The sequence below is a fragment of the Trachinotus anak genome, unplaced genomic scaffold (genome assembly GCF_046630095.1).
Source record: "Trachinotus anak isolate AG129_WGS33_773 ecotype Australia unplaced genomic scaffold, CSIRO_AGI_Tana_v1 ptg000016l, whole genome shotgun sequence".
NCBI classification, from domain to species: domain Eukaryota; kingdom Metazoa; phylum Chordata; class Actinopteri; order Carangiformes; family Carangidae; genus Trachinotus; species Trachinotus anak.
The window spans coordinates 20,868,652-20,990,547 of record NW_027273867.1 but is presented as its reverse complement, the minus strand read 5'-3'; the positions used below and the strand labels follow the sequence as shown (position 1 = coordinate 20,990,547).

Genomic DNA, 121,896 nt, shown 5'->3' with positions numbered 1-121,896 from the left:
ATCAGCCATCTGTCATTGGTTGTGTTGCTGTTTCAGTTTGTCAGTAAGAATTTTTAGCCTTGAATACTCAGCACATCCCACGCAGAAACTCCTGAACTCCTGTCTCCTTGATCTCCTTTCACTCACTTTGTTATGCACACAAACCACTGACAGCAAGGGCAGTGGTTTGTGTGCAATGGCAACAACGACAAAGATCATCTTACAATAATACTTGAAGGTCATGATGGGGACAGTTGAGGGTGGTTTTCATGTTTTCATCACTTCGTTCAAAAAGAAAGTGTCCAGTGTTTGCAGTGTCGAACTGTGGAGCTTGTTCAGCAGACACACAGTAGGCGTCATTCACACAAGCACAAGTGTTGACTTGCTGTATGTTGTATTTGGTCTGTGCTGACTGACGTGAGTTCTTATCTTGGTCCTCCTAAATCTTTCTTTTTTTTTTGAACACCAGCACCCTTAAAATACTGTGTGAACAAATCTTGCGCGCAGATGTGAACCCTTTGTTACTTAATTTTATATTAAAAGGTACAAATCTGCATCAAACAATACTGTATTGTACCCTTCGTATCTACTCTGACTCCTTGCCCTGAATCTTTATTTTCTCAGTGAAGACATAGGCCTGTATTCAGCAAATTACAAAAAAGGAGAGATAAAAGGTGAGAATCCTACACTTTTACTACTTGAGAATTAAAGTTATGTATTAAATTTCTTAAGTCCTAAAGATAATCTTTAGATTAAGTTCTAAAATCTAAAATTGGTTTAGAGTAGATCCTCAGAAGGAGACAGAGGAGAGCACACAGATACTGAGACATGTTTTGAATGATTATACAAAATATCATCAGTCATAAGGAATAACACAAAACAAATATGTGTAACTCAGTGTCACAGGTCTGGCCATCTATTCGTTTTTTTTCCCTTTACCTTGTGTTCGTCTGTGTCTCCTCTCCTGTTTGTCTGTGTATGTTTGTGTCTGTGTGGGCGTGGCTCACCTGGCCTGGCTCCTGGCCTCTCTCCACACCTGTCTGCAATCGACTCATCCCCTGCAGCTCAGGTGCTCTGCTCTCCTTCCGCTCATCACCTGATTGTTCATCCTGGCGAGTGGTAAACAGAGTTCCGAGTTATTTCTTTTGTTTAAAACTAACCAAACCTCTCCTGTGCCTCAGGTCTCCAGTGACAGGTTAACCTGCCGCCACCGCCGCCACACCACGCCACCAGTCCTCAGCCTTCAGACAGTCGCCATCAAGCCTGCCTGCCTCTGCCCTTGACCCTTGACCCCGGCCAACCCTTCAAGCCTGATCTGCACCTTTATCTTATTAAATCATTTATCAAAACCCTCTTTGAGTCCCGTGTCCTGTGAATTGGCCTAAACCGTACAAAAGGTGCTATTTGATTGATTGACTGTTGCAGTTCACTGAAAGTAGTATTAAGTTGCTTGGTGAATGTTTCTTTCTCTGCACTAATTGATATTACGATCACAGTCTTGCAACTTGAAAGAACAAATTTTAGTAAACTTTCAAGGTGTTTTAGTTGCATCATCTGTAACATCTGTCAGGTTTTAGCTTGACGTGTTTGTGTTGTTCCTTATTTTCAGCCATACAAGCAGCATGGCTCTGTGAATGGAAATGTCAGTATGATTCCCAGAGGATGAATCCTGACCTAGCCTCTACCTCCACTATGAAGTTGACATTTGTGGTTTTCAGTGCCATGTCTTCACAACTATTAGATGAATTACCATGAAATTTGATTCAGACATTAATATGTGCCTCATGATTCCCTGACTTTATGTTTACCACCATCAAGAAAGAACAATGGAGGCAAAGTCAGAGAAAAGAGAGCCGAGTGATTCATCTGGCTGAAGTGATTCTTGGGAATTCAGAAAACCCACGGTGCAAGGCAGCACACACAGTCCTCACCTTTTGGCAGCTGCAGTTAGTGAACTCCTTGAAGCTGCTGATGCCAACATGAATCGCTCTTATGAAAATCCCACCAGCATGACGAGGGCAGAGGGGTGCACTGTCACGCTGTACACCCCTTCCTGGAATTCTTCATAAAGCTACAACACTCTGGTGATAAATATCAGTAGCCAGCAATAAACCAGCACAGGGTCAGTGCGATACACTGTGGTTTACTCTTTTACCTGTTCCACATTTACATTTAGGTTTATTCAGGCTTGACAAGACACTTATATTTTGATGCTGGACCACACCAGTGATAATGTGCATGTATCTGACACTGTACAAAGTGCCACAGCTATTTTAAGAGAGTGCTTCAGTTTAGGAGCCTGGATTTATTATTCCTTTCACTTCCACCAACACCACCTTGATCCAGCTCAATAAACAGTGACTAACTGGAGGAACTATGCAGAGTGCTTATCTTATTAAAGTTTTTTTAAAAGTTTTTTAAAGTTTTTACTGGCTTCTTCAGTATCATTTGTTCCATCGTGGTCCCGACAGTCCAAGGCTGAATTTCTTTCCCAGTCCAACCATGGAGCCTAAAGGAGGCGAGAGGTTTAGCTGACGAAGCTTTTGTTTTGGTCTGAGATGCTGGTGGTCATCTACAAAACCTTTAATGCATAAATAATTATAATTCAGTCATATAATATACATTACTCTGAAATGGGCCATTCAAAAAAAAAAAAAAAGAATTCTTTCTTCATTCATTTTGGTACCTTGAGTATATTTTAATATTGTATATGCTAATATTGTTGTATTTTTATTCAAGTAAAAACTGCACTGCAAATACTCCAAAACCAAAAAATATTTAATTAGATTTCATTCAATTAAATAAGCAGTTAATCCTCATATTTAATAAATTGGAATGTTTTGGCATTTTTGTTTTGATTATCATAGGAGGTGATTAATTTTTAGTTGACTGATTAATCAATTCTTCAACTAAATATTCTCTAAATAAATAAAAATCCCACCAGTGCAGTTTTCATAAAAAAAAAACTCTTTACATTAAAAAAAGTTCAAAGCAAAAATTTCTGAGTTTATTACCAATTTTGAAAATGGAAATACAAAATAATTTAACCTGTGTTGCTTTTATCAGATGGCTTACTATATCAACAATGTAAGCCTCACGTCTTTATCAGCACATTAACAACAAACACTGTGCAGAACATTCATGCAAACAATCAGCAAAATACGCAGGGTTGCAAACAAACAGCATCCTCGTTGACAGCAGGAATCCCGTCCATCCTCCACCTCCTCTGTAATCCAGCGGCCCTGTATTACCTGCGCATTAATCCAGCACCTCTATGTCTGGCTCACTGTGTTTGGGCAGAGGGGGCTGTGGGTACTGCCTTGACATCAGCTCCTCCTGGAAGGCGTCTGGGAGTGGGGGAGGCTGAAGGGTGTAGAAGACAGGTCTACAGTCCTGACGCATTAGACAAAAGAGAAGAAGACGATGAGATTTATTATATGACAAACCTAATAGGCCACAGTAGCAATTAATTTCAATATAAGTGCTCTGCAGTGTATTGTAGGAAGAGAAATGGCCACTCACAGCCGGGGGTCCAGGCTCTGGTGGAGGTGGGTAATGCACTGCACCCTGCTGGAGGTGGGGGAATATCTGGGCTCCACAGAAGCCGCCGTTGTAAAACCCAGCAGGAGGCAGCTGTGGCATGTTGAACAAGAAGTTTGGGCAAAGAGCGAAGCCACTGGGGTATCGACCTGGCATCCTAAACGGAAACTGTATAACAGGCAGAGGTGGAGTCTGCCCTACGTCACTGCAGTATGGGGCATCTGAAAGGAAAGTGGAAACATCATAAGCTACATTTGAACATTAAAATCTAATTTAAAATTCCTATATTTATTAAATCTTAAATGGGAAAGCATTTATGAATGTCATCAAAATTTAATCAAAATTTCTCAGAGCTCATGGTGATGTCTTCAAGTACATTTACTTGAGGTACTTGTACTTTACTTGAGTATTTCCAAATTCTGCTTCTTTATATTTCTACTCCTCTATGATTCACAGGCAAATATTGTACTTTTTAGTTCACTGCAACCATCTGATAACATAGGTTACTTTGCAGATCCAGATTAGAAATACAAACTATTACAGGATGATGTTTTATTATAGGTTAAGACAAAACTTTATTGATGTTCAAAAGCTTCCCAGCAGGAGATAAAGTGGTTAAAATGAGCCCAAATGTACCTGCTGCAATGATAGAGATCTATTTACAGAAATGCATAAATAATTATACTAAAACACTCAAAACCTCCTCGGTGACAGTTCCCGCCACAGTAGCTGACTCCAGGGCCACATTTTGCCAAGATAACACACACACACACACACACACACATACATGTTGCCTTAGCTCTCTTTTGGGGACATTATATAGACTTGCATTTAATTCTGGAAACTTAGCCTAACCCTAACCTCAACCCCTCACCCACAATTTCATTTTTCTAATTTGGGGTCACTTCTTCTGTCCCCAGTTGCACAACCAGTCCCCACTTAACCGGTATTCAGTCTGAAATATGTCCCCAAATTCAGCCGATGACAGAAACACACACACACACACACATAGTAAAAACTACATAATCTGTTTAAAAGGGAAACAACAGCATTAATGTCTGCGTGTTTTAAATAAATGTATTATTGTTATCAGGTCATTTAGAAAGAGAAATCCCAAACAGTGCGGCTCTAACTTTCTGTTGACATCTCCTTCCTCCAGGACCCGTCAGCCATCTTTGGCTAATTTATTGTTTTAGCTAAGATCTGCTAACTGTATTATTAGCATATATACATATATATACATATATATATATATTTTTTTTATCTCACTCAGTTATAAACATTATCATCAACTCATCAATAACTTACTAGAAACCGGACACGGTCCTTCTTCAGCGCGGGGCCGCGGCTCTTCGCTCCCGGCACCGGCGGCCACTTGACCTCCTCCCGCGGCCGGTCTGCTGCGGGGCTCCGGGGGGCTCCTGGTCGAAACGGCAGCTCCCTCCGGGACCCCTGCGGACCGGGGATTCATCGGTCCAGATGTGGCCGGCTGACGAGCGCCTCCATCCGGACCCACGGCGCCGGCAGTGCCCTCGGCCGCCGGCCTCCTGTCGCAGGGCCGCCGCCGCCGCCGCCGCTCGTCCTGCGGTTTGCTCTCGGCTTTCTTCAGGTTTCTCTGGAGGGTCGTGATCTGAGTCCGCTGGGTGATCAGAAAACACTTCCAGCAATCACACTTCAGAAAGGGACAGTGCCTCATGTGGCCCTTCTGCGGGACGATGATCCCATGGTGGCGGCACCGGGTGCACTTCGGCCTCCTCGGTCCCGGTTCGGCGGCGGCGGCCACCGTCAGTTCCTCCTTGGACAAGGACATGAGGACATTTACTTGATAACAAATCCCTCCTGAGCTCCAGTGTCCGCCCGCAGAGAAGAAGAGGCCCTCACATCTGCAGGTGTGACCCATCTGAACTTTCTATGTATCATTTTCAGTCGTGGGAAAACGTGACAAACATTATTGGCCCATGACCAAAACAATCCACATGAAATCCTGCTTCTACACAATGATATTTATAATAAATACATAATAATATAGCCTACCTATCATACCATATATACCAATAAATCACTGACAGGTGCACTTCTACCTTTCAAATGTATATTTTTAAGCAAACTTTATTTGTAATTAAGTATTTTTACAGTGTTTACAGCCTTTAGATGTAGATCTACTACTGCCTCTGTCTCAACCTCCTGTTAGTCCATTATAGCATTTACAGACACTAATATCAACTTTATTTGCTGTATAGAAAATACAATACAGATCCAGCAAATGAAAGAGTCAGACTTTCCCAGAAAACCCTCTTTGCTGTATAAACACAAGGGCAACAGCATGTTTAAAATGTGTCAACATGTGTCTATAATACAATCAGTCCAACATATTCAAAGCTGTAGGTTAGCTCTGAGAATGATCAGTGATTACTGAAAAAATGCAGCTTTAATGAGGAAATAAAATACTCAAAGTAAATTAAACTGTTATAATGTGAAAGAACTATTTTTTATGTAGTTTTAAGACAATGTGACTCAAAATTACAATAAATACACTTGAGAGAAACAATTCCATTTCCATGTTTATTTACATAGCATAAGGTGCTACAATAAAATTCCTTGTCACCATTTTATTATAAATACACCATTTTAAACAAGGCTTGACAACCCTCATTAAAATACATCCTTCAAACCTTTTGAAACGTAATAAAACAAATGCTTTAATGGATACAACTATTTCATTTTTGCACCTTTTAAATGTGAGTAAAATCATGCAAAGCAGAAATATATAGTAAGAAAATAAAATGATATAGATCAAATGTGTTGCTTTACAAAGGAGAATTAAAATCAAAACAAGTATACGTGGTGGAAAATACAAATACTGGGTCTGGTGGCAAAGCTTAAAGATCTTTCTCAAAGAAATGTTAATTAATGGCTTTCAGCAATAGTGCTCTATATAATCATCAATATACAGTACATACATTATCTGTCTGTGAAGGGAAAAAAAAATCAAATAATGCAAATCTTAGCTATTAAACATTCAAACCATACATTTTTTAGCCCTGTATGACTACACACGGAAATTAACTGTTATTACTTTAACATTAGATTGTGACACTGTAGTTGGACAGTAAAAAGGCTTACCTGATAACACATTAATCATACCATTATGGATAGCATTGCTCCTTCAGTCATGCATCAGTCAGTTTACAGTGAAACCACTGCACAATCTTATAATGCTCAACATCCCAGTAAAGTGTTACACAGTATTTTGCAGGCACTTTCAAAGCATGGTTTAGGCCTTTAAATGAGTTCAAGATTAGATGCAAGTTTCAAAATGGTCCACTGTTAAAGGATTCTAATGGAACATGATATGAGTAAGTGTGTTTCTGCACTGTTGCATAAAATTATTGATTACAATAAAGGTCACAGCCCAAATTAATGCCACAGGTCTCTGGAAGACATCTGAGAAAAGAGCTGGAGATGAGATGAATTGTGTAGGAAATACCTGGAACAGAAAAAGTCAACATTGAAGAAAAACATTAGACTTAGACACTAGTACTTCACAGGCTCTAAATGACAAAATCTAAAAAAAAAAAACAAACAAGGAAATTACAACTGTCAATGGATTTAAAAGATGAAATGTCTCTTTACGTACCTTTTTTAAGTGTCCAAAAAGGCAGGGACTTGTATGTGTTGGGTTTCGAGGTTGGGTGTGTAAAGTCCAGAACTGTCAGATGGTGTTAATGGTCATAACAGGCTACATATTCCTTCCATTTGTGGGAGCTTTGTCTTTGCAGTTCATTTCACGAGGCTAGCATGTTGCTGTAACTCCAGGTTTTACGACAGACAATTGGGAATGGAGTGGAGTTCAGATATTGGCAGAGTATATGTGGCAGTGTAGCCCACGAGAGAAAAGATCTTGAAGCTTGGCATTCTTAAAGCAGACACTATTAGTGTTATTCATATTCAGGAGACTCCTTATTCTGCTCTGCAGAGTGGCTTTTATCTTTCTTTAAACAGCTTTTGTTAATATTCAGAAATATACATGTACAGAAAATGTGTTTTTACACTCAATTTGGTTCTCTTTAACAATTAGACTAATGTTCATGAACACTTTCTGTTAGTGTAACACAATATTGGAAGTAAATAAATTCATGTTCAGTAAATTCTTATGATATTAAACTTAAAAAAAATCAAGTACACTGTTGTGTACTCTAATTTCTTACAGTACGGTAATCAGAAAGTCTGATAAGATAGAATAAACATAACTAAAATGTAAAGTATACAAAAATCAAAATTATGCAACTTGTATAAAATTAAATATTAAAAGTCCGGTAGCAACCACATGCAGAGCAGAATAATGGTAATTTTTATTCCACTGATAATTAGGCATCTGGTGAGCACTGTGGTTTTATAGTGTATCCTTCCCTTAGAAAATCACTCTAACTCATCAGTATCGACGGCCATAGCTTGGTGAACTGTAGGAAGAAGAGGAGAAAGTTGTGGTGAAACTTGATCCTGTAGCATCAAAGCTGCCTCTTCTGGAGCCAGACCTGGATCCAGTTCTTGAGCCAGACCGTGACCCTGTAGCAGAACCTGACCCACTGATGCTATAGGGACTGTAGAGGCCTTTGCTAGACTGAGATGAAGCTTCCAGCAGTCGTAGACCAGTCCCCTCCTCTATCATGCTTCTTTCCATAGCATCCTTGTAAGAGATCTTCAGCTTGGTTTTGGGGCATGTGAGGTATTTTGAATATGCACTCACATCTCGCAACTTCTGTGCAGTGCGTGCATCTAAGGTGCCTTTCTTCACGGCCTCATCTATAGTCACTCTGCTGGTACCATCTGGTTCAATTAAACCACCAGTGAGATACTGGACCTCCAGGAATCGTTGTCCAGCCTCATAGTACAGCCAGCCTTTCTTGAGGGCTTGGGCTGCTGACATTTTGGTTTTGGTTCTAGGATCTTCAAATCCATTGTAGGCCTTTTGGGCTAGACTGATGCGGTCTACCATAATCTTATCCACAAGCCCTTTGTTCATTGCATCTGCAACAGAGAATTTCTCTCCAGTGGCTGGGTCAATGATGCCTCCAGTGCAGGCCTGGGCTTCCAGCAACCTTTGACCTGTTATATTGTCGACAAGGTTTCTGTGAATGGCCTCTGTGACAGACACCTTCTCCAGTGTTTCTGTGTCTAAGATCCCAGCCACAGGGCCAGTTTCCTCTGTTGGATCATTCCATGTGGTTGCTGGTGTTTTTATGGAAGGTACTGGGCTCATAGGATAGGAGGAAGAGGAGCCAAAGGAAGATGATCGTGATCTGACACCACTCATGTTTCCAGACAACATGTCTGCAAACTCTGTGATGGACAGAGTTCCTGCTCGGTATTGATCCAGAGCTGACTTGTCAATCAGGGCCCGTGAGATAGCATCATCAATGTCATACTGCCGACCAGACCGTCTGTCAATGATCATGGATTTCACTACTCCATCAGATGAGGTGATGGTGATTTCCTCCCATTCACACTCTTGTTCTGCAAGTTCTATATATGTCTGGTGGTCAATGAGCCCTTTCTGATATGCCTCATACACAGACATTTCTTTGCCAGTCTCTGGATCGACAATGACGACCCTACGTTTGCGAACAGAAGACTTGGAGGATGTCTTCCTCTCACGCTTCTTTTCTTTCAACAGCAGAAGAGCAAGGCCTGTTTCTGGATCTGTCATACATCTCTCCATCAGCTGTAGATAGGTGAGATTTTCCTCAGTGTTGGGGTCAAAGAAGCCCTTTGTGTCATCAGATGGGTCAGTGAGGATTTCATTCATTTCCTCATCAAAGAGGCCACGTTCATATGCTGCTTCAACTGGCAATCGGTGGCTCTCCTGTGGATCAATGATTCCACCAGTAGCAATCTGAGCCTCTAGCAGACGAATGCCATGATCTTTCAGAATGAGGCCCTTTTTCATGGCCTGGAATAGTGAGATAGTCTTTCCAGAATAAGGGTCCTTGTAGCCTGTGACAGCTCGTTCAGCTGAGATGAGTTTATCTTTAAACTCCGGGCCAACCACACCCATTTTCACAGCTTCTGCGACATTTAGTTTCAGGTTCTTAATAGGATCAATTACATATCCTGTGGCGGCTTGAGCCTCAAGGAGTTCAAAGGCAGTCCCTGGTCTGATCATGTTCTTCTTCATGGCTTGGTAAATAGACAGGCGCTCTTTGCTAGATTCTACATACACACCAGCAATACAACTGGTACCCTCAAGGTATTTCTTCAGGTCTCTGCTGACCTCCTCAACTGTAAGGATACCCTCAGTGAGTTCGCTGTATGTCTTTTGGTCAATAATCTGTGAGCGAAGCAGCTCATCCACAGTGATTTGTTTTCTGAGACCCTTGAAGAGAAGTCTTCTGTCTGCCAGTGAAAGCAGCCGCAAACCACTTTCTTTATCAACTCTGCATCTTCTCAGAAGCTGGGCATAGGACTGTTTCTCATCTGTTGTCGGATCAGTGTATCCTCGCACATCCCCAGTAGGTTCAGATATTCTGTCAAGTGTCTCTTTGTTGATGTATCCACGCTGCATAGCTACATCTGTGGGGAGGTGGAAGTAGTATTCAGGGTCCATTAATCCTCCAGTGGCATTCTGGGCTTCCAAAAGCCTCAAGGCATAATCCTCTGGAATAAGGTCTTTTTTCATAGCCTGGAAGAGAGAAATCACTTTTCCACTGTATGGATCCTTGTAACCTGTGACTGCTCTCTCGGCAGAGAGAAGTTTGTCATGGAGTTCAGGGCCCACAAGCCCTTTGCGCACAGCTTCATCAACCGTTAGGAGCTCATCTTTCACTGGATCAATCATAAATCCTGTTGCTGCTTGGGCCTCCAGTAGATTCAAAGCAACTTCAGGCTTAATTTGTCCACTCTTCATAGCCTGGTAAATGCTGATCTTTGATGGACTGTCTGACATAATTCCAGCAATACAACCAGTACCAAAGAGATACTGCTTTACTGATGGCATTTCCATTGCCTCACGAATAGTCATTTTCTCTTGTTTCAGGAGGTTGTATGTGTGCAAGTCAATAATTCGAGCACTGTAAAGCTCCTCAATGGTAATTCTTCTTCTGATGACATCACAGGACATGCTCTGCTCTAACTTTAGAGTCTCCCTTTGTTCAATGATTTCAATGATGATGAATACTATTCTCTCCTTTGTGATTTGGCCCAAGCGATACTGCTCCATGAGGCGGCGCCTATCTGCTTCTGGAAGCATGTTTGAGTTCATGACTTCCCAAATGGTCATACTCTTTCCAGCAAAACTTTTATGAGGGACCTCAATTTGAGTGTTGGCTAGATCTGTTTGGGCTTGCTCCTCTGTATACTGGTAAGATTTCTCAACAGGAGCAGGAGCCTCAACCTTAGACAGAGGCAGGTAGCACAGTCCAGAGTTGGGATCTCTTGCACATTTCTCCAGCAGCTGCTTGTAAGTTACACTTTCATTGGTGTTGGGATTGGTAAAGCCTTTGACGTCACCTGAGGGTTCGTTGAAGGACTTGGCCATTTGTTTACTGAAATAGCCACGCTGAATGGCCACATCATTAGGAACACGATGGCTACTGACTGGATCGATGATCCCTCCTGTACTCAACTGAGCCTCCAGGAGAGGAACTGCATGCTCCCTTAGTACAAGCTCTTTCTTCATGGCTTGGAATAGAGAAATCTTGTTGCCTGTATATGGATCTTTGTATCCTGTCACTGCTTTTTCAGCTGAGAGAAGTTTCTCATGAAGCTCTGGGCCAACAACACCAACCTTCACAGCATCATCCACAGAGTATTTCAGATTTTTGACTGGATCAGTTATGAAGCCAGTTCCAGCTTGAGCCTCTAGCAATGCAAGCCCAGTGTTCTGTTGTAAAACATTCTTTTTCATTGCTTCATATATGCTTAACTTCTCATTTGAATCTTCCATGGTGATACCATCAATGCGGTCTGTCCCCTGCAAGTACTTCCTGACCTTATCAGTTTCACTGATTCCTTTGGGTGTCTTTTTACCCTGTTGGAGTTGATCGAATGTAGCCTTGTCAATGATGTTTGAATCGAGTAATGAGCTTGCAGTGACTGGTGCCCTGAGGCCTTCAAAACAGGCGTCTTCTTTTGTTTTGTCCTCCTTTTCATCAACCATTGTTATCACAATCTTAATCAACTTTTCAATTGTCACCTGTCCTATTCTGTACTGTCGAATCAGCTCTATTCTTTGCTCCTCAGTGATGTATTCAGAGTGTATGATCTCCCAAATTGTGACTTTTCTTCCTTTGAAAGGTCCATACTCCAGCTCCATAGTTGTCTGGTTCAAAGCCTCTTTTGTCTTAGCCTCTGTAATCTGTTTGTCTTTCTTTGGCTTTGCAGCCTTCTTTGAAAGAGGAAGCAATAGAAGTCCAGTTTCCTTATCTGTGACACATTTATTCATGAGCTGTGAATAGGATGTATCCTCTTGTGAGTTAGGATCATAAAAGACCTTTGTTTCATCAGTGTTCTTGTTCAGAGTCTTGGCAGTTTCCTCATCAAAATATCCACGCTTGCAGGCAACCTCATGTGGGATGCGGTAGCTTTTAACAGGGTCGATAATTCCACCTGTTGAGAGTTGCGCCTCAAGCAGACGAATGCCTTGGTCTTTCTTAATAAGGCCTTTGCTCATGGCCTCAAACAGAGACACCTTCTTTCCTGTATATGGATCTCTGTAGCCGCTGACAGCTCTCTCTGCAGACAGAAGACGTTCATGCAGTTCTGGGCCTACAAGACCTGATTTAACAGCTTCATCAACAGGGACCCTCTCATTTTTGATAGGATCGATTACAAACCCAGTCGCTGCCTGAGCTTCAAGAAGGTTCACTGCAGTTTCTGGTGACAGCAATTCTTTCTTCATTGCTTGATAGAAAGGCATTTTCTCCTTGGTTTGTTCATTCAATAGCCCAGCAATGCTGGGTATTCCTTCAAGTGCTTTCTTGACAGACTCCATCTCAGAGATCTCTTTAACTGTTATCTTGCCATTACTCAACTTGTTGAACAAGTCTTTATTTATAACTTTAGACTCTAACAATTCGTTGGCAGAGACTGGCGCCCTCAAACCATTAAACACATTTTCATTGTTTTTCTCCTTTTCTTCAGCAACAGTGATGACAATTTTGATAATCTTCTCCACTGTGATCTTGCCTGTCTTGTACTGGCGAATCAGTTCTCGCCTTTGTTCTTCAGTGAAATACTCTGAATTGATGACTTCCCAAATGGTGACAGTTTTTCCTTTGAATCTTCCAAAAGGCACATCAACGGTTGATTTACTGAGCACTTCTTTAGCCTCCAAATCTGTGTATGTTCTTTCACTTTGAGCAGCTTTCTCTGTTACTGGTAATATTAGCAGGCCTGTCTCTGCATCTTTGTTGCATCTCTCCAGTAACTGTTTGTAAGTTAGTTGCTCCTGAGTGCTGGGGTCAGTAAATAACTTGCAATCATCACTGGGATCAGTAAGTTTCTTGTTCTGGTCTGCGTCAAACTGACCCTGTTTGTAGGCGGTCTGCAGGGGTACTCTATGACTATTGATAGGGTCAATGATGCCACCAGTTGCTAGCTGTACATCTAGGAATTTGGTGGCCTGCTCCTTGTCAATAAGTCCCTTTTTCATGGCCTCAAAGAGAGAGATTTTGTCACCAGTATAGGGATCTTTGAAGCCAGTGGCTGCTCTCTCTGCAGAGAGCATCCTGTCATGGAGCTCAGGGCCAATTAATTCCTCCTTAACAGCCTCATCTACAGAGAGCATCTTATTTTTCACTGGATCTACGATGTAACCAGCAGCTGCTTGAGCCTCCAGGAGCATTGTGGCAGTGTTAGGAGTAATCTTGTTCTCTGTCATGGCCTGATAGACACTAATTTTCTCTTTAGATGGAGTCAAGACACCTCCGACACAGTTCTGACCCTTAAGACATGATTTAACTTTATCAGTCTTTCCGAGGTCTTGCACAGAGATTTTGCCCTTTTTCAATTTGTCAAACTCCTTTTTGGTTAGGATACCAATGTCATGGAGCCTTTCAGCAGGAACTTTCTCTCTTATTCCCTCAAATACAAATGGTGATTCTCCATCTTTCTTCACTCCATCCACTTCTACCGAGCCATTGAAAACTTTCTTTGTTGTTCCCACCATTGTCATGGCAACCAACTGCTCCTCAGGAACCTCATCAGTCTGGACTTCAATTTCCTTTGTTTTGGATGCACCCTGTTTGGAGGCAACCTCAAGATTCTGAAGTTTCTCTCTGAGCTTTTTGTTTTCTTCTCCCAATAGCTTTTCCTGTTCAAGCCTTTTCTTTTCAAGCACTTCCATTTCTTTTTGCTTGTTTTTCATCTCTGCTTCAGCCTCTTTTTGTTTCTTTACAGCTTCGTCCATTATTGCCTGAAGTTTCTTCTTCTCCTCTTCCATCAGCTTCCGCTGACGTTCTTGCTCATCTTTGAGAGCTTTGGCTTTATTCACCTCATCCTCAAGGTGTTTCTCAAGCTTCTTTTTCTCATCTTCAACTGCCTTTTCTCTTTTCAACAACAGTTCCTTCTCTGTAAGGAAAGACTGTTGAAGCATTGCCTTCTCTTGCTCAATTTGTTCTTGTTGGGCATTTACCATCTGTTTGAAAAAAAGAAGAAAAAAATTAGTAAAAAGTAAACCAACTATCAATAAATCATTGCATTGACTTAATAAAAAATGAAATAGGTCAACAATTTTGGAAAAAGCTTTCTTGTAGGAATTAAATAAGAAGACTGATATTACTCTCATGACTGCAAAGTAAATATGAAGCTGGAGCCAGCAGATGGTTATCTTAGCTTAACATTAACACTGGACTCTAGAAATAGCTAGCCTGGCTCTGGCCAAAGGTAACACTTACCAGCACCTTCAACTCTCTAATTAACACCTTATATCTTGTTTGTTTAATCCACACAAGCATAAAATGAACTGGACAGAGCTATACTAGTTGTTTCCTCCTGTTTTCAGTCTTTATGCTAAGCTAAGCTAACCATCTCCTGGTTCCAGCTTCATATTTGGCATACAGATATTAGAGGTATTGATCTTTTCATCTTAGCGAGAAAGTAAATAAATATATTTCGCAAACTATCAAACTATTTCTGTAATGTGTTACTGTGACTATTTAGTTCTAATAATGATAATTCTAATAATTTTGATAGTAATGTGTACTGAATGACATTCATATAAATTGCTGGATGTTAATCTAAGACACTGCAATTTATATGAAATGTTACACGTGGTTCTTCAAATACTGGTCTATAGTTAGTGTGTTTAGCAGGATCATGTTAACTGCAATGGTTGTAGAAATTGAGTAACAATGTTACTTCGTGTCACCATACCTCTTTAGACTTTTTCTGAAGCTCCTCTGCCTCTTTTTTCAGTTTCTCTCTCTCTTTTTCGAGGTCAGCGATTGCTTTCTTCAAGTCATCAGCCTCTCTGGTGCTCTGTAGCCTCTGTGTCTCCAACTTTTGCACAACAGTTTCTGTGGTTTGCTTTTCTGTCTCTTGAAGACGAGCTTTAGCTTCATCAGCTTGTTTCCTGAATTTCTTAGCCTCCTCCTCAGCTTTTGCCTGAGCATCACTGAGCTCTTTCACCCTCAATTTCAGTTTCTCTGCTTCAGCGATAACTTCAAGCTGCCTCTTTCGCTCAGCCTCCAAGGATTTTTGGAAGCCCTCTGTCTCCTTATCTAGGCGCTGCTGGATCTGTTGTTTGTCCTCTAGTAGTTTTTTAGCCTTTTCTTGTGCCTGGTTCTTTTGTTTCTGGAGCTCCTCTGCCTCAGCTTTCAGTTTGGTAGCCTCTTGGATAGCTTGCATTTTCTCCTTTAGCATTTTCTCTGCGAGCGCCCTCTGTTCAGCCAAGTCAGACTCTGCAATCTGCCTCTGTCTGGCTGTTTCTTCAGCCTCCACACTAAGTCTGGCAGCGTCCTCTGCCAAGCTCTTCATTTTCTCTGCTTCCTCTGCAAGCAATTTCTGCGTATTATCCTTGTCTTTTTTCATGAGGCGGCGATTTTCTTCTTCAATTTTGATCTTGAGTTTCAGGAGCTCATCCATCTGAATCTTAACTTTGGACAGCTCATCCTCCACCTGTGCCTTTTGTTTGACAGCATCATTAACTTCACCTTTAACTCGCTGAAGCTCCTCATCCAACACTGCTTTCTGCTTATCGGTCTCATCCAGTTGCAGTTTAACCATTGTAAGTTCCTTTTCAACCTGAGACTTCTGTTTAAGCGCTTGTTCTGCTTCCTTTTTGTGCTTGGCCATCTCTGCATCAGCCTGCTGCTTCTGCTTCAGAGCTGCTGCCTCAGCTGCTGCTCTCTTAGAAGCCTCCTCCTCTGCTTCCTTCCTCAGCCTCTCTGTATCTTTTTGAGCTTTGGCCTGTTTAGCAGCTTCATCCTCTGCTGCTTTTTTCAGTTTTTCAGCCTCCTCTGCTTTTTGACGGAGCAAGGCAGCCTCTTTCTCTGCTTTCTCTTTGGCTTTCTCAGCTGCTTGTGCAAGTTTCTTTGCATTTTCAAACTCATCTTTCAGCTTTTCCTGAGCAAGAATGTCTTCTTTATTCTTACTAAGAACATCTTGAGCTTTCTGTTCTGCAGCAGAGCATTTCTGTGCTGCCTCTTTGGCCAGAATGACCTGCTTCTCTGCCTCTTTCTCAGCGTTCTCTTTGTGTTTATTTGCCTCCAAAGCTTTCTTTTTGAGGCGCTCAACTTCCTCCTGAGCTGCTTTGCATTGTCTGGCTGCCTCTTCTTCTGCTGCAGTAATCCTCTTCACCTTCTCTTCAGCTTCTTTCCTTTTCTTCTCCTCCTCTGCAGCAAGCTTTTTCAGCTTCTCTGCCTCCTCTTCAGCTTTGACTTTGCTTTTCTGCGTCTCATCTGCAATACCCTTCAGTTTCTTTAATTCCAATTCCAAATCTGACTTCTCTTTTGATGCTTTCTGAAAGTTGATCTTGATGATGTGAATTTCTTCTTCAACCACTTTCTTTTGCCTCAGAGTTTCTTCCACAATAGTTTTTTGTCGTTCTAACTCAGAAACAGATGAGCTCTTCAGATGTGTGATTTTCTCCTCGATGTCTTGTTTATGCTGAGCAGCCTGGTCCTCCAGCAGCTTCCTCTGATAAGCTTCATCCTCAGCTTTTCTTTTGAGTCTTTCATTCTCTGCCTCTTTAGCTTTCAGAGCAATCTCTGCTTCAGTCTTCAGACGGGTTGCCTCATTGATAGCTGCCAGTTTTTCCTTGAGTATTTTTTCAGCCTCTGCTCTTTGCCGTGCTGCCTCTTCCTCTGCAATCTGCCTCTGCTTCTTTGCCTCTTCAGCAACTGATCTCAGTCTTGTTGCTTCCTCTGCAAGTTGTTTCATTTTCATTACTTCAGACTCAAGAAGCTGCTTGCTCTTTTCTGTGTTCGACAGTGTCTCCTTCTCCGCTTGAATCTTCATCTGCATAAGAGCATCCATCTCACTTCTGACTTTAGCCAGCTCATCTTCCAGTTGTTTCCTCTGGTTTTCAGTAGCGTTCACCTCATTTTTCAGACGCTGGAGCTCATTATCCAACAGGCCCCTCTGCTGTTCAGCATGTTCGAAGTCAGCCTTCAAACGAATGCATTCTTGCTCTGCAGACAGCTTTTGCTGAGCGATTTGTTCTGCAAATTTCCTCTGTTTTTCCAGCTCTTTTTCTGCATTCTCCTTTTGCTTAAGTGCAGCATCTTCAGCTTTTGCCCTCTTCTTGGCATCTCGCTCAGCCTCAAGCTTTTGCTTTTCTGCCTCCTCTTGAGCCTGGCTCTTCTTTTGGGCTTCCTCCTCAGCTTGTAGCCTCAAGCGGAGAGCCTCGTTGGCTTTCTGTCTCCATGTTTCAAGCTCTTTCTCTGCTTGCTCCCTGGCTTTGTTTGCTTCCTCCTGTTGTTTCCTGAGCTTTTCAGCTTCCTCCTGCAACTGAAGGACGGTGCCCTGCTCTTTCTTAAGGGATTCCTCAAGTTTTGTTGCCTTTTCATTAAATGACATGGATTTGGTTTGCAGCTGTGTGGCAGCAGTCTTCTGTGCTACCTCCTCTACGACCTTAATCTGCCTCAATTTCTCCTCCTCAGCCTGTTTCATGCGCCTCTCTGCCTCCTCTGCTTGCAGTTTGAATTTCTGCAGGTCATCTAGTGCTTTTTGCTTCTGCTTGGCAGCTTCTTTTTCTGCTTCTGATTTACGCTTCAGCTCATCTTCAGCATTTTTCTTTTTCTGAGTCTCTTCAGTTACCTGCTTGCGAAGCCTTTCTGCCTCATCCTGAGCAGCTTTCCTGAGCTTCTCAGCCTCAGAAGCCTTATCTCTGAGCTTTTGTAACTCTGCCTCAGCTGTGGTCTTCTGGGATATGGTCGTATCTAGCTGAATTCTGATGATGTGGATTTCCTCCTCGATTTTCCTACGACTGACTAGCGCCTCTTCCAGCTGCTGATTCTTGGACTTGATCTCCTGATCTGACAGAGTCTTGAGATGATGCAGCTCTTGCTGTATGTTCTGCTTCTGTTTCTCAGCATCCACTGCAACATCTTGCCTCTTGCTGGCCTCTTCCTTCATCTTCAGCTTAAGCTCCTGCGCTTCTTGTTCGGCCTTGGCCACAGACTTAGCGTGAGCCTCAGCCAACTGTTTCTGTTTATCTAACTCAGCCTGTATCTCTGCCATCCTTTTCCTCTCCTCTTCTTTTAGTTTTTCAGAAGCTTTCTGTATTAGTAGAAGCAAAGAGGGAGTGAAGGGAATTGAGAGAATGTTAGAGGTGTTAGACTATAAAACAAATCTTCAGTATTAAAGTTGTTATAAAACATGTAGCTACATAAAAATGTAAATACATGAGAGTACGTTACAGCTACAGTTTATTACATACTACAAAGAGACAGTTCTTTTAACTAGGGCTAAATACTGTATTGGGAAATGCTTGTCATGTTTATTCAATGTATGGCACATAGAACAACACTTTACTTCACAACACAGCACGGCACTGTACTTTGATTTCATGCACTTTACTATTTTAATCAACCAACACTCTGTAGATAAGGGGCAATTATATAATAAAGCCTCGTCATATTTAACAAAGTGAGTACTGTACAATGTGGACTTGATACACATAACAGCAAATTGTGCGCATGTAATATTAGCAAACTTAGTATTCATATTTTCAAGGTTGCTGCTCATATTTCAACAAAAAATATTCATATTTCAATTTCATGTCTGATAGTGATATGATTAATAAAATTTCTTCAGTCACCATCACCAAGAGTTGTGCCTCTCCTCAGTCTTGACACACTGCTTTATTTTCAGTTAGTAATTAAGAACTGGGCAGGGAATAAATAATAATCAGCATACAAAAGTAGTAAGCGTTCAGGGAAATACCAAAACTGTACAAAGAAGTTAAGAAACAGCACAGTAATTAAAAATAATAAAGGTTTTATGGAATTGCATCACAGCAAGTCAGAATTCAAAGTGTAAGAACCAGAATATCGACACTATGAACATTATAGCATAGTGATGCAGCAAACACAGCATGAGTTCATGTAACACACAAGACAAAGAAAGCCTGATTCAGCGGAAGTGACAAGACATGACGCAACATCAAAAGATGAGCTCTACCATTTAGTAAGAATGGTAAGTGCACAGTGTTCTGTGCAGGTGATTGACACCTATAAGGAAGGTTCAGCATTTTTGAAACCTTTAAGATTAATTTCTAATTTAACTCTGGTTTAGGCCACCATTGTTTTTGGTATACCAGCACCAGCCTTGATCAGTCAATCAATTAGAGAGAGAGAAAAATCATCAGCAAATATTTTGATAGTTGATTGATTGTTTCAGTTATTTTTCATGCACAAACTGTGACAAAAGAAGCTCCTCAAATCAAAGGATTTGCTGCTTTGCTTTGTCATATCTTTGATTACCTTTTTGGAGATTAAGGGAGCGATTTGAGGATTTGTGTACTAAAGAATTAATCAATATATAATAATATAAATATAAATAATTTTTAGTTTAGTGTTGAGTCTGTATGTGACATTATTAAGAGAACAGAAATACATAAAATAGCTTCCAAATTTAATTAAAAAATGGGACAATGATGCCAGTTGCTCAGAGTTAAAATGCACAAAAACAGAAAGTTGTGAAATGTTTCTGAAAAATCCCGAACCTTCCCTTCACTACAGACAAGAGTCTGATGTACAGAGGAATGATATGAACTGAGAGGGTGTTTTCTTTTTAAATACCTGGTGCTTGGGGGGTTAATTCATCTCTTAAGCTTGTGAATAATATTCACCATGACAAAGCACTGGCGAGCAGGTTCAAAAGGATCAAACACAATAGAAAGTTAGAAAAGAAGAAAAGGGGAAAGTAACGGTAGAGGTAGATTGAGAAATAATATTTGAGCGGGCAGGGAGCCAAACTAGAACCTTCAAATCACTAGTGTGAGTGATTTCAAGAGGAAGCAAAGAAGCAAACACCAAATTAAAATTGTTGGACAAGCAGCTAAGCAGTTGACTTGCAGTTTCAGATAAAATCAGAGTCGTGTGCAGACTATGTGATATGATTTGACTAAATACACAGTGTAGGGGAATGAGAGACATATATTGTAGTGGGGATGTGATGTGCTGCAACACTAGGATGAAACAGTTTGCTTCACCACTGGATGCTCTCCTATCCTTCTGAACAGATTTAGACTCTGAGTAACAGGGTCATTAAGTTTTTCAGTGCCAACATTTTGTTAGTGCTTAATGACAAATTATTTCCCATACATTAATCAGTTCACTGGCATTGTTTGTGTTAGTGAGGCTTCAGATTCTCAACAGACTCCTGCTGCTGCTGCGGGTCTTAGTGTGTAATTACCTCATCATCCTCCAGGCGGCGCTGTGTATCCAAGATAAATTTAATGTACTGGCTGGTGAGAGTCATCAGCTCACTGTAGCGGGTTCTCAGAGTGACATACTGAAAGAAAAGCAGTGGCACAGAGTGGTTACCAGAATGTTTATTTGACATCTGACTTTAAAATATACTTTTACTCTCATTCTTTATAATACATTTAGGTCCCAGGATAATGTATTTATGATAATGTTTTTATCATAGTAATGACAAAAAGGTCACAGTCAGTCATCGTTTCAACCTATTTCCAGTCTTTGTGCTAAGCTAAGCTAAACACCTGCTGCTTTAAATTAAAGATACAGACATGAGAATCTTTTCATCCAACTCATTAAGAAAGCATATAAGCCTATTTCCCTAAAGTCTATTAAACTATTCTTTTAAGTTTTAACAAGGGCGGATGATAACCAGCATCACTACTGACGCAGCTGCTTGTAAAACCTACCTCTTGGATGATGTTATCAGATGCACACTCCATTTTGGGTTTCTTCAGAGGGGATGCTATTGGATCCTGGAGGGCTTTATAGGTCAAAATCTGGAATTCATAATCCTAAAAAGAAAGAAAGTAAAGTCAAGCCAGAAGATAAACTTCATTTTGTTGTAAAGCTGAAAATATCAGTACAGACCTTGACTGAATCGATGTAATCTTTTGCATTTTTCTGGCAATTTTCAATCTTGTCCTTGTTTTTCTCAATCTCTTCCAGGAGTTTCTGTAAACATAAATGAAAATGTTAAAACAGACAATATTTTATCGTTAATTTTTTTTCCTACAAAAATAGAAGCTGCGAGTCTTGTTTTCATTATTATAAACGCATAAACTCAGATTGAAAACAGCCAGTGAGTAATTAAAGTAAAGAAAGAGGACTGAATGCATTCTTTCTAAGGGTTTAATGACTTTTCTTCCCTCTACCCCGCACAGCCTCTCTTTTTCTCTCACAATACCTTCTCCTCTGCCAGCTGCTCCTTGAGAGCCTTGCTGTCACTGATCGGCACAGCTTGAATCTTTTCCTGCCTCTGTCTCGCCTCTGCGAGCCATCGGATGAGCCACTCGTAGCTTTCGTGGTAGAAATTCATGTGGCGTCCAAGGAGGTCGAGCTCCCGCTGTCTCAGCTCAATCTGAGCGAACACAGCCTGCCAGCGCTCCAGGAGGCTGCTGACCAGCTGACGGTAATGCTCCAGGTCAGCGTCGCGTTCGCTGTGGATCCTCGTCATCTTGTCGCTGATGACTGTTGCTCTCTTGAGCTCGTCCTGCAGGCGGTCAAATACGGCCTGGTCGGCCTCTGCTTCAGCACGCATCGACTGTCAGGCAGAGGAATAAAGTCTTTAATGTCAAAACAGCGCAGTCCAGTGTGAGGAAAACCATAAGTACAAATATATACAATGATTATAGATATGATAGTAGATATGAACGAGAGGAAATACCTTCAGCTGACTGCGATGGGCCTCCACCTCCTTCTTCTCAGCTGGCACGTTGCTGACGTCCCGCAGGCGAGTCTCATAACCCTTCAGTGTGTCCTCTGCATCTTTAGTGTTTCTGATCACAACATCAATGGTCTTCAGCCTGAAATCAAGAGGTGCACATTGTATTTAAAAAAAATACAATTACAGCTGTAAATTCATCAGGAAGCGCTCAGAGAGTCACAGAGCCTCACTTGTCCAGGTAGACGGAGGAGAGGCCGTAGACGTGGTCCATCTTCTTCAGTGTGACGTCCAGCTCAGAGCGCAGCATCGGGGCGGAGCTGGACTGCTGAGGAGACGCCAGGACCTCCTCCGTCTTCTCAGCAATAGAGTTCAAGTCTTTCTTCAAGCCCTCCAACTCGGACTGGACTTTCTGCCATCAAATATTGCGTGAACACATTATTTGTTATCACTAACATTTTAGTCAGTAACAGGCATAAATTACCATTCAGTCAGTCAGATAGTGTTAATGGGATGTGCAACAGACCTTTTCATAAAAAACATTAGTGTTGAACCTTCTCAAATATCGTGTTGCATGTTAGTATGACAGTTTGATTCATTTAGATTATTCCCTTTCCCTCTGCACCTGATTTAATGTTTTATTCTCCATGATGTTACCATTTGCTCTGCAGTCTTCAGGGCGCACGCCTTTAGTGGCTCCTTGTCCACAGGCTGGCGAAGGCGAGTCACTGTTCGGTTCTCACATCCCTCCAGCCTCAGACGAAGGTCCTTGATCTTTGTCAGGTAAGTCTTACACACTGACTCATCTTGCTCTCCTGGTTGAATCAAAATAATAGTTGTATATATGTTATCAGTTTGCAAAGAGCACAAGTTCTGAATACATACAGTAAAGCTGGTTATTAGTTCAAGTCAGATTTTGCATTGCATGTAGGAAATACATTGTAACATCAAACAATCAAGCGACTGCACAAACACATTGCGTAATCCTAAAAGTTACAGTATTAGTTACAGATTTTTATTTAATAGAGACATTTTAAAGCACCCTTTTTATTTTGGTGCATTTAAGCACTTTGGAGGAAATAATCTTAATGGACTACAGGGGCTTTAGTACAATTACTATCCCTGATAAGTGAACATATCTGTGTCACATTGTACACAGAAAATGTACTTTTTCATGCTTGATTAGTCCTTTGTTGATTATCTGTTTTAGTGATTCATTTATCAATTAACTGATTCAATCATTCACTGATAGAGACTGGAAATCAGCTGCCATGAAACCCATGCACAGAGACAGGACTGCAACAACGAGTGAAGTTAGGAGGAATATCAAAATCAGGATGATGAAGCTGATTGAGTTAATGAATGAAATGAAACATGACGATGCAACAGCCCTCGGTGCATACAAAGTCAGCCAATCAAAAGCTCCTGTTACACGTCTGCCACTGTGACTGAAGCACCTTACCTGCCCTGGGTGGCACATAGCCTGCAATGTGAACCCAACAGTCAACTTACACACAAATGACCATGACTGAATGTCAACACAAAAGTCTGAAAAAATGATTCAGTGAGAAAATGTTTGGTCCAACTTAAACTTTAAATACAACAAATGTGTCTTATAATCAATAATGTAACGTCATGTAATATAAACAATATTTTGGTGATGATGAATGAATCCATAGTGACGTTTGAGATACAATAACCAAACCGTGCACACACACCTTGCTCTGCAGAGCTGACCATTGTGTTGTAGTGCTGGTTGGCTTTGTTGTAGTTGGACTCCACTTGCATACGGTCCTCGGCCGCAAACATCTGGGAGTCCTGGCTGTCCCTCAGGAAGTCCTGGTAGTGCTGCTCCAGATTTCTCAAAGCCAGCCGGTACTCCTCCACCCTCAGGGTCTTAAACTGCAGGGGTGCAGATGAAGGGAGGCGAGGGAGATGGATATTGAGCGTTATGAAAACACTAACACTGTCTTAAGAAAAGCATTTCCTCCCTCTGGAGCGAATTATCAGCCAAAATCAAATATTATTTTTCCCTTTTTAAAAAAAAGTCTCAGAATAAACCAAATAAGATGAACACAATCACTTGTCAGAATATGAAAGATAAACTTTATCCACTTTCATTGTTAATTTTAAGTCTGTTTTCACACTAAGCACATAAATCTAATTAGATGTAACAAATACTGACAACAGCAGTGAGCCCATGTGGTGAAACGATTAAATTAACCTTCATCTGAACCCAAGTTAATTGGAACAACAGGCTGCTGCTTTCATTTAGCTTTTGAGAAATATTTCCCTCCTATCTTTAGTAACATCCATATACTTTACAGATTTTATATAAACTTTAAGGTACTGTTAGTGTATCAGCTTTTCTCTGATACAGTTTGTCCCGTGTTGTTACCATGGTGATGTTCCAGGATTTGATGATGTGGATGTCTCTCATCAGGTACTGCCAGGACAACATACTCTTCATGTCCACAAACATTGTCTGCCATATTGTCTGCAGCCTCTGGAGGTTTCCGTCCAGTCTGAGGAAGAGTACAGCAGAGGTGAGCACTGGAGCTCTGTGTGCATGTGAATCTGGTTCCTGACTAATGTAAAACTCACCCGGCAACACTGTTCACAGCGTCCTTATTGGTGGGTGGGACCAGGAAGCAGATAGATGGTACAGACGCCTCGCTGCCTTTGTCATTCAGCACTCGCCACTTGTCAGGCTGCGAGTTGTTCAGCAGAGCACATTCATCTCCTCTGTGGACTGTGATCTGGAGGGAGATAATCACAGATGCTCATGTCCAACTTGTCAATGGACTGAACCTAATACTACATAGTCCTGTAATACAATACAACGGAAACTGTATATTTCATTTCATTATTAGAAGTTAACCAAAGGCTCAACAGAGCTATTACAGTCTTTGTAAATCTGGTAGGAATGTGGAAACCATAGTTTTACAAATATTAAAAATATGGACAAAATGAAGAAAACCGTATTTAATATTTGACTGGTTACCCTGATTTGTATCCAAGTATTACACAGAATTTGCATGCGTACCTCCATCTGTTTGAAGTCACAAACAGCCTGGATGGGCTGTTTGCCCTTTATCGGTGTAGCAGGGTTACGTGGTTTCAGCTGGATGATGGTCTTGGCTCTGCGCTTCAGGCCTTCCAGGTGAGTTTTGAACTCATTCAGTTGCTCTTTCTCATCCTGTTCAGATCAGAATAAGACATAATGTGGGGTACATTAAAATGAATGCCCAAATCACCATCTCCACCTTTACTTAAAAGAAAAGTTCTTAAAAGTTCCCAGAAACTCTGTTATCTCTCCTCACCACATGTACGATAGCATCTCATAAAGCTTTAAATCAAATTTAAGTAAACAACACAGTGATGAATAAACCTACAGCTGCGTCCTGCAGCAGGTCTTCCAGCCGTGTGACTGTGACGGAGCGGTCGCACGTGTATTTCCTCTTCATTGTGTCTTGCATCTTTTTGATCCTCTCCTCTGCCTCCTTCACGTCAGAGAAAAACTAGACAAGGAAAAGAGTGGAAACATGAAGCTGCAGTGTTGTCTGAGAGTTAAGAAGTTGCCTCATATAGACATAGATCACCCGATGGGCTGGCAAAGGTTAGATAATTGTTACAAGATAACTGTTCTTTAATAAAATAACTCTTTATTGACAGATTGACCACATTAAGCAGACAGTTATCAGCTTATGTTGTCTTGCAGGGTGAGTCAGCAAACATACCTGGAAGTAGGCAGTGTTTTCTTTCAGGTGGGTTTCGATGCAGCAACACAGCTGCAGGATCCAACTCCACTGAGTCTGCAGAGCTGCAGTGAAGGCCTGAGGAGACAGAGTGTTGATGAGGAGGATAAATAATGAATTATAAAATGAATACAGTCAAAAGATGTCTCATGTGTAATGTAATGTATGTTGACTGGAGCAGTGCAATGAGTTGTACCTCTATAGTCTTCCTGGCAGGGTGTCCGTCTCTCAGGAGTTTGTCTCCTGTGGTCTGGACACTGTTCACCTTCTTCTCCCTGAGCTCCAGCTCTCTCATCAAACCCTGCTCACAACAGCAACATACAGATGTTAATCATTATCCCTACAGAGCACAGTGGGTAAAACTTCTCAGAACATCACACTGTCACTCTACCGAGTAGTTTTCTTTCTTGGCTGCCATGTTGGTGTTTCGTTCGCTCCAGTCGTAGTTGACCTCCTCCTCCTCTTTCTCGTTCAGCCACATCAGCTCTTTGGTTGCTGCGATGACGAAGGCGTGAAGTTGGTCCAGGTAGCGCAGACGGGCCTTAGAAGCGTTCTGTGGTGACACAGGTTATAATGCATTAGAATCAGAAGGAAAATGGGATGGAACAGAAGACTTTAAAGTGGCACCATCCACTACTTGGCAGCTTGAGATATTCTCCACCTTCTCTACGAGGCTGTGAGTGAAATGTCACATTAGACATATAACTTTCAACAGCTGCTTTGTGTGATAACTGAAATGTGCTCACATTTCTCAAGTAGAGGATTTCTCAAGAGAGTGAGTAATTTCATTAGTAGTATGAGTAATTTTATTTTGTATGCATATGTTTCTCTTCATTTTAGAGTCTGTTGTAACTTACCAGGAGCTTGCCGTACTGTAGCTCCAGTTTTCCGAGATAGTCGCGGTACGCAGCTTTACTGGCCGGTGAGATCTGACTCTGGAACAGAGGAGAGGCAAGGTCATGGGTCAGTTAATTAATATTTTATTTTAAAAAATATCAGTTTCCTTCTCTCAATCAATATACATCTTCTTATCTTTATTTAACCAAGACTGCTTCTATTGATCTGTGTTTCTTCTGAGACTCTTGGCCAAACTATCGTCTTACAAAGTCAAAGACAAGCATTGAATACTTTTGCTTGCCCATATTAGTCCTTAAAATATTCATGATCTTGTTTCACTTCATATTCATTCATATACACACATACCTCTTAATAAGGCTGAGATGTGGTTGGCGATAAATAAAATCTTTCTGCTTCTACCTAAAACATTTCTTCCTGTCTTCTGTCAACTGTTCGTACCTCATCAGCCTTCGCCCTCTCGATCTTGGAGCGGAACTCCTCCACAGACTGGTGCAGGCCGCGGTGGCTGCCCAGCTGCGACTCCACAGTGGGCAGGTCGGATCCCCACTCTCCGTCATCCACGCGGCGCTGGTTCTCCTCCACCCAGCCCACCAGATCTCGGATGTAGCGCATGGTGACTTCGTCCAGCTCGGGCCGCACCCTCATGGGTGCCTGCTGCAGGACCTGGGCGGTGTGGATCTGAGTCATGGGGATCTGCGTGGCAGTCACGCCTGACTTGAGACGCAGGTTGTACTCACTGCGGAGGTTCACCAGCCGCTCGTGGAGACGATACACCCTACAGCCAGAATAGTAATAGAAAAATGTAATGTCAGTTAGGGCTGAGAAGTTTGCACATTTATTAACAACATTTTATTTTTTTCATGTATTTCTTTTCACTTGATTCAAGTCTCTATCAAGTGAATGCCAAACAATCAGTGGCTCCAACTTCTCAGACTTTCAGACCTCAGGATATGTTTATTTACTGCTTAATGTCTGTTGATTGGACAAAACAAGCAAGTTGTAAATTTTACCTTGGTCTCTTCAAATTTCAAATTTTTTATTGAATTAATATTTAATCAAATAAATAAAAAGATAGATGAGTAGATCAACTGATGAAAAATTATTATTAACTGTGACCGTTATATCAAATGTTAGACATTTCAAATGCTGCAGTTTGTCACCTGCGATACATCTGTTCAGCCTGTAGGTGGCGGCCATCTTTGAGCAGCTGAACATCATTGAAGAGGAAGCGAATCATTCCTTCTGCTTTCTCCAGATCTGCCTCCATCTCTGCTGTGTGCTGAGCAGGCTTCCCCGAGCTGAGCATCCTCACATCCTGCAGCACAGAGACAAAGGCGTTACAGTATCTGCTTCTGGCTGTGATCATCTCTGGTGAAATAACAGTGACTGTTTCTCCCTCACCGTCTGCAGCAGAGTTTCCACCTGGTTGAGCTGCTCCTCACACACCCCTGACTCCATCTGGACCTTACTGACGATCCTCTGAAGTCGCTCCAGCCTGCAGTGGGAGAGGGGAGGTCAAAGGTCAAAACTCACTTTAAACAAAGTGCAGTACCTGACCTCAAATGATCCTCCAGGGTACTTTTTTTTTTTTGCTTTGTTGCTCTGTTGTGATTAAGTAAAACCCATCTCATTACAAATAAAGAAAAACTGAACAAGGAGATTAAAAAGTGAAAAAATGACAGCACTCACTCCGTCCTCCGGCGGAATAAATACTTTAACTCGTATCCCTGATGCATGAAAGCCATGATGGAGCTCAGTCAGTCCACTAACGTACAGATGATATTTTTCAAAACTCTCCACAACACTTGACTTAAACACTTTCCCAAATGTTGCAGGAACTAAAACCAAAAGCTACGCCCTCCCTACCATGTGATTACAAAAAAAACAAGTTTATAAATCAAATGACCATATTATTGTGAGTTTGTTTCCGTGGCGATGGCACCACCGTCATGTGTTTGCCCTAATATGACTTTTACTTCCCGCCCCACAAAGCCAACTCTTAACATTTCTTTACCAAAGTGGACTTTGTCATTAGGAAATGAGTCATCCTCATGCTCACACAGATCAGTTTCTTAATTTCTTGTGGTTTTTCAAAAAAGTAGAGTTTGCTTTGCAGCAGACAGCATGTGACGAGGTTTAGTCTGTGCCCCACTTACCTCTCAAACTCTGTCCTGAGGAGACGCTCTCTCTCCAGTATGGCGACATGCAGTCGACCCCATTCCTTCTCCACATCAAAGGGATGGTAACCTGGCGGCACTTTGACGTGACCTGCCTGCACTGCACCCTGAAAAATAACAGCCACATACAGTTAACTGTAGTTAAACAATCATGTTTCAATTCTTTAACCATTTAACACCCATCCAAACATGGTGGACTATTTTTGATTGTTAGACCCTCGTGATGAATTTGGATGTTTAAGGGTTTATTCACTCAGACTGACTTGAAGGTGTAAAGACATCATGTTTTAGAGGTTTCAGCTGTAAATTCTGCCTTGCATTGTACCTGGATAATTCTTATGACAAGAATTAGGCAAGAATCTAATCGACTGATAGAAATATACTGAATGTTCAAATCCAAATAGGAACTTTTCGTAGTGTTGACAGTCGTGAAAGTTATTGTACTTCTGTCCTGCAGGCAGAACTGTGGGTGTTAAAGGTTAACTATCAGTGTAAAACTTGAATTTGTCTTGTATTTAATAACTTCTTTCTTGGTGCAAATTGCAAACATGTAGAGCAAGAAAAACACTTCAACACATCCTGTGAAAAGCCGACTTTCATGACTGACAGAATGCAGATGAGAGAACTCACCTCAAAAGACTTGAAGATGTGTTTGGAGCGGTTCTTGTCGGCCTCCTTTGCAGGAAGTTCTGTTTCCTTGAACTTCAGAAACTGACGCCAAAGAACCTGCAGATCAGACAAGGGATGAATTTGTTTATCACTGTTTTATCATTGTGATGTTTATTGTTATGTTAGTCAAAACACAAAATCCACTCGCCTCGATCTCCTCATAGCTGGTGGGGAACTTCCTCTCCTCGAAGACGAGGATGTGGTGTCTGATCCACTGCAGCAGCACGGTGACAAGCTCATAATACTCCTGCCAACGCAGCTCCAGCTCCTGAAGCACAGACACAGACAAATGTTTAAAACCTGGAGGATGATGTTTTACTGTTTGAGCTGAAAGACATTTTCACTGAACTGAATTCACAAAGCTGCTGCTACTCATCATTTCCAAACATGTTCCATGAAAAGATTATGAACTGAATACAATTTTTATATAAAGTTTCTTCTCTCTCTTATGATGATAATGATGCAATATTACTCCTCATTGCTCTGATGATCTTGGAGCTTTGTTTTACAGTGGCAATCATCGTTAACTGTTCTGAATATGAGCACCTACTCACGCTTACAATATCTACACTGTAAAATACTAAGTTGATCAATTGCACCATGCTTAAAATTCTAATTCCGATAAGAATATGGCAGATTCACTTCTTGTGTCTTCTGCAAAAGATCTTTATAGTGATTCAGGGGGAGAGAGGGTTTGATGATGTGGAAGAGGAGGACTCACATTGGCTTTAACACCATCCTGAACGTCTGGTACCCTGGGCATGACATCATACAGAGAGGAGACGTATGTGATGATGGATTTCTCATCTGGATGGGGCACATCAACATCTGCAGAGACAGAAAACAGGGAATTTAGGAAAAAGTTTTTAGTGAAATGTTGCTTGGGTCAGGGTTATCTGGAAACTGGGACACTGATGTATTGGCTCATGTTTTGCAACTAAAATAATCCCTAGGAATTTCTCATCATTTGGTTTTCTAATATGTGTATTTGTGCACTCACTGTAGTTCAGGTAGGAAAATTGACAAAAAAAGACCCAACAAAAAACACTTTTCAGTGTTTATCAGTGGCCAAAACTGTAAGAAAGTTTTTTCTGAATAACTCCTCTGTGGGAATGTTTCTAAAAAAGAGAATAAACAATCGCTCTATTGTTCCCTGAAGTAAATTATTAAAAGACCCCTCCTCTCACCCTCGGGGTCCAGCAGTCTGGTGACGCCCAGGTCTCTCTCTGCCACGCTGAAGGCCTGCTCCAGATTCTCCTGGTTGCTCTGTCGGTACACTTGACTCATGTCAATCAGAGTGGGCCTGTGGACAGAAACCACCCAGACAGAACAGAAATGGGTCGTTACAGTACTTACTACTGTCAATCACTCTCAGATTAAATCTGACCGGTGAAAAATGTGAGAAAAAAATACTCATTAATTATCTTTTGACATCAGCCCCAACATCTAGATCAATGTTTTTGTAGTTTTTTCTTTCTCTTTTCTTTTTTTTACCTCTCAGCAATAATTCTATACTGACAGCTGGCAGGTAAAAAATGCTGTGCTGCATATTTTATGATTTTTGTTGCTGGAGGCAGGTTTATCAGAGGAACTATGTCTTTCCTGATACCAGAAAGGGCAGGCAAAAACAGGAGTGCTCACTCCCAGAGCAGCTTAACACTCCCTTATCTTTTTAGAAACAAAATACACAGACATTTTGCCTCTGAGTGCACTTTGCCAGAGAGATAACTGCAGTCTAATAACATGTAGGCACAAGCACAGAGCATCTCACAACACTTAAGGGATGAAATTGCATCTCATGCCCAGAAATACCAAGATTACTCTGAGGACATAGAGTGCATAGTTAATTCTGCAAAGTGAAAGCTTTTCCAAAACATCACATTTCAAGCATTCATACACTTGCACCACTCTCTGGATGTAGTATTCTCTGTGTGGCGGGGTTGGTTCTCTCTCCACATAGCAGGCCTGTCTGTAGGACAGTCTGTCCCTGCTCAGGTGGATGACGTGAGGCTCTGATCCTGATTCGTGCTCCTCGCTGTGGGACCCTCGACTGGAGTGGGCCTCAGGGCTCTGGGAACTTCGGCCCGAGTCGAAGGAGTATTCGGCAGGGATGTCCTCGCACAGCATGACCACCCTGTCCTCCAGGTCACTGACGGAGCCCGCTGTGCTGCTGGAGGCACTGTTCAGACGCCTCTTGAACTTCCTCTTCAGGTTTAACATTGTGATAATGGCTGAGTTAAAGAAACTAAAGGTCCAAGGTTTTGCTTTGCAAAAACTGAAGATATAAAAAAAAAAAAAAAATTTTTTGAAGCTATAGCATTAAGAACAATTTCATCCTTGCTCGTATCCACTAGTAATTCCTGCTTGCTCCTCTTCTTCTCGTCTGTCTTCAGCCTAATGTCTGTTTGACTCAACCACAAAGAGTCCTCTCTGCAGCTCTGCAGCTCTTCGCGTCTTGCTCTTCCACCTCAATGAAAGAATCTATGGCAGAGTAGTTAGCGTACCTGTGCTCTGCTACGACCTGCTGAGCCTCCAGTGAGCGTACCTCCAGGGCAACCGTTTCTCAAATTAAAGTGATACACCCACAACGTCAAAGAAGACGCGCTCTCTCTTCACATTGAATGATGCCAGCTCCAGTTCTACATGTTATTTTTGTGTCGTGTGGTGGGCAGTCCTTCAGGGCTTGTTTTACTGTGCAGACACAAAGACTTAAAGTGGCACTCCACCCAAAATATATGGTTTGTGCATGAAACAGTCGCCTCCTGTAGGCTTGAAAGGTGGCAGTTAAAGTTTCCTCACTGAGGAGAACAGTGGCCGTGGTTAGCTTAGCTTTATGTCAGCTCTTATGGTCACAAGCAGAAAACTGCTGTCAGTGTGTATGCATCAACATGTTCCTAACAGTTGTATTTTTACCTAAATATGACTGAATTAACTATTACCATCACTATGATGCATGAGTAAAGTGAAGTAAGCTTCTATAGACACTTTGATTCTGTTTTCCTGCTGCGGAAACTGGTCACCATTATAAACCTTTGCAACCAACACTGTAATTACATTTAATGTACTGATCATTAAAATGTGTTATAAATCATATTTAAGTATTAACTGTTTGTACATGTACAGATGATTCACTGATGGGTTTAGAACTAGTTGTCCATTTTTTTCTGTGCTTACATCTACAGTTTAGTGTTTTATAAACCATTCGTTAATTGTTAATTTAATAAAAATTTGACCAGAAAGAGTTTTCAAGCTTGACATTTATCAGTGTGTTTGATTTACAAACACTGATGCACATTTTGTCCTGACAGGTTAAGTGTGCTGCCCTAAAAGACAAACATGAATTTTGCATTCCTGCATCCTAACCTCCTGCAATAAATAAAACTGACACAGCAACATGAAATATGCAAAAGGTCACAGAAAAGACCTTTTTAACTGCCCGTAAAGTTCATTTCCTCCGGTGTTACAAGATCCCAGGTCCAGACAAGCTTCCCTAACCAGAAAATGCTTCAGTGCAACAGCTCTCCATAACAACTTGTCTTAGACAATCCTTTTGTGCCACTGTTGTCAAATAGGTGGGTTTAATTTTATCTCTTCAGTTTCTTGCTTTATCAGATCTTTTTTCAATTTGTAGTCTCTAACCTTGACCTACTGATGCTCTCTGTCTCACCTGTGTTTGTGTATGATGGCGTTGAAGAGCTTTCCATCCCTCCAGCTGGTGGTGAAGTTGTCACAGCGCAGGCCCTGGTATCCCTCCACCATCCTCTGAGACCACAGCAGCAGCTTCTCTTTGGCTGTCATGTCGTCCGACTGACCATTCACCTGAATGTCTGAGATCTGGAGGGGAAGATGGTGCACGTAGTCAGTGATAAGACTTAAACTAGAGTGGTAAAGGGATGATATTAGGATAGGTGACAAAATTAAACAACAAACAAACAAGTCACATACAGAGCTGTCATAAACAGTGGTATATGTATTAAAAGGTTATGGTGAAGTTACTTTTTTCCCAGTGGCACATGGCTTTTCCTTTGATATACTGAATATGATTGAAGTGTTGGATGAAGGGCAGAAAGAAAAAAAAAAGTTCCCCAGTTTGACCGCTGATTTCTTCCAGACTTGAAATGAGTCACATTTGAAACCTCAAATAGCAACCACCACTTTTACTTGAAGAGCAAATGAAATCCACGAAACTCACTGTTTTAGAGAGAAACACAAACCCTTTGTGATTATACGCGACCAAAACAGAAATCACAAGAGTGAAATAGTCTATGAGTCACTGATCTTACAAAGTTATACTGTACGGTCCAAACAAAAAAAATACTCTGGCTGCTGTAAATGAATGTTGGACCATGAAACAAAACCTCCACAGGCAGATTCCTCTTTTTCAAGAGCTGCGAGACAAAGCTATGAATCACAAGACCACAGCACTAAAACTCCCTCAGCAATATTTTTTATGCATTAAAAACAGACAACAAAATAAACTGCAGATTTAATCAATACGGATATCTTTGAGGGAAATTCTAGTTGACCCTGAGGCAGTGGACGTGAAGTTCATTGGTTTGATTTTGCAGTGGATTGACTCGCTGAGTCTCTTTTGCATTAACCCACCACCCAGTAGTTGGTGTCTGCATCATATCTATAGTCGGATGTGCAAAGGGCACTTAAGTCTTTGGTGTTTGTTTTGGTACCAGAAGGGTGGGGCTCTCCACAAAACTAGGCACAGGTTGCAAGAAGTTACAACAATCACAGGAAACTTTCAGCACATTAACTCAATGTTTTTTTAATCTTAACTATTTGTCTTGATGCTGAAAACTCCACCTACTCCAGACTCCAATCACTCCAAAAATAAATATACCTGCAACTTCTAATTTGAGTATTTGGTGTTTAAATAGTGCAGCCGTGTGATTTCTACCCACAGATAAGAAGGAAAAAAAATCCAACAGTAGGTAAAACTACAGTTTATTAGCTGTTGCTGATGATGCATTATGTGAAGGCTGCACTTCCAGTCCTGCTAGATTCCTCTTACTGAACCAACTGCAGCTTTATTCTAACTATACACTATTCTCAGTGTTTTGGGGTATGAAGATGAGTCATAACAGAACTAATAATTTCACTCTCTTTTTGTTCAGGAAAGGGTGGAGGAGGGAAAAAAGGCGGCATTTCTTCCTTCTGCTTTTTTCCCTCTACAAGGGAAACCCCAATGCTCCACTAGGGACGTGGGCACACAGTGACTCAGAAGCGTGGAAACAGGACCTCCGCCCTCCACCTCTGAGAGAAGTGCTGAGAGAATCCCGGCTCCATCTCTGTCACGAAGCAGTCCATTATTTCAACTAGTCACCTGTGTATTAGTGAAGTTATTAGTGAGCTCAGAGGAAATTCACATTGTTTGTGATGACGAGCATGTGCTCAAACAAAGACATTATGGGTTTGTTTTGAGGAAATAATGGCTGCCTGATGACTAAGTGGATCAACATGGAAGCTTTTAGTTTTATTACTAGAAAAGTAAAGATAAAATGTCCATCTTACAACATATTAACACTTAAGCTCAGTTAGATATCAGATGATAGTTATGTTTTAAAGAACTGATGAACACTTTCTACTGAGTTTGATTTGTTTGTAGTTTTCGAGTCCTGAGCTGTCACGCCCGCCTCTCGTGCCATCTTTCTCATGGGAATGACTGAGTCACACTGAGGGATGAGGACAAGGATCCCACATCCACATCCTAACATAGACATTATAGCATCAAAGAATCCTCATGTACTCCCACTCTTTTTCCCAAATCTACCAAACCATCTGCTTAACGGATTTCCAAACATTCCCCATCAGAGACACATCTGCCGACTGACTAACACATCCCTCCAATGTGGCTTGTGCTGCCACAGGTGGTACAAGCAATACTGTTTATGTTTGAGAGTGAGGACTCCAACATTTAGTTTTAACGCCAACCTATAGCGCTTCACAGAACCACAGACAGGAACAGAAAAGGCTTTTGAAACTTCTTTAAAAAAAATGAATGAATGGCTTTTTTCAGTGTTTAGTCTTTGTGCACTCAGGGGCTCTAGAAGCGGTGGTAGTTGTGTATAAGAGGCTAAGTGCTGCCAAATGTCCAATAAAGCCCATTTGGAAATGATCGGCTCCACTGTGCTGTAACTGCTGTGTCAACATCAGGATAAATTGAAGCTGATGACTGAACCGCACACAGGGAGCAGCACTTTGATTTTCCTTACCATGCTGTGGAAGCAAACTAATCACAAGGTAATGACAGTAAACTGTACAAAATGCATGTTAGTCATACTATGGAAGAATGTCATCTTATGCAACGCCAGCGTGCAGTTTGAAAGATAAACACCACATGTCGTTCAGGAAATGTGATTCAGCTGTTTCCAACGGTTTTTGCATCCATTGGTTTCTTTCAAATCTCATAGTTTACAGCAAAGTGCAAAGTACATTACCTGGAAGTGAAGGATGATGGTCCATATCAGGCCCAGGGTCAGCTTGGGGTTCCCATCTGCAATGTCATCATTCCTGATGTTGACCAGTTTAACCTGAAAGTGTGTGGACACCAATAAAATAAATAAGATCACAGTTTGTTACTTTATTTGCACTAATAACAAAAAATTTTCATGAAATGTAACAAAGAAAAAAAAAATAGTGACTCAACGAGGATGGAAACAGAGAAAACAATGTCAAAATACATCCTTAATATAAATATGCAATAAAAATCTTTACCGACCTGTCTGTGTTTGAGGAAGTCCAGAGCAATCTGTACATTCTGCAGCTTGTGGAAGCGCATCCGGCCTTTCTCCCGCGGCTGCAAAAGACGAGATGATACCAAACATCAGGAGGAAAGAACACATGTGGTTCAAATGATCAGCAAACATCAAGGCCCCATGACCGAGGAACAGGTGTTTCAGTGTCCAGCAACACCTTCTGTGTTTAAAACAAAGATCTCTTCTACTGTATAAAGCTTCACAGTCATGGTCTTTGAAACTCAAATTAAAAAGAAAGCAAATTTGAAGTGTGATTCAAATTCTGCGTGGTTGTGATCAAAGCATTTGGCCAGACCTTCACCAGATCTGACCCTACATGACCCTGAAATGCATTAGAGATCCAGCCAGGATGTCTGCAGGTGGAAGCATGATGATGAATGATAAACGATCTCAGTGATTCTCCCAAGCATCAGTCTCAATCATCCTCTCTGAAACCTGCCCACAACTTTTTCCTACACCTCATGGAACATCTTTTACATCATAACACTGTCTTAGATTTTATCTGAAACTCAGTCCAATCGAGCAGATTCTATGAGCATCTACAGGTTCTAAGCCTGTACGGGACAGAGTTAACCCAGGGGTGATGGCCGTGACATGCATTAGTGCTCCACATATTAAGCTTTCAGCCAATCTCAAGCTTTGCTGCAGAGTCAACATATCAGCTTGCAGTGATGAAACGTTGGTTTTTCGCTTTCAATACAGTGAGGAAACCCAATACTTGCAACTCTTGTTTGACCCTAGACATCGTATCTGACAGTTTTCAAGGACCAGAGCAGTGGTTTTGGAAGTTTATTTAAAAAGTATGTAGAATCTAAATTATTGCCTGGTATTGTTCAAAACAAAACATGACTTTAAATAGCAGGGTTTTTCCCCTTAAACTTTATTCAAAAACTGAAAAAGACTGTAAATTGCTGTTGTCAGTGTCATGTGTCTGTGTCATACTCTGATTAATTGATAGATGAGGTTCAGAGAAGCAGCCACACTATGAGAATTGATCCTTATCCTGTCTGAATCTTTCCGCAGGCTTTCTTTCTTTAGCTGCCAGAGCTAAATCGGCTGTTGGTGGATGTGTCCTACAGTGCGATCCAGACCGCCATTTTGGAATCACCACAGATTTTCCATGTTTCTCTCAGGATTGTCAACATCCCTCTCAAAATCACACAATGTAAAGGGGGCTTTAGTGTAATCAGAATATCAACAAGTGTACAATTACTTTATTTAATTTCTATGTTAAAATCATCAAACTGCACTGAAAAGTTTGCTGTTCTGCAGGTGATTGTATGGTCCTTTAACTACACTGCAATTTAGAGAGTTATATATATTTTATATATTTTTCCACTAGTGCAAATTTCAATCATAAAATTGATTTGATACATTTATCACCTACACTTCACATATGACAAAGCACAACCACAAAGTGTCTTTACAGTAAACGATAACAGTAAAATCTACAATAACAGTAAAATCTACATGCATCTGGAAGCAACACCACTACTTAAACCCACTGATACCAAAACATAACGCCTGCGAGATTTAGCGTCTCTGCTTGCTCACTGATAAAATGGAGGAGGACGATGTTTGACACAAAAAGGGACAATATACAGGGAGTGTGACTGTCATCATGCACAACCCAGCAGCCACCTGGGGTGGTGACACATGCCACGCCCGAGGAGGCGGCCAGCCACAGTCCAGGCGCCACTCACCAACCGCACGTTCCTCACAACGTCACGTTCCCTCGGCTACCAAGGCAAGAGCATCGCAAGAGAGGAAGGCAGAGGCAAAGGGGGAAAGGTCAGGGCAAAGGTCAGCAAACAGGAATTAGATAAAGGAAAAACCAGGGGTCAAACAAGTCAGTGCAGAAAGGTTACGAGATGGAAGCAAAGAATGAAAATTAGTGTTTTAAGGCTACATCACCAGAAGGTGTGTTCCCAAAAGACCAGTGCTAAGGTAAGTAAAGTAAAAGAGTGCGCATAACCTCAGCATGTACTGAAATGTCCAAAAATCTCTGGCGAATCAAATTCAACACATGCAAGAGTGGAGACAAGGAGCCCACCAGAATAATATTTGACTGAGGTAAACATTTAGGACAGTTTGAGTTACAATGGATAGACTGGGACAAATATGACAGCAAATAAAGCCAGTAGGACAGGACAGCGGGCACAAGAAGAAAGGTCTGGACAGGACGGGGGGTTATGGCAGAAGCAGATATCCCAATATCTGAAGGTCAAAGGTCAGTAAACTCACCAGTGTCTCTCCAGAGAGCACCTCCAGCAGGGAGATGAGGTTGTGTCCATCTCTGAGGTCCTCGTAAAGGTCAGTGATGTGTCTCTGGGCCTGAACCGAGAAGAGAGGAGACAATTTTACATTATTCAGAGACATTTTATTGAACCATGCAGGGAAATCCTTTCTTATTATTCAGTCTCCCATCGTGTCAGTCTGGGTGCTGAATCACTGCCTCTGTATTCACACTCACACAAGACAAACAGTTACTGATCTCCACAATGGCAGCAAGGAATTTCACAATAGGTACAATCACGTTTGACTTATTAACTTAATCTCACCTTAAAATAAGAAAATAACTTAAAGGGAAGAAGCTGATTCTTATTTTCAGAGTTTTGGCCATCATTCCTATTGGGTTTGGTACCATTTGACACACACACAGGTTAACAACAGCAAGGAACATGAGCAGTTAGATCATCAGTTGTAAGGAATAACTAGATTATCTAAGCCACTTGCTCATAGGTGAAAATGTGAGTGAGCACACAAACACATTGGCCATAATCCCTCAATATATAGAAAACTGTATATATACAACTATTTTAAGTATGGCCTTCAATGGACAATGGAGAGTTTGCCATGATGTTTAAGCTTGTGTTGGTGGTAAAAAAAAAAAATAAAGATTTGGTCAAATCTGGGATCTCTCTTTATCTAATCAGTTTCTGTGTCTGCCAATCTCTGAGGAAAATATATAAAAACTGAAGGAATAAGAATCAAAACTACAGAAAGAAAAGTAATCTTCCTTTGAGACTTGTAATCTCACTCCTGAAACTACCTCTAAACTTTATGCATGCCTCTGACTACATCCTAAACTTCATTGTATTTGTAATTTGTGGCTTTCAGCTGAACATGTAAAAACTATAGTTGCACTGCAGACGAGGTTCTTACAGCAATTAGAAAACAGGGCCGAGTGTTAAAATGAAGGGGGGAAAAAAAGGTCAGAAATTAGCAGCAAAGAGCTCAGGTAAAAAAAAATGAAGGTGAGAGAGGGTAAAAATGTTGACAGAGACATGCAGGCAGAAATGAATGTGTGTCCACTCAGCACTCTGCTCACAGACAGCACCTACCTCTCCCTTCCAGTGCTGATGGGAAAGGATGGGAGGACAGGATGAAGGATGGAAAGAAGAAACAGTTTGATGTGAGAAAATGTAAAACTGCAGGGACAGAAGACAGAGGGCAAACATGCAGACGCTGGTTGGATTTTACAGACATTAGACAGAGACAGTTGGTCATTTTCTATTCAATTTTTTTTTTCAGCATTTGATTTGGTCTGATCTTGTTTGCAGTGGGATACATACAGTTTAAATGAAACACAGAATAATGTCTGGTTTTCGTTCTCTGTAATCTAAAGTGAGGTTTAAGACACAGTACAGCAGACTGCACTTTTGAGACAGCTGACCATTGAGAATCAAGCATTCTTGGCCTCATAGTTTAATCCTATGACTCTGTTGTGACCACGAGTCCAATATGCCTCAGGGGCAGCCAGACCGCCGCCCTGCTTAAGTTCAAATCTGAGGGATTTCTCCCAACAAAGAAACAGGGGCTGACGACAAAGCCTGCGAGTCATCTCGGACAGAGCACCACGTCGCAGGACGCAGGTGGAGGACAGCAGACATTCTTCACGGTTTAACACACATCAGTTCTCGTGTGAAAACAAGGATTCATCATCCCGAACGTGCCTTTGAGCAGCAGCCAACACGCTCCAGGTAAATCAGTCTCGACCTTTGGTTTGTTTAATGGTTGCTGAAAATGAGACCGGCAACACAGATACGGAAAAAAATGCAGTGCACACAAAATTGCAAACACACAACTGTAATTTTGGTGTTTATATCTGTTGTGCGTGAGTGACACAGATTATTACTTACTAATGTATCCATGTGATAAACAAAATATTTGGGTGTCAGATTCAAAATGAGCACTATTTTGTGACATTACATTACCTGAGCTATTTGCAGGACACTGTCCTCTGACAAGCTCTACTCCTTGTGTGGGTGCCACAAGTGCATTCATTTTTTTAACACTGAAATCTTTTCATTGTTTAATTGACAACAGACTGATAATCGATTCAATCATTTTCTACTTCCAAACATTCTCCGGTTCCAGCTTCTAAAATCTGCTGTTTTATTGTCATATGATAGTAAACTGAATATATTTATGAGTGTAAATTTCTAAGATATTCAATTTATTAAGATTAAAAAACAAAAAAGCAGGAAATCCTCATCTTTGAAAAGCTGGAGACAATTCATGTTTTGTTTTTGTGTTTTTCTAGATAAATCGCTTAATTGATTAATAAATCACCACAATTCTATAACATTTATCTCAATCAATTTCAGGATGAACTAATTGATACTGAAAATAATTGTTAATGTAGCTGCAGGTTTAGTTGCTGCACCTGACTGCTTTTTAAGGGTCATGGGCCAGAACGCTTGACGAGTATTGCTTTACAGTATCATGGCTGCAAACATATTTAAGACTGTTGGCTTCACATTCAGTCCTGGAGCTTCCTGTTCCCCTGCAGAGCCCTGAGAGTCTGGGGCCCAGATGTGAACCCTGACCAAGCCCGGCCCAGAATACCGCTGTTTAAGTGAGACCAGGTGTTCGTGACTCACTCACTCCCTCACACAGAAATAGGATGTGTGGATTTTAGTGTGCAGAGAAGTGATTTGTATGATGTTTTTCACCTTTACCAAGGAGTTTCACCTTTGTGGGGAGTAGAAAATCTAAATCTGATTTTACTTTGTTTTCAGTTTCCAGTTTATCTCCTGTTGATCTCGGGTAACGTTTCCCAGCAGTGAGTCAGATCAGACAGGTCAGTATCTCCAAAGAAAACATTTTTGTGTAATCTAACCTATTGTAACCAGGTTAATGGAATTGGACTTAAACAGAACAACCTTTAGGGTCATTTAAGGACATCTGGAGTGTTCTGTTTATCACAAACGCTTCTTGTTTAGAAATATTCCCCAAATTAACTGAAGTGAACATTTTATTAACCGAGTTTTAAATCTAGCCAAGTGTACACAATAAATATTTCTATTAGTGAGTGTAGGTGAAGTGGGTTCTTACCTTCATCAGGTGCTTGTTGACCCATTTTGTGAAGGTCTTTTTCTGAACTCTGTCCCGTTCATCTGTGGAAAGACAAAATAAAACAGACGCTCAGTTTAGTCAAAGCAATAAAGCAAAACTTGCCAAGCATTCTGAACAGCGACCCTTTAAAAGGAAACACGTGATCCACTTTGGATAAAAGCATCTGCCAAATGAGTAACTGTTAATGTAATTGCAATTAACTGTGTGGTAAATGTGCAGAAGTTTTTCCTGTTTTAGGGTTTTTACTTTTAAGTGATATAATTGCGATGAGGGTGAGGATTTAATAGGTGTTGCATTCAGTGATGCTTGTAGAGAAGGCTTTCAGGAAAAAAACAATGCATTCAAAAGAGATGATCAATAACTAATCACAGATGTTGTGAAAAGCATTGTGTCAATTTGGTCATTGCTTTGCACAGAAAGTTGCTCTTCTACCGACAGTGTTGAAACATTGATCGCAAGTAAGCTCCAAGTCACTCCAACTTGATTTTGTTCACATTGTGAAATGACTGAAAATCAATGGCTCCACTGAAGAATTCAAACTATAAACCTTTTAGTCTGTGATCCCTTTAATGGAAGCAAAGTCTGCCTGTTTCCCATTGTGACAGGCTGCATAGTTGTTGTGAACAGTTGTGAACCAGTTGTGAACAGATAGCCATTACTTTTACTTCTTATTGATTTATTTTAATAGTTTTTAGAGGCCAGAGGGAGTAAAATTATCTGCCAGTCCACAAGAAAAAAGGAAAAAATGGAGTAAACTCATAATAAATAAACATTATTTTGCTTTTCACAAATAATTATTTTTCCGTTTCTTTATCCTTAGCTATCCCACAACCCCTAAGATTTTTTTGTGACCCCTAACCACTGCTTTTGAAGATGAGTATAGTAAACAGGGTTTGTATTTAGTGAGTTTAAGCATCCAAACCCACAGTAAAGGTCCCAAATGTGATGGGATCCTACAGGGAAAAATAACTTGAAATCAAAAAAAGAAAAGATACAGTTTTCCCAGGGTCACAGACAGTCTGAGAAATACTTGTGCTCTCCCAAAAAACAGAAGCCAGAGCGCTGAACATGTGATGTCACAGAGACTATAAACTGCAAAAGATGCGGTGGATGACTCAGACAGTAACCTGTACTCCCTCTTAAATATGTCATCAAAACAAAAAGAGAAAGGTGTCGTACTTGTCAGGGGAAACCAGTAAATTACCTCTGACATCCCCCAGATTAGCACCTCCACAGGAACGTGTCCTGTCTTGCAAGACTTGTGCTGTTTTGGGTTTTGATTTCACAGTCAGATTATTCCAAACAGGACTTGCACATACCAGCAGGTACTGTGTATGTTGTGTATGTTTTTCCTGAATTTTATCAACCATACAGCAACTCTGGAGAGAGAGTGTGCACGTTCACGTCTTCACCGTAGAGCCTCAGTAAGTTGATGAGGCTGGTTGTCAAACACAGAAGTGTGATGTGAAAAAACAAATCAATCTGTGAACAGAAGTGATTAGGAATTGACACAATGTGACTCACTGTTTTACATCTAACAAGACAGTTAAAGCCACTATGTGTAATTTTCTCAAAGTGTAAGGAGCTTGTTTGCATTTTCTGGATAAGAAGTGAGATCAATGCTGGTGTAAGAGAAGTGATCAGATGGGAAGGGAACAGAGAAACCAAAGAAGAAGATGACATCCTGTGGTGCCAACGCCCATTTCAGGGTGGCATTATGTTGATGAGTCACAAACACATTTGTGACCGTTTCAGAGTCGAAACAGGGAAGTGGGAAAAAACCCCTCAAAAGCCAAGGACTTCTACTACTTCATTTTATCACGAACACATGACTTTGCATCCAGGTTAGATGAGTGTGATTAAATCAGAAAAAGGATTTTGGTTTGTTTTAAAAACAATCTGTTGACACGTTGACTGTTATTCCAGCTGCTCAGGACACAGCTGGTTCTTCATGCTGCCGAATACAATGTCAGGAATCAAAGTCAGACAGAGACTGAAAGGTGCTCTTAACATTCCAAAACAGAAAAGCAAACTTTACTGATCCCTCTCACAAATAATGTGTTTGCTCGGCTGAGTTTTGTAGCCTGGAGCTATGGACTGAGCCATGGATGCTTCTCTTCATCCTCTAAGTCACAAGAAGAAACTGTTGTTTAGTTAAAATTTTGGTTTCAGCACTTGTCTGGTTAATGCAACTGATTGCTGCATTAGAAAACATTGTTAGGTAAACTGTCACAGTCATTTTACTTTTTTCTTCTTTCAGTTTAATAGACAATCTTTCTTCTGCTGCAAATATTCAGATCAGATTCTAGCATGAGGAGTAAAAAAGATTTCTTCTCTTTATTCTGTTTTTCTTCTCAAAATGGGTGTCAGCTCAGCTGACCAATAAAAGGAGGAAAAGCCATGACACATAAAGGGGTGTGGCCCGTTTGATAAAAGGGAGGCAGAAGACCACCACCACAGAGAAAATTGGATTCTGTGCAAATTCGGACATGAAATTACCCACCTTACATGGAATTACCAAAGACGTCTTAGCAAAAATACTGAAATACTAGCAAAATACTAAAGACTTCAAAACTAGAGTGAGAGATTCAACAGTTGAGAAAAAAAATTACAAACTAAACTTGAAATTGGTCCAACTTATATTTCCAAATCAAAGAATTCAGCAGAAGAAAAAAATACACAGTCTAAAGCAGTACCACCAACACAAGCTTAAACATCATGACAAACTCTACCTTTCCTGCAATCCATGGCCTTGAGCATCCCCTGGTAGTAAGAGTCCTCTATGAAGACCCCGTCACTACCCACACTGTCAGAGGAGTAGTTTCTGAATCTCTGCTGCATTGCCATACTTGCGTTAACTCACTGATCAAAAACAAAAACATAAGCCTCTGCAGGTTGAGAGGCGATGTTATCTCCTGTATGAGACTTCCACTTCTCCTTTTTGCCTGAAACACTGCTTCACAGTGAAAGATCCTGTAGTTATATGGGAGTGTTCAAGCCACTGATTCAGTTCCTTTAGTCTTACTGCCTTTTTTCCTCCCTTTCTCCGTTTGCTTTCTCTCACATTCTATGCTCCTATTTTTTTTTTTTTTTTCACCAGCCCTTGCAAAATGCCTGCCTGCGGGCTGCAATGTCAGAGGCTGTCATTCACCACAGAGTGATCTGTGGAGTGAGAGGGAAGATTCCCCAACCTGGCCCGGCCCCGAGCCCACCCACCAAACCACACCTCACCAAAGACCCTCACAGACCACCCAAACATAACAGGCCCCTGCATTGATAACATCCAAATGCACTGACGCCCTAGGACACACTTAAACAGAGCTGTTTATCAGAAACAGCAGCTTTAACTCTGATCTTACTGTAGGAAACACAGCACAAAACTCTTCTGTGTGTCCAACTAACTATTGCATGACACTTAATTTTGAAAAAAACTGTGCAGATCTCTAATGCAGAAAAAGGGGTCATTCCCTCATTTATACCAAGCTTTATAGCATTGGTTCACTGGAGCTTGTTAACCCCAACTGAACTCCACGTGCTCGAGCTAGCAGTCGCAAGTGTGTGGTTGGAGGCCGGATGACTGGACATGGCACACAAGAGCCTCAATGAAAAGCCTGTTCCCTGTTCCCTGAACATGCAGACTCTGCCAGGAGGCAGCAAAGCAAGACAGTGGAAACGACGTCCTCAGCCATTTCTCGACATGGTACAATCACAAGAAAACATTGAGCAGGAACTCTTCCTGCATCAGAACACAATTACGGGGAAACTGGCACCAAAGGTTTTGTTTCCATACATGGAAGACAGCAGGCATTTTCTAAAGGGGTTGGGGGGGGGGGGGGGGGGGGGGCGTTGTCTACAGGAGGGAATCCAGCAGCAGGAAGAATAGAAGCATTTTAAGATTTCTAATGAGAACAACCTGGGAGACTTTACTTTTATTTGAAGCATTTGGTTTGGACGATTTTTCTTAGATGAATTTCCAATCTTGTGTAAGAGCTTCTGTCTGCTGGGCCAATGCAATACCACACATGAATAAAAAAAACAGACAGACAGCAGAGGCAGTAAGAGGCTTTCAAAAACCTCTTAACGGAGAAACCACACTGCTGCAGAAATGATCCCAGACACAAAGCAGTTATTGTGGCTCTGGGCCGATTGACAGAACAGTGTGTCTGTGTGCATGAGAGCAGAAAGAAAAGCAGAATTGTTTCTTTTGCTCATTTTTCCATGCAGAAAAATCATCTCTGATTCAAATAAAACACAGCATTGCTTTTTTGCTGCAAGGTTTGGTTCAGGTGCTCTAAACTAGCACCTTCACACTATCACATACATGTCCCATAGCGCATAAATACCTGTAACACCCTTCACCCTTGGGAGCATCAATTTTCTGTGGAGATACTCACATAAGACTGTAAAGGAGAGATTTTTCGGATGCCAACAGAGGGAGGCAGCTTGTCAGGGCTTGAGAAATGGAAGCTGCTGAAATTAAAACCTGCAAGGGACCTCAACCCGACCCTATAGGCTGTGTATGAACTATAAATGAAACCCTATTGAAAAAAAAATGCAGAAAATTGCAAATATTCACTTGTGATTGCTTTTCCTTGCCTAACTGCTGCACTGTTGTGCGGCCCTTTGTTCTCATGATGCAATCTCAAGGAACACTGCCATAAGAATAATTTTGATTTATTGATTTAATGTTTAAAATGTAACAGAGAGGTACGAGCACTTTTTCTGACATAATGGTTACTTAAAAAAAAGTCGTCCTATCAGCCATTATCAACAACATGCTGGTTGGTACACACAGTGCATCACTGTGTGGATATTTCTCCTTTCCCTGTTACTGATAACATGCACTGATAAACCCGGGTAGTGAGAGCTGATAGGAGTTTTACAGTGACAGTTCTGTCGTGAGAAGCGTGCAAGTCTATGCATTCCTGCTTAGGGCGCGCCCACCCTCCTCACAGACAGGGGGAGTCGCCTCTCTGCGATAGCACCACCCCAACCCTAAAAATCTCCTTCTGCCTGTTCATCTGTGCAAGTGACAGCATGTGAGGTCGGTCCCACTGAGGACAGGAATGTTAACCAACACGGGGTATCATCTGGCTCACAGGTCCTGATGGGGTTTATGATGGAGGGATGATGGTATGAATGTTGGATGGTTCAGGGTGGAACTGCGCCAAGGTGAGGAATGGGAGCCCCAGGGCATTATGGGGCCGAGCCAACCTGAAGCTGGCAACGGAGAGAGGATGAAAGTATGCTCTACCATAGAAGAAGACAGAGCGCTGTCTGTTATTATAACTGTGTGGAATTTATTCCTTTTCAAAACAAACCCAAGTGGTGATAGGTGGTCGGAAGAAAGAAAATATGGGCGATGCAGATGGACAATGAACTCAATGAACCCAAAAGGCAACGACACTTACTGAGCAATGATGCCATTTAAAGTTGACCCTGAAGTTGCTCACATTGTGTTCTCCCTCCATAATTATAAGGGACTGATGACTCCACCTTACAGTATCATTTCAGTCAGTATGTGTACAAAAACACACAATCAGCCACACGTGGTGTTTACAGTCTTGCAGTTAGGAAAATATGGGGACTGGATAATTGCTGGATTTATGATCTTCACATGCTACAGCTGTGGCCAATTAATTATAAGCTTATTGCTCAAGGCTGTTTGTCTCCCTCTACTGCTAGGAAGGCTACACTACAAAACATGAGTCCAGTCTGAATGTGCTTGACTTTAATCCTCTTTACTGTCTAACTAGTAGCTGACAACCTTCTTCTCTTTGAATCAGAGCTCAGACTACTGTAAGGGAAGTCCAAGGTCACTCTGGGCCCTGCAGTGTTGACTCATGTTTATAGACTGTTACTACTGATTGTGGGAAGAATGATTTGGGAGAGTGGTTGCCGTGACAACACAGCAAAAAACACACAGACGGTTTCCAAAAGAGCAGTTTTGGCCCCAAACCTCAGGAGAACTTTAACTATGAGAGGAAAAAGGATTTCTCACAGCACTTAAAAGTCCAAGCAAATAAAAGACATTTATAAGATCTGAGAAACGACAGATAATCTCTGTCACGTGTTTGGTGGGGGGGGGGCATCATCAGTGAGTAAACAAACATTAAGTAATGTTTACGTTCACTTTGCTGAGCCTCTCACTGCACAACCTGACTGTTTACTCGGTCACTGACAGTTTGTGTATTCAAATGTGATCACGTCATGAGGTGTGTTGAGCAACAGCAAAATACTGAGACACACAATTCATCAAAGATCAAACACAGCCTTTAGACCACAGACCTCCATCTGAATAATCTGTGACCAAGTCGTTAATGCTACAGTAGACCTGGAACTAATGACTGATCTCATTATCTACTAATCTGCCAGTTATTTTCTTGCTGGATGCGTTCATTCTTTGTTGCATTAAAATGTCAAAAATGATGAAAAGTTCCCAGATTGTTTCATCCAACAAACCCACTAAAAAGAAATTCAGTTTGTTATCAGTAAAAATTATTGACATTGAATATTGAAGCTGGAGTGTGCGGATTTTGGTATAAAAATCACTTAAACCATTTACTGATGACTTTCTGACAATTAGCTCTACAGCACATTTTGCTCTGTGGTAGTGGAGATCGTCCTCACTGATCATTTCTTACATACAATATGTGTCCACTTCTACAAAATTGCAATAAAAGTAAAAAAAAAAACAAAAAACTACTAATAAAATAATAAAAGTTCAAACAAAGCTCTGCTAAGAAACCTCCTGGACGCCCACTCTTCTGACCCTCAGAGCTTGCTGTACTGTGGGTGGAGGCATGGAAAAGATGAATATCATCAACACCAGCCGCCCAGCAGCCCCTCCCAACCAGAGCCTCCTCCTATTACAGCGGCTGAGAGATGGGGACGGCGGCGGCGCGCTCGGACCTACCTGCGCAGCACATGCGGCTGTACAGATGAGACCCCACTTCTTCGCAGCTCATTTCATGGATGTAATTAGTTCGTCGGTACAGAATTTCCCACTCCAAGCCTCCGTGCCAGGACGGCACGGCAGCGCGCATCGCCTCCTCCACCTCGGCCATCCTGCTGTGAGTTCGCGCCGCGACTTTCCTAAAAACGCCCCCCGACCCGCGTATTTCTCGTGTGTGGAACCAGCCCTCAAAACTTTTCTCTCTCCTCTATCCAAGCCACATGGAGGAGAAGACACACACACACACGCACAGACAGACACACACACTGGGTGAGATCAGATTGCAGACACTTTTTCACAAGCCCAGCCCCCTTTTGTTTTGTTTAGTGAGATGAAGTGGAGAGCTGCTCCATCCTCCTCCATGTCGCCTCCATGCGCAGCGCGTAATAACGATATGTGCCATTAAAGCGTGCGTGGGAGGGACAACCCCGAAATACACACACACACACACACACACACAGATATACACACTGCAGGGGTATATACACTACTGAGGACTACACGCTCCGTCCCTATTTTAGCATGTGTGATGGCTGTGCCTCTCCCAGGATTACATAACCCCGGACCCCTCAATACAGAGCAGAATACCTTCTGGGAGGACGCACTAACTACACTGATGTGTGATTAACAGAACCAAAGACAGGAGCTCGTTTCTGTTGTCTCACCGTGAGCAGTGGCTGTTCACAGAGGGGCACAGTGAAGCTTTGACAGCGCGCATATGCAGCGTCTGCCCGCGGTGATAATTCATCACTTTCCCTCCACATCAACAGCTGTTGCTAATAAATAACTCCAACAGGGGAGTCTTGTTTTCCCTCTTTCTTTGCTCAAATACTTCACATTCAGGAGCGAACTGGCAAACTACAAATCCTTGTGACTAGAAATACATTTTATATCATGGCAATACAGGTGCTTTACAGAGGGGGAGTGGTTTCTGAGTACAGCCTGGATTTAAGACTGGACCTCAGATAATAAAATAATAGGAGGTAAGATTTTTTTTCAGCAACAAAACAATCATCTGTATATTTCTGGTCAGAACAAGCTGAACAATGATCCAAGACTTAAAAACAAACAAACAATATATTTACATTAACATGAAATTACTTAGTTGTATATCACAAAAGAAAAAATATTTAGCTTTTTATTTTGTGAGTAAATTCCCAAGTTATTATTTTAGTAAGAGTAAAGATCATTTAAGTGCATTACAGTGTGCATCTGTGCACACATACAACATGAACACGTTTCTCATTTAAAAGCCTCCTATTTGGTAAATATCTAAAGGTTCGTTAAAAGGGAATCAACAAAATTTAACTAAAGTAGTTTAAGCCACAGCCTATGTATTTGATGTAGTTTGAGATTCTTTATGGATTTTGTCAGTTAAAAAAAAACATGTTTGCGTCAACCGTGCGTCAACCGTATTCAAATCAGAAATGAGATCTGATCTGCATAATTCTCTGAGTCACAGCAGTGCTATTCAACAACATTCAAATGTTAAAGCAAAACCAACGTCTGTGTTTAGGACCAAGAGAACTTCAACTAACTGACTAACTTCAGCACTGATTAATACTAATAAATGAAAGACAAAATCGCTCACTACATGTGTCTTAAATCTTGGACTGACCAGGGCTACAAGTGTTCCGATTTTTGGAGGAGTTGGTGCCAAACTTCCTCAGAGGAGTGATTCAAATTTTTTCACACAGTGTGTCGAGGAGACACGGTTGCTAGTTCTTCACCCTTTGAAACGTAAACATAGATCAGAGCTGCTGCCCCAGTGTGACTTTGGGCACACAGTGCACTGTATTGTATGTATTGTATGACAGAGGACAAGCCTGAGAGGTTCACCACTAATGTGTTTTATGTTGCGTTGGTTATTGTGAAGGGCATGTAGGGACATGGTGGGCTGCATTGTTTTCAGCACTCGTTGTCCTTCAATGACAGCATGTTTTTTCACTTTTCAATTACAGCGGAGCGCGCTGTCCTCCCTCCTCAAGTCTGTTATTACCGCCACAGTGAAAGGAGACAGGAAAGTGAGTCACAGCTGCACACCACGAGCCAAAATCTAAACCCAATCCTGCAGCGTGTTGTATGTGGCATGTGGTTTAGCAGACACAGCCGCCGGTCTGCTGGGTTGTCCATGAACACTGGTGCAGATTTGGGTGTGGCTTCCTAAATGGATTAGACATATTCAGTGTTCAGGCCGGTGTTGTGAAGCTTCTAATCTTTTGAGTCTTCAAAGAGAGTCAAAAAGTCATTAACGGAAATCTCAAAGGAAAAGAGGAGGGAAACACAACAGGGGACGGCATTGCAGAGTGAACAGGAGCCTCTAACAGAATTCCTAATGGTTTATGATTTATTGAAACGCATAATGACTCTTTGATTATCTGTGCACCCACACAGAGCTCAGTTCCCTTTCAGGTCCCGAGGATCAGCGTGAGGCCTCGTGAAGGAAAACCAAAGACCTCCTCCTCCAGTTTGTTATGGCTGTAACCAGGATACACAGTCCACCGTCCCCAGTGTCAAGTTTACTACCATGAGCCAGCCGACATGTGTGGCACTCTGAGCTTTTTTTAAACCTGGCACTGGGTAGAACCCCTTTTACCTACTTCCACCTTCCCACTGTGTCAAAGGCACCTTGCAGACCAACTTACACAAGTGGAAAAGTTATATTCTTACATCCTGCAAGCAACACTGTACCTGCAATGTAAATAATGATAAAAATCAAATGTAAATGAATGGCGACACCTCCCTCCTCTGTTTAAAATACCTCATTAAAGTACAGACAGATGCTGGGAAGAGGGAATATGACCGCTGCTGATGTACAGGGTGTAGACTTATTGTCTGCACTGCGGCAAACACAGAACTGAAAGCAGATCTCCTCAGATGCAAAACGGCCGGGATATTGACAGAAGGTAGAGATAGCATGCGGCCTACTTTTGTAGTGCAATGTTTGCCCTCAATTTGCCAGTCAAACGACTCTCCCAGGCAGCCACTATTTGACCAGGACTTCAGCCGAGCACAGTTTACAGAATACATGTGGCCATGCTGGAGCGGAGAGTTGGACGATCTGTTTTTAATTTGTTCTCAGTTTTTGCTTTTGGTCTTTGATTTGCATATTAAGGCTCTGCATGTGCATTTTCCTGTTGGGAGAAGGTTTTTGTGTCTGTTGACCTGTCACTGCTATGAAAGTAACTCAGCCGGTCATAACAAACTCAGGCAGGTCACTGTTGTGAAAACTACTCTTATCTACTCAAGGTGTGTCCTCCTTGTCTTCCTTTGAAAGGGAATGTAGAGTTTATTACGAGACCACTGGGAGTGATCAGGTAAAAGTACAGTGCCTGGCTTCACTTTAGCAAAACAATCAACCATTTCAAGATGGCATGCATCCTTTTACAAAAAGTTCATGCAGGTTATAATGTGACTCAAGGCTTTTTTTTTTTTGTTTAAGGCAGTTTCATTGTCCATAGAGAATATGCTGCATTGTTTTAGTGCCTGGTGGCCAAACTAGTTTCTCATGATACTTTCAGAGACAGAAAGAGGAATCTGCACCTGCAGACTGTCAGTAAGACATCCTTTAATTTGCCTGAGGGTGTGTCGCCTGCAGGGGTGTGTTTGACAGCCACCATTACAACAAGCTGTGTCAACATTCAAATGGGCCTCTCTGAGGTGTGTCTGGGGACATTGAAAGCCGCAGATCCCAGAGGGTAACCTTTAGGCTCATCAGAGCTTAATTCTTTTTCTCCTGGCACCACATGATTGGCGCGTGAAGAGGATGTGTTTAACTTTTAAAACGGAAAATTCCAGGGAAAAACCGGCCAAACAAGCTCATTGACAATACAGGAGTAACCACAGCTGAAGCTAAGATACTCTGAATAACTCGCATCAAGTCACCTTAAAGAGCAACACAACTCAAGCCAGATCTCTTCAAAGACAGAACTCGGATTTTTAAAAAAAAGGCACTATTCAAGGAAAAACCCGAGCAGAGGAGCAAAGCTGATGCTGAGGTGTGCACGTCAAAAGCCTTGACGAAGCCAAAACCCCTCAGTTGGGCAGAACACTCCAGCTCCTACGTCATCAGATTTTAGTCAGCATTTACAGGGTTAACTGCAACATCTCCATACCACAGGAAACCGAGACGTGTGAGGGAAAAAAAGAGGGGGGAGTGAGGAAGAGAGAGAGGGAGTGTGCGCCACAAAAAACTCACAGGACAAGAGAGAGCAGAGACGACGGATGAGGACAGCCGGCGAGAAACTGTTAGCACAGAAAAACCATTGAGCTACCTTCTTCTTTAGACAGTACCGTCCCCTCTCCTGAAGTATGCCTCGAAGCGAGGACTTTTTCCAGCTGTTCTTACCTTGCTTCTTGCGTACTCTCCACTGCCAGGCTACGATCAAGGTAATAATGTGGCCCACAACCACCAGGGTTGGGAACACATTTCCAGGGGGGCTTGTCGGCATCGGGCCTGGTACAAAGTGGAGAGTCCCGGGCTCTGGAAACAGGTGGGAGGGCTGGGGAGGGGGGAGGTGAAAGGTGAGGGGGAATGGAGGGAGGGGGGTGGGGGCGTCTAGGGGTGTGGTGCCATCCCGGATTTTAAAAGCAGCGCTGCAGCCAAGTTGTCCGTGACTTTTACAAGAGAGAGAAGAACGAAAGAGCACACCCCTCCCTCTCCTCTGTGACTCAGTCCTCTGGCACAAGTGGCCAATCTCTCTCTCTCCCTCCCTCCCTCCCTCCCCCTTTTCCCCTGTACTTTACTCTAACAATTCCTCTCTTTCTTCCTTATCCACTCTTTTCTGTTGTTTAAAGTTGCACTTATTTCAAAATTAGACCTAATTCTCCCAGCACAAGCAACCTGGCTCCCCTGACCTCCTCCTCTATGGCTCAAGTGACTGCTGGTTTTGCCCTACAGGAACCGGCTGACTGCTTTCCTTGCTTGCTGCAGCCTATCTGCAGGAGTTAATAATATATAAGGCTGTTTTGTGTGACACACACACACACACACACACACACACACACACACACACACACACACACACACACACACACACAAAACACGCTCACTCGGGTCAGCATTGATAAGAGGCAAAACTAAGTGCGAGTGCGATCCACCTTGAGCTGGAGTCAAAGTTTCCAACTCATTCACTCCATAGGATTTTCTTTTACCCACCGAAGCCTGTTGCAGTTATTTTCCATCGTGGTTTACGAGTCATAGATCATCCAAGGCCAACCCCTTCCTCCTTTTCCAAATGTTTATACTGAAGCCATGCCTCCACATTTTATTTTTCCCCTTACAAAATCACCCACTCGCTATCAATTCATTCTCATTATGTAACTTCACTATGCTAATTGCTTCCTTATGCTTGGACAGCGTTACCAGCGCCTATAAGCTTCCCAGAAACCTATTTAACTGGATACTGTTTTACCACCAACCATTTCAGCATCTCCAAAATACCAACTGGGTTTTTTGTTAACCCTTAACTAAAAAAGTGCTTTTCATTTTTCCTTTGGACAAGCCCTGTCATTAAAACAGTGAGAAGCCTCCAGGGAAATTTTCTCCTCAAACTAGCCTGAGCCCCCACTGACAATGCCACTTAAAAGTCAGTGATTTAAACATGTTCAAAACTGTCAGTCAGCCAATATTACAACTGCTTGCTGTCACGGTATGATCACCAGTAAATACCTCTCTGAGCATTAAACCTTAAAGCAACGTGCCTTGTTTTCAGTGTTTCCTCACAGTACAGAACTGTGCACGGACTCGAGGCCATGCATCACTGCATCACTGTTGAGACATCAAAAGAATATCGCTGCAGGCAAAACGGCATCACTGCTAGTTCTTCTGTTGTCAGAGCATTAGTTGGTGTGCAGTAGAAACAGTGTCACGCAGAAATCCAACACCAAGACCCATGTCAAGATCACGCATTGACGGCAATGTGATGCTGCATGCCAACCGTGCTACATAAAACAAACAGAAATAGACCTTAACAGAGACAGACCTCAAGATGCCTTTGACTTAAGTGTCAATTTATAAACAGAGGAGAATTCAGATTGTTCTTGTGTACAGGCCTTTGACAGAGTGAAAAAAAAAACTGTTGAGTTTAATGGAAACATCTAAAGTTGCCTCTGAAGACCAGTTGCTAAAATCAGAAGCAAAAGTACAAAGGTTCAAATAAGAACAACAGTTCAAGGAAGAAAGGGTCATTGTGACTGAGGGATGATGGTCTAAAATGTGCAGTTCATTCTGGGTGAAACCTTACATGATCCCAGTTTGGAAATGTCAACCAAATCCCTAAAGTCTTACAAACTGGCAGTTCAAATTGGCAATTAGTTACAGAGAAGACTGAGCACAGGGAATAAAACCAGGAGAGCAGTACAGATGTCTGGACTAAAGTCAATCCACCACTCCTTCTTGGGAGGAGTCAGCCCACTCCCCCTCTCTTCACATGGTATGTGTTTGCTCAATGACTCCCACATTGTGATACATGCCCTACATACTCACACGTAGCCAATACAGTCAGATTTCCCAAAACTAATCAGTCTGATGAGTAAAAAGTCCATTTGATTTCCATTAAATGCCTCAATCATTAATGACAAAGATTTCCCCAAGAGCACAGGTAGGAGAGCGATGGAAGGAATGTCACAGATGTTTTTGATCGACAGTCGAAACGATACTGATGCTGGGAGCGATGGTATGAAAAACACATGAATTTAAACCCTTCTTCATTCATTCCTGTTGTAGCATCCCCAAGTGCACTGATAAAGTGTCTAAAATTAGACATTCCTGTAAAAATAAATAAATAAATCAAACCTACCGTCTCGTGGTCCTGAACAGAAACAACAGCATAAGTCCATCTTCACGCAGCGTCTTCACAACTTTTAGAGAAAATACTCAACTGCCAAGGAGTCAAATCTGACCTCACGACATTGTGTTCTGATCAAAACCAGGGGGGCGTGCTGAAAAAGCACGGAGAAAAAAAGGGAACCGGAGGCTCGGCTGGGAAGTAAAAAACTAGACAGCCCTGTGAGTTTGATTTAATTTGTGAGGCTTTCCTCAGTGGAAACAGCATCTCATGCGTGGTGGTTTCTGACGAGCGCCACTGGATGGAATCCATGTGCAGGGCTGCAGAAACTCCCAGGGACACATTCACATTTTCTTACAGGATTTAGACGAAGAGCGGAAAATGTGATTTTTGCCAGCAAGCTACCATAACAAAGGCTTCTCTGTGGAAGCCATTAAAAAAGTTGGAGACAGTGCAGTTATGCCCCCATATCCACAGGATGTGGATCATATTGTATGACTACTGCAACAATGGCTTTGATTTACAGCTAAAACAATAATGGCTGGAACATTTTGCTCGGATTATAAAATAATCATATGATATTTGTATCTAACACATGAGTCATATTTATTAATAAACTTCTATAAAATACTGGCTTTGAATAAACATAAATGCTTCTTTCTGGTGAGTTTTCTTATTGTTTTGATAATTTAGTTGTGATGAACTATGATCTAAGAACATTAATGCTTAGTAAATCCCACTGCAGTAACTTATATGTCACACTTAATTATTGGATTAATCCATTTGCTAAATGACAAAACCTTGTGTACAATTTTTGTTAAATAATTTAAGTCATTTATAAAGAAAATAGAAAAGAAAAACATTCACTGGTATCAACTTCTTAAATATGAGGATTTACATTTTTGGTTTTATGTAACTGTAAATTGAATGTAGTTGGGAGTTTGCATATTCATAATACAGACAGTGGGAAAATATCACAATTGAGAACTTGTTTTAGATGTGTTTTGACATTTTAATTTTAATTTTATAAATTTATAGACTATTATTTCATCAATGATTAGCAAATTAATCAATAATGAAATAATCATAGATAAGTAATAATGGGTCTAAAATGACAATCATATCTATTCAAGGCAACATACAGTCTGTGTGTCTTAAAGGCGTGTTATCGATGCAGCTGTATATTACTCTTGAGCCCACCCAGGTCTGCTACTTCACTGTGATGCCAGGCATTCACTCATAGCTGTCTTGTGCAGAGGGAGATGTGGAGCAGCCATTCAGGGGCCTTCAAACAGCCCACACCCCCCTGGATTTAACACCAGGCAACATGATCCCAGACACTGCCAGGCAGTGTGGGTGGTGTCTAACTCAAGGTCTTCAGTATAAACTGTGAACTATAATTTGCTTCGGTCTTATTCTCTAAATAAACACTTGCTGTACATTTGGGATCAGAGTAAACCAGACACCGAGTATGCATTTCTGTTTAAAAAATAATTTAAACAACATCAAAGACATTGTGTCGCCACTTTATCACAAACAGAAACCCTATCCTGGACTGTTATCTGATACAGAGACAATGAGGGACACACCCATACCTGCTTCATCCTCTCTGGTCCCCTACACCAGCCGAGACTCTCTATAAAGTACTTCTGTGCTGACACCTTTTGGTAAGAGGACAGAACTGTTCCAGTAATGAAAACGTCCTACCTTGGCCGTGTTGAATTAAAGCCTCCATGAAGTCTCTAGTATAATTCATGTCCATCGTAGCTCAAGTGGTTTCTAGTTGAATTCTCTTTGACACTACATCACGTAATAAAAGGAGAACATAGTACTGAACTATGAGACAGCAGGTTAGAAGGGCTGTGTGCTGCTGTGCTGCTATTCCATTCAAATACAGTAAGGTCTTTTTAAATGTTGGGTTTTATGTTCATTGCAGGCTGGGCTAAAACACTGAAGGGCAGATGAAAGGTGGCAACTGCCACATGTTCTCATCTGGACTGCTCTGCCTCTTCGCCCTTCTTGTGGAGGCACAGGCAGGAAAAGCTGAGTGTGGCTTAATTGGACTCACATTTCCCAGTCTCTGCTTAGTCATATATCAGGCATCACAATGGAAAGTTTTCAAGCTGACTGCGTATTAAGGTAAAATCTGAAGGTTTAATATGTGGCTTAAGCAGAAGCACTGATCTTCATCAAGCTAACATCTTGAGCAAGTCTTCATTAATATTTATGTGGAAACTCTGGAAAATGGTGCATGTTCTTTAACATGAAGAGAAAATAATTTGACTGTGTGTTCTGCACCCAAACATATAGGATGTACATGTAAATAATGTGCAACAGGACAGTAGTTAAAGCAGATCACTTCTCCCCAGCAGAGGGCAGAATTAACCCCATCAGTCATTCATGTGCAAACATGTATTTATGGTCTACTATACGGAAATTTCAATAGATTAAAATATCTGCATGTTATTAAAGTGGCCTCTAAAGACAATTCACACACAAGAATGAAAGCACAAACATCAAGGGAAACATGCTCTAAATCCAGGAAATCTACAAATAGGGAAAACACATGCAACTAGAATTGCTAGACTGAAAGTGCTAGAGGGAACAACAGGGCTTAATTTGGATAAGGCGCAACACCTCAGATACCCACCCAACCAAAAAACTTATCTTTCAAAAGGAATTGAAACATATTTCAAAACAGCACAGACAACAGAGCCAGCGGTAAATTAAACAAAGGGCTGACTGAGATAAGACTGTTTTCCTGGGGGTAATGGTGCCAGACTACAAGCTGCTGAGATAAACGCTGGTCCTCACATTCCCAGAAATGCTGCAGCAAATTTCCGGAAAGACATTGTTTGGATAAATTGACCACATGTTCAAAAAGTGAATGGTTAAAAAATATCAAAACTTTATTATCTTAGGTTTCATACATAAAGCCTGAAGGACAAGCAATCTGTAACGTTACTGTTACATCATCACTCCCACTAGCATCCCGGAGCACTTCCGGTGGAGCAGTTCTTTCTGTATCTTACACCTGTTTGTGTTTGTTTTGTTATTTGTTGCATTTCTAGATTTGGGGAATTTTTCCTAAATGTTTTGGCTCTATTGTATGTGTTTTGTCTTTAGGGGCCACCATATTTGATTCTGCACAAGCCATGAAAATTAGTTAAAGGCTTGAATATTCTAAATTATTTTAAAAATACCTAATATCTACAAAATTTAATATTAGGCAGTATTTCCTTGAAAAAAAAGTATGCATATATACTGCATACTGTATATGTATATTTATTTACACACCTTCATGTAAATAGTTGATCTACAAGACCCACATATGCGTACATAAAGCAAGTATAGACTATAAATAAATATTCTAGGATAACTGCCTGTGTCTGCACTTGATTGGTACAAACATACAATATATCAGCATTACAACACTGATGATCATACGGCCCCATAAGTTAACTTCCAGGTCAAAGCCTTATGTTTCATTTTGCCCCTAAACATCTCCCAGGAGGCCTTGTATATATAATATATTCAAAAGACCACAGGACACATTAACTGAGAAACATAACTGAGAAAGCGGCAGAAAAGAAACACACCATCTCAGTGACGACTGTTGCAAACAACTGGTGCGTGATGAAATTCTCATTCAACAGGGTATTTTAGATGTTCAATAAGCCAGCTTCATTTATTTGCTTTGTGATATTCAGAAAACAGAACAAATGAATATCGAATGGGTATGTGCCTTGTAAAAATCTCCCCTGCACATGGCCTCTTTTTAAACACAAGTTAATCACTTAACATTGTACATACATTTACATAAAACAGGTATGGAAATGTTTCTATACGATTCAAAGTCAAATGTTGAACTTAAACTTAATAATTTGCCATTAGAGCAAGCCACAGGTTGGCACAGTTGTTCATGCATCCAGTAAAATGACACCTAATTGGCAGTCTGGTTGTTATTTAGCTGTATGGAAAATGACAAGGCCATTGCTTAGATCATTAGAAGATTAAATTATCCTTCTCCCACCCCCCCTAGCAAAAGCAGCACACAAAGAAACGCCCAGATAGCCTCCTCTGGAGATAAGAAGAAAGAAAAGGAAACAGATAAGGAGGAAAAAGGAGGACGAAGAACTCAGACAAACCTTCTAGGATGTCAGACCAGACCCTCTGAGCCCCCTGTTCCTTCCCAGGGTCCTCTGTGAGAAAGTGCCTGTCTCCCTGAAGCAGACAGGTCTTCAAGGCAGCAACTGGACACTCTGAAGGGTGTACAGGGTCAGGACAGTCTACCTCAAAAGGTGCACTGGATAAGGTCTCTGAGGCGACGTGAAATTGAGAGATCACTTTCATAGGAATGGTCTTCTCCATGGGTTTCTTGTTACTATCAACATCAGCAAAGTCATAGCCCACCACTTTTTCCTTTGTCAGATCTCTGAAATTGTGTGTGGCTTTTGATGGAGAGGTCAGTGGCTTGTGGTCAGGATCAAAGAACTCAACATTCTGCTGCTTCATCATCTCAACATCATTTGAGAACTCCTCAACAGTACCTTTAGTCATCATATCAGATTCCTCAAGAACACATTGTTGTTCTTCCTTTTCAGTAGGCTCTGCTAACAAAGGGAACATTTGCAGGTCCACCACTGCATGTTTACCAGATTCACCCTCAAGTACTACCTCTTCAAGTACCTTCAAAGCTAGATCCAAGGTTTCTCCTTTTGCTCCATCTTGGATGAATTTTTCTGTGGGCTTTTTAATCATAGTTTGCAACTTGACACATTCAGACTCTTGACAAGCTGATGGTGGTTGAACAGCAGTCACCCTAACTAATTCCTGCAGCACTTCCTCCACCGGGGCACTGGGAGACATCTGAACAGTTGACATGTCTTTGGGGATCTTTGTTAGCAGTGGAGAGGAAACAGAGAATAAACAAGGTGGTAGCACCTCCTTTACTGAGACAGGATTTTGAATGGCTCTGTCTTGACCAACTGATGCATTACACTTCTGATAGGAGCTTCTGAAGTCTTTTGGAGGCCTCCCAGGTTTTTCTCGCTCTTCTCCAAGTCTCCTGTGGCGGTAAATGTGTCTGTCCATCATGTCTTCCTGGCTTTCTCGTCCAGTCCCAGGTTTTGTGGTGTACGATGTGGGGACCTTCACTGTCTGGACTCCAGCAGAAGAAGATGCTGGGCGATGGATGCGTTGAAGGGGTGCAGGCATTATCTCTGGTGGCAGGTGCAGATAGTCACGGAGATATGCAATTCCTTCATTGGTAAGATAATAATAGGCATGTTTCCAAGCAAAAGTCTCTCTGACATAACCTTTTGATTTGAGAGAACCCATGGCACGAATCACTTTTAGGTTGCTCACTGCCTTGACATCAGGGTGCATGGACCGTGGACGCTTGTCGTTCTTTGCCACAATGACACCATCCCTGAAGAGTAGCTCATAGATTGCCCTCAGATCAGCTAAAGGCATCACCATTCCAGCCACCATTTTGACTCCTTTAATTTTCTTTCAAGGCCTTCCAGGAATTTCTTCTTGAAATATCTCTGACTACAACCTCTTTACTATACTGTATTTGCATGCAGCAACATCACACAAATAAAAATTAAAATTAAAATCTTTCCTTCTGCATCAGTTTTTGCTTCACTGTGATAAAGGATTTATCTACCAATTGTCATCATGAGTCAGCATGTAAAAAGAGAAACAGCGATGCTCACAACCCCTCCTACCTTTTCTCAGTCCTGAGTCGAAAGAGAACCAGTGTGGACAAGAGGCGAGAGGGAAGGAAGGAGGAGAGTCCAAGAGGGTGTGTGCACACAGGATGCAAAGAGAAACCAAAACGATCAGAGGGAGCTGAGTAGTGAAGGTTTGTACCCTGTGTGGCTGATGGGCATTACCACTACAAACCCACCACCACCTCATATAAGATTCCTTTATGTAATCAGTAAGGATTATGTAAACAATGTAGTTCTAGTTGCTCTGTTTGCTGTGTTCAAATTGATGATAGCAGATGACCTAACTAATGGTGGTTAGATGACATTATCTAACCATAACTTTAATCCAATGTGTGAAATGTGTTATCCATATCTACTCATTTAGATTACACTTCAACACTGGTATTCAAAAGCTGAGGACCTACAGGATCACCAAACTGTATTACCTCACCTAAATTTCTCAAACTGCACTGACAATCATGCATGAACTTGTGCTGAGAAAATGTATCTGTTACACAGCGACACACTGGGTTGGAAACACTAAGCAGTGGTACAACAAATGCAAATGACTACAGTTTACTGGCCCACACCAGCAATAGCATGGAAAACCTGCTGTAAGTAAGAAAACCTTTAGGTCCATAGGTCTTTATTGGTGCTGGACCCATGTGACTAATAATAACCAACAGAATGAATAACAAAAGCACTGAAATAATAAAGAAACACACATGTTTTGTACCTGCAGAACAGTGCAAAACTGTAACACATGTTTGCTCAAACAGGATGTATACATTTAAATATTATGCTTGATATAATCTGTACAATGTGACCCTCACTGTGACCATTGTCAATGGGCCTGAAGCCAGACTCCCCACTGGGACACTAGTAAGCAATAACCCAACCATCTGGAAGACATATAGGATAGAAATTTCATAACAACCTCCTGAAAGCTTATTGAATTTCACATCCCTCATGTGCATGTTTAAAATGATATTGGATATTAGTTTAATCATATTAGTTAAAAAAAAAAAAAGGTACATTAACAGCTAAATTTGTCCATACTGGCGACTTGTGTTTTGAATCAAGTAATTACTTTACCAATGGAGTAATATATAGCTATTTCTAAACAAGTCAACAATCTCAGTAGTTATTGAGAACTAAGATTTTATGAGTCTTAATCTTTGTTAATTATTGTTTTACAATATTAACAAAAAATGTTACAAAAACTGTTACTGTATATTACTTTGAGAAATACTTTTTATTTGCTGTTTTTTAAATGACTGATACTAAAATAGAATATCATACGTATTAAAAATTGTGGCTAGAAAGTTGCTAGTACTTTGTTACTATATCTCCATTTCAGGCATGTAATAGAATTCACCATTTTCCACTAATTTATGGTATTCGATTAAACAAGACTTAAAATGCATGTTGCTCCTCTGCTGATTTCTATCTTTTTATTTAGACATCTTGCAGAGCAAGTCAGTAAAAGCACAAAGATTTATATCAGATAACTCAGAATCACAGTATCTACTGAGAGTTGTTGTACAACCGATGCTCTGTTTTTAAAAGCTGGTTGTGTGTATCCAGAGGAGGAAGAGCTGACAGATAAAAAGGAACCTCGTCTGATAGGCGGCAGAGATGACAAACAAGCCACTATCAACAGGCCTGAGGAGAAAACCACCATCCACACAACAACACACAACAGGGGCAGCAACATTTCACTTTAAAAGCAAGTGACTGATGGCATTTAACATGTGACTCTGACGAAAAGCAAGAGGAGAAATGAACAACACTCCTTGTGTGTTCAACTGCTGAAGGTGCCCAAAAATAATAAACTGTCAAAGCCTCTATTCCTCTCTAAAGGTTGGGAGGTGTGTCAGGGAGTTCTTGTTCTTCTTTTAAAAAGACGAAAACCTAAAGGTCAACCACTGAAAGTGTACTGACAGAGTCTATAATCTCTGGTCTCCCTGCTTTTTCCTCATAGCCCACATCCCCCAACCAATGGAAAAGCCATCAAGTCATTTCTTTTCCCTAAGAGGAGACAATTGTGCCTGTGTTTAAGTCTCTGTTACTCAATCTCCTCGGAGACTGATCGACACTGGAAAGCAATATGGAGTGCAGGATACCTACAGCTGCCAGTAGGAGCTAAAAATACAGCCAGGAGGTCTGGAAAGTGTTTGCAGGGGATGGTGATTTTTCTCCATTTGCTTTTAAATAAGCTGCACTGTTTCACTGTCATCCTTGCAACTTAGCTATCAGGATAAATCACTCCCTATAGTGCCCTCTGCAGATTGTAGCAGGAGCCTTGTAAAATGATAAAATAACTGAGAAGCTTCAATTTTTGCAAATATGGGGGAACATCTGGTATCACTGTTCTAATTCTAGCAGTTACTGTTAATTCATCCCCTGCAACTATTTCACAATCCCCTTAATGGAAATCACTTTTGGCCTGTTTGTTTGTCACTCTTTGTCAACAAAATTAATGTGAAACAGATTTCCTTCTCTACTGGGAGTGATGTTTCATAATGAACTGCTGGGAGTAACAGAATGCAGAAGAGGCGATAAGCTTAGAAAGGACTCCAGCAGGGTTAAACAGGTCTGGGTTCAATGGTATTAGCAAATAATTGCAACAGCTGATTAAGGCCTTTCGACAGTATTGTACAGCTTTGTACGATGTATTTGAAAGTCTCAACACTGAACTTTGCAGGCAGAGATAACCCCACATGCATGGCAACATCACTGCAAATAATTTTTGCGCCAAACGAGATCATACCAGGCAAATGATGTGCTGCCAGTTCCCTGGTATTTTAATAGCCTGTCAAGATAATATTACAGATGATATATTGAAGCAGTAAGAGAAAATATGTTGAAGATAGCATTGTGCAAAGTCTTGATATATGGCACTGCTGGTAAAATCACATTTGGTAGAACAAACGGATCTCTTACAGCGCAAGAATTCAGTGATATGTTGATTCATCTAATACTTGAAGGCCTGTGTTGAGTTGGTTCATTGGATACAGAGACTTTATCTCCATGTGCTCCCCATTACCTGTCCCGTGGCTCTAAATCAAACAAAACAGCGGCAAGAACAGACTTTTGTTTGGTTGCTACCATCAAACCACTGATGGAGAGAAATGAAACAATCTCTACCTGCACAAAACCTCTTGGAAAATCTTTACTTGAGCATAACATTTTAACACCCATAGTTATGCTGAGCAGCTACCCCATGTGAATGTGAGTAACCATGAAACCTTTGCCTGGATATAAAAAAAAAAAACAAAAAAAAAACTTTTATTTACTTTTATTGTGTCCCTTCTTAAGCCGTGGTGAAAGCTCATTGCCATGGTGGAGGTGGCACAAGACGAGAGAATGTAGACAACTCAAGGTGACAGTGGCTGCTCTAAAACAAACCCATTCAATTCTGCTGGCAGATGAAGTGCTCTCTGCATTCCAGTAGATACTTTATAGAGAGTAATTTAAGCTATATGGTTGCCTTCCAAATTGTTAAATGCAACTCTGCATTTTGAAGTTTGGAAAAGGACCAGTGGGAAAGATCCTGCAAGGACTATTTTCTTAAAAATACACACACACACACACACACACACACACACACACACACACACACACACACACACACACACACACACACACACACACACACACACATCTGGTGATAAATTCTCTGACTAATCTACAACTCTCACACTTCAACATCCATCTAATATTCTGCGCAATAAACACTGAAGGTCATTCTGTTTGAATGTCTGAATTTAAATAAAAGCCAATTCCTGTGCAAGTATCAAAGGGTGTCTCTTCATGTCTCCTTCTGTGTTCCAACTGTTCTCTCTGTTCTGGAGTTGGTATTTACATCTGTCCACCTCATGTTAACTTAAATACAAAGTCTGCCATTTTTGACAAAGCAGACTGATTATCTGCTGATGCCTCATTAAATACCTCCCTGAGCTATTTGTAAGTTTTCTTTGCCGCTGAATGTGATGTTTTGCTGGGAGCAGGTGGTGGTGAATGTCGCTTGACAAGAGCTTCAGCCATCGTTGCGTTTACAAGATAAGAGGTTATAATACGCCCTATGAGCAGCGCTCTGTCTTCAGGGCAGACTGGAGGCTACAGTGAGTCGCCATCGGAAAGTGATGAGATGGGCTGGGGCTGGCTAGTTGGTGTGCTAACTTCAGTAGAAGGAAAGATGTGATAGAGACAAGAGTTACAACTTGGCGTTGCTTTCCACCCCTGGAGACAGCTCTCAGTGAGTAAAGGAATTAAGTTTGGTGATTTCTGCGTCTGACATCTCAACATTGTGAACTTTGCAGGCAGAGAGAACCCCGCCCTTCTGGGGCATGGAAATGTTAGAACAATCGCTGCAAATAATTTTTGTGCCATTTGACTTCAGCCCATCTGGGGCTAGACACATGAAATGAGGAGGCAGCTGAGGTGAGGCAGGCCACCCAGGCTTTAACTGGGTTCACAAATTCATAGCTGATAATTCTCCTTGTGCAAAGTGCTGAAAGTGAATTTCCTGCAGAGTGTTGCTCTGTTGCTGAAAAGTTGTGATAGAGCAGAGAAATCACACACTGTGGCATTTTATTTAACCTGCAACACCATGAGATAATGTTTTTCTGGGTATGAGGAAGATTCTTCAACATGACAAAGCAAAGCAGCAGAAACAAAAGTTTCAGCTGGTGCTGCACAAACCAGTCAGGCATCAAAAACGCACTGGAACATGAACTGTCCAGAGGGCAACTGAGCTAAAATGGCTGATACTATGAGCAGCTACGCACCATGATTTGGCAAAAACCACTGAGTCTTTATGAGAAAACCTTGGCACAAAGCAGCTGCAGTGTCGACAGAAACACGTAAAGCATGTAATTGTTTAAATGCTGCTCATTGCAAAAGTAATAGAACAGAGTTTATCTAAAAATATTGCTGATCTAAAATGGCCGACTTGGAAAAATCAATGACTGTACTTCGCCAGAGTTGCCAGTTTACCAAATCAGATCGCAAGAGCATCGTGTGATTAAGAGGAACCACACCGTAGCAACAGAGGAGGGGGAAATATGAGAATTCCTCTGTGTGTGTATGTGTGTGTGAGTCATCAAAAACCCATGGTAGGGTGCGGCCGGCCAGGAATGCCTGTAACCATAGTAACATGACACACCATAGAAATATGAGTAAATACAGAACAAGTCCAGAACAGTGGTCAGAGGCGATAGCATTGCTACTGGCAACCCACAAAACAGACTCGCTCTTCCTGGAAGTGAGAGTTGCTCAGTGGTTCATCACCACGCAACCCTGACTGACCATCAAAACCTTTAGATGATAAAAACATAAAAATAAAACTGGCAAACTGGCAAGATGAGTGAGTGCAGTCTGGTTTTGATGTTATTTGGAGAGAGTGATTTTTCATGTTACCATGCACACACACTTTGATCTCCTGGCAATAAAACCTAAACACAAAATACAAAGCCGACTATGGGAACATCAACTTCCATCATTAAAGGTAAACCCCACTGAAAATATGTGTGTATATGTTGATCTGTATGTATCTGTATCTGTAAGTACAAAACTTCTGCATCATGCTATTGCCTCCACATAGCTCAGAAGCTTTGCTGGAGGCAGAATTTCTTGTGATTTATTGGCAAAACAAAGGTTGTTTACAACATACCAGTAAACAGCAGAGAAGTGAAATATGCTGCAGGAGTGGTGCGAGAAATTTCTGTGAATGTTCTGATATGCTTTTTTTTGTGCTGTGGCTCAAAGTTGCCGTGTGGGTACATTGTTACTGCAATCTAAGCTGAGTAACAGAGTAGATTAGCCACAGACAGTAAGTATTTGATCATCATCTTTAAGTTTACTTCTTGGTTCCTGAAGGTACTTTGGTACTTTGCAATTGCTTGGATTTGAATCCAGGACACAGAGGTCACACAAAAACACACTCAAAGCTCCCTAAACTACGTGGATTACATCTAGCAGGCTGCAGATGGAGATTAGCTCTCTGTCTTGAGAAAAGAGTGTAAAGGTTGGTTTCGGTTCTGACTTATTGGCATCAAGTTAAAAAATACAAGGACTAATCAGTGATGCATAAGAAAAAACCTCATTAAATCATGTCTAATATAAACCCAGGTGTGTGCACTCGTGTGCATCTCCCTTTGCCTCTGTGTTTGACAACAGCACACATAGTTACTGTACACTAGAGTGACTTTTTCCTCTATGGAGGCGACAGGGCCTAAATCAGGCAGCTCCAGTGTTTCAATTTTGTTGGGACATCAGTCACGGCTCATTAAAATACCCTAATCCTCAGACTTTGAATACTGTCTACTTCATACGTGCTAACTAACTACCAGCTAAAGAGGAAACTTTGTCTACAACTGCAGTCTCTGTGAGGATGTCACCTTTGGGGATTTAATTGGTAATGGGTAATCTATCCACCATGGTGCAACAATGGTGTTTTTGACTGCCAGAGAAGCAAGAACAAAACTTAAAGGCACTTTGGCAAAGTCCTGCATGACAGTCTTGTAGCTAAAACTCTCTCTGGTTCAGAAAAGACCCTGAGGCCACCCTTGTCAGAATGATATGTGTGGGGTGCCATTAGTAGAGGCCTATATTTCAGCTTGCACTCCTCGTAAACCCACCCCTGACAGTGTGAAAGGGCCTTCTTTAAAATAATCCCTTTCTCCAGCTCCTCTCCTCTCTGTCCATCTCCCCGGTCTACACTCCCCTCTCCCTCAGACTTTGCACCGCCATGAGAAAAATGCCTGATAGTAACAACAAAATGCCCAGAGTAGAGTGGCAAAGAAGAAGCCTCATGAGGAAAGAGCAGATTTTTTTCATACGGCACGGCGTCTTGCTGGCTGTCGTTGGCTGTTTTGCCTGCGGTGAGGGTTGGCGGACAAACAGCCCCTGCAGCTTTTATAACTTCGCCTCATGCCATGGAGGTTCTGGAAGTGGCACAAGCATGAGGGCTTTATAACTTACAATTACTGACAAGCTTAAATGTCAGTGGGAGGCATAAAAAAAAATTCAAGAGTATGATTTTGTCCTTATGCTTTAGTATAACCACTAGTTACATAAGCAAAATATAGCATATACAGTATATTATGTGTATAAGAAACTTGAGGTACTTGAAGATTCTTTCTTTGCAATACAGAAACATGTCTAATAGCACCAAACTCCATCAATGGGTCAATAAATATCAGTTAATGCTGAAATAATCAGCAACTGACTGTAAACAGGCAGAAAATTAATTTTGAAGATCAGACACTTGTTGATCAAGAAAATGATTTCCTGATTAGGATCGCTAATTTTATATCATTATGAATTAAATGTCTTTCAATGGTGGACTATTGCTTTCTATATAGTTAATGACCGAAAAAAAACAACAGGACAAATGAAATGAAAATTATCTTTAGTTTCAGCCCTAATCACAATGAAGTGGACCCTCAGACTCTTAAAACTGACTGTGCAGCACACATGATTCCTTCCTCACACCCAGAGGTTGGAGACACAGACAGAAAGACAGCCTCGAGCTGCAGATCAGATCCTGTTGATTCACTTGGCTTGGCATCAGAGCAAAGAGTCAGACATGATGACAAACATCCTGCAGCCTCTCATGCCACGAGCAACAACAGCCCAGTCTCCCCAGTCACTCTCATTATTACATCAAATAAAAAGCTGCATTCATTTGAAAGCCAGGTCATGTACAAAGCTGCAGTGTAACGAGAAGTGTGTGCGTAACAAAATGAATTATGATCAAACAAGGACCCAAATATCATCAAACTCCTCTGTCTGTGAGGACAACTGGATTAACTGAAACCAGACGAAACAATGGTAAAAAAAAAAAAAAAAAAGAAGAGCAGACGGCGTTTGTGAGTCTGATCTGCAGAACATACAGGAGGAGCTCACCCTTTTTGTGCCACCTGACAGCCTCCACTGTCCTGCACTGTCACCTGGGAGCCACAATTCAAGCCCACAAACAGTTTTAAAGGCAGGAACAGCCACTTACCTAGAAGACAAAAAACACAAGAGGAAGGACGAAACAGTTAGTGAAAATACAGTTTGTTCCCGTGACGTATACACACACTCATTGAAATGTATCTGCCAGTAAAAATAGACAGACAGCATTTTAAAAGCTGGAGTGGTGTTGACACACAAACAAGTCTAACAGCAGCTGTTAATGGATTGAAGAGTAACAGGGCTATTTGAGAAAATGCTGCTAATGGTTTAAGATACAGATTAACGTGTAGACCACAGGACCATTTCAAGCAGGATCACACAAAGAAATATAAAGCCCAATATCATGGTAATGGCTATGGAGCAGCTTTCTTTGCAGGAAATCTCATTAAGGCCTCCACCAGCTCTGGTCATTTGTATCAGCCTGCACTGTTAGCCTCACTAACAGTGCCACCTGCTGGCCACTTCAGGGAAAGCTCAAACAGAAACTCATGCTGAGGTGTTTTAAAACTCATCTTCCATGAGGTTGATGTGTCACCTGGTTACGATCCCCCACCTGATTCACCTTTCCCTGACAAAACAAAGTGTAATTAAGTCCCACTGAGAGGAGGATTAGAAGAAGGAGTGGTTGATTACACAGGATGTGTCAAATTACGGAGGCAGTCGCCCTTCTGAATTACAGGAAACCTGAGTTTAATGAGATTATGTAATCACATCAGCTAAGTTAGGAGGCCACTCAGCTATGGTCGTTGACTTATCAACCAGCATGACTGACAGACCCTCTGACAGCTCTAACAGGATTACACAGACCCAAAGCCAACCAGACGTTCAGTACTCACAGAGTGAATTATACACCTTCAATACAAACTCCTCACTACACAGCGGTCTCATTTCTCAGTGGGTCGAAAGTAAGTTTACCGCCAACTATTTTGATAATCCATCAATCATTTAAATCATTTTTCAAGCAAATGCCAAATATTTCTTGGTTCTACATTCTCAAATATGAGAATTTGCACATTTTATTGCTCTTACATGACAATAAATTGAATACTTTCGGACTGTTGTTCAAACAAAACAAGACATTTAATGACATCATACTGATTAATGATGAAAATAATAGTTAGTTGCAGCCCTAAATTAATGACTGTGTCAGAGTTGCTATTACTCAGCAAAATTATTTTGTTGGCAGGGTGGCTTAAAGAGGTCACCTTGCAGCAGATATGGATGTGTAAAAGATCATTTTGAGTGAAGCTTAAGCTTAGCCTGGTAAATATATACTATATGTTTAATATTCACTATTGTGTGATTATATCTGTGTTTTTGGTCTTCAGCAACTCCATCAACTCCTGGCTCTAACTTTGTCTGAGCCTGAGCAGGAAGTGTGCTGAGACCAGCTGACTGCAGTGGCTGAAGACAACAAAATGATAAGAGCAGTGAAACTGATCCAAACAGAAGGCTGTAAAAAAAAACCAAAACGACAAGCTGGAAGACACTAAAATGTTCCGCAGAGCTGAGAGAAACTGCAGAGTCAGGTGATAATTCTCTGTGTTTGTCACTATGAGAACCCACTTTCACATAAAAGAAGCCATGTGATCCATTGTTAACGTAAAAATATTCATTAAAATGCTTGTATCAGGGTGGGATAAACTGGCATCATTTTAAGTCTCTGTATGGAGTTTGGAGGTGTTCGCTTTGACTCTACATGACTCTAGTTTTCCCATCTGGAGTGAATCATACTCCTGGCTGGACAGAAACAGGTGAGGAATCTGAAACGCTGCCGTCCACCAATTCCTGCGGCTCAAATAGCAGCTGAAGCATCTGATGGCTGCTGAATACTGCTGCTGCAGAGACTGGAAGAGTGACACATGAGCCTTTCATCTCTGAGCATGAAATACAGACAGGATGTATGCATCAGCTACTCCCTACATACGCACCAAATGACTGAAGCCACTTGACACGTTCAAGAACTACAACTGTGCAGAAATATCAGCCATAGACATCGAGATTCTACAAACATATTTAGTATGAGAATCAAATATTTTAAACTGCAGCCCCCTCTGCTCTGCTCTGCCCTGTCCCGATCAGTTATTCCCTGCATTGCCATCCTGGATCCTTTCATGCTGTCAAATTCTTGGCAAGCAGACAATGCAGCAGTGTAGGAAAAAGAAAACGCTGATCTGATGCTGCACTGGACTCTTATCTGCTGATATCAAACAGAGCATGACTGCAGATAGACTTGCACAGGATACTGTGGAGAAATAAGGAAGGAAATCATAGAGGGATACTCCATCCACAGATTGCAGATTCCAGTCTAAACCATATACTTATAGGTCACCAGGGAACATCATAGTAACCCTGTCATGATGTTGTGGTTTTACTTTACAAATTGGGTGAAAGACAGCCCACATACTGTTTGTGTATGAGTCAAGGCTTCATAAGTAGAGGGAGTTTCACCACAAGATCATTCAGGATTCACACAGCTGAGAAAACATCTGTTTCTGGACAAATAATCACTCAATGAACAACAACACAAAATAATGTGTCTGTGACAGATTTGTGTTGAAGTGTGAGTGTAGCATACACGTGTCTCGCTGATACTGCAATCGCTTCCAATGTCATGTGTATCTCTGACATTACAAAGTACTTCCTGTCTGTCTCTGTTCTTGTTAGACACAACGGTCTGTCCTCAGGGCTGCAGGCACGGAGAAGACAGCTGATGACCCCTGATCAGCTGCACAAATTATTGGCAAACAGACGGTCAGCTGCTGCCTGTTCAGCACTCTGTATATACAGCGCAGAACTCTTTATACAGCAAAAACAAAGGCTGAGCTTGCGTGAGCGCCAGTCACTGTTGTTGTGAAAAAGGGAACCAAGCAAACGGATCCAACAAAAGCAGGTGCCATCAACAAAGATCAAACGCACATGACACCTGCACGTGACAAGAAATCAATTTTAATATGTATTCTGAGGATATAATGTGAGCAACAGGGTTTAACATGAACTGTATTTTATTATTTTATACATTATTTTACTTTCAAGTCACTCCACCATGATTCAGCGCATGAGGACGTTGATTTAGAGTTTGGGATTTTTTCAGGATTCTTTTTATTTTCATCTGTGTGCCACTGATGGGCTGTAAAATAGAGCAGAGGTTTCTAACCATTTTCCTCCAACTCCCATCAGGCAAGCTTAATACCTCTTTATCCTATCCTCTTGATAGATGGCATGACCTTCAGGGAAATGTTAAAAAGTATTTCACTGCAGAGAACTCTTTGTTGCTGTGGTGGGCGAGTGGCTCCAAATGTAAATTTATATAAAACACAGTTTTACTACTCATTTTTCTTTTCATCAGGAGGTCTGGTTATGTTTGCATCCACCACTTTGAGTAGTATCACAGACCAACATCACACCAATTTATAATCTGATTTGTGTGTTTCTTTTTCTCCGAAATGCAAATATGTGCATTAATACCCACCTACAGTGTGAGTCCCCCTGACTGGCTACTAAGGTTAAACTAAAGGTTTTTCCTCCAAGAGGTGAACCTGCCAAATGTCAGGAGGCTACTTAGCCTCTTTGCCATCTACTCCCATTACACTAAAACGCTCAGAGGTCAAGTGCATTGACCCCTGACCTCAGCTCCCTTTTAACAGGATATCCCTAGTTTGGACCTGCTCTGCTTAAAAGTCCTGACATATTTCTTTCACCAGCACATAACCTTCAGAAAGCATCACTCACAACAGTGCGATGTTAGTGCAAACACTCTGATAAGGGATAAACAGAAACCCTGTGTTGAAACACACAGAGCTACAGACCCAACTACCAGCAGAGCTATTATAAGGCCAAAGGTCAAAACAGGTTAAGAGTGCCAACAGGCTGGTAGATTAGCTCATTGTTCACAAGAATTAAAAGTTTTTGTGTTCATGCTATTCGTGTTTTTGTAACCATGTTAAAGTAAATTCCACTGAGGCTGGAAACCTCCTCTGCAAAGGAGATCTGACTCAAACCTCAGCATGAAAAGTTTCAATCAAACAAAGCAGGGTATAACAGAATGGAAACAAATGAAAAATATTAAAGTAAGGGGAGGTTCCATTATCTTCCAAGCAGGTGAAATATTTCACTTGTACCTAAATGCACCTTCTTGGATTGTTTGCAGATCTGCACAAGCCTGAAATGAGCTCAACATATTTGGGTCAAGACCCAGAGCAGACTGGTAAAAGAAGGTAAGAGAGAGATGAATATCACTGGGTGAATACATCTTTCAGCAACAGGCCACTAAGGCCACCTATCAATAGTGGCCTTGCATGTCCCAACACATGCAGGAGATAATCAAAAGGCTCCTGTGCTAAAGAGCTGATTCTGTACCAAGTGCCTGAAAATAGCTGACAAGAATGGACAATGGGAGCAATGGACTCGAGGTGACGACATGCTTACAAATGAACTGAGTCTGACTGAGTAAGCACCAGTGTCCAACAGATTAAGTAACTCCATTGGGAGCGCTCAGTGAAGCGAGGGAGCTTTTGTCTCCGGAGCCCTGGGGAAAACATTCTCAGCCTGGACGAGTGGGTAGGACTCCTTCAGATCCCTCTCCAGGATCATTTAAATGCCTCTGCCGCATGGATAACTCTTCCAAAGTGTTACCACATTTTTCACCAGGCCAGAATACTCCAGACAAACCTCAGCCCCACACAGAGGAGCTTTTAAAGACAGGCTCTCCTTTTAGGCTAAGCCAGTTTCACCAGCCTGGTCTGGTCCCGTCTCCTCAAATTGGAGGTTTTCAATCCTTACGAATGTCAGTCAGTCTGCTTTCATCCTGATTTAGATGGAGAACATTGATCAAAGTAAAAGTAGCACACTCTCCATGCCCTTAATACCCGCTAAACTAGGTCTGGAAATACCAACCATGCAGACTGTAATACCTGCAGGGTGGCACAGACGGTTGGGGATGAGGAGTAGCATTTAAATAAATGAAGTTGCCTTGGGGATACAGAATGATTGGGTGAATGCCATTTAAAAAACTGCACCTACTCAGAGTTTGTCTTTCTAATTAAATATGAATTAAATGCATAAACGACTCTTGATTTTGCAAGTTGAGCAATTAACAGAAGTGATAATGTAATATTGAGTAACTCTATTTAATGTGTTGTTACAGCAACAACATGGCAAAGAAACTTGACCCACAGCTGGTTTGCTTTAACTTTGGTGGAAAACAGGTTGCTATCATTCAAATTCATTCATTCATTCATCATATCATTGGCAATGATACCAAAACAATATCTTTTTAAAACCTCATTATGAGAAATAGTAAAAAAAAAAATGTCCAAAATACAATTTTTATTTGACAAAAAGTTCATAAAATGCGATGAAGAGCTTCTGTCTTTGTCTAAAATGGTGTAAATTTTGAGCTAAGTCAGGTGCTAGTGATCAAAAGTAGAGCAAACAGGATCATGAATTATGAATGTTTTTGAGACCGTGTCTGCATAGAGAAGTACAACTGTACAATTTACACCTTGCATTATTGCAATTTCTCATTTTTGGGACGTAAACTATCTGACACCTATAAGGTAGGGTTAGGAGGAGCGAACTATGCTGACATAAACTCTAACTGTAAGCAAACATGAGACCGCGCTGTAGACAGGCAAACACAGATTTGTCTCTATCTCATACAGATGCACAGTTTCAACCAGGCTTTCTGCATCGACAGTCCCATCCCTGACTGAGGGGCAGGGCAACACTTGGCCATTTCACTGCTGTTACCGCGGTGATGCAGCAGCAGCAGCAGCAGCGGCGGCCGCTCTGCAGCTCTGCTCTGCATCTCCCGGCGCAGACGCATTTAATGTGCCGCATGCAGCAGCAGCAGCAGACTCCCACTGCATCTCATACACAGGCTCATAAAAACACACTGTCTCAGCACAATTGTTACCCCTGACTCCTGGTCCAACCCCTGTGGTCAACCCCGGACACAAAGGGGAACAAAAGCTTTTCATTCCTTTTATCCACAAAAACATGCAGGGAGTGAGGGAGAGCACAGGATTATAATTCCTCCATTTAAGTCAACAGCCCTGAAACCTGCAAAACTGAACTTTTTCTTCAGCCTGCATCTATACAATGAGGAAGTCCTCAAAAGGGAGGGATTGTGGGAAAACAAGGCGGTCCTGAAAGCATACGATGGTGATGACAAGAGTCTGAGGAAGCAAAATCTGAAACAAGACGAGAGGAGTACCTTTGAGAGAGGTGATCTCATGCTGGATAGACCTTGCAGGATCCATGCTAACAGTCCCCCCTCTCGCGACTGCCTGAGGCTCCAAACAGCCGAGTCTGAGCTCTGCAAGGTCAGCTCAGCACCGAAACACCACACTGGAGGATGGAAATGTCTCTCTGCTACCGGCAAGCTCTTTCTAACCCTCTCCCTCTCTCTCTCACTCTCTCTCTCTGCTGCTGCCACAGGAGTTGGCAGCTCAGTGTTTTTGCTCACTCCCTTTTCTCTCTCTCTCTCTCTCCTGCCCACTCACACATAATCCCTGTCAGCGGAGAAACTGGAAAAGAAAGAAGCCCACCTCCCTCCTTTCTACCTCCTACCCCTCCCTGATGTCGTCCTGTCTCATCCTCATGTTGTTTCACAGGGAGGTGCCCCGACCAATAACAGTCACGCTCCACCATCACATCACAGCAGTGCATATAGCTGGATTCAAGCAGTCAGTACAGAGAGTGTGAGGTCATGAAGTTTGATTGAGAGGTGATGGATAATAAGAAAAAAATGCAGCCTGGAGAGTCTCATGTTTTATCTAAGCAAAGGCACTGATACAATATGACTCTAGTAGGAGTCAAAGAGATAAAATAAACCATTTACTCTGAAATGTGGTGTTGTAAAACTATAAGTGTTTCAAAATTAAAACATAAATTCAATATAAAAATTGATTATTTCTCCTCCATCAGGACAATAGTGTCAGTGACTCAGCATTATTCCCCCCAAACTACTCCATTACTACCATTGCACTCGAGGAGCCTCTCCATTTTCCATGAAAAAGCACTGCAGAGTCAAACCTGCCTCCTACAAATGACATCTATATACAACTAAACTGCAACAGCAAATACGATATGTAGGAAACGCAGTTACAACTAGTTTACATTTCCCAACCAATGAGGATATGTTGTTATTGTTGTTAATTTGCATATTTGGTTAGTTGCAAATATGTTGTATGGATCAGTAAAATGTTCCCAGACAATGTATTTGTTTTCCGCTACATCTCTTGTATGGTTATGTTGAGACTCTCACAGAACTAAGGTTATAAGGTTAAGGTTACAGAAAGAACAAAGTCTTGTTTTATATAAAAGAATGCTCACAGTGATTTCAGACACAACATGTTTCAAAAACCACCATCTTTACCTACACTTAACCAAAGCGCTTTTGTTACCGAAACCACGGGACTGTGAACATGAACCTCCAGTCTCTGGTGTGACAGTCATTCAACGTTCACCATCCACCCCAACCGTTTCCTGGCAACTACTTAAGTTAATATATGGAGTGTTTCATTTATAAAAAAAAAAAAAAAAATTGCAATCTAAGCAAATCAAATTATTAAATTACATTATGCAACAGCATATTTTTCGAACATGATATTGATGTAAATAAAATTTAAACTGCACTCAACTCCAGTTTACACATAAAATGTTGAAATCACTAATTAGAGCTGCAAAACAAATTCCAACAGATTATCTCAGATGAAATTCAGGTGCCAGGACTGTGAGTTACGAGTTCTCCACCCACAGGAATTTTGTATACACAGTCCAATTCTATAATCATTACATAACACATAAGATATTAAGAGAAGTAAATATTGTCAATAAACCAAGAGTGATAAAGGTTTACACTATCAGAGCCTTGGCAGTGGTACGTTAGATGATGACAGTCAAGGTTATGCTGACTTTGACTCAGCAGTTTCCTCAAGCCTCCAGTGACTGGCTGACACTTCTGTGCTGCGTCGGGCCTCAAGTCAGCAATACTGAAAACGCTGTATTGCCTTAGTATGAGCAGAGTAACAGAGAACATACACATCTATACATAAGACTTTGACCAGAATGCACATACACAGCTGTGTATGTAGAATTTGTGATTTTTGTTTTTTGAGCTGACTGGAACAGTTGTCCCTATTTGTCAGTTTTGAGTTCCAGTGGATTTAAACAACAATAATTCTGGTTGTGTAAATAGATGCTAAGAAAATTAAATGTGTACAAATGCCTGATATCTTGACTCACATTTCTGCATCACGGCAAAGCAGTTGTTGTGGTAAAATGAGATTTTTTGCAAAGGTTTTTCAAGGATGGGAAAATGTTGTCTACTCTACTTTTCTCCTGTCATCAAGCCAAACTGAAAGCAACAGAGATTGGAAAAATTATGACACTTTTTTTTCTGAATTTTCCACATAAAAATACCCTGAAAACCAAAAGCAGTACTTTGAATGTGGTAGAGCCATTTTCTGCACGAGTTGAAACTGACGTGTAAAAAACAAGGTGAAAACAGACTGGTAAAGATTATGAGGAAAGCCGGCTCAACTATGACTCGCTGAAACACACAATGCAAAAACCTTGTCTAAATGTCAGAGCATCCTGGAAAGCACAGATCATCCACTTTACAATGTACCGAGTCAGACGCTGTTTGGGTAATAGGATTATACTTGCATATAAACACTGAATGGAGAAGTTAAAACAGCCTTTTGTACCCAGGCTGATGAAGCTGTGGATTACTCATAACGGATGTGAGGGTGACCTGTCTGCTTGGTGAAGACATGAATGGTTCTGCAGATGTAGTTGTTTGGTTTTTATATGATGTATTCATGCTTACGTCTGTTTCCTGTTTTGCTTCTGCTGAGTCCCAAACTGGGATTAATACGACTACATTTCAACCAATATCACGTGATCTGATCAATCACACAGCTCCACAGGACAGATGGTCATGTGGTTCCATGCATCAGGGCAACAAGTTCACACTGTGTCCAGTTTCAGAGTCGAAGCCATTTCCTGTAGAGGATTTGTCTTCCTCCTAATTAAGTGTTTGGTGGCTAGACTACTTAAAAGCAAAGCACCTATTACAGGTCAGTGAACATGGTTATAACATATTCAGTGCTGATCCAGAGAGCATCGTTTTAGCAGCTGAATTTTATTACAAAAGATAAATAGCTGAAATATTTCACGATGCCTGCAAACCCAGCACTGCCACTAAATCATGATAACAGAATTTAGAAATGCCCTGAAACAAAACAAGCTCCCTTTGTGAGGTAAATCAAAAACATGAGAAATGTATTACACTAAATGACGCAGGACAAATACGATCTGTCTTGAAACCCCTCACATACAGATGGGGATTTATCATTTAGCCCAAATGAAGATATGAATGAGCAGATAATGTAAATATACAGATGTCTTCAAAAGGAGAAATCTACTTTACGAAAGCCAGACGCCTCCTCTAACGGAGTGCTGTTTGACCTTGCACTCTCTCACACTGATCCTTCACTGTATTTGTGCCCAACTGAGCTGCTAAATAATAAAGTCAGGTGTGATAAACAGAAGCAAGACACTCATAACGTACGACATCTGTGTAACAAACGTTTGTGTGCTACAACCCATGTGTGCTGTAGCCAAGAAATTATTCAGGAAGGCTGTAATGACCCCAGCTTCCAATCAATATAAAATCAATGGATGCTTGTCAGGCTGAAGGAAGATCACAGATCCAGTTTCAGCCAGCTACAGCAGCAGTGAGGATATAAACATACAGGTACAGTATCTGTGGGTGAGAGATGAGATCTGAATGAGCTGCTGTCTGCAGAAATTAACCCTTCAAACTATGACAACAGATTCGAATAAAGTTTGGAATAATTTATTAAACACACACTGACACTGGATCAAAGCCCATTCAGTTATTCAAATAATCCTTTCTAAAGACTGAAAAGCTTCCTGGTGTAGTGCTTTCTCTCTAAAACACAAGAACAAAATTATACAACAAAACATGCCGCCTCTCCCTTTCTGTCTTAATCAAATATTTTACTTTGTTTTGACTCACAAATTTTATTCCCCAGACTGAGGCTCCCAGAAAACAGCTTTTTCTCTCAGACAGTGCAAATCCCTTCTCCTGAGATTGGCTGTTACTTAATCCAATAATGGCCCAAACACCAAACTTAGCCATTCTGAGCTCAAAGCATTTTATTGGTAGACTCTATTGTGGGCAGTTAACAAGAGAGCAACACAACTCAGTGAAGTCCTTGAACTTTTTCCAACGTGTAAACATGTCATTACCTTTAAGCTAAAATGTGTAATTCTGAAAATGTGGGTTGTACAACAGCAATTTGTCACAGCAGACAATTTGACTTGTCAGTACAGGAAAAGCACAAGTGTAACTAATAACAGTTTTGGTGGCTCTGCTCCATTTAGGTGTGCCAGTGAGCCAGCATGCACAATAACCAGATCCCTGGCAGCAGCAAATCTAAACAGACTGCAGCCATTATTAATGTAATTAATCACCACTGTGTTCAACACGTCAACATGTCTTCAGTAAGAACAGTCTTCACTTAAACTTGATCATGGTACCTGAGATACTGAACATTATACTTAACAACTAACTAAGAAGCATTTGATTGGGTGAACTGGGTCAATTAGTCTGAAAGTATTAAAGAATATGTTTAAAATGCAAAACAAGCTGAAGTGACGAGATCCATCTAGAGTTTCAGAATCAATTTTGTCAGACAGATGAACAAAAGAACAAACAACCAAATGATTTAACAGACAATGATCAATAGAAAGTCTACAGGACACACCCTCCAATCCCTCCACAGTACCTGTATTTTATTCCAATTCTGCAAACCCCAGCTGGTTATCAGCTTCTCAAATAACTAAATTATGCACCACGTGGCTGTTCAACAAGCAAAATTGTTAAAATAGTTCAAAATCAAATGACTCCAGTCTTGAAACCTGGGTACTCTTCCTCACAACTCGGCACTTCAGCAGAGAGTTGTATGACGAACTTCAGCGCAAAGAAATGAAGCTTGTGGTGATGACAGGAGATAAACATTATGCACCAACTGGCAGGCCACACCTGGAACATCCCCTTAATGATGATATCATACTCTATAATAAGAAATAACACAACAGCACAAGCCCAATTCCAAATATATCCTGAATTACATTAGCTTAAAATGTACAAACCATACTTGGCAGAAAAGGGTGTTTTGTAATTACATGATACACTTTTGACACCTGAAAGCACAAACTAGAATTTCACTGGTCGATACTTCTGGTATTCACATCTTGATCTGTATAGCAGCAACAAGAATATGTACCTTTTGTAAACACATTCAGATGCTTAATGTTCTGAGGAAATGTGAAAATGGGTTACTGTGCAAAACTAAATTCCCATAACACCTTAAGAGTTCACAGCTTGCCCAAAATAAAGATTTTTTTTTTTCCTGGAATTGATTCCAAAAATACCACTTTTCTACCCAAACCACATAATATACCATTGTTCTTCATGTAACTGATGGATTTGAGAAGACGGAGAAAATCACATTTCCTTGCTAAATGTCACTGTGTGGGACACTGAGTCACCTGACTCCACACCAGACTGAGTGGATGTTTCTGTTTCCATGCAGCTGTTCAGTACCACAGCGTCAACACTCGGTCTGAAACTCAGCCAAAGTCTCATGTCCCTCTTAATCAGAGGTGGAGGACCTGATACACCTCCTCCACCCCTCTCTGGGATGTGGTTATTCCCACCATGGAGCACAGCCATTTACAAGTTGGAGCAGGACCAGTAGACTACTCTGTCGTGAGGGGGGTAGGTGGGTGGGGGCGTTGTACTGGGTCAACTCAAGAGCCAAACCAATCTCAGTTATGACATACCCCATCAGAGAGACCCAGGGAGGAGGCGATACTGCGGGTGCCATCCCTTGCTATCTATTAAAGTGACATCAAACTCCATGTGCAGTTGTTGCAGCTCATCTGCACACACATACACAAACAGAGACCAGTCAGGTCAGCTGTCAGCAGCTAAAAATAATCTGCCACACCCTGATATAAAACATCACAAAACTGTCCATCACAACATCATACAGCACCAGGTGACAGCATGAAACCTCTGGCTGTGTGCGACCAACAGTCCACCACCCAAAAATATTCAGTTCAATTCAGACCAAAAAAAGCAGCAAATTCTCACATGTTGGAACCTGGAACTATCAAATGATTGGCATCAATTATTACAAATGATTAATCATTTATCAAAATAGTTGGCAATCAATTTTTCAAAGTTATTTTTTGGCCATTTTAGGCCTTTATTATTTGATAGGACACTAAAGAGGAACAGGGAATGGGACAGAGAGAAGGGGAATGACATGCAGCAAAGAGTCCAGCCTGCCAGGAGTCAAACCGGAGACTGGCCTGCTATCAGGTTGCTCTGTCGCTAATTATTCTTTCCATCAACTAATCAATTCATCAACTAATACTTGCAGTTCTAGTTGTTATGAATACTTACAATTTTATATACCTTAGGTTTGTTTATGTTTAGCCCACCCAGCTAGCATCATCATAATTAAAATCTCCTTAATTAGCTACTACTTTGTTGTGAAATATATTCATGGTGGTTTGTTGACAACTTAAACAGTGTGTAGCTCCTACTAAATTTATTCTAGTAGCGACAACACTGGACTTTGTTCAGATGTAACAAATTATTCAAACTCCAACTGAGAATCACAGCTTGGAGGCTGATGTGAGCACAATGATTCAAACGTGATATAAAAACGCAGAAGGTGTGAACAAAAAAGAGCAACATAGTTTGTTTTTTTTTGGGGTGTGTGTCTTCTCCGAGGCACTTTCTGACAGCAGAAAGAGAGAGGAAGACACCAACACTGGAGGAATTCACAGAATGTGTCACGATGAAAAATGTTTCTTGAGGCCCACCATCCTTCAGATGTAAGAGAGCTTCAGGTTGTCTCTTTGCCTTTTGTGTAGCACTGACAGAGATCCACCCAGAAGAACAGTTTATTAACAATGAACAACAAACCCATTCACAGCGGATGGTGTTACTGATAACCGTGACCTTTAAGATAACATGACGACAATACTCAAATATTTTGAAAGCCTAAGTTGAGCTCTTGCAAAAACGATCACCAGGACATTAATGTGCAAAGTATTTTGTGTAAGACATCTTTAATCGTGTCACTTTTCTTCCATCTCTCATTTTAACACCTATGAGCTCATTGTTTCTCAGCTCGATCAGAAGGTGAAACAAAAGTTTGTTGAATCACTGCTACAGATCCACTGGTCACAGCTCTGTATGTGAGAGGGGCAGCAGAGCTGGGCGTGGATATGTGGAAAATGCGGCTCTGCCTCTCAAACCCAGGAACACTGCTGAAAAACAGAGGACGTGCCAGTCAGCTCAATACTGACATTCCTGGCATTAGCCTGGCTTACTTTGGCATGCCAGAACCAGGGTGTTAGCACTATTGTTCCACACCCCAGAACCAGCGAGAATCCAGCATCCTTCTGCACCCCGATACAGAGGTCAGGACACTGGTACTGACCGGTTCTGTTGAGGTCATCAATCAACACCCACTCCCTCAATAAATGGACGTATGTAGACATAACAGAACCCCAACTCTAACACTATAATGTGCTGTGAGGACAACTTACTATTGGGAATGATCTTTTCATCTATTCTAGTATCCAGTTATAGCTCGACTGTGCAGAGCAGTCAGGGATAAAATGACAGTTTGTATTTGACTGTCTCCTGGAGACTGAAGTCTCCCCGCGAACAGACAGATTTCTCCGCTGCTGACATCATCCTCGCAGGCAGATTAGAAAAACATCCTTCACAGCGTCACTGGGATCAGTCGACATCTATCCGGACCAGCCGTGGACTCCATAATACGCCTGTATTTCTGCACACGGTGGGAAAGTAAACACTTGACATCACACTGTTAAATCACCTGAGGTTAATTGTTAAAAACCTCATTGATTCTTTTTCACATTACTGCAAAACAGCAGCACAGATAAAGCAGGAAGAGAATGAATAACAACCACAATTATTAGGTTAGGGTTTTTGTCATGATTTATTTTGTGATTTGATCAAATGTCTGATCATTTAAATGTCTTAAATTAGGACACATTTCAGCCACATCTCATGGAATGAGAAAGACCATGCATGTGTTGTGGTTGAAAACTCCAGAGATGATTTGTCTTGTGTTTCCTGTAATTGAACTTGTTGCAGCATGTACTGAAAACAAGAAAACCTGTGTCCATTCATCATTTTTGGGAGCTTTTAAATAAAGAACAAACTTTCCATCTTCAGTCTGAGATTGAAATCACTCAGTAGAATGAATATTGTGCATTGTGGTTACATGAATAATGCCAGCTGTTATTAACTCTCCAGGTTTAAGGAGACACTAATCCTCTGCTCTAACACAAATCCCATCTCAATTACAGCATTTCCACTCCCGTCCTCTTCTATCCCAGCAGTGGCCTTCGACAGGCTGAGAACTTACGGGGGTTCATGGTCAGGATTTGCAGTTCTCTGCAGAGATGAAACTGTTTCGTGGAAGAAACCAGAGACAGAGTAAAGATACCAACTACATCTTGATGTCATTTGTCATCAAAGGGGATTTTTTAACTCAGTGAAAGCATGTGAACTCATCTATTAGTGCCAGATAAAGTGGCATGACCAATGGCAACTGTGCAGGCAAATTGGTCTCACTGCAGCAACAGTAGAGTTTGACAAAGCTTTTTGGTGACTAACATGATATTTAATATGTTTAATGGTCCTCTTACTAATCAGATTCATCCATTTAATATCGCTACTGAGATATTAGCTTCCATTTTTGAGTAATTTCACAGTCCATTGCAGATTATGTGTTGTTTATGGTTCACACAATCACATACTAAATTAGCAAGCAAGCAAGCAAAGTTTATTTACATAGTGTATATATATATATACGCACTTTCCACAGACACTAGTCACAGAGTGCTCCACAACAAAGAATAAAATCAAATGAAAGAATTAGAATCAAAATACAACATCAGACATATCAAACACCTCTAAACAAAAGTATTCTTCTACTCTTCTGTGCAATTCTTTGTGTGAGAAACGAGAGTATTACAGTCAGAAGATATTATTATTATTCATTTCTGAGAGGACAGGTTGATAAGTCAACTAGTCTGATAGACATAATGTTAAATTGATAACATGTAAAAAAAAAAATTGACATGTACTGCTCACAACTTCTCCAATGTACAGTTTGGCTGTTTCAAAATAAAATGAACACCTTTTTTAATTTCTGATTTTAGGATTTTTAACATGACAGGCTTTGTGAAAGTGTATGTAATTTTATAGATCCATTGATGAAACTAATACAACTTTCGTCCAGACTAGAATCTCTCAACAACTACACAATTAAGTTTTTGTAAATTCTGAAATAGTGAAAAACTTGTAGATGAAAAAAAAGGACTAAAACTGTGGGATACACTCCAATCTCTCCACTAGGACACACATGCTTACATAAACACACACACACACACACACACACACACACACACACACACACACACACACACACACACACACACAATGTTTCATCTGCACATGTGAACAAACACAGACCAAACAGGTTGTCTAACAGACTCCTGTGAGGTCGCAGACAGGTGAGAAAACTCCTGGGTAATCCACAGTACACTGAGCTGTCCTGTTGGACAGCAGCGCAGTGGGATAGAGCGTAGGTGTGAACATATGTGGAGATAATATATGAGCATGTCCTCTGTCAGTGGAGGTCATCGTCACACTGAGACGCACTAAAACAAAACATAAGTGACCTAAACTGCAACCATTTGTGTCCTGTCCACTGCCCACCTGCACAATGAAGTTTAGCAATTTCCATGTTTTAAGGACATTCAAAGAAATGCCTGTTTGTCTGACTGAGAAACCCCTCGTGATATAAAATGACATAAAATGTTGTGGTTAAGATAAACAAGGTTGTTCTTTATCTTGTCATTATCTTGAGATTTTCATCTGACAGTGATGATAATAATCTTGACAGTCAGAAGACACAGACACACACTCAGGGAATGAGCTTACCCTCAGTTCATGAATGCAGACCAAATCATATTCCACGACAGAAACTTTCCACTGGACTCAGGGTACACACAGTTTATCATCTAACTGCAGTGCAGAAACACTAAAGAGTCAATGGAGGAAAGAAAAACTGCTACTTAAAATCTCACATCCCTTCTGTCCATCTACGTCCAACAACCTGACGGAATCTGATTCCTTTTAAACTGACATTAACTGGATTATCTGTCAGAAAGTTGCTGTTTCTTGCTCTGCAGGTTGATACTAATCAGATTATGTCACTTGATGATTGACAGCTCACAGTGAGCCAGCAGCAGATTTAGGAGGCCTTTTAATTAAAATAAGGACTCATTTTACTTTAGGGGCTATTATCAGTCCATGGAAACAGGAGTTCACACACTGAACTAAAGTCAATACACAGAAACAAGCTTGGATTAATGAGTTATCTGGACACATACAGACACACAAACACACACTGAATACTACATGCATCATTCTTAAATACAAGTGATTGCAATCAACCATTGTAAGAGTTAACAAGATGATAACATCAATTTTTAATATTATAGCACATACTATATTTACTTAATGACAAACCTCAGATAATGCATTATAACATAGAATGTGTAGGAATTCTACACAACACACAAATACAGCTGAAGTCTTAAATTCCCAGATTATATATGGTGAAAATAAACAGATGAGAGCATTTGCATTAATTTTTCCATTAATAGCCACATGTTCTTGATATGGATAATCAACACTGGACACTACGGAAACACTCCCTGCACCCTGATTTAAAGCATCCCTAACCTGCCTCACTGTGAATGTTCAGAAGCCCAATTGTGGAATTTAATGTGAGATCAAGGGCTCCCACTAGTGTGTGTTGTGATAAGTAGTTATTGATTATTAGTCAATATTACTGTGAGAAGAAAATTATTCAGCATCAAAACTGTCTGAAAGACACTTCCTTTTGCATAAAACTGCAGGTGTACTGGATGTTTTTGATGGCTCACCACCACAAGTTATGCATGCTTAAGGTGCTTGCATAACTTCAGGGCTATAACTATTTTTGAATTTGAGGTCAAGTTGCATGAAACTGATCTGATGCAAGTACTGGAAGTGAAGTGTGGAGGGGGGTTTCTCTGCGGACGCTCCGGCTCAACAGTGATTCACAGGACAAACTTATCGCAGACCTTTTAGAAGTGAACCCGGCTGCTATTTACACACACATTCTTATTTTACTATATTTGTGGGGACCCGTGAGTGATACAGTGTATTCCACTGCCCCTTATACTATGCTTAACCGTCACAACTAAATGCCTAGCTTTTACCCTTACCATAACCCTAATACCTAATTCTGACCCTAAGCCAAAACCACTGAGGTCCAGCATTTTAGTCCCCAAAAGCTATTGGACCCCACAAGTGTGGTGGGCTCCCAGTTGGAACACTGCAGAGTTCAAGTGCAAAGTCATGGTCTGCTGTAGCTCGAGGTTTCCCAGTGTGTTAGCTTTTTTTAATGGTGTTTGAAAACTGGGAGTGGGACAGTGAATCCACCTTGCAGGATTTAATCATAGACCTCGCCTTCACAGAGCAAACATACAGATGAGATCAGCACAAACATGGACTACTGTCAATATCGTGTGGAGGCTCAACTGACAGCGAAGATGAGCAAAGGGAAAAATAAAAGGGTAAAATTATTTTGATGTAAATTTTTTTAAAAGAGAGTTAAGAGATTCTTGAGCAAATGTGTTTGTTTAGGTTTCCAGAATAACCTGGAAAATGATAAAGTTTATTGGAAAAGATACTTTTGTCTTTGATTTACTTTACATTGGCGACCTTCTTAGAGGAAAAAGTCTCGTACTTTGAATAAAAATTCTTGGATATTTGACAACGAAATCACCAACTCAAAGTAATGCATACTCGTGGCTAAGATCACCTAACAGGACCTCTGTAAACTCAGCTGAGGGTCACGTGGACAGAGGCAAGGTCACTGCAGTTGTTAGTGAGGATAAGAGAGTAAGTGGTGTATTTGTGGGAGTCATTACTGAGGTCTCTCCACCCTGCAATGTTCCTGCCTCAGAGATTTCTAGCATTTCCATGAATGGGGTGGATGAACTCTGCAGCCAAACATCTACAAACGCAAAACCTCAGCAGCTTTTTCCATGAAGAGATATCCACTTACTTAAAACTAATTGATTGCAGCAAAATATACAATTGATATGATTTGGAAAAAATGGTTTGTTGCTGCAAGACATTATCGAGCTAAATGTCAGAAGTCTTTGTAGTTTGTCTTTCAACCAGAATAACTTGAAGACTGACAGAGTAAACTCCTGAGATATCTGCAGTGAGTATTTAAAGCAGAGCTGCGTGTTTTACACTAATAGATCTTTTCAGTTACTATAATAAACACCAAGCTCCACACGACCACACTTCATCATCCCCACAGGAAACTCAATCTCACCTGTTGCAATAATTTATGTAAATGGCCCTTACATGACAGCTGGTACACACATAACAACGTGTTTGTTATGAGATTGAGCCATAATCATGTGATATGGGATACACTGCGTAAAGAAGAGTTGTACATGAGGGGGTATTTTCATATATCATATTACTATTTTTAGTTTCAGGAGCTGATGTCTCTCGACAGCGTTATGAATTTTGAACCAGTGTCAACTATTGGGTAAAGATAGAAGAGAATTTATCTCTGTCAGCAGACCAAGGCAATGACCTTTAATTATCTATTATATTCACACTAATATTGAACATTACACCCTTTTCAATAAATGAGGAATATTAGCTACAGGTCATTAATTAAACTTAATTAAACTCAATATGGAAGTCTGTTTTCCAACAAATGAAACATATTTAAATTGCAGTAACACACATGTGAACACTGGATTATGTAGGCCATATTTGAGTAATTCAGGTCACACACAGACATCTCCACACATACATCATCTCAAGCAACAGCTCTGCAGACAGGGCTGATATCTCATGACAAACCCCAAAACAATAAACCCACTTCAGGTTCAAAATCCAGATCAACACACCATAATAAACAGTTGGTGAAAATAAAAAGTACTTTCACTCTCCCACCCTCACCCCACTTCCTTTATTCACCCAAATTATGTATCCAGACTTTCCATTTTTTTCTGGAGCTACTATTATCTAAAACAAATAGCTTCAAGTCAAAAACCAACAACAAGAAAGAGTAACAGGAAGTGAGATCTTGGCAGAGGAACTGGAGGTTATGACAGGGGCGTGGAGCACCAGACTGGTGCCAGAGCAACACAGCAGGAACGCTACCCACAGTGACATGCACAGTGGGCAACCGCATGGGAAGAAAATTACTAGACTGGTGTGATTGGATGGAACGATGCTGTTCCCAACATACCAAGACCAGGTCCATTTGTCCTTGCTCATAGTCTGTTGAGACTGTGGTGCCCACGGTTTTCATTTCTAACCTATTTTTATCCAGAGGTTTTGCTAAATATCCATGCTTCTTCACAGCAACAATGCCCTGCTTTATACTGACACAGTCACACACTGTATAGATACAATACAGACCACTCATGGGCTGTCTCTTCAATTACATCCTACAGTATGAATGAAAAGCGGAATAAAAGAGCACAGCTGTTCCTGTCAGCCAGTATCCTATTCCATACCACCTCCAGATGTTGTTGTAAGTCACCTGCATTTACTAACTGAGCCTGAGAATGACCCATGCTGACAAGAGTCAGAAACTAAATATGGTGGCCTGATAATCTGTCTGATAATTTTCTCAAACCCAGACTTTAAAAATGAAATATTTTGCGTATTTCAATGTTAAAAGCAGGCTGAGTCTGTATTAAAAGTGATAATGTCAAGATGTGCCAGCAGAGTTTTGCGTGACCCCGACACACATTCAATTCTTAAGCAACAGTCAGACAGACCCACATTAAACATTCAGATACCATAATGGTGCATCATCTATCGCTCTTATTTTGAAGCCTAATCTTTGAGTGCTACAAAGTAATGAATGTCAAAGTGGTTGACTTAGATATTGAATGATGAGGTTTTGATCAATGCTGCAACAGATAATTAAAAATGTATCAATTAATAATTTGCTGTAAAATGTCAAAAAAATAGTGAAAAATTACAATTACACATTCGTGGACCCTAAGTGACATATCCAATCGATTTTTTTGGACCAAAATAAAACAATATTGAATTTACCATGATATCAAACAGAAAAGAAGCAAATCTTAATGTTTGAGAGGCTAGAACAGCAAATATTTGACATTTTAGTTTGATGAATAACTTTAAATTGTGATTGAAGGTGTCCTGTGGAGTCAAAAGTTATGTTTAAAGTCAGTGCCCTCACTAGAATGTATTATGTAAATCTTTAGGTCTCTTTCGCCTCATTTCCTGACATCTCTCTATTGTCAACTATCAGTACAGGCATAAGATATCTTTTGAAGGTGCACTGCTGGGCTTCTTCGCATGTTACCACCAACAACTCTCTGTGGAACAGCATGAAACTGCAGGAATGTGCATTATGTAGCCCACACTCACACATGTGGATGATATAAACAAACCTAGAACCCACTTATCAAAACATTGCTCCATAGCGCTATTAGTGGTTAAGTACTTAGAGAACCTTTAATTTCCATCAACAAATCAATTAGTGAACTGATTGGTTCAGCTCTATTTCTGGTACAAACTATGACAATTTTACCAGTTAACTCATGTATTCAGGCTAATTTTACAAGAACCCATTTTGTACATACATGAGCAGGAGGGCAGTGAATAAAAGTCTCAACCTTGCTACATAGAGGTCATGATTTCTTCCCAGGTTTTGCATTGGTCAAATTCAGACTCATAAATGAAGTAAGCAAATGAGCTGCAGGAGCATCTTGTGTTTGAGTTTCAACTCTGCAGTCCTTTCTGAAAAGGAAAATACCTACTATTGAGTCATGCTAGTGTTTACCCTGAAATAGTCAGATGAATGTCCTTCTGATGTACCACCTTGTCGGCTGGCAGCTATTCTCACCCATGCTGCATTGTTGAATCCATGCCAATTAACCACGGGCCAAATGTCTCACCTCACACTGACCAGCAATTCCCCTCTATGTAAAGCTGTCTGTCAGGTCAAAACCAAAGAAGAAACAAACCAGACAGACAAGGACAACTCTTTGTTTCATTGATGTAAAGGTCTTCCATCACTCAACCCGTATAAAGGCCAAATCTTAGACTCCTGCATCTCAGACAGACATCTTACCACAGACAACTTAGTGACACCACTACGCATCACTTCCAATGCCTCCGACTATAACAACAAGATCTCAGGCTGATTTTTATGATGTTTCTCCAGCACAACTGTGTGAAGGTGTCAGACCACATGTCCATGTCATTTCTACAGTAGAAATATTACAGGTCCTGTTTCTACATCTCACTATGAGCCCTCTTGAACCAATGTATATCTGTGCAAATCAATATGGAACCAATTAATGCTGGTAAGTGAGCCAAGTTTACAACATCCCATACTCACTGAACCATGCAGCCACTCACACACCCACCTCCCATTCAAACATGCTCTCAGCATGGTTATCACTTGAGCATGTACAGTAAAAGGCAGTGAAGAAGAGGAGAGCAGGGTTGTTGTTACCTTTATACTTCTCTCTGACGTTCTCATAGGCTTGCACATAGTCCTGCTCCTCTGGCAGTCGCTGACCTGGGTCAAACATGGGCATGGACATGGCCTGGCTGATACTGAGTCAGTGTTAGGGCACCTTCCTCTCTCTTCAAACTTTCCCTTTAACTTTCCACTGGCAGTGTCCTCCCCTCTTTGACTCTCTGTCCCCTCAGTGCTGATAAAACCCCTCCTGGCTGACTGTCCACCTATCTGTCTGTCCCCACCTTCTTCCTCACCCACACTCAGTCACAGTATTCCCTCTGAAGCTGTAGATTTCATTCCAGACCACCACCACTCCCCTCTTCTGCTTGAGAAATACCCACACACACACACACACACGTATCAGACCCTCCTCTTAAAGGCACAGAGACGAACACACACCACAAAGATAGAGACCAGTTGAGGCAGAGCAGCACCGCTCAGGCCAGCTCCACCCCAGATAGAGACACACATGGTTACCTCGATGAAAAAACAAATGACGGAGCTGTGTGGGGGTCATTTGAGTTCCTGCTGCTGGGGAAACTGGGGCAAAGCACGCCAAGTGAACCCTGTGCTATTCACAGATTAAAAAAAAACAAAACTCCCAGAACACTTACACGGCTCCCCTCAAAGTCACGTCATATTCCCAAAACTGAATGACGGCAGATTGTGAAGTTTTAATGCCAGAGAACCACACCTCTTCAGTACAGGACAAAACACTGGGTGAGTGCGGATAAAAGCAAAGAACAGCAAAGACTTAAAGATAGAATGTCTAAATCCTGCAGGTTAATTATCCATGTGACCTTTTCCAAAAGGTTTGAGAAAACAAAAACCTTGACCTGACCTTAGACCTGTTGTACATTATATTTCCTATATTTACAAGTCCAAACATACTAAAGTCGAGTGATCCTGACAGTATCCATCAACTTTCACTCCCTGCTCTAATTTAGCTGTGGGAAATTTACAATGAAACTGATTCCAGATTATTTACGTTCACATTAACATGAACATCCAGCTCAGGCCCTCATTAAGTGACCACAAATGAGAGAGATACTGTAATAATAGCAGTCCATTTTTCTCTGGAGGCTCTGGAGTTTAAGGAGTGTGAATGTTAAGTCCACACTGCCAAGACCACAGTGAGCAGATCTACTATTACAGTCAAACAAGACCCTCACAGATGAAGCAGTGACAATAGTAAGTCTGGAAGCCAAGAACAATTGCGGCTACACTTGGATCCTCCTGCGAGGAAGTGGAGCTGGGAAGCAGCACTGAGAATTTATCTCTGCGAAGTTAGAAAATTACTGTGAATCGTTTAGAGGAATGTTTCTTTCCAGTGCTGAGCTGACTCTTTGGAGGATCATCAGCAGTTACACAAGTTATCATGGATGGTAGGGTATATCTGTTGATAGTTAATGCACATTAGTGGTGTCTGGGCTCAGCCTCAGGGCGAGCAGCTCAGAGTAGAGCCGCTGCTCCTTCGCATTGAAAGGAGCCAGCTGAGGTGGTTCGGACATCTGATTAGGATTCTTCCTGGGCGCCTTCCTTTGGAGGTTTTCCAGCCATGTCTAACTGGGAGGAGACTCGAGGGTAGGCCCAGAACTTGCTGGAGGGATTACATAGCCCATCTGGCCTGGGAAGGCCTGGGGTTGCCTGTAGAAGAGCTGTAAAACATTGCTGGAGAGAGGGACGTCCGGAATATCCCGACTAGCCTGCTGCTACCATGAGATAACCCAAGATAACATACAGTATCTATACAGACCTTTTTCACAGCAGACATTGTGCAGTATATTTATTTGCACAAAATCATGGTCCTAATTCTAAGTGTGACATTCATCCCCACAATGGAATAAAACTTGTAGCATCCATAGCATGTAGCATCTAAAATGGTGAACAGTTTCCATAGATGTGAGGACTAAAATTACAACACTACACCTGTCACTGTTAGTACGAAATTACGTCAACTCATAAGTTAAGATTTACTGTAGAGTAACTTATTGAGTGTGTAATAATAGTGAATGGGAAAACAATGACTGAGTGAACAAGATGTGATTTCTGACTTTCAGCACATGTGCAACCAACATCATGACAGCTTCACTCCATTCAGGTGGACCAGTGAGCCGTGAATGTGAACCAGCATGCACAACGTCATGGTTCTGAAGCTGCCCTAAATGGATTGGAAGCACGTGTTAGTACCTGTGTTTGGTATGTATGAATCTATGACCTGGCTTATTATGAAGCAACTACAGTCTGTGTCTGAACATAATAAGAGTCACAAAATGAGCAAACACCAACAGAAACCACCTGGCTTATTTCTAGGTGATAAGCTCAACATGTTACTGCACCTCATGCTGTGTGTGTGTGTGTGTGTGTGTGTGTGTGTGTGTGTGTAAGCTACACAGCCGGAGTACCATCGCAAAATTGCTTTACTCAGCCAAATGATATTACCAGTGTTTGACAAAAACAATCTATGTTGAATGAACTTTCACCCTGAGTTCATGTTGATTACTTACACATGAGTGCCACCTCATACAGTGCAGATTGTCACTGTAATACTGAAACTGACTCTGCGCCATAAAAACCTACAAACTCAAATACATACAGTACATAATACCAATGATAATTTTGAACCACACTCCACCACGCTCTAAGAGCAACATGGCAGATATGCTCTCAGCCTGAGCACATTTGTGTGTGTTATCACTTTCTCATGCAGCAGGGAGTGTGTTTACCCAGCTATCAGGAGAATTAGGAGAAACTTTAACTTCCAAAATTTACATGAATAAATCCTTCACAGCACGAATGTGAAAAATATTTCAACACTCTGGATAATTAAGCTCGACATTGCAACATTGAGCCACCCAGCTAAAGTGTACTGTTTCTCAAACTGTGAGTTATGACCTGAAAGTGATTCTGACAAGGACTAAGTTGTATTTTGTATTTATCAATTAACTACAGCATCTTCAGCTGAGCTGTTTTCAAAACTCCATCAATCTCCAATATGGCTGACAAGTTTTAAAAATTAAATTACTAGGACAATGCTCCACCTCAACACCAAATGATTTCATATAAACAGCTCTTTTACGAAGAGTACGGCTCCAAGGGAAAATGCACAATTATGACTTAAATCTTGATTTGGTTGCATATAATGATTTTGTATTTATAAGGATCAATCACTCATCTTTGGGAACAAAGCAAACAGTCAACCTGCAAAAAGGTAACACATGATTTGGTACAACAGAGCAGGTAGTCTGATTAAGTCATTATCATCACATAATGATAACGTTCATAATTCATTCTTCATCATTGATGAATTGTAGTTTAAACTCTTTTAAATTTATGGACAAGATTTTTGACTCTCTCTCTCTATGCTACAGTATCGACATTAAAAAAAAACATCCCAGTGTTTTCTCATTGCTGGCCACCGGATGGTGTCTCTCAGAGGTAAAGTCTCACTTTTGTCTGTGTGTTTGCTCGTTTGGCTTCAGCCCTGGCGACAGACTGCGCTGCCAACCAGCCCACCCACACATCACCGAACTAAAGACTCTGTGCCACAGCCCGGTCACTAATTTATGTTCTCAGCTAAAATAAAAGGAAAACAACACCACATCTAAGGAAGGATAAAACCTCCCCCTCACTATTCATTGACTGTTTTTTGTGTAGTCACTGATTTGTGTTTGTAAGACTTTGCCTGGTTACTCACTTAGAGGTGTGCAGCCTGAATACTAAGTAGAGGCTGAAATACAGCCAGTGCAGGGACAATGTGTTCCAGAGTTATATATTAGTGTAATCACATTATTTTTCCTACAAGACAGCAAAGCATTACTGTGCCAGTGTCAGTAATTACACTTATTATGCTCACTGACAGACAGAACGTTAGCAGCGTTACATTCTTTAGTCTTTTTAACCTCTACACCAATTAAATCCATGAAAAGACTCATTTTGGCTTCAACTGCCGTCATGACGAGGCAGTTTTTTGTGGAGCTTCTATGCCGCTATAAAAAAAATCATTTTAAATAGAAGTAAAATAAGGTAATAGAGAAAAGAATAATGGCCAAAGAAATAAAACAGGCAGGGCAGTAACTAATAGCCCGAAATTCAATAAAGGAAATAAAAATGCAAAAAGAGAAAATGAATCAAATCCACCTGAAAACAAGAGTTTTTAAATTCTGATTAATTCAGTTTACAAATTAAATTGAAAAGAAAATGTGTCATATAACTTTATGTCATTTAACTAATTATGTCTTGTAACTTAGACACGGGAAGCATCTCGGTTGTATGGAACAACATGGAACACAGAAACAAAGTGGTAATACATTTTACAAAGTCTACCAAATTAGCCTTGCATAATTGTTTCAGATAACAGACAAATGTAACAAGTTAAGTGTTTTCCTTAACTCAGTAAGGACATTTACAACCTTGTTTGGCCAATGACCGTGATAACTCATGCTTTTCTGTTTTTCTTTTTTATGCAGGCTTAATATTGTTTTGTAGGGGTCTGCATACAGAAAAAAAAACTTCAGAATAGTCATATGAATGAGCCATGAATGAAAATACACAAAAGGCAGAAACATTATAATCAGTGGAGGATCAGTGAGTCAGAGGGATCCAGACACGCTCCACTGCACTTCATCTTTGGATGCTGTCCTCTAGTGTCCAGCATGTATACTGCACCAACTCCTCTGACCTGAATCACTGACATGAACCAGTAGCTGGATGGGACACCTCTTATCTGTTATCAATGGAAACACTCAGGCGATCTTTATAATGTGGAAACACCTCAAAGTGACAGGAACTTCTCGAGTGAAAGTTGCATGAAGGGAAAAACAAAACTTTGCTCTACTGGCACCTCGGGGTCCCAAAGATATCCTCCACAGTAATAAAACTGCTGATGCAAGCAGCCACAGTGAAGACTGTAAAATGCTAAATCAATAATGGATCTACAATTCAATGTTCAGACAAAAATTGCACAAAGTCCTACGCTGAAAGCAGTGCTGAATAATTGATTGGAATCTGTGATATGTTTTAACTTAAATGTTCCCTGAAAGCAGCACGAACTCAGCGACTATAGCCTGAACTTTAAACCCTTATGTATGACACCTTTCTGTACAATTTATATTCAAATTAAAAGAACCAGTTTAAAATATGGAGGGAAAAACTTAAAGAGAAAAATGTTGATATCTAATTCAGGAGAAGAACAAGACCAACCTCATAGTTACCACAATGACATGAAAGAAGAACCGTCTCAGTTAACGAAACAGAAAATACTTAAATTGTTCAGTGTTTGGTGAAGTTAAACAGCCTTCAGCAATGTTCCTGGATCAAATGTGGAAAGATTCACTGGTACTGCAATAACACTGTGCTCCTCTCCCACACTGTGAAGCATGAAGCAGCATGAGTCAGAGTTTCACTCCAAGAAACAGGGTGACAGATTATTAGTTCAGAACCTTAAAAAATAGTGTAAAACAAAAGCTGATTTTGTTTTGTGTATTTAGAAACTAACCACAGATCAAAAACCCACCAGTCTTTGTGGGTACTACTGTGTACATACCATCACTATACCAGAACTCTGCCAATAAATACTTACTGATGCTTCTAACACTGTAGGACAGATGATGACCTGCACAGCTGTACCCAACTAATCATCTCCTTGATACCTATGCAGTCAACAGTCTATTTTCTGTAGAAAAGATATGTATATGTTTCAGACGTCAGTCATAACAGGAACTGGAAAAAATAAATGAAGGACGTCACACATCACAGACCTGAAGGGTTACATAACAAAACAGAGTGCAGCCCTTCAAACACCTTTCACCATCTCGACCAGACGCAAACCAGGAAAAGGTAAGACTCCAAACTAAAAGATGAAAAGGTTTGTGAGATACTGTATTACAAAAAGGCTCCATAAATCAGGTGGAATAGCATTAAGCTATTCTTTAACAAGTTTACAGACATTCTAATGCTGGACAATAGGATGAGGAAAAACAAACTACATTCTAGTCCATTTTTGGTCTGAAAACAAACATCCCAGTACCTGAATAACATCAAGTCAGTTGCCTGGTTGTCTTACATCTAATGACTTTGAATTGCAACTGGTATCTACAAAGTCACAACCACACCATAGAAACTAACAGCCACAGCATGATGGGGATATTTTTATTTTTGTTTTTCTCTCTGGACAGAGTGACCTCAGAGACATAGAGAGGACGTATCATTTCAAACTTCTTGCTGGAGTATCAGGTTAACTGGTTTAGCAATGGAAACAATGAAACTTAATCTTTGTGCATTTTCAGTTTTATTTTTGGTGGGAAAAGTACTTAAATCCCAGTCAATAAAGGCTTCATGATTTTATGTTTGCCTAGCTCTAAAGCACCTCATGGATTCAATAATTCACAGATCATCGCTCCCTGCTGTCTGTTATGAGCCATGGCGATGACAACATGTGACACAATGTACCTGTATCATTCACTCCTCTCTTCTTTACAGTTCTACTGACCTGCGCATTCAAACCTATGACTGTGTCTTGATTTCCAGAAGCACTTTATTGTGCTTATCACCATCGCTCTGCACTGACGTCAACAGAGCAACAGTCAAGAGTTGCAGTTATCTGATCAACTTGCGTGTTAGACAGCTCCAGAAACCTTGACACAGTCTTAGTGACATGTTATTTAGTGTAAGTCGACACCGCCTGCCTCTCAAATTGTCAACAGCTTGATAACAAATGGTCCTGTCTCCATTTCTTGTGAGATAAACCTGCAGATCGAGACTTGTATGCGTCTCATAAGGCTAATGAATCAGGCCAGGGCTATTATGGCAGCAGGCCAAAGAGACAACACTGATACAGTCGCCTTTATCTAATATATGTGATCAGACGTTGGCATCTGTTCAGGTCTAGAAGCAGCAGAGTAACACAGAGGAAGTCATTAGGAAGACATTTAATTGAAAATATTCCCATAAATAAATCAACCTGACTTTATCCCACTGTCTCCCAAATTTTAGCTCTAAGTGCTTGGAGTCATACAGTCTTGCTGCTGTAGTGTGTGCAGAGACAATAGCACCCTGTCACACAACACTACTGCAGTACCCCACCCCACCAAATCAATATCCGAGACGACCAGGGAGGGGCAGGGGGAAGATGAGGTCGTGTTGCTGTTTGTGGTCCGAAGAGACAATCTGAACTCAACGCCACAGAAAGTGCTGAGCCAGCGTGGGTCGCATCATCTGAGCCCTCCCTGGGTTCGGAGAGCTAACGGCGGTGGAGGAGAACCTGGAGAAGCTCTCTAGTGGATGAACAGACACTCCTCACAGTTTGAACCCCCCCAGGAGACATGAATCAACATAATGAGAGGTGCTAATGATATCATCGCACAATGCATCTCTTTCAACTGCCTACAAGAGCCTCTCAGGCACTGTATAGTGCCTATGCAAATTTGAAACAATACATCTAGACGTTTCTTCTGAAACAAAATGGAAGTGAAGGGTTTTTTGAACACAAGTATTTCTTGAAGCAGAATATAGCTTCTTATAGATTCTGTTGTTAAGAAGCAGCAGATGATCATAATTTTAAGGTTGGCAGTGAGAGCAGCTGACTGCGGCAGCATGTGAACCACAGAACAGGGCCTCAACAGTTCAGATGTAATTATGATATGAAGAATAGTAAACATGCTGCCACATAAACCCATTAAAGTTGAGTAAATGTTACACTAATGCTTAGCTGAATTTAAAGTGCACTGAGGAAATGTGTGTGTAACAGAAGACATATTACTTATATGAAAGGGCACAAGACAATAATCATGTTTACACCCTTGAATGAAATGAGCCCATCAATGTGTCCACAGCCAGACCCACAAATCAACAGCAACAACCAGTTTTGCCCATAATACTCATAACAATCACCATAACCAGGAGAACATCATAACACACATGCCAAACAACAACCAAAGAAAACATAGGTCACACAGGCAAATAAATAGCATAAAAGTATAAGAGCACAAATGATTAGCAAGCAAACACCAAGGTATCAGGTCTGTGGGATGATAATAAAACAGCCAGCAGGTCGTTATTTTAATGATTTTGCAGAGAACATAAACACACAACAGAGCCAAGACACTGACTCATAATGCATAGTAGCATATGCAACTAATCTTCAGCTAAGTAAGTGGATGATGAATAAACTCAAAAAAATGCCAGAAACCACAACAACAACCACAGATCAAACAAAATTATCACATTTACAAATGTTCACAAAAGCCATCCCAAAGCGGAATGATTCACTGTTGACAGGAGAGCTTCCTGATGAAATGCTACATGAGCAGCAGCATCAACGGCCAGTGTTAGTAGCGGCGTTACAACCGAGTTTGCAAACGAGCACTTCAACAGGGACACAAAGAAAAAGAGCAGGCAGAACCCAGAAAGACCATCTCTGTCAGTTCCACCTTCATTTTCTTTCTGTGTGAACTTCGTACCTGCGATGCGGATGACGGCCCTCTCTGCTGGGTCCAGCACATCTCCAGAGGCCGACTTGGATCTCTTGATGCGATGGTGTTTGGGCAGGTTCCAGGGCAGCGTGTCTCCGGGGGACGGAGAGCAGCTTATCGAACTCACATCGCTGGAGCTCTCCTCTGATGCAGCCCTGACCAGAGGCCTCCGCTTGGTTTTGTCCTTCACCTCCTGCATTGTCTGGATGACATCATGAGTAGAAAATGTGAATTTACATAATGTCACAAACCAAAAGCAAAGAAGAAATTATAGATAGTTTCTGTTATTTCTTGAAACTACTCTGTATTGGTTACTATATAATGAAGATGCAACTAAGGCTATAACTAATTAATTATTTTCTCTTTTTACTGATTAATTCTTCATCCCAGTTTCTCAGATTCCAAGTTCACATTTTAAATGTCTTGTTTTATCAAACCAACACTCAAAAACCAGAGATTCATCTTACAATTGTATTAAACAGAAAAATAGCAAACCGACCAATTGGTTATCAGTCGCTGATTATTTTTCTGCCAACTGAATAACAGATTAATTACTGATGCTCTAACCACAACCACCAGATATTAGCTAGTTGCAAGGGCCACCAAATCCTTGTAATTTCTGAGAGCCCCAACTGAGATCTTCAGATTCTGATTTTGACCAAACAACAATCAAAATCGACCCAAATGTTTAATTGAAGCATTAATTCCTCACATTTGAGAAGCTGGAACCAGCAAAAAATGACAGAAACAATAAAATAATTATTAAAATAGTTGCAGATTAATTTGTAATGGACTGACTAATCAATTAACCTACTTATGGTTTTATTGCATTGATATATCATCACAGTAGAACAGCAGCTACACCAATACATGAGGTAATGTACGACTATAAACCAATACTAGGGGCATACAAATAAGTCAATAACAGGAAAATAGAATTTATAAAACTGTAAACATGACAAAGGTTTGGTAAATCGTAAATAGCTAGCTAGCGTTACACTTTATAACGTCAGAAAGAATCAACATAAAAGCTAATACAGCTGTTGACTCCATTTCCCATGTTGCTCAACTCTCTGGTCTAGCTTCAGAAAGGGTTTTGGGACCACGAAAAAAGTATTTTTCTGACAGTTGGTCAACTTTAACTAGGTCTTTGCGGACTCATCGTCTTCTAGCATGATTTTCTGTAACAACTTATTTCTTGGCCGCCGGACGGAAAACTCCATTTTGGGTCGTTAGCTTGTCGTAGGCTATAGCTAATGTTAGCATCAGTCAGAAGAAAACAACTGGACCACCTGTACAACACCTCCACCTGAGGCGACAAACAAGGTCAGCAGCGTCCTCAACGTCCTCTAATGTATGGAAGTATAGTGATGACCAAAAATATGAGACTGCAAAATAAATTCCAGTAGTTTAAAAATAAAAGCTGACAAAGAGCAGGATTATCCTAAAAATCAAAAGGTGTTGACACCAGCGTTGTGTAAATTACTTGAAAACTAATCAATTACTAATTACTGATTGAAACAGTAATTACTGAATTTTAAATTGTAATCTCTTATACTACTGGAAATAGTATCCCAGATGCAAAATGAAACTGGATCTGAGTCTGCCCCAATATGCTTCCACATCTGGGCAGATTATTGTTTTACATCCACAAGATTTTCTGTGTGTGCACCAGAATTGGCCCAGATGTGGAAGTAACATCTGACAATCACGCTGTATATGAGCCAGCTTTGTTCTGTGGGATCGGGCATACTGTATAAGAAGATTACTATAACGTTACTAGACAAGTTACTGCACACCCACTAGTCCAGTGGTTCTCCACCTAGTTGCTCAGGCCAGTGCAAAGGGTCACAAGATGAGGCTATGGGGTCGTGAGATGATTAATGGAGGAAATTAATGGAGAGGAAAGGAGAAACAATTACTTAACAATTATAATTACTTCAGTGAAACCGTCTGAGAAGTTTAGAGGGAAAACATCTCTTTGGAGGAACTAGTCAAGACAAGACAAGAGGCCACAACACTTGCTTTTATATGAGGGATCATGAGCTAAAAAGGTCAAGCACCACTCATACACACTTGTAAAACTGTACTTAAGCACAGTGCAATGAATGTAATTAGTCTCCACTGATAAATGATAACGTTGAATGATTGCCTGGCCATATGTTGGGGAATCTATATTTAGACCTGTGCAGCAATTAGGACAAAAGCTCAGTGTTGCTGCTCAGTGCTCTGGCTGCTGTCTGAACAAAATGTATTTTTCACCAAAATCCTAGAGGCCTGACTCATTCAGGGAGCTGCTGGGAGGAGCAACGCAGGTGCTGCTGATGCACTTAACAACGTCACCACGCTGCCAGCTTCCTTTTCTGTTGAGTCACCATCCAGCTCTCAGGATGCTGTCCACAGGGGTGCTGCTTGCACCCGCCACAGCCTCTCTGATTGGACAGCAGCAGGCAGGACTAAAGTCCCAAGAGTAATGTCGACAGGGGATCAGCTTCACATTCAGGTTATAATTTGGCTGAATCCTATTTTTCCAGTTGTTGCTGTTTGCTGTTACGACTACAGTGCTGCAACACTGTAGGCCTATTTTATTTCTTAATAATTAAACCTTTATCTAATTCAGAGAGCTCAGTCATTACTGCAGGGTGCACAAGGCTTCCTCAGGATTAAAGGGAGTGTGAAACTGAACATCTGCACATAATGACACAAAGGAAAACTTGTGTTTTGTTAGTTTGAGATCAGCTGATCATGCCATGCCTCAATATGTCATAGACAACCTAATAGCAGTGTTTACCTCTGAAAGTAGAGCAGTAACACACTATGCTTTCCTGTGGCAGTTCATTGATTGATCTAAATGGAACTGTGGGCATTTGGCCACTATTTGTCCGGCCAACCAATTACTGGTGTTTGGATTCATGTTGGCTTCTAGTATTCAGACTTTCATGTACAAAAAAAGATGCAGTATAAATACTGAAGGCCAGTGCAGGCTGAGCTGTTTAAAAGGTTAGAGCCCCATACAATAAGGGAGTCATGTAAAAAATTCATAGCTTCTAAAATAGCCCTCCTCAGAGGGAGAGACCTTAAGATTGCCACTGAAAGCTCTACGCATATGAATCCTACTTGTATAGCCTCAATGTACTAAATCCTCTAGTCGTCGGTGTGAAAGTGTGTGTGCCTTTTTGATCTCTCAGGCTCATCATCATCTCTCTGAATTAATTATTACTGTACTGCAGAGCACTGATCTCTTCAGGACTACTGTGTGCTGACGGTATGGCAGTGAAGGCATCTGCTGCGTTCACTCCTGAGACTGTTCATACACATAGTAAACATCTCCACTGACATCATCACCTCTGCACTCCTGTCTCTAAACTATTACTATTCAGAGGGGCATTGCTTTCTTGAATGGCCGTCATCCAAGCAGGCTGAAAGCATCAGGGTGATCCGTAGTTACCAGGCAACCCTGGAGGGCATTAGAGAGCACGCTCCTGAAGCTCTCCGGACTTGGAAATGGAAGAAAGTTAAGTGGTGTGTGCTGGTATGAATAGACTGACAGTGTCTGAATCACTCCAGCTGACGGACAGAGACTCTCCTCTCTGTCTCACCCCCTCCAAACTGTGAACAGCTGATGGACCTCATTAGGACTGGATCCGTTGTCCATCAGCTGACAGAGAAAGTTGTCAAGTCTGGATCCCTCCCAAGGATAAAAAATAAAAAAAATAAAATGAAAACATTCAGGCTCCTCGCTGCGTCGCATCACCAACACCTGGTCAGGATCGAACCTGAGCCGCAGTGAGGACAGGCCCGGATGCACCTGCTGCATGACAGGTTAGGATGATGCACACACCTTCGCATGTTCTCACAGGCTATTGGTAGGTCACCTTATTTTTAATCTGCAGCTTTTAAAAATGACATTAAATCATGTGACTAACAGCGTCGGCGATGCGGCAAAACAGGAATTATAAATAATGTGCATTCTTGGTTTACTCACGCCAGAAATATCCAGGATCACTGCTGGTTTGGTTCCAGGTAAACAATCGCAAAAATCCGTTTGCTGCAGCTGCACCGTCCGCGGATTCTTCTCATTTAGAGCCGCTCAAACTTAGAGAGCCATCATCCTCATCCTCCTCCTCCTCCTCCTCCTCCTCCTCCTCATCCGCAGCGGCAGTCGCGCCTGCGTCCTGCGGTACCGTGGCTGTGGGATGTGGATCCGGTCAGACCTGGACTGATCCGGGCTGCGAGGCGAGCCGAGAGGAGGAATCTGCGCCCTCAGGCTGCAGCCTGCAAGCCTCGCTGCTACCAAGGTGTCGCTGAACGGCAGACTCGCTTCAGGATGGAGAAGAGAGCGCGGGTCTGCTCGGTGCGCATGTGAAAACTGATCTCAGGTCAGGCTGACTGCAGCGTGCGGAAGCAGGGGCTTCTTCGCACGCCAGGTTACACCCTGCACACTGAGTTTGGTGATTTAATGTAGATCTAAACTGTCAACAACAACAACAATTTTGTCGGCTGGTTTTCAATGAACTCACAATTCCAGTTTCATACATTGACTTAAAAAGTGTTGGCAGCTAAACAGTGTCCATGAAAACTGAGCAGCTCCAGATTCAGAAAAAGGCCATGAAATGTGGCTGAAAGCTCTGGAAACAAAATGTAACTGGACCTTGTTGAGTTTTTTTTTTTCATTAGGTTTAAATATACTGTCATTATGATGTCTATAATTTGAATAAATGCACAAAAAAGTAGCTGAAGTGATTAATAATCATATAAACATTCAGTCATTGCTGTGACCTTTAAATGTAGAATTAGGTAGAAACAGCAGTATGAGAGGGGGCTGTTAGTGGCGGTCCAATGTTTCCCTCCCACCTGACCTCTGCCTGCACTTTACACTTTGATGCCATAAAAAATGCAAATGAACCGCGACTAAGCAGGAAATCTCTTCCGTTTAGTCTCCTCTCACCTTGCGACTTGTTTATTCTGTTTCACATTTTCAGTTTTGTCTTTGCTCCAAACGGTTGTACTGAGTCAAATTAAAAACTGTCGTGCTGAGCCTTTACATAATCACAACACCATGAATGATGGATTGCTTGTTTGTGTGGTCCTACTACATTATTAGTCTCCCACATGGAGAATGAATCAATGGGCACGGAGGAGTCGGGGGGGGCTGGGGGGGTGTAGTATTGGCTCAGTCCAACACTGAGCCCACTCTTGTGTTCATAAACGATGCGTGCCATGAGTCCTGAATGCCGGTGTCTCTGCCAGCTCTGTAGCTATTGTGCTCAGGGTTTAATCTGATCAACCAAGTGCTTCATGGAACCAAGAGAGAGAGGAGGAGGAGGAGCGCTGAGGAAGGTGAAGGTGGCTCCAGGTCAGTTCAGACATGTTTAATGGCTGTGGTAATAATCATAAGTCATTTTTGTATGAACAGTATATGAACCCAGTCAGTGGGCAAACAACACTCCAGTCAAAAGTGTTCAACTTCAAGTCACTGTTGCCGAATAAGGAATGCTGGAAATAAGTTGTAGGCCCCCTACAAGAACTGTGGGTGTTGGAAAAACAGAATGAGAAAGATGGAGTGAGAGAAACCACCGACTTTTAAAACCTTTTGAATAACAAGACTGTCACCACTAAACGAGCCGAGAGGGAGCAGGGAAATGTCGTGTGGTCCGACTAATGAGCTGAAATCCAGCTGAAAGTGTCCAGGGAAAACATTTATAGGATGCTTGAGATATATTCACAGTGTATCTTAAATTCCACATCAAGTGGTTATTGTAAATTAAATCTAAAATATTTTAATTGTGATAAAAGGTATTTAAAGTTAATTTAACAGAACTATGTAGAAAAAATATACTGCGATTGCTGAAGCGTTGCCCAAAAAACATTTTGTTTTGCCAAAGTAACACATTTAGTATGTATGTAACATATAATAATTAGAATTATAATAAGTAGACCTATAATGAGAAGAAGCACATTTGAACTATATTTCTTTCCACCTGGACAAAAGTCAACATTGGTCCGCTGCTATCGTAGCCACAGTAAATAAACAAAATACAATATTTGGCAAATTAAAAAGCAATATTTTCCCTGTTAACTGAACTAAAAGTGTAAAACTCAGCATGCATTGGTTCATAATGAACAAACAGCTCAAATCTAAATAATAGTCCCTGAAAAAACAGCAGTAAGACTGTAAAACTTTGTGTTTGTGTTGCTCCTAAGTGACAACAGAGAGCATTACTGTGGTGTTTTGTTTGAAATGGTCCCTGAAATATTTTAAAGATCTAACAACTGACTTATTAAAGCAAACAAAGCAGAGAAACTGGTGCTGAAATGTAGGAAACACAACCTTTTTTTTTTTAATGACGCTCAGTGGAGAAATATTCCTCACCTCCTGTGTTCTCACTGCTCTCACAGTTTCCATCCCGCCTTTCAGAGGTCGTCTCTTCCTCTTCCTCACCGCTGGACATGACGGAGGCTCCGGTCCAAGGGCCACAGACTCCTTCACCACCGCTTCCTCTGACTGGACAGAAGCAGCTGGCTTCTCCTTGGGCTTTTTCTTCCTCTGAAATGACAGGCTGCCTTTGAGTATTTCACATTTTTGTTTACCTGATATAATCAAAGCAACGTTGTCCCAAACATTTGATCACGTGTAAGCAGCTGCCTTTCTGACATACAGATTTCTTCATTAGTTAATGTTTGAGTGGTGAGTTTACATGAGGTTTAAAAGCCAGAATAACAGTAACAGTAACATCCACCTGATCCAGGTGCAGCTGTTATTCCACATTCAGGTCCTTTTTCGAAATTTGCTGTGAGGAAAATTCACTCTCTAATCAGAGATCTCACAATTAGGAAAAGCTTCCTTATTTATTGATTATGACTAGTGAGTCATGTGTCAGCAGGTAGGAGGAGGAGCCATGAACTATCAGTCTTTTCCTTTACAATGAATGAAGTTCTGTTGCATCTGATCATGCAGTAATCAGCAGTTAAGAGGTTCGAGGCGTGCAATGTTTTCCTGTAAAGTCCGTCATGTTCTGTGAATTAAAACTAAAGGAATGCATGAGTGACGTTCTCATTGTCAAAAAATGCACAAGCCTCTCTTTCATTCAGCTGAAAATCACATGCAGTCATCATGAAATCATTCACATTGTGCACGAGCAGTGACACATGAAGACGTAAGGCTCTGCTGTAACCTCTGAACCACCAGCCGACGCAGATCACGGTGGGAATATTCATGGACTCCTTCTCACAGCCTCTTATCGCAGTTCCCTGACCCTCTGTTGATCCCTAACACACCTGCCCATTCACTGAGAGGACGCACGCTTATAGTTAGTGTTTATCACTAGTAGATTTACTGTATGGTTATGATTTCCAAACAGCCTGATAACTTAAGGCCACTGCATTATGTTGGTGGGTGTGTGTAGCTCTGTTCCTCACATGTCTCTTTGTCCGTCCCGGCCTGCTGCAGAAGGGAATGGACCTTTGTTGGGATGTTAGTGCCAAACAGACAAAGGGCTCCACTCATGGAGCCATTTCAGAGAGTCTCTCCGACTTATCACTGACAATAACTGCACAGTGCTTCTCTGCTGTGTAGCAACACTCATACTGACTGTGCCAAAACACACAGAGCAAGGCCAGGACAGTTACAGATCTCACAGGAAAACACCAGCCCACTTGTAGGACACTTAGTAATGGAAGTGACATAAGATAAAGCTGCAGCTGCTCAGCAGTGATATTACATAGATTATATAGCAATGATACAAAGAACATCCTCTGCAGGGACACTAGATGGAACAGGAGGAGGGGCTAAAGCTGAAGAGGTGCCATCACATAGGTGTGTTGCATTGATATTGGAGCCTATGACTTGTAAGCTGTAGATGTTGCATATTGTCTGCAGCTTCATTGGTCAGTTAAGAAAAAAACTGTAATTGCAAAGATTTCAATTGACTAAGTGTTGGAGAAAGGACAATGTTCTTTGTTTTCTGCTTCAGTTAACGCCAGTTCCTCTTGTGTTTATAAAGAATCACTGTTGCTCATGCTGGAAACATTAAATGCATCACTTCCTCTTACTTACTGAGACACAACATCAGATGTAAAAACAGGACATAGTGCAGGTTGAATCACTACTCTGCTACAAAGATCAGCAACATTACGTTCCAACATGTTTTAGTCACGCTGGCAGTGTGACTCTGCCGGTCCAGACTGAAATATCTCAACAAGTACTGGATGGATTAACATGACAGCACTTTGGTGATGGCCTGAATTAACCACTGGTGCCACCACGAGGCTGACATTTGTGGTTTTGAGTAAGATGTCTTCACAGCTATTGGATGAATTGCCATGAAATTTGGTTGCGACATAAAAAAAAAAATCACACAAACCCTTTCTGTGTGTTGCAGTCAGTTTATCAATGGAAATGTTGCTGCCCTGCTTCAAGAGCTAATTCCAGGCAGTGTGTGAATCTTAAAGCTTCAAACCTTATTCATAACATCCTTCCTGATGCAACATCCAAACACTGTGAAGCAGACGAGGATAAACTGAGGAATGTAGCATTTTCAAAAAGGCACCAATTATAGCAGAGTTTGAGTGAGAATGTGCTGAGGTTTGTCTTTGCGCCAGGCGTTGGCAGAGACATATAATCATAATATCATAATGATAATCATACCAAGAAATAATCATGGTTCAGTACTTTGAGTAAGTGATAATAGATTTGTTCAGCTGGCTAGATGTGTATGCTGTTCAAGCTGTCAGCAAACTCAGTGCTTCACTGGAAAATGCAGGAGGAGGAGGACCTCTGAAGACGGAAGCAGGCATTACAGGCTGATATGAAGTGTAGATGTGATAATGAGAGCAGACTGCACTTCGAGGAATTCAGCTTGGTTATACAGGAATTCAAGGCATGAAGGCTTCTTATTTTTCTTGCAGCTTGAGGAAGTTGTTAAAACTCACAAAACAAAGTCACTCTTATGAGATGGAGTTCTCACCTGAGTTGGAGCTTTAGATTTGGACTGCTTTGCCATCACTGTATGGAAACAAACACATTTTATTTAACAAGGGACAACAACATAAATCCTGAAGACGTGGGTTTGTGGTAAAAGTGACACTGCTTTAAAAGTGTGCACAGTGCAGCAGAGATGACAGACATGTGCTAAGTCATTGTTCACTGCAGGTATCCACGTGCTGCTCGCAGTGACACGACGGTTACCATGACAGTGCACATCACTGTGACACGAGCTGCATCTTGAGTCAAATCATGTTACATTTATAATGAAAGTGCAGTTTCACATTCTTACATCGATGGAAAAGTACATCAGTGATGGCTTACAACTGCATCCTGAAAATAAAAACTGTTTTATTGCACTTATGAGCATGAAAGACCCATTGTATCCTCTCACATGGGTTACAGCACATTTAAACAGGGACTGCTCCAACCACAAAAGCAGCCAGAGCCAGCAGGAGCTGGCAGTTTGTGGAAAATGTGGATCCTGCAGCCTTGGAAAGGAAACACTAACAATTTACAATTACCACACTTGGGGGAAAAAATGCATTTCCACTGAGTGTTCCACCAAGTGAAACTGACTTGAAGTTAAAGTTTGCAGTAAGCAGTGTCTGTCTTGTTGTGAGCATATCGCAGGCCTCCACACACCCACAGAATCGGGGGTGGGGCTGAGGACCCACCTACCTGCCAGGTACCTCTCCAGGGAGGGCGAGGAGCTCTGGTTCCAACTGTAGCAGCAGAAGAAGAAGAGCCAGACCAGGAGGGTGGCCAGCACCAGGGCTAGGACCCAGAGGAGCCGGGCCACAGCTGGGTTGGTGACAGCCCAGGCTGTCAGGATATCCATGCTGAAGAGGCCGGTCAGCACACACTGCTTGTTTTCAACAGAGCCTCACTATCTAGTCAGTCTGATCCCCAGAGTGTGACTGCAGCAGAGCAGAGCATGAATGGGCTGCAGCGGGCCGGGTTTAGCCACGGTGCCGACAGCAGCAGGAAGAGGCAGCAGCCGGAGCAACAGCAACCACAGATGGATACCAGCTGTTCCAGAAGGAGCCCTGCTCAGACCTCAGCCCACGTCAGCTCTGAGTGTGCGTAAGCATGTGTGTGTGTGTGTGTGTCTGTTGTACTTTAATGAGTCCTGCAAAAGTGCGTGTGTGTGTGTGCATGCATAAGGAAAACAGTTTGGAGGAGTGGCTTGGAGTTACAGCGGCTGCCATAGCCGTCAGCCACTCCCAGGCTGAACATCAGAAGGAATCCTCACATGGACAAAGAGGCTGAGGGGTTGAAGGACAACTCAAAAATGCACCTGGGGCACTTTCCCCCCTTTGCCTGAACACCTGCAAGCTGCACTTTGTGTAATGATAGTTAGAGAGGCATGATTGTCTCCTAACTGCATTTTGAAGGCGTGCTGGAGCTGCCTGTCATTCCTTTGCAGGCATTATTTTTGGAGTTTAAGCTTAAGCTGGTCAGACCATTAACATGACAAACACACATTCACATTTCATAAAGAGTCTACCAACGTCAGTAGACACAAAACTATTTACCAAACTGGTTTTGAATAAACCCTGTTCCTAACAGCTGCATGTTACTGTAATTAATGTCTGTACTGAACACTGGTTTCACAACACATTTACACAAATCAAATATTTGCTGAGTATATGCTGACAATAGAACAGTCTTCGCAGTGTCATTCAATATACAGGAATAAGGTGTGGTCAAACAATGAAGTGCACAAGCAGAGAAAACCACCTCTGACTGACAGGTTGTAAAAACAGAGTTGAAAACGGTCCAAGAGTGTGACTGATGCATGATCAGGGTCCTGTGAGTTCTGCATGCACAGAAAACTGAATTTTTCTTTTCAATTATGAAATCTTTCTCCTTCAAGTCGAGGCTGGTTTCAGGACGGACAACCTCAGTATCTATCTAGTGTTTTTCAGTTCATGTACACGTCAGTTTGACCTCTGTCTGTTCTTATTTTATTGACAAATAATACAAATATTAGATTCAGACACGGAAAGGATTTACAGTCTGACAGATGGTGGAATGCTGTATATTTCTGCAGAACTTCAACAAACAAAAAAAATGAACCAACGGCGCCATCTCATGGTCAAACATTACAGGAGGAAACAAATCACTTTCTCTTTAAGAGGCAAAAAATGTTTAATGTAAAGTTATGACGTTGTTGTTGGATCTCTGCTTCCAAGGTACCTCATAATCAAAGCAATTCCAGATTTCTGATAAAAAAAAAGTATCACAAGTGATAATAAGTTAAATCAAGCATAGCTACCTCCACTTGGATGTGCAGTTATATGAGAGGAGTGAATAAACTAATAAATTAATCTGAACAATAAAAAGCCTCAATAATATCCTAAGATTGTTCTGCATCCGCTTGATGCTGATTTCCATTTTAGTAGAAGCCAGTGTCTTGAGCAGCCCAGTTTGGTGTCTGAGGAAATGGCAAAAGAAAACATTAGAAGAGGTGTAAGAAGAAACACTCAAACTTCTTGATCAAGGGATGTGATCCATAATTAGACATCCACCAACTGAAAACATCTGCCAGCCTCTGTCTTGAAATGAGTGACAGGATAAAAACAAACTACGTTAAATTAAAATCATGATTATTTTTTTACCCAAGATGAAATGTTGTGTGAAGCTGTTGAATTTGAACTAGCGATGTGTTTTCACATTACAGGCATAAAGCTTACTAAAAAACCTCAGGAACTGAAACTCTGCTGCAACCAGAGGGAAGTTAAGAAGATTTCTGAAATTGCATTTTCACATGGATCCATCAGAGGGCAGCAGGACTGTGGACAGTGGGCTTAACATAGACATGACGGGCGAGCAATGAGAGTGCAAATAACAGACAGTGGTTAACTTTCTGTATTTGTACCTTTAAATACAAACATGGAAAATGCTTGTTTGGATCCAGTGTAAGTACAAACAGAATAAATTAATGTTTGAAAAACTGACTATAATTTAAAATAAATCAAGCTTTGAGCTTCTGTGGATGTGTGACCTGATGGGATGTTTGTATTGAAAGCTTGGTTTAATGACAAAAAAAAAAAAAAAAAAAAAACAGCATAATTTATAGTATTAATATCCTTTTTCCCTGAACAGTAAATACTACCAATGGGTGAAGAGTTCACATCTGTGTGTAATGTTTAGTACTGAGTGTACCTCGTTCCTGTTGCTGTGCGCCAGCCTCTTCTCAATGTTCATTGCCAACATTTGGCTGCGGAAGGACAGACTCTTGGTCTTCTCAATCACCTGCTGGTACGGCGACACTGCGTTGTTGCCCATCACCACATGACCCTGAGAAGCAAATTTTAAAAATTGATTTATGTGAAAGAAAGACTTTAAAGTAGTAGAGCACTGCCTGATTTAATCCTGAGAGCTCTCATGCTGTCTCCAGTCTGACAACAGGGAAATAAATGAATTAACACAGCCACAGTACATTACTACACAGATTAGTGGTCTAGTCAGTGCTGTTTATGATAGCATCAGTGATTTGAAGCCCGTCTGAGTGAAGGTGGATCAGTGAAAGAAGAGCCTCACCAGTTTGGAGTCGATCTTGGCATCAAGTCTGGCGTTACGGATGAGGTTGACGATCCACCTCTCCGCCTCCTCAGGCGTCATGTTGAGCTTGTCTGCCAACATGCTGAGAGGAGAGAGCGAGGGAAGAGGGGGGTATCTCAGTTAAGTAAATATCCTTTGGGGTAATCTAAAGCCTTCAAAGCTCCCTCTTTAAAGTTTACTGTCGACTAGGCTTGGAAAAAAACTAGGAGGACATGAATTAAAATCCAAAAATGAGGAGCACTGAGGAGTAAAATTAATGCACAACATTGATCATCTGAGTGCATTAGTTTCAAACATCTTTTCATCACTTTTTCTCATCTTCTAAAAGACAACCGTCCTTTCACAAAGAAAAGCCCCGCACACACACCATATCTCATAAGTCTGCCCATTTCAAAGAGGTTGTACCTGATGCTGATACACTGATGAATTCGACAAAATGTCTCAAAGATGAATAGACGGGCGTTCTCAATGAAGTCCTCAAGGCAAGCGACCAGAAAGAAGTCATTCACAAGAACCTGAAGGAAAAGGAGACCAAAGAGCTGTGAGTACTCACCCGCTCATAAACAAATCATTCACATATAGAAAGTGGAGACAGACTAAAGAAAAGACCAAACGTTCTCACAGTTAATTGTTCAGGTTTCTCTGCCAGCATGAGGCGACTTTCCCAGTAAACAGGGTGTCTTCTTCCAAATATATGAGACAGAATAACAAGTCTACATTTGTACTGTCAGGCACATGAGACGGCAGCTATAATTTCCAACCATAACCATGTTTTACTGGAATGATAAGGCTACTATAAGCACACTTGAGCACATAATAGCACCACACGAAAACCACATATGATGTGCAGGCAACTATTTCCTGTGGTTTGGTTCTTTTACTTTACCAGCCTGCCAGAATTCCCATCATCCACCCATACATTAAAATTTCCTGGTCAAAACTACACAGCCTCACAGTGTAGAGTCCTTTTCTTCAGGCCGTTTTGTGCTTGGTTGCTGGTTTGGATGACAGGGATTTGTCTTTTTTTTTTTCTAACAGCCAATTCTTAAAACACAAGATATGGTACTTAGTTTACAGGCTGTACGACATCATCATAAGTCATATTTATGCATCAGTACCCTTCCAGATCTATTCAGGATACCTGCTGCACAAGGTTCCTGTGGTGTGAAGTTTGTATCGTGCTGTTGTTGAGTTATTCAAAAGAACGTTTTTCTACAAAATGGTGAGACAATGTTCTGCCCATATGAAAGGGAATATATATTAATAAAATGTGCTTTTGAAGTGATTTGAATATGTACTGTCACAAACCAAGATGTTAACACATTCCTCCATCACTGTGGCCAAGCTCATGTTAAAGATAATGTGGAAGCAGACAGTCACTGTACATGAGCCATGACGTGATCACCAGGCCTGAGCCTAACGAGCCTAACACGGCGTTTTGTAGGAGATTATGTCGGGACGTCTCGATCTGTGATTTTACAGCAACGATCACAGTGACATCAAATAGGATGTTTGGCCTCAAATCTCCACAAGAGCTTAAATATATGAATACATTAGTGTCTAAGAATATATTCTTTCTTTATTTCATAAAGAAGCTGTTATTGCGAAAGAAATCCAATCATTCAATACTTTTTTGAGGTAAACACAACCCCACAAACTCTAGATGCCACAATAACCAAGAAATACTCCATTAATGTACGAGCCAATAAATTAATTTTATGTCTTGTGATTGAGACAATATTGACTGAGACTGATATTACTATTTTACTTTATTCAAAAAGTTCTTTAAAAACTGCAAACAGCAAAACAAAAACATCATGCGACAATGGTTGTACACTAATTAAAACAAATTATTGATCTCTCGAGAAAAAACAATAAATTTAAATTCCCCTCAGTATTCAAAGCCAGCAAAAGCCATGACAACAGGATGACTTAATGAACCATCTTCATTCTTCCGTCAATACGCTCACTCTCTGTATCTGACAGCTGAGGTCTATGCAAGCACGGCACAATTTACACAAGAAGAGTAAAAGCCAATGGATGAGAGTGCTTAGAGGATGTGCAAAGTGGTCCCCAAACACAACTACAAAACTGCAGTCAGGGGTTTCTAAAGAGAAGGCAACCGAGCCCCAAATCTGACAGCTGTTCCGCTTTGAAAATCAAACTGAATAAATGTAAGAGCCAGCAAATCAGGCCAGACATGGATTTGCTGAGGTTGAATAGCTGCAAAGTTAAATGCCTGGGACTCAGGAGATCAGAGCACCATGGCTAAGAGAAGCTTCATATTACCCTTCAGTCCCAGGAGACTGCTAACTTTTGTGGGGCGATTTAGGCCTGTGCACCATGACAAACGCACACTGTCAAGCAGGGAAACTGAAGGGGGAACTTCTTACCGACTCACACTCCCTGAGCTTCTTCTGGGCGCTGTCGAAGTCAAAGTTCACATAGAGACACTCCACAAACTCTGTGATTGGGTCCTTGTATGTGTATGATTCCTGTGGGAGTGATGGACAATTATTCATTATTCACAGGTTGACTAAATCCTTGAGGCATATGAAATAAGACTTATTCCTCTGACATTTATTAACCTTACCTGTTGAATGACTTTCACCAAGTCCTTGAGCACTTGTCTGCGCTTCCGTACATCTTTGTTGGTGATGACTGCAGTTGTAAGGTACCGTAAGATGTGTGGGCACATTGTCTGGATGGCATTCAGGTACCTGACACATACAAAGGAGGCAAACAATGGCATCAACATTAGTTGCCATGACAACAGGTTTGCGTACCATCATTCTTTTTACTCCAAAAACAAAATATTTAATTTATGCTGTTAGAGGGTGCAATTTTTAAAAAAACCCACTGTGCAATATATTGTGAATCACAAATCAAAATACATCCAGGAAGGAAAATAAATTGACCATTATTAGTTGGAAGGTCACCTTGCTGTTTGCCTCTTTATCCTGATGTTGTTTGGCTATATTGAAAACACAGTGACTCACTGAGGCTGGTAGAGGAAGAGCTCAATGATGTTGTCCCTGCCTTTGGGATGGTTGAAGAAGACAAAGAGGGACCAGTGGATGAGCCAGGTCCTCTGCTGGAGTGACTGGAGCGGAGAGCTCACCGACTGAAAAGGAAAGGACACAAACAGTCGACATTTGAAAATGTATCAATCTTTTTTTTTTTTTTTATAAACCATTGACAAAAGCTCAAAAAGTTGATTCTTTACACTGTGATTATTGAGGCAAATGAACAAAAAGCAGGTCATTCCTTCAACCCTCACCTTGGTGCATTCATGTCTTTATTTCAGTCAAGGCTCCTTGGTAGTGGAGCTACACTATAATTAAATCCACTTTACTCTTGCTGACATGCAATTTCCCACTTCAATTTACCTCAAACTGTGAATGCAATATCATGTAGCAGCAATATCTATCATAATATGCTGCTTGAACCAAATTTAATTTTTTTTTTAATACATCCCTCCTCTAGTCACTAATGAACAGGGCAAAGTTTTGGCAACAAAAAAAAAAAGAAAACCTCTGACATGCCACATCCAAAGTTTCCTCTTAGTTACTCTCTTACATTGTTGTCAATAGTCTCTCTTAGTCGAGTGAGATCCTCCATGGCTGCTTCCCAGTTCTGCATCAGGATCTCAGAGGCCAGTTTCCCCCACAGAGAGCTCAGAGCATTCCTGTCTGTTGAGGGAACCTGGGCAGAGAGCAACAAATACAGTGAACAATGCAGACTGATCAGTATTTTTAAAAAAGAACATTTCTATAGAAAGGAGAAAAATCACTAATCAATCTTTTTTTTATTCAGCTGTGGCTATTCTTACCAAGACGCGGAAGAAGTAGAGATATTCAGCAGCCCCAGAGTAGTTACCGCACTCGTACTGGAATTTGGCGTATCTGTACAGTGTGTCCAGGTATTCCTGACGAAACTAAAATATGAAAAGCAAAGGCAATAAAAATGTTGATTATAACCATGTTTAACAAGGTTAAAAACTCACTAATAACCAATTACACAAAAGTAACAACTGACTTTCAATGAAAGGTTTGTTATTTCTACCTGCAATTTAGCCAGTAAACACTCATCAGAAAAGCCACAGCAAGATATTAAGGTCATAATGAAGGTGACTTTAAACAGTCAGTAGCCCTGGAGTGCAGTCATAATAACGCACTGTTTTTCAAAATGCTAGTGGCTTTGCTTTTTTTGTACCTCAAAGAAAACTAACATGAGAGGCTGCATGGATGACAGAAACATGGATGATTAGTGGATGTTCTGTCATCTTTCATCTTTTTAGGCAAAACAAAGCCTGGTCTTTTTCTTTGTGCCGACATCCAATCGCCTTTAAAGTTTCCTGTACCAACTAATCACAAAGAAGAAGAAGAAGAAGTGTAATTTATTTAATTTAAGATTAAATTTAAAAAGGTGAAATAATAAACCACTGGTAGAAAAGTTGCAACTAGTTACTCTGATCACAGTGAGTAATGATTGGTGGGTGTTGTTGGATGTTTTAGGATTCTGAGATTTGAGTAACAGTTCTGCTGGCTCACAGTGGCAGCTGGTTGTCATGGAAACAAAAACACACAGCATGCTACCCACTTTACAAGATTAAAATGCAGTACACTTTTTTTTTTTACCACATGAGGAATAATGTCAATACACTGTAAACATTTCAAAACTTACATTATGTTTCTCTGACAGATAGTCAAACAGCATCCTCCCATCTCTGATGAAGAAAAAAACAAATCATCAATAGATGGCAGATGAGCCTTTTCAAGCCCACAGACTTCATACTACTTTCATAATTATAATAATGTCAGTATTATATTAAATGAGCAGAGTATTTGAGATTGATCTGACCTTGTGGACTGCATCTGCCGAGTGGTCTCTGGGTCTTCAAACATCTTGACAATGGGCTCCGTCTCTGACTGGAGCTGCTTCAGTTGGGCCACCACAGTACTCCTCTTCTCCCTCAAGGCTAAAACATGACATTTTCTGTCAAACCTTTCCATAATACACTGCTAAAAAGTACATGTCATATGTCAATAAAATGTCAGAAAAGTCAAGCATTCAGCCCTATGACTATGTGAAATACATTGATGATAGTACTGTGCATGAGTTTTAGGCACTTTAGATATTTCAATTCTTATCCGTCACACATTTATCCCATCAGGTGAGTCCAAACATATGGCCCCCACAGAGCCCTGATCTCACCATCAGAGTCAGTCTGGGATCACATGAAGAGACAGAGGACAGAGACAGAGACAGCCTGAATCCACAGAAGAACTGTGGGAAGTTCTCCAAGATGACGGGAAAAACCTACCAGCAAAATATCTTGAAAAATTGTGTGCAAGTGTACTGAGGAGAACAGATGCCACTTTAAAAGCGAATTGCGGTCACGGCAAATATCGGTTTGATTTCGTTTTTTTCTGTTTACTGCACTTTGTATGAGGTTAACTGTAAAATAAAACCTATCGCATTCCTTCTAACAGCATTCCCACTTTACTTGTAGTGCCTACAACTTTTGCACAGCACTATATAACTTATTGTTGTTTAGAACAAGTTGTCAATGTGATATCTCTCTCACAGTGTGGGATTTCTTTGTCCGGGTATAGGTTTTTGTACACATCCATGGCGAAATCCACCATGTTTGTGTCGCTGAGGAGGTCCAGCTTTCCCTGAAGAAGCTCCTTCTCATTGTAGATCTGTTACAATGAAAAACACACTTACATAATTACATAAATACTTTGACATATTGCATCACATGCACACAAATGACCAAACAGCTGCACAGAATGAAGCACAACATAGACATGAATGCTGCCCCTCCTCCTTAATCCTGTGTATCCCCTGTAGTAGCTAAGCTAAATGCTAACACACGCAGTAACGGCGATTAAAATAGTTAGCAAAGCCATAAAGATACAACAGCAGTCATTCCTTTCCGCGGTTATTTTCTGCTAATGCTACTTAACCTTCCAGTTAAGACAAAAATTAACATGTAGTTGAACTTGCTCGTTGACTGGCTATCTAAAGTGACTGCTAGCCAGCCAGCCGGCTGGGACGAATCATCATGTTTTCAGCTATAAACGCCCACTAATAAATAGCTACGTTATATTTTGGCGTTATACGATGAGAAAGCTGATTTACCTCTTTCACAGACAGGAACTCCAAGAGAGGAAAAACCAAATGCCGGTCCAGAAAATGTGCTATCTTGGTTGTCAAATCGTAATCCGCCATCTTGGCTGGCTTCAAAATGAAACTTTATTGACAAACAGAGTTACGTCATCTATTTCCCCCCGGTTTATATTTTTGGTTGGGGAGCTCAAGTTAAGACATTAGCAAAGTTTTAACTGCACAGGAAATAATAACGAAAAATGTGTTAAATGGTCAAGGCTGAAATGAAAATAAGCACAAAGGAACAAAACACATTAAACAACACAAACTTCCCAGAGACATGAAGCCAGTATTATCACTGTTTATTGCATTTTTTTATACCTCTTTCTAAATATATCGTACTAACCAACATAATTAGATATATTATCAAAAGACAAACAAGATGTAAATTCACCCAAAATGATACAGATAAAAATATAGATAAAATAGTTTTTCAAATTTGATATCTGATAGATAGATAGATAGATAGATAGATAGATAGATAGATAGATAGATAGATAGATTTACCACGTCACTGTTATATTGAATGAAAGTCCTTGCCAACCCTGTCTTGTTAGTGGGGTTTGTTATTCCTACATTAGATGGTTTTTGTGAACCAGTAGCATCAAAGAATAAAACCCAAATAGCTCTGAAATTGTCCCTGCGTCTCTATAAGTGCTTTAGCCCAATGAAACACAGAATCAGATTATTATCCCCAGTAGCTATGACAAGAGCTCCAGACAGCCGGGAACATGGTGCAGAGTATCCCTGACTCTGGACAAGTAAAGTATTCAAATATACTACACACATAAGTAGAAATACATCAGGAAACAAGACTTCACTAAATTGTTATTATATTTATCTTACAAGAAAGGCAGCTTACATCCAAAATAGCTTCATAATCTACCACAAGAAGGTATTAATGTCTCAAAGATATTTTAGGTCAAACATATGGACACAAGCACCCTTTGGATCCACTGGACATGTGGCCAACTTGAAGGAGTCTCTGCTGTTTCATAAACCTCCCTGGGGTCAGGAGAAGGATTGGTCAGACAGTTAGCAGCTGTCACCACAGCAGGGACTGTGAGCTCTTTATCAGCATCAGTCAATGAGCAGGAAAAAGCACTCCTCTGCCTGCGAGGGATGTTACCAGCTCAAACCAGCTCTGATCAGTGAGTCAGTAGTCATGGAGGAAGATCCCTTTTGTTTAGGTTGGCAGCCTCGGATACATCCTGAGTCAAATTATCATTAGAAGCTGAGGAAATATTATCAAACACTTTACATTTAACGCTGTGGCTGTATGAAATCAACAGCTTTACCCACTGTACTTTCCAGGCTTGACAACAGGCGGAGAGTCTCAGCATAACCAAATGATGGCACTAGATGATGAGTCAGGGGATCACAAAAATGATTTCAGTTCATCGTGAGGGGGATATGACCAAATTTACCAAACTTCATGCAATCCATCTACCGATTGTTAGTTAAAATCATTAAGATACATAATCCAAATGACCAAAGTCTATAAGATTCATCATCTGCAAAATATAGCAATCAATTAAACATCTGTTATCAAATGATATTAGCAGATATTTCAATCTGGACCAAACTGGTGGACTGACTGATAGCCATTGCTATCTCAACGCCGCACTGCGAGCATGGCTTGGCGCATCATAAACCTGAGTGCAAAAAAAGATTGTGTTCCCAGGGTTAGTACAGCAAGAAAAAGCCCCACTGCCTTGCCATATGGGAATCAGTGGGCTAAAAGTGAGCAAAGCAAGTTTTGCATGCACTAGAAAATGCATAGTGTAACTCTTCAAAAACTGCTTTCTCATCACTTTCTGTCTCTCAAAGGCTGCAGCTGAGTTGAGTGCAGACATTTCCATCAGGTTTTGAATAGCTAGGCATTGAATTCCCACATGAAATCTCCATGGAAGAGCTCAGTCATGTCTTATTATTACACTAAAAAAACCTAGACTGGAGTAAATGTCATTTTCACCTCCACACACACCCGTTCCCTCTCACTCCCTCTCTCTCTGTCCATCGTCAAGGCCAGGACATATCCCTTACTCAATCTAAGCGGCTGGCTGCCTTCCACTTCCACTTCTTTTAATGAGAACAAGAGCCAGCTGGATGTGAAACGCTTTCGAAAAGAAGCCAAGGATTTAATAAAGACATTAAAGCAAGAGACACGAATGAAACTGATTAATTATGGACAAAGAGTAACATTTTTTTAAATGTAATACTGCGTATAATATCCTCCGTCTGTCATAATTCAAATTCAGTGTCCTCTTGTGAGATTGCTATTGTCCCTACCAGGTGCTATACTGTACTGCTGCTCTCTGGAGCCACAGAAGGTCGCTATTGTCATGGCGAATGTATTTCCATGCTCTGACTGTAAAGCAGTGGAAATAAAACACCACGAAACAACAGCCTGTCCCGGGGACTTCTACCCCTCCCCAAATGTCAACTTCCTAGTCAGTTTCTACACAGTTTCCCCGCTAACACAGTATGCTGGGTGATGTTTACTTGTGCAGTGGTAGAAAACAAGGCCAGTGATGGCTTGTGGCTTGTCAGGTGCGCTGGCAGTGCTGCAGTCACCAGGCAACAATGGTGAGACACTCTCTCACACTGCCCAGCCCTGTAAATACATGCCTAAACTGACACTGAAAGATTAAATAGTGCTGGTCCCTCATTGTAAGCAATTAACCCAGGATAAATAGGTAATACACTCTTATTGTGCTCCCTATTTCCTTTTTTCCCTTGATGTTTGCTGCAGAAAGGCTGGAAAATCCACCTAGATGGAATAAAACGCAGTTACACTTCATCTGTGAAAACTAACCTTAAATACAATAATCTGATGATCTGTGAATTACACACATTTCAAGTCCAATAAATAAGTAAATAAATAAATAATTCTCAACACTGCTGGCTGAACTCACTCACTCACTGTAGGTGAGATGCTGTCTGTCATCAGATACTAAGGTACGCTTACAGCATCCGTCTGCTATGCTGCCACACACATCACTTGTAGATTTTGAGTCTGAGCGAAGCCTGACTAACACATGGCCAATTCATTTTTTTTTTTTTTTTAACATGAAAATTTTTTTTATATTTTTCTTGAGTGTCAGCTTTGATTACCATATCCAAGATCCACAGGGTTCTGAGCTACTCTGAGGAACATATAAACCAACTCATCCCCTTAGAACTGCCAGTCTTTTCCCTCCAAATCAGGACTGAGAGCAGAGCAAAGAGAAAGCTTCCCACCCTCATAATCTTATTCATTTGGTTAACACTTGATGGATTTGTTTGAGTGTTGGACTGAGTGAGTAATGGATTGTTTTCTATTACTTTATATTAGATCTCTGTGTTTTTAAGGCCTGAAGATGCATCTAAATAAAAGACTTACTGATATTAGTCAGACTAAAGATGATTTAATTAAATTTAAATCTTTTGTAAAATGTTGGTTTGTACGGATTGTGTTTACATGCACAATGCGTGTACACCTCCCACAAAAGACGTTCTATAAACCAAGGCCACAACCGTCATTGTGGTGTTATCACTCACACTGACTGAGAATCTTAGGAGGAGGCAGACTAGACATTAGACAAACAATTTCCCTTACAGGCATCTCCATATAAAAAGATCCACTAAAGTTGTCCTCTACTGTTTTTACGTGAACTGGAGTCAAATGTCTTGTGTCAACGTACAGGGTCAATGAAAGTGCATCGTCTAGTTAAATATAATATAAATGAGACCATGACTGAGACAGCTGGTAGCAGGCGCCAGCAGCAAAGTGCAGGCATTTCACACAATTAAAATCCATTCCCTGAAACCCTATTTTCTCCTGACACAAAGACTATGTTGTTATTTGTTGCTACTTGTCAGCCACATTCAAAGAGCTGCTTAGTGCTGCTTTCTCTTTTTCTTTATTTCTTTACTGAAGAAAAAAAAACATGTTGGAAGTGAATCTTCCTCTGGGAGCCTCATAAACGCTGAAAGCTTTGGCTCCATTTGTGTTGGAAGAACATGTCACCTCACAGGTTTCCTGTAAGATGTGACCCAGATGCAGACAGAGTAGACTATGGTGCAGAGGCCATAAAGGCTGCCAGGATTCTCAA

At 41.1% G+C, this 121,896-nt stretch overlaps 4 protein-coding genes and 2 long non-coding RNA genes across 16 annotated transcripts; 2 read left to right on the top strand and 4 right to left on the bottom strand.

Annotated features, from left to right (window-relative positions):
• Positions 1-2,964: 2,964 nt before the first annotated feature.
• Positions 2,965-5,481, bottom strand: LOC139633963 (doublesex- and mab-3-related transcription factor B1-like). Its single transcript, XM_071500140.1, has 3 exons — positions 4,828-5,481; positions 3,502-3,740; positions 2,965-3,372 (listed from the first exon to the last, which is right to left on the bottom strand). Exons 1-3 carry the CDS (start codon positions 5,417-5,419, stop codon positions 3,238-3,240), a joined length of 966 nt encoding a protein of 321 aa, XP_071356241.1. The 5' UTR covers positions 5,420-5,481; the 3' UTR covers positions 2,965-3,237.
• Positions 5,482-6,067: 586 nt separating this feature from the next.
• On the bottom strand, positions 6,068-108,893 carry pleca (plectin a). 11 transcript variants are annotated; one of them, XM_071500105.1, is made up of 37 exons: positions 108,734-108,893; positions 108,036-108,073; positions 105,443-105,616; positions 99,058-99,271; positions 41,395-41,456; positions 38,299-38,388; positions 36,018-36,095; positions 35,737-35,829; positions 32,955-33,121; positions 30,475-30,590; positions 30,009-30,115; positions 29,436-29,555; positions 29,249-29,344; positions 28,598-28,725; positions 27,843-27,936; positions 27,602-27,756; positions 26,880-27,216; positions 26,441-26,518; positions 25,975-26,136; positions 25,780-25,884; positions 25,566-25,661; positions 25,221-25,346; positions 24,872-25,024; positions 24,430-24,584; positions 24,224-24,350; positions 23,544-23,727; positions 23,288-23,308; positions 22,483-22,640; positions 22,059-22,237; positions 21,829-21,967; positions 21,349-21,705; positions 21,033-21,116; positions 20,852-20,956; positions 20,377-20,475; positions 14,890-18,237; positions 7,157-14,152; positions 6,068-7,006 (listed from the first exon to the last, which is right to left on the bottom strand). In XM_071500105.1, the coding sequence occupies exons 1-36, from the start codon at positions 108,891-108,893 to the stop codon at positions 7,952-7,954; spliced, it is 14,106 nt and encodes a 4,701-aa protein (XP_071356206.1). In that variant the 3' UTR covers positions 6,068-7,006; positions 7,157-7,951. The 11 variants fall into 11 exon arrangements, with proteins under 11 accessions (XP_071356206.1, XP_071356207.1, XP_071356208.1 ...); XM_071500106.1 differs by lacking the exon at positions 23,288-23,308; XM_071500107.1 differs by lacking the exons at positions 105,443-105,616; positions 108,036-108,073; positions 108,734-108,893 and adding an exon at positions 103,055-103,182.
• Positions 48,351-51,170, top strand: LOC139633965 (uncharacterized). Its single transcript, XR_011693870.1, has 2 exons — positions 48,351-48,488; positions 50,332-51,170. It is a non-coding gene; the product is annotated as an uncharacterized lncRNA (long non-coding RNA).
• Positions 58,738-60,725, bottom strand: LOC139633959 (uncharacterized). The gene has a single exon (XM_071500136.1). It carries the CDS (start codon positions 60,649-60,651, stop codon positions 59,197-59,199), a length of 1,455 nt encoding a protein of 484 aa, XP_071356237.1. The 5' UTR covers positions 60,652-60,725; the 3' UTR covers positions 58,738-59,196.
• Positions 100,312-105,601, top strand: LOC139633966 (uncharacterized). The gene is made up of 3 exons (XR_011693871.1): positions 100,312-100,395; positions 101,343-101,572; positions 105,469-105,601. It is a non-coding gene; the product is annotated as an uncharacterized lncRNA (long non-coding RNA).
• A 1,187-nt stretch (positions 108,894-110,080) lies between the features above and the next one.
• Positions 110,081-117,932, bottom strand: eif3eb (eukaryotic translation initiation factor 3, subunit E, b). Its single transcript, XM_071500138.1, has 13 exons — positions 117,773-117,932; positions 117,213-117,330; positions 116,486-116,603; positions 116,309-116,351; positions 115,455-115,559; positions 115,202-115,327; positions 114,622-114,746; positions 114,216-114,342; positions 114,016-114,117; positions 112,028-112,137; positions 111,602-111,704; positions 111,224-111,358; positions 110,081-110,492 (listed from the first exon to the last, which is right to left on the bottom strand). Exons 1-13 carry the CDS (start codon positions 117,860-117,862, stop codon positions 110,454-110,456), a joined length of 1,341 nt encoding a protein of 446 aa, XP_071356239.1. The 5' UTR covers positions 117,863-117,932; the 3' UTR covers positions 110,081-110,453.
• Positions 117,933-121,896: the final 3,964 nt, after the last annotated feature.

What these genes read in the sequence shown, in the direction of transcription:
- LOC139633959 (XM_071500136.1), bottom strand. Translation starts at nt 60,651, where the DNA reads ATGGTGGCTGGAATGGTGATGCCTTTAGCTGATCTGAGGGCAATCTAT.
- LOC139633963 (XM_071500140.1), bottom strand. Translation starts at nt 5,419, where the DNA reads ATGGGTCACACCTGCAGATGTGAGGGCCTCTTCTTCTCTGCGGGCGGA. An exon ending in AGGACCGTGTCCGGTTTCTA is followed by an intron (nt 3,741 to 4,827) that starts GTAAGTTATTGA and finishes CTTTCCTTTCAG; the next exon opens with ATGCCCCATACTGCAGTGAC. An exon ending in CAGAGCCTGGACCCCCGGCT is followed by an intron (nt 3,373 to 3,501) that starts GTGAGTGGCCAT and finishes CTAATGCGTCAG; the next exon opens with GACTGTAGACCTGTCTTCTA.
- eif3eb (XM_071500138.1), bottom strand. Translation starts at nt 117,862, where the DNA reads ATGGCGGATTACGATTTGACAACCAAGATAGCACATTTTCTGGACCGG. An exon ending in CTCTTCCTCTACCAGCCTCA is followed by an intron (nt 114,343 to 114,621) that starts GTGAGTCACTGT and finishes TGTATGTGTCAG; the next exon opens with GTACCTGAATGCCATCCAGA. An exon ending in CCAAGATCGACTCCAAACTG is followed by an intron (nt 111,359 to 111,601) that starts GTGAGGCTCTTC and finishes TTTGCTTCTCAG; the next exon opens with GGTCATGTGGTGATGGGCAA.
- pleca (XM_071500105.1), bottom strand. Translation starts at nt 108,893, where the DNA reads ATGGATATCCTGACAGCCTGGGCTGTCACCAACCCAGCTGTGGCCCGG. An exon ending in CTGCCAGGAAGACTATAGAG is followed by an intron (nt 25,662 to 25,779) that starts GTACAACTCATT and finishes CTGTCTCCTCAG; the next exon opens with GCCTTCACTGCAGCTCTGCA. An exon ending in TGAAGACTGCAGAGCAAATG is followed by an intron (nt 22,238 to 22,482) that starts GTAACATCATGG and finishes ATTTGATGGCAG; the next exon opens with AAAGTCCAGTCCGAGTTGGA.